The sequence below is a fragment of the Gekko japonicus genome, unplaced genomic scaffold (assembly GCF_001447785.1).
Source record: "Gekko japonicus isolate JY-2015 unplaced genomic scaffold, Gekko_japonicus_V1.1 scaffold452, whole genome shotgun sequence".
In the NCBI taxonomy this organism is placed as follows: domain Eukaryota; kingdom Metazoa; phylum Chordata; class Lepidosauria; order Squamata; family Gekkonidae; genus Gekko; species Gekko japonicus.
The window spans coordinates 509,614-650,028 of record NW_015167545.1 but is presented as its reverse complement, the minus strand read 5'-3'; the positions used below and the strand labels follow the sequence as shown (position 1 = coordinate 650,028).

Genomic DNA, 140,415 nt, shown 5'->3' with positions numbered 1-140,415 from the left:
TGCCACACCCCCTGACATCATAAGGCCGGGCGGTGGACCTGCAAGGCCGGCGGGAGTGCAAGGAAGCCCCGCCAAGGCCCTCCCTGGCCCCAGGCAAGCAGGGGTGGGGAGAGGCAGGGAGGAAGCAACTTACCCTCCCTCTTCTCCTGCCTCCTCCTGGTTGAATGAGGGCCGGAAGCGGGGCGGCCGGAAGCAGGGGGCAGGGCTTTGTCGTGTGCCCCGCCCCCCACCTCACCCGGGGGAACTGCGATCCCCCGCAATCCCCCCCCCGAATCGACCTCTGTGTGTGTCCATTCAAGACAGCAATACGGGTTTATTTTTTAACAAAGACAGCTTGAGCAAGGGGAGCTAAACTTTGTTCCTTTTCCCAACCTTCCTTCCCGTGCTCCATTCCTGGATGCATTTTTTCACCCCTCCTGGCTCTCTTCTGGCACAGGAGTCGATGAAAAACCCTTCAAGTAACAACTGTGAAGTCCAGTGTGGCAGGGGCACCCCTTGACCACAACTCTGTGTAAAGACCCTTCCTCCACATCCTGCCACATCTGGGTTGGTCCCCAGTCACTACCCTGACAGTCATCTGAGCCTGTCACATTAAACTGGCATGAAAATATCTTGCTGACATTCCGATTATGTCTAGTTGCATTTGAATACATTTTTTAAAAATGTCTTGCTGGCATTCCAAGTACGCATAGTTGCATTTTAGTAATTCTTTAAATTTCTGGCTGGTGGATCCATCTCCTACGTTCACACGGTCACCCTGCATATATGTGCAAAAAGCATACTCTCTCCATAAATGCTTGCCTGCATGTGTAACTGAGTGGCGCATGTTCGTCCCAAAGCACTCGGTACTTACAGGTCAAACACCAAGAAGAAGAAGGTGTGAGATTCAAAGCTGTCCTTCAGCTGAACTGGAAATAAAAACACACTGTTTTAATAATGGGGGCTCGTGTTGCAACCAACTATCACCCTTGCAAACATGATATGCACTATGCTGTAAAACTAGAGTTTAATTGCTATGGCTTCTCTTTGAGGTTACTTTTAAAACTCCTACCCATTGCCTGCATTCAGACTGCTGCAGATAATATCTGCCGCTTCATGAACCTTAGGGTTGCCAGCTCTGGGCTGGGAAATTCCTAGAGATTAGGGAGGGGAGCTTGTGGAGGGTGGGTTTGGGGAGGGGAGTGACCTCAGCAGGGTATAATGCCATGGAATCCACCCTCCAAAGCAGCCATTTTATCCAGGTGAACTGATTTCTGTCGTCTGGATATCAGTTGTAATTCCCGGATCGGTTGCAATCTCCGGGCCCCACCTAGATGTTGTAGCAACCCGAACTGCAGGGTTAGGAAAGTCTAGTAACAAATAAATATACACTGCAAGAAACCTTTATAAATTAACGTGTTATATTTGTAATGATCATTCTATAGAGTACATAGTGTGCTATTATTACATCCTTATCAGGTACATGTATTCATTCAGTTTAACAGCTACCAGTCAATTTTGCTTGACTTTTTAAAATATTGATGCGAAATTGACCAGTAGTTGTTAAACTGAATGAACTGAATACATGTACCTGATAAGGATGTAATAATAGCACACTGTGCACTTTATAAGGAGCTGCGGTGGCTCAAGTGGTTAAGACACTGAACTGCAGGCTGTGGAAGGTTGGTAGTTCAGCAGTTCGAGACCCGAGTGCGTCGCATGATGGAGTGAGCGCCCGTCTATAGTTCCAGCTCCTGCCAACCTAGCAGTTCGAAAGCAAGAAATTGCAAGTAGATAAATAGGTACCACTTCAGTGGGAAGGTAACAGCGTTCCGTGCGCCTTGGTGTTTAGTCATGCCGGCCACATGACCACGGAAATGTCTTCGGACAGCGCTGGCTCTTCGGCTTTGAAACGGAGATGAGCACCGCAACCCTAGAGTCGGATTTGACTGGCTTTCAAGCAAGGGAACCTTTACCTTTACCTATGCACTTTATGGAATGATAATTACAAATAGAAAACGTTAATTTATAAAAGTTTCTTGCAGTGTACATTTATTTGTTACTAGATCCACCTAGATGTTAGCAGCCCTAACTAACAGTGAATTAAGGTTTTCTAATGAGGCTCTGAATGTCGCCTTTTGTGCATCCAGGTTATCATGCACAAGGAACAGGGCTGCCCCAGTGGCTTGGAATGCCCCCTGCCTTTTGCATGACTCTTTGAGGAAACTGACAGAAACATTCTTGTTCCTCCAGACTTTTGACAGGGAGGTCTTTCGTTTGGCTGCTGCATGTAGATCTGCTGATGGATTTTTTTTAAATGTTAGTTTTAGTGGGTTACATTCTGTATTCTTTAAAACCTGTATATCACTTGAACACCAATACTGAAAAGCAGGTCAGTAAAATAAAGCAAGGTCTCCTTGGATCTGTAGCTCAGAATAAACATTGGAAGCCGTAGATGCAAGACAAAAGGTATGTCTGTTCTCTCTTTAGTGGTTCCAGATCAATGGCCTCCTCTGTGTTTATATTCAGTAATGAATACCTGGTCCATAAATTATCTGTTAACCAAACATTAACTATTAACCATAAACAGACCTTGCATAGTCACCTCCAAAACAAGATTTTACTTAAACTAAATTACCATTCCAGTGATTCTTGGGGAAGCCACAGCAACAGACCTGGTTTTATTTTTATACCAGATGTCAGAATCAACCTAGAACAGCTCAGAAATCAGGACTGGCCCTGGAGTCCCCTGAAGCAGAAATTCCTAATGACTGTGCCTCTAGTAAACAATGGAGTAATTGAGAATATGCTCAAAATCTGCCACTTCGCTGGCCCGTGAGACTCTAAGAATACACGCTGATTGACAGCACAAAATAAATAAGAAATCATCATCCTAGAGTCAAGCCTTGGAACAGGCCAATGTTAATCGCATTTGTCCAGCATAGCTTTGCAAACTTTGGCTTCCCTGACTTGAGTCTGCCAACCCCTCAGCGATGAGAAACACTTCCAGAAATCACAAGACTGTGTACAAGAATGATAAACAGGCCCCAACACTTGCTAGCAATGTTTCTGCGTACCAGGAAGTACACAACAGCAAGCTGGAACAAAAAGAATAAGCACACACAAACTGGACATAGAAAACTGCAATATTCAAAAGCATTCTCAATCTACTGCGGAACTCCAACATGAAACCGATGAACTGGAATGTATCAACAGGTACTAACTGCATTAACCAAGATGGAACATTTCATAGCCACTGGAAGTTTTAAATTGCTTAAAATCTATGCAGACTCTGATATTACAGCCATTGTGAATGATCGCTATATAGTAGGGTTAGCAGCCTTCAAGGCAGAGCCTGGATTTCTCCTAGAATTACAACTGATCTCCAGACTGGCAGCTTTGGAGGGTGGTCTCTATGGTATCACATTGCCGATGAGCTCCCTTTCCAAGATACCCCTCACCCACCCCCAAATCTCCAGGAATTTCCAAAGGCAGAGTTGGCTTTTCTGGCCCTGAGAACTGAGCTCCAGGTCCCAGTTTTGTCAATGGAAAAATCCGACTTACTGACATTGGGATGTCCAGACACTTTCCGGAGGATGTCTATTTCCTTCAGAGTGGCTTCTCGCAATTCATGAATTTCTTCCGGGGACAAATTCCCAGCGGTGATGTCGATAATTTTCACAGCAAATTCTTGCCTGGTAACCTTATGGATGCACCGGCGAACCACACTGCTTACCCCTCTGGAAAATGAGACAAACAAGAGTAGCATGAGGCAAACCCATTATCCTATATATCTAAAGGGTGTACCAGTCCCACACTTTTGTCAGTAGCCATATTAAAACCCATTGTTTTGAAAAATTAAACCAGCTGCCTCCATGATTGCCAACCTCCAGGTGGGGCCAGGTATTTCCCAGCCCACAGCGGGCAACCCTCCTTGCAAGGAACGCCAGTCTCTCCAGCCCCATCCCATTCTACTGCCTCATGGTATTTCTGCACTTTGCTTTATAGCAGTTTTGCAGCCATTTTCAACGATGAAATCAGCAAGAGAAGGAGTATTTCCTGTAATCGAGAATTTGGGGGGAAAGCATATTTGCTTTAAAACCACACAAACTAAGCTTTACTCTGTATCTTGTAAAGGTGGTTAGATTGGTGGATTAGGAAAATAGGGGTTAAATACAGTTTAGCACATAAATGTCAATTTACTGCTGTTCTTACAGCAGAATACCCCCAGTTAGGTTTCTGACTATAAACTTTGGATGCTGTTTAATTACCATCTTTTACAATCAAATAAATCTATTAATTAGCCCATGACCAAAGGCAGTAAACCTCTGAAACCCAGTGCTAGGAGGCAACATCAGGGGAAGGCCTTGGCCCGTAGATACAGGACAAACCACATAAAAAGGTACTTCTTCACACAATAAACTTAAGAAACTTACTATCACAAAACATGGTGATGGCCAGGGGCTTAGATAACTTTGAAAGGGACATTCGTGAAGCAGGAGTAGTCTAATCCATGCCAGTGATGACTAACTACAATGAGGGTAGCCTACCTCCAGGACCAGGTGGTGGTTGGAGGTCTTCTGAGATTACAATTGATCTCCAGGTGACAAAAATCAGTTCACCTGAAGAAAACAACTGCTTTGGAAGGTGGACTCTATGACATAACTGATTGAAGACCCATCCCTCCCCAAACCCCGCCCTCCTCAGGCTCCACCCCCAAAATCTCCAGGTGTTTCTCAACCCGGAGCTGACAATCCTACCTACAGCAATTGAATGGAACCTCCATGTTCTGAGGCAAGGTACCTCAGAACACCAGTCACAGGAGACTCCCAACAGAGGAGAGTTGTTGCCTTCATACTCTGTTTGTGAACTTCTCGGTTGCATTTGGTTGTTCACTGTTGGAATTAGGATGCTTTTTTAAAAGTTTTATCCTGGCAGAAGCTTTTAAGCGCCATGATTGTTTGATTCTAGTGTTTGTAGATTGAGTAACACAATCTCTAGCCAAGTGGATCCATATTTTTACCTTCCCAATATCTCCTTCGGTTCATATTTCTCATAAAATTCTCCAGAAGAATGGCTATCGGGAAGTTCCTCAGTTTTGGTCATCTTTGTCTGATTTTACCGATCCCAACCTTCTTGAGGTTTATTTCAAGATGACAAAATGCTATGAGGGGAAAAAAAGAAAACAGGAAACAGTCTTCTTCGGTATGCATTGTGTACTGTAGGATGGAAGTAAGTAAGAAAGTAAGCTGGGGCATCTCAAGGCTCTCTCTAGTTCCATGTCTGCCCACAACAAATCTGCAGGGTAGGTCATTTTCCACCCTCATGGAATCATGAATCTCTTGAAAGCATTACCAAAGAATCATGCAACAGTCCCTAGCATCTGTTGCCAGCTTTCCATCTTTATAAGATGATGGATTTGAAGAATTCACCTGAATTCACCTGTTCTCTAAAAGCAATTGAAGCTGTGAACTTGTGAACACTGGAAGTTACCTTGAGCCAAGAGAGACCATAGGGAGGGGCAGCGGCTCAGTTGCAGAGCATTTGCTTGCCTTGCTGGTCCCCTGATGAGGGCAGAAAGGGAGGGTATAAATTGTGTAAAACAGATGAATAGAAAAAACCCTCTTTTGATTCTTCTCTCTTCACTGTTTTGTTGAAATGTATTTTACATGCTTCTTGAGGCAGAGGCCTTCCTTCTGCATGGATGCCCATCTATACATTTCTGTCTCAGTATTCCCCCTGGAACTCAGGGTCCCTTGTCCCTTTTATCCTCACAACAACCCTGTGAGGTAGATTAGGCTGAAAGAGAGAGTAGTTGGCCCAAGATCACCCAGCAAGCTTTATGGGGATTTGAACCTGGGTCTTTCAGATTCAAATCTGACACACTAACCTCTACCACACTGGCTCACACCACCCCATCCCATTCTTTGCTCACATGTGCTGATTTTGTAGTGAAAAGAAATACAAAGTGACTGTTTTGCTATTGGCAAATTACAAAAAACAACAACAACGAAGCATTTAATTGAATTCTGAGACGTTTGCTAATATAACTGTTTCCTATAGCAATCAGTTTAATTTTAGTTCAGCCACTGCATTTTAGCTGTAACACAATGGTTCTGCCCAGGAATAGCTCAGTATGCGCAATACATCTACGGAGGTGCAGAATGTGTTTCTATTGGTGGCCAGTCAGATCATACATACGCAGAATTTGCATGCAGTGCTTCCAAGCAATGGTTAGTCTGGCCAACTGACATAGACACAGACTTTTGACCTTGATTCAATAGGACGTAGGGGCCGGTTGTGATTTCTTCGTGGCAAGAGGAAAGCACTCTGCACGTACTTAGAGGTGCTGCCATATTTCATTATCACAATACTTGCTCCTGGACCAGAGTTTGGTTATGGCTCCAACTCATCCCCATTCAGAGTCATTTTTACTACTCTTGGCTTAGAAATTAACAACTGTTATCTATGGAGCTGTGCATTTATCTTTGTTTTTACTGAACAAGCTGGATTTCTTGACCAAGAAAGCAAGCACTCACCATAACCTTTCCCTTTCAGGATCCTCTCTCTTCTCACCGATGACCAGAATGTCAGGGGGAGGAGTGTGGTGGGTAATCCGGCGGACAAAGAATCAAAGCCAAATTGGACACGTTTAGTGTCTCAGACAGACAATAACAAACGAGCCCCTTGGTCGTCTGTTAATTCACTGCCCGTCGGTTTCGCTGTGGGGACTGCAGTGCCAAAAATAAAAATTGCAATGCAACTTGGGCTCTTTTCCAAGCCCTCTGATTTGAACGCTTGACAGCCTGAAGTATTTATTGAAGAGTGACCCAGAGCTGAGGTGAACTGCAGAGGCTCACCAGCAGGCAACAGCGCAGCTCCGAGTCACTGAATAAGACTGCTAGCAGTCATGGTTACCGCCTCAAAGAGTGCAGGACTGCTTCAAATGATCAGAATCAAGTGTTCATAAACAAGAAATAGATGCCCAACAGACGTAGAGATGTGTATTCTGGGGCTCCAGGGTTAAGCCATAGCATGTGATATATGCTGCAAAACTCAGCTGTCAATTAAAAAAAATTGCTAGCCAATTTGGTGTCATGGTTAGAAGCGTGGATTCTAATCTGGGAGAACTGGGTTTTCATTCCCCATTCCTCCACAAGCAGCTGCTGGTGTGACCTTTGGTCAGTCACAGTTCTCTCAGACCTCTCTCAGCCTCACCTACCTCACAGGGTGTCTGCTGTGGGGAGGGAAAGGAGATTGTAAGCCGCTCTGAGTCCTTCAGGTAGTGAAGGGTGGGGTATAAATCCAATTTCCTCCTTCTCTTGCAGATGTGATTTGAAACCTGTGGACAGCACCTGCTTCCCAGTGATTAGAGTGTATGTGTTGGAATTCCATTCCTTGCCTCTCTCCACCACTACCAGCTGATTCAAGACAAAGGGCGCTTTCACTCGCTAATGCTTATACCCTGAAACTCTTGTTGGTCTCTAATGTGGTACTGGACTCAAATCTAAGTATATGATACATTCTCTCATGGGTAAAATAGTCCACTGTCTGCCTAAGCCAGGGGTGTTGAACTCAGTTGTTATGAGGGCCGGATCTGACATAAATGAGACCTTGTTGGGCCAGGCCATGTGTGTCATAAGATGTAATGCCAGGTAGCAGAGATATAAACTTTATAAAGGACACAAACACAAAGGGGTTTTTTTTGTGGGAATATGAGAGACTCCCATGAAGGCAAGCCCAGGAGAATCTCTCAAGTTCTCACCGGGAGATTGGCAAAATGCACAAAGGTCTTTTTGAATTTGCATGAGTCTGCTAAATTACTGAGAGCACAATGAATTACTCACAAAACTTTGCAACATTCAAGGATAATAGAGCTGTGAGAAGAACATAGTGTGATTTTTAGTTAGAAGCTTCTAAGAGTAACGATTTCACTGTGCCTTGTATGAGCCTGCTTGTTTTCTAAAAACGCTGCTGTGAGACTGTGAGAAAACAGTTTTGGTACAGAGAGAGAGAGCTGATCAGTAGCTTCAAGAAATCTGTTGTGTGGTGTGTTGTTACTGAACCCTACCAAAGTCTACATTTTTAAACTTAAAATAAAAACATGCTTAAAACATTAGAATTCTTGCAAGATTTTATTTAACAGTGTCTGATAACTGACACTTCCTCTGAATTATTGCATCAAAATATCTGTGCTGTTGCAATCTTGAGTATGCTGTTCAGGTGTGTATCTGTAAGCCGCAAACCTACGATGACACAGCAGCAGCAGAACTGGAAGAAACAGAAGACAGCCAGTTCCACTGCGGGCCTGATAGAAGCCCTCCAGGGGCCTGATCCGGCCCCCGGGCTGCCTGTTTGACACCACTGGCCTAAGCTAACCATCAGAGCAGAAATTGGTTTGTACTAAACTTTGACTGGTACAGCAGTCAATACCATAATCTTTTTTGGGACAGGGTACATTTCAAAACCCATAAGGGACACCATCGTAGAAAGGAGGACAAGTCTTCTGCAACAGAGCTAGTAAAAACCCCTTTCAACAGAGGCCACAGAAAAACTTGGCCACCATCCCTGCAACCCAGCTGCAACACCATCAGGATAACATTCTTGGGAAAGTGATGACTGGCACTCCTTCCACATTCTTACAATCAACGCATTTGCTTTCTGGGCTGATCGACACACCACCCAAGAAACTGGAAGAGTGTCTATTGAAAGAAGAGACCCTTTGAAGAAATTGAACTCAAGAAGCAGAATTATATATTTTTTTTGGGGGGGAGACACTTGTTTTACAAGTCTGGGGCATAAAGTACTGTATGATTGTGGAGACAGAGCAAGCTCCCTTAGTATTTTGACAGGTGTTTAGCCACCAGAGTTATGAGGCAGTTATGCATAAATCTGCTCTGGTATGTTGGTTTTGCTCAAGGAGAAACGGACTAGATTCACCACCGTGAGACTGCATTTGCATGACCAAATATATAAAGAACAAAAGGGCACTGCTACAGAGATCGTGCAGAACTACAAGCAGCTTTCCCCCTTTTTACCGTTTCCCATCCAGAGTGAAAACTGTTTCCAAGTTAACCCTTTCTTCGTTCAAGGGGAGAAATAATCAGTCACTGCCACAGCCAGGCCTTCAGATGAAATTGGACTATTCCCACAGCCCTTTTGCTCTGTGTGTAGCCTACTGATGCAGCCAGGTGAAACCTGCACCATCAGAAATGCAAGAGTGGTTGTGTACAGAGAAGAGCGTATTAAGGGCTGTCAAGTCATTTCCAACTTATGGCGACCGTATGAATCAATGCCCTCCAAAACATCCTACTATTGATAAACCACCTTGCTTCTTTCAGAGTCAATCCGTCTCGTGTTGGGTCTTCCTCTTTTCATGTTGCCTTCAAGTCTTCCTGGCATGATTGTCTTTTGAAGTGACTCTTGTCTTCTCATAATGGTATCCGTAAAACTCTCCTCCAACATACTAATAGGGAGGTACAGCCCAGAATTTCTTAGGAGAGTGCGAGGAATATTTGTTGCTAACCAGTTATCCTAGCTCACCTGTAGTCCTACCCACTGCTTTAACAATGCTAAAATATGAGCTTGCCCAATTACTAATGTAGCCTTGGAACGGAGGCAGGATGGGGTGGCTGGCAGTTCTGCACTGCCACACTTCCTCTCTCAAATTTCCTCCATGTATTCTACTGTTTAGGTACCAGGTGAAGAGGATGCTACATTACCAGACTTTAACAAATCTAGAAAGGCATGCATTTTGCAAATGCTGCTTCTATAGGATTCTATTAGATACGACTTTGGCTGCTTTACCAAGTTTGTTTGGTTTGCATTTATGGTCTGCTTCCATGGTATTTAAGTTTTAAGCCCCTTCAAGACCCTCAGTGGGGAAGTACAGGGTACAGAATGTTATGCTACATGCAGCCTATGTTTTATTAGCAATATATTAATGCATGTGGCTGTTCCTTCTACCCCTTTTATAACCACAAAAGCAAATCAAATTCCATCTTGTTGTAGTTTACCTAAACAAAGCCAGCTGTAGAATTTGCCCAGGCAAAGATACAGTCATCTTGTTTTCACCCCACTCCTGTAAGGATTCATCTTTGTTAACTTTTGTCCTCCTGTGGTAGATCTGAAGCCTTCTAAGGCACTGATTTCACTACCATCTGATTTCTTTTGGTACCTGGCAGGCTGTTTGGAAGAACACTTAAGATGCTTAGGTGGTAGGTTTATTCTAGTTCTACAATTTATGCAGGTCAGACTCCAGCTTTTCCTGCCCCCCATTTATTTTGATAGTTCTGTGCATTGAAGAAAACTGTAGGTGCTTGTCGTATGAGGAAGCAAGTAAGGGAAAACACTGTTCTCCATGAGGCCACCGCTTAATAGAGTTAAGGCCTAAGGCAGAAATTCCCACACCTCTTGCGCGTTACAATCAAGAGGCTGAAGAACTTAAGTCCCCCCACCATTAGTGACAGATCAGGCACTTCAGGACACGGTTTTCAGCTTTTATTCCACAGCTCAAGTCAGCACACAACTAACAGGCAGACGAGCAAGGACGGACAGCGTTGTTGATACAATCCGGAAGCCTGGTGCTCACCCCTCCACCAACAGATGCTGAACTCTGCCACTACAATCCTCTCCACGGGGGGAAGCACTCCATGCTCTTTGTGGGGGAATGGATGAACAGCTGGCCGCAAACAAATGAGAAATGCTAGACAGCTTTTTAGACTTTAAAAGAGAATTTTACTAGTGAGGCATCTTTCATTAACAGAGTTGGACTTCGCTCTGCTCAGCTCTGTTAGGCTAGACCTGTGGATTCAGAAGAACAAAAGAAGGACACCGATGAGCAGCAGACACCAATGGCCTGAGATCATTCAACGCATTCAGCAAACGACTGTGTTACCCTATCAGGCAGTGATCCCCAACACGGTGCCCGCTGGCCCAATGCTAGGTTTCCTGGTGCCCATCTGCCTCTCCCCCAAAGCAGAATCAACCTGGACTTTCCTACACATTGCTGGAACAGGAGACCAGAGAAACAACAGACTTCATAGTAGGAGGATGCTCAGCTTGCAATTTTCCAACACTTTCTGAGCGGCCCCCAGCCCTCCACAGAAACCATTTTGTGGTGACACCCACTCCCCACTCTCAAAATTCTAAGAGTGCCCACAGGCTTTGTAAGGCTGTAAAGCCCTGCAATAGGGGACAAGAAGGCAACCCTTATCTATTCAAACATTTCCAGTTCTTACAAAGGAAGTTATTAGTTCAAATTTTAGCACAGCATTCTTTCAGATCCCAAATGGTACTAGAGGCAATGACAGTAGGGCACATAGTTTTTAGTGAAGACTCCAAATAGCAGCCTGGGTACCCAGCCTGCAGGAAATACTGATGTGCCCTTACTTGTAGTCTTTGCTAGTGTTTAACCCCCACACATAGTTAACTGTAGAGAGAGCCAGAAAGGCACCAGGTTTGACTATGAAAGCTTGCCTCCAGAGTCCAGCAGTTACTGGGGTCAGAGAGCATATACTCTTCAGGAAACTGTACAGCCTTTCTAAAATAGCACCTGTTTAAGTGCAGAGCCTAAGTATTTTGGCATTTTACTAATCCAAATCAGTGCATCATTGTTATTTCTTTCACCTCTGAGCTCTACAGTGATTGGTACAGCCTGTCCCATGCCAAATATGGTCCTTACCATTTGCAAAACGGCACTGCTTCAAGACCTCGCTGAAGCCCTCACACAGCTTCAGATCCGACTGGTTCTGGGCACACTCCAGGAACTGCTTCATTTCATACTGGCAAGGTGTATATTGAGACTGCTGCGCTGCTGGCTGGGCTGTCTGCGGCTCCTGAGGAGGAAGTGCAAGAGAAATAAGATGGCAGGAGGGGTGTCTGAAGCCAGTAACTACTTGCCAGAAGGAACATGCAGCAAAAATGTAAGAATATGCGGCAAAAGTTTTAACATTTTCATTCTAAAAGCGGCAAGATTTCCCAATTCCAGTGCCTTTGCTATATTGACATCTTGCCAGCGAGGCATCCTGCTAAGTAACGAAAGCAAAATCAGTTTTACTGTACCTCGCAGGATGCTCAACATTTGGTCCTAAAGCAGCTAGTCCAGTTTATGTAGCAGTGTCCCCCTTTTTGACGAAATTAGCCAGTATTATTTTGTTCCATCTCCATTGCTATGGGAACTAGACCAACTCGTAAGCTGGCTGGCCCGTCTGGGTGATGGCAATGGCAACATCAGGCCATCGGTTAACAAGGCGGCAGCTTCTGCCTACTCAGGGGAGATGCCAGCTGTGCAGAAAAACACAACTTTTGAGGGGTTCTCGTAATTTTACAAAAAACTTCCTTGATGGAGGTGGGAAATGCTTCATAAACCTCAGGACACTGGGGGTCAGCTGAGATTCAGCTGGAAGTTTATATGTCGAGAAATCAACCTGATCGAGCAACCCTTCACGAGATTTTGAAAAGCAGAATGAGATTTCTAAGTTGTCTCCTTCTCTATGATTCTTCACAGGTCTGCAGCTTGCTTAACTCTGTTGTGTATCGCCTGGAAACTTTGCTGCCTTCATTGTCCTCCTAAAGCATTGAGGTTAAAAGCAAACCAAGAAACTTGGGAGCTAACCTACTCTTAACATCGTTTAGAATTCTGTTCTCTCTCAACACAGATTTTAAAAGTTTATTGCAGAATGGCTACAACATTTGGTGTTGTGCATTCTTCTTTCAGATTTCCAAATACCCTTGATATAAAGACAACTATGGGGCCTTATTCCAAGGAACATTTATTTCCCACTTCTGTCTTTGACACCAAAGGAACTTTCCTAAGTTGAATCCTACCAGCCAAACCTGTTGGTAACCCAAAAGAGAAGCCCAGTTCCTTGGGCAACCCATTCCTTGGACAAGGAGTGCTGGCCCAGCAACTTCCCATCATTTCTTTTTGGGGTGTGTGTTGTTGTTGGTGGTACAAGAGTTAAGTAAGACAAAGTTTGACTTGCAGTCTGTGAGAACCAGCTAAACAGAAAACAGCCTCCCCGCACTTACCTGGTAAGTGATGTCTGGCCGTGCAGCATCAGAGCCGCCCCCAAACCCTCCAGTCATTGCATGTCCTAGTGTGTGCCCCACAGCAGAGCCCACAGCCACGCCAGCAGCTGTGGTGGCCATCTGGGCCATCAGGCCAGGCTGCCGGGGAGCAGGAGAAGCCACTGCTGATGCAGGGGCAGGTGCTGGGACGGGAGCATGTGCAGCCGGTCGTGGAGCTGCTCGCATTGTTGGCGCACGGCTGTGAAGGCAAGGAAAAAATGCATTTTCAAAGCTGCCCGCCACTCACTGAGATGAGATTTAAACGGACTTCCCTGTTAAACAGGGTCCAGGACATCTAGAGATATGTTCCTATAACAGCTGACCTCACTTCAAATGCTAACAACCTTTTGCTCTATTGCCAATATAAAGTGGAACAGAAGTAAAGAAAAAGCAGAAATGTGGCCTCCCATTTAAAGAGCAGTATTATATTATTATCCTGCCCTCGCTCCAAGAAGTTCAGTGCAGCATACAACGTTTTCTCACATCTTCACAAAAATCTTGAGGTAGAGGTTAGACAGACAGCATATGACTCATGGGGGATGGGATTTGAACCAAGATCTGTCCCCGCTTCTTAATCTAAAAATTTAAATACCAAACCTCACATATCCCAGCACCTAACCTTTGCTCACATGAATGTTTACCAGCAAAACCTTACTGCATGTGGTGGTGGCAGAAAGTGCTGTCAAGTCAGACTTGATTTATGGTGACCCTGTGGGGTTTTCAAGGCAAGAAACGAACATTGCCATTTTGCCTGCCTCTGTGTAGCAATTCTGGACTTCTCTGGTAGTGTACCATCCAAGTACTAACCAGATCCCAAGTACCTTCACTACCCAAAGGAGTCTCAGAGTGGCTTACAATCTCCTTCCCCTTCTCCTCCCCACAACAGACACCCTGTGAGGTGGGTGGGACTGAGAGAACTCTTTCAAGAACTGCCCTTGAGAGCTCTGAAAGAACCTGTGACTGACTCGAGGTCACACCAGCAGCTGCATGTGGACAAGTGGGGAATCAAACCCGGTTCTCCCAGATCAGAATCTGTGCTCTTAAGTACTACTCCAAACTGGCTCTCAGGGTTAGGTTCTGAGATCTGATGAGACAGAGAAAGCCTGAGCCATCCAGGTCAAGACTTAACTGTGTCTACCGACTTTTAATAAAAAGCAGAGGAGAATCTTAGGGTAGGATCACATGACTATGAGTAATCCCCCATGTGCAAACAAGGAGGGGGTGCACACCTGTGCGAACCATACAGAACATCTGCCTATGTTCATGTGAATCTAGCCCCTTAAAGACTCGCAGTTTGCCTCTCCTTATTGGAACACATAATTGTTTTTTGAAATCTGCATGACAGAGCCACTATTCAAGCCACAAACGGGGATGCATACACGTTTCCCTTCATGTTGATCAACAACAAGTGTGCTTCTCATCACAGATGGCTCAGATACTCCTTGCAAGAACCCCAAAATTCATTTTTTTTGCCTTTTTTTCTCTCTAGAGAAGAGAGATACCTGTAACATTTTACCAGGAATATGCCCTTAAGACCAGCTCTTTCAAGCAGCCAACAGAAGACGTTACAAAACAGATTGCCTCTTTAAACTGGTTAAATATTCACAGCCTGTTACCCAACTGCCTCACTCATCAGGACAGAGAAAACATTAAACAAATGCAAGAATCTTCATGTTTTTAAACAGGAGGCCACGTTCCTGCTTTTTTATCACTTCAGTCTCGACAGTGGGCTGAAGGCAGATGTGAGATCAATACCAAGGCTAAGCAGGTATGGCCCTATGAACTTCCTACAAAGGAGACGGCTAAGGAATCATAAACTGTTGGATGTATAGTGATGCATGCATGCAATGCAGATAAATAAGAACCAATGCAGAAATCTGATTGAGAAGTTCTGTTTATTAACAAAGAGAAAGATACCAAAGACAAGACACCTCATAACACCCAGCCACTAGTACCACTAATACTGAGCTCTGGAGGTCCAAGCCATATTATCTGTTTAAGGCAAAGTACAAGGCTTGCTGTGTTTTTAATCAATGCAGCATAGTTCTCTCCTGGAGCAAAAAACAATTATCCTAGAAGGAAGAGAGTTAAAGATCAAGATGCTCATCTCTGTCTTCCTCCCTTGACTCCCCTTTTGGCCTTCCCTATTGGGAGAACTGCCTCTCCCAATAAGCCCTTCCAAGGCAAGGGTTTGGACAGTATGGAGAACAGCCCTGCAGCCTACAAGGGTCCAAAGCACTTCCATGTTCCATTTCTGGAAGTGCCCATACAATCCCAGCACCAGTTCTAGCATCACCTGCCCAGCAAAAATGTACCAAACATTTTAAAATGCAGATATGATCAGCCTGAGGAAGCCTCATGTAACATTGATTATTATTTATTTAGAGCATTTTTATGCCACTCTTCCTACAAGGAGAGTTAGGCCATACATGGTTCATCACCTTCTCAAGAACACTGTAAACTGGTTAAACTGTGCAAGAAAGACTGGCCCAAAGTTACCCAGTAAGACTGATGGCACCCAAGGATTTGTACCTGAGTCTCCCCTGATCTAACCAAACACTAACTACAACAGCACACTGCCTATTAATAAACACCCCTTCCCCACACACTGCTGCAAGTTCTCTATTCTCTTTTTGAGTGCCCCTCAAATGTCTTCATCACCCCATTTCTGTTCCCTTCACCCTTTACTTCCCTTCCAGCTATTCATCATTTAACACTCAGCCACCACGTTTTGCTACTACCATATTCAGAGCTTTTTGTGTGGAAAAAGCCCAGCAGAAACTCATCAGCATAATAGGCCTTCCCTTGGCTTGTCCGAGCACCCTGTGGCTGCAGGGAGCCCGGGCAAACTGGCCCTTGGACAGGCTGGGGAAGGCACTTAAATGCCTCCCCGATCCTTCCAGGGAGCCCCCTGGCCTGCCTGCCTCGGAGTCGCCGGGGGTCACGCTCCAGGCCTTCCCTTTGTAGCCAGGCACGCAGAGGGTTTGGCTGTAGTGGGCGTGGCCAACTCTGAAGCCAGCCGGAACTCCGTTCCCGTGCGTTCCTGCCCATAAATAGCCCTGACCACACTGATGCACACGGAAAAGGAGGAAAAGGCAACACTGTCCAATCCTACGCTTCTTTACGCAACGGGAGGCTCCACTCTGGTCAACGGGCCTACATTCCAAAATTTAGGAGTGGATCCTACCACTCCGCTGAGCACAGTTGCTTTACTAAAATAATTAGACCCCACGTTTACTTTTTGCTCCTGTTCGAACCTTTCTCCGTTCCAAGGAGCTTTCCCCCAAATTAAATAGCTCTTCCCTTGGAAGAAGAGCCACTTTTAGTTAGAGAAAGACTAGTTGGAGAGTGGTTGGGATCCCCCCCAATGAGAACTACAGCCATGCTGGGCCTATTTCGTCAACAAACGCACAACGCACCCCCCGCTTTCCCCCTTTTTAACTCAAAACACTCTGGCGCCCCCATGCCTTTACCTGGCCGGCGGGGCCATGCGGGAAGTCCGGCTTCGGCTTCCTCGAGGCATGACGACGGCAAGAACCTGGATCCTCGACTCGCTTCTTCTCTCCGGCTTCCTCACCTCCGCCGAGACGTGCGTATTTTCCTGCTTCCGGTCCGCCTACAACCCCTTCCCCCGCTTTCTTCTCAAGGTCACGCGCAAAAAGAACTCCACCTTGCTTCAGCTGCGCCTGCGCGTTTTAACACCGCCATGCGCCGTGAAAGACGGATGAAGTGACGCATTGACCCCGCCCCCATGTGAGAAACAGGCGGGACGAGGGCGATGACGAAACGAGAGGCGGGGCCTGGCTCTACCTTCCCCTATTGGAAATAGGAGGGGCTACGTTCGATATGAACATAAGAGGGGCAGGAGGGTTTTAGCGCCATCTTTTAGGCCAATTTAGTGTGCTTTTATTGTTTTAAAAAGTACACCGACGTGAGTCTTGGCAAGGGGAGGGTGGTCTAAAATCTAATGAAATAAATTAAACAAGGTTAAGCAATGCTCCCTCTAAGCTGTGGAGTCTTGTGAGCAAAAATTCTACTTTGTGAGCTGCTGGCATTAAAGCTGCGAGCGAGCCATTTGGCTGCTGCATAAATTAGTTTGCTCTGAGCAAATTCAAAAAGGTGTGAGCCGGAGGCTAAAAAACTGTGAGCTAGCTCACACTAACTCAGCTTAGAGGGAACACTGGTTAGGAGACAGGAATTTGAAGGGGAATGGACTCAGTCGGGAGGGGGGGTAGGTAATAAGGGGAACCCAGCTTAAAGGCCAACTTCTGTTTTCTAACCTTGGCTTCCTCCTCCTATTGCAGCTTCTGTCCAGCAGAGAAACCAGGCTGGCGAAGCTTTCTCTGTCAGAACCAGATACAGCCTTACAGGGAAATGTCCCAGTGGGGGCATTTGAACAAACATAAATAAAATGATTCTCTGATCCCAAGAAGCCCAGAGGCAGCACTGAAACATGTAATTTCATTTCAAATTGTGTATCTTCTCAACGTTCATCTCAGTTCTGTTCCTCTCTCTAGAGGAGTTACTAGGCTGCAAAACAGTCGAAATGACTTTCAAATCGATATGCATAAGATCATGCTGAAGTCGTCTGGGACTGAGACCTAATTTACACCTGCTCCTAAACACAGTGTGGGGATGCCTGCTGCAGGCAGAGTCAAGGTGACAGGCAGCTCGATTCTAAGAATGTTTGGCTGGTACTATTATTCTTGTAGGTATTGCCTTTGCACGCATGTGACCAAACCAGGAGTAGCAGATAGTACTAATGTCACCATGGGGCTGAGCCAAGTGCCGCCATTGTAAGTTGGCTGATCTGCAGGGTTGCCAGCTCCAGGCTGGAAAATTCCTGGAGATTCAGCAGGCAGAGCCTGAGGAGAGTGGGTGTCAGCAAGCTGCCAATGAACTCTGTGTAACCTTGTACATCAATCTCTGCCCTCCCTGGCTTTCCCTGACCCCACTGCACATGTATGTTACCAGCAGCCTGCAATCTGCATTCCTTCCTGTGTACCAGCTTTCTTCATTACTTCAATAAATACTTCTTTGCTATAAACGTGTATTGGATTGAATGTGTGGAGGATTCGGACAGCGGGGTTTTGGGAGGGGAGGGACTTCGGCAAGGTATAATGCTGTATAATCCACCTTCTAGAGCAGCCCTTTTCTCCAGGTGAATTGATCTCTGTCACCTGGAGATCAATTGTAATAGTGGGAGATCTCCAGCCACCATCTGGAGGTTGGCAACCCTATGATTTGCCCCAACGTCTGTCCTTGTAAATGCCAGTTGCTGGGGGAGGAGACAGAGATAAAAAGATGACAGCTATTGCTTCCATGCCCTGCTCGTGGGTTCTCTTGAACTGAGTTGGCAACAGGATGCTGGATGAACCCACACTGATCTGATCCATGAAGCATTCTTATGAACTTAAAACAAGGAGAAACTCAGAATTTGGGGCTTTCTGAGATTAACTTTCACTCTTATAGGCTCTTAAATGTAATTTTTTGATGCAAGGATGAAGGGGGTTTCCTATACTCATTCAGAAATAACCTTTCAGAAGACTGGAGCACGGAGCTTTAGAGTGATGTCAGAGTGTTGCATTTCAACACATACTTTGATTTTTGTCATCTCGGGAACAGTTCCCTTTGGAAAGCTGGCTGGCAAGTATTTTAAAAACATGATTAAAATAAATATAAAATATAAATAGATGCGACAACACAAGAGGATGCTGGCCAGGCGCCCTGTGTTTTGATGTTATTGAACAGACAGGGTTCCTTGTTTGTTCAAAGGAACCGGGCATTTGTCTAGAGGACAAGGAGGACTCAGAAGTGTAAATCCTGCAGTAGGGCAGATCCAGGTGGAGGTTTCTTCAGCTGCAGAGCAAGGTTTTCAGCCGTCGGTTGTTTCTGCAGCCTGCAACAAACCAAAAGATACCTGGCGTGATGGCAGGCCCACGGATCATCTAGGCTGGCACTGTTAATTCTCACTGACATGTACCCTCTGGGATTTAGTGGACCCACAGATTCAGAGCTCTTCTGCCTTGCAGGAGTCATGGCACATACCTATGCAGCTAAAGAGGGAGTTCTGTTTTCCCTTTACTGAGCTAGATATAAACTGGCCTTTGTGCTGTCCTACCTAGAGACATTACTATAGGCCCAACCTGAGTGGCACACCTGAGTGGGGTGTGGCAGTTCTACAGTCATAGGGGTGGACTTTGCCCATAGAGGTCCACTACTGCATGAAGGGTAACTGATGGCAGTGGGGGATGTTATTGACGAGGATGGGGATGGGGTTGTACAGGGGAGGGTGAATGGAGCTGCAAACCGGGGCATATATATTTTTTTTACAGATTGTAGCATTCTATTACTAGGAAATGTGTTATTGTGTATGAGGTGGAGGGGAAAATTAGACTGCGATCCTCAGCAGAGTTACACCCCTCTAAATCCACGGAAGTCAATGGGTTTTGAAGGGCATTACGCTGCTTAGGGTAACACGATAGCCATCCTGAATGGAGCGAGGTGATGGGGTGGGAATATGTGTGTACTAACTGCATTTGCTGAAAGGGAGAACACTTTAATGCATGAATGAGATCTGGACTGTTCTCTCCATGGATCTAACCTGTGTGTGCAGGGAGGGGGATAACTGGAGCAGGTGCGTTTCCAGGGAAATGACAGTGGCGCATCTGTTGTGTGTGTGTGTCTATTGTGTGTGTTCCCTGGAAGTATGGGGAAGACTCAAAGGAGAACTAGTGATGGGGGGGACAGCTGCATCACTGCATAATGGTAGTAGTGGGGTTATGAGATCTGTAGTGGCAGGTGTGCTATGAGACCGTTAACCATTGCATTCTTGGAAAGAGGGGGGGCACTGATCCAATGTGAAGGGGCTTTGCATAATTGGGCAGATGTTCCCTGAAAAGCGGGAGGAATATAGGGTTCCCAGCGCCCCCCACGGCCACTAGTGGGGGATGGGAGGAAAGGGTTGCCAAATCCAGGTTGGGAAACGCCTGGAGATTTGGGGATGGAGCCCGGGGAGGGCAGGGACCTCAGAAGGATACAAGGCCACACAGTCCATCCTCCAAAGCATCTATTTTCTCCAGGGGAGCTGATCTCTGTAGCCTGAAGATGAGCCGTAATTCCAGGGGATCCCCAGGTCCCACCTGGAGGCTGGCATCCCTAAGGGGAAGAACAACTATTGCACGGGCAGGAATTTTTTAAATAAACAACTGCCCTCAAGCGGACCCCTCCTGGTGAGCTTAATGACATGGAATGGGGGCTAATGCACCCCAACGGGCACGCCCAAGCACTGGGGGTCCTCCTGCTGTAGGAACCCGAGCGCACCTTCGCTTTGCCTTTGGCCGGCCCCCTGGTTCGCGCCCCGCCCGTCCTCTGCTGCCTGCGGCGCCGCTTAGTCTGGCTGGCGCGGATCTTGCTGGCGATCTTGCGCTCGTGGCCGGCGGGGACAGGCCAGTTGGTGAGCTGCTCCCTCTCGCGGCGGCTGCGGCCCTTCCCACCCGAGCCGGGGCCCCGCGGCCCGCCGCGAGCCACCGCCTCCCGCAGCTCATCCGCCCGCTCCGCCTCTACGTCCGAAACCAAGGAGGAGGCCGACTCCTCCGGGGCGACAGGCAGGGCCTCGGCAGGTTTGGTCGCCGCCCTCGTACGGCTCCGCCCGCGCCCCATGCCCGCGCCTGGTCGCCGCTCTCCGCCGAAAGTGGCCTGCGGCGGCGATCAGAGACGGCCCAGGGTCTCCCCGCTGGCGGTGGCGTCATAGAGCAGCACGTGGGCACGGCGCGCATCCTCCTGGGTTGCCCTGGCAACGAGGGCCTAGCGGTCGGGTTTGCAGAGTTACTTCTGTCTAAGCCCCTTGTTGCACCGTGGAGCCACGGTGCATTGAAAAAAGCGACAAAATGATAATTTAAAAATACCTCCTAATAGGACACACACACCCCGAAGAATGGTGGGAATTGTAGTTTGGTGAGGGGGCTAGGAATCCTGTGAACTCAGTCTTTAATAAAACGGCCCTTGACCAGCTCAAAACATAACAGAATTCGTATACTCAAAAGTTAAAAATACTTTAAAAGTTAATCAACTCCCACATACGATGACTATGATGTTTTTTAAAATTACAATTATAACATTTCTTCTGATAATATTATTAAAATATTTAAATCTTCATTAACTGATGAATCTTACAAGCTGCCACAAAGAACGTCACGCTACCCACTCTAACCAGTGTGTTTTCTTCTATTAACAATCGGGTATACACTGATTCTAAATGACCATGGCTAGGGATTCTGTTAAGAGGCCAGTGAGCTCCGTACAAACACACTTGGAATTACTGCAAATACAGCTGCAATCCTATGGATTTATCAGACTGAGGAAATGCAGTTTAAGCCTGGACTGTGGATTGTTATTGCAGAAATCATGCATAGGGATGCATAGGGATGCCAGCCTCCAGGTGGGATCTGGGGATCCCTTTGAAATTACAACTCATCTCCAGACTCCAGTGCCCCTGCTGCTTTGGAGGGAGGATTGTATGGTACTGTACCCCACTGAGGACCCTGTCCTCCCCAAATCTCCAGGAGGTTTCCAAACCTGGAATGGGTAACCCTGCACCCATCACCTGCGGGGGGCTGGGGGGAGGGACCTTGCAACCTTAATCACACACCGACAGGGGTCATTTCCTGCAGGAGCGAACAGGAGCGGAGCTCCGGCAGTAAAGAGCCCAGGGGGCGGGCACATGCAACAAGCCCCACCCCCTGCTCCCAGCAGCCCTCAGTCAGAGCAAGAAGCAACCAGGTAAGTTGCAGAGCCCCCCTGCCCCCCCCCCAGTCCAAAACAGTCCAGTGGCACCTTTAAGACCAAGTTTTATTCAGGTATAAGCTCTCCCTTCTCTGCAAGGACAGATCTGCACGTCCCCCCCCCCAATAGCTAGTAATCCAAGACAGTCCAGTGGAGCCTGAGTGGTGGGTGTTGCCTTCTGACACACTTCCGGTGATGCCAGGGGGTGTGGCATATGCAAATAAGGCATGCTAATAAGTTATGCTAATGAGCTCCTGCACCTCTTTTTCTACGAAATGTCCCCTGCACACCTACATAATTTGGGTTCTGTCCTGAGGCACTTTGTTTCCAGAGGAAGGGGGCTCAAGCTGTGAGAGCCGGCGTGGGGGTTAATGGCCGACTAGGATCTGCAAGATCCAGGTTCACACCTTCGTTCTGCTGTACAAGTTCACTTATTGACCTTAGGCCATTCCTTCTCTCAGCCTAAATAGGGTAGCCAGCTTCTGCTTGGGAAATACTTGGGGGATTGGGGAGGAGGGGGGAGCTAGGGGATCACAGCAGGGTATAATAATGGCATACAGTCCACTCTCCAAAGCAGCCGTTTTCTCCAGGGAACTAATCCCTTTAGTTTGGAGATCACCCAGGAGATCTCCAGTCCCCACCTAGAGGTTGGCAACCATATGCGAAGATAAACCATTGTAAGCCATTGAGGAGAAAAGCAGTGTGTAAATATGTACGAAACAATTTAAAAAATAAAGCCTGCTAGGACCAGACCTCTGGGGGAAGGAGATCTTTGGCAATGCTCACATACCTGTGGCTAAGAATGGGCTGGGCCTGCCAACATGGGAACTGCTATGCTCTGCCACGGTGGCTCTCTTTTCTTCCCACAATGTTTCTGACTGGCCCCAAATGGGATACACATACACCCCAGGGCCTATAAAATATGCATACCAAGGGAGTATACCTTGGTCAGCTTCAGAGCTTGGCATCTTGCCCTGTTGCCATGCCCAGATGCCAGTGGTGGTTTCATCCATCTCCCAAGACGGGTGGATGCTCTGATGGTTTGAGTGTTTAAATAGTAAGTAAAGCGACTTTGTTTTTCCGCATGCTGTACTGTTTCACCTCTCTATAACATTTTCCCATAACCTGTTTTGTGTGTGCTTGATTAATAAACTGACATAATTTGTACTTTCAGCTTTTGAGAGACTGATTGAATTAGCCTGGTCTGGATGGAAGGGAGTTTGTCAGGTCCTGCATCGAGTCCTACATCCTGTCATAGGTCATAATAATGGGATATTCTGGCTACTCCCACTAGGTTCCGACTGGGCATAAGTAATGAGTAAGTGCAAAGAGGTGGCTTGTGTATCAAATGGAATGACCACCCCCCTTTCCCACATTGACCTGATCTGCAGATAGGGTTGTCAGGTCCTCTCTGGCCACTGCCTGGGGGCAGGTTGGTAGAGTGGCTAGCTCCAGGTTGAGAAACTCCTGGCAATTTGAGGGTGGAGCCTGGGGAGGACAGGGACCTCAGTGGGGTACAATGCCATAAAGCCCACCCTCCAAAGCATCCATTTCCCCCAGGGGAACTGATCTCTGTAGTCTGAAAATAAGCTGTAATTCTAGGAGATCCCCAGGCCCCACTTGGAGGCTGACATCCTTGTCTGCAGAGACCCTCAGGTAACTGCTCATCTGCTTGGCCAGTTCCTCCCAACTTTAGGTTCCTAGCACCCTTCTGGTTCCTCCAAAAGGAGTTCTTTAGAAACTGTGGTGGCATTAGAAAAATGGGCTTTATCGTACAGGGTTAGTTTCCCAGGGGAACATAGGGCAGACCTCATGTCTTATGGCATTACCTCCAGTTGAGTTCCCATAATGCCTGCTCCGGGGTGCTGTGTCCTTCATGTGACAGGACAGAACACACAGAGCAAGGCAGTGTACCAACAGAATTTGCACTACTCTTCGTGGCTGGACCACCTGACTACAGCTTTTGGAAATCTCTCCTTATATATAATTGAATAGTGGGTGCCAAAGTTCTAATTCTAAAATGCACTCCCTTAGTGTATGGCTGATGGCACTGCTCCTCAGCATATATCGCCACCAATCAGAAGGCAAAGCCCGGGTCCCGCCCACACCACAACTGCTGCGACAACCTGGTCTTTTGCATATGGAAGCTGATTGGACTTCAGTCCATTCCACACCTCAAACTCCCCCCCCCTCCGCAAGGCAGTTGGAATTTTCAGTTGCATAACATACCTCATAGGGGAGAGGAGAATGGGTAACAATGGTTACCACTCTCCAGGTGAGGGCTACAGATAACTCAAACATACAAATGCTCTTCAGGTAGCAGAGATCAGTCCCTTTGGAGAAAACAGTGGACTCTGTCGTCAAACCCTGCTGAGGTCGCCACAGGAAACTGACACTGTTTGCCCAAAGCCAGAGCACTCTCCCAGAGCCTCTTTCTAGATCCCGTTGTATTTATTTCCGCAACGGGCATTATTTCTAGTTGAAGGATAAGCCAGAAAGGCACAGGCTGGAGCCATGCCATAGCATCTGCAAATAAGACTGTCGGGTCCCTCCTAGCCACCAGTGTGGGATGGGAAGGTAGAGTTGCTAGATCCAGGTTGTGAAACAACTCCTGAAGATTTGGGGATGGAACCTGGGGGAGAAAGGGATGTCAGTGGGGTACAATGACATAGAAGTCCACCCTCCAAACTATCCATTTTCTTTAGGGGAACTAATGTCTGTAGTCTGGAGATAAACTGTAATTCCAGGGGATCCCCAGGTCCCACCTGGAGGATGGCATCCCTCTCTGCAAAGCAGGGTGCCCACCGTGGGGGTGAGGCCAGCCTTGCTTGCTAGGTGGGGCTGTCATGTATAGAGGGCAGGGCATCAAAGAAATTAATGGAAAATGAGTGAGTTATTTCCTCATAACCAACAGGAAAATCTATAATACTGTAGTCAAGACAACGCAGCCCTGACCTAGATAGCCCAGACAAGCCTGATCTCGTCAGATCTCCAAAGCTAGACAGGGCTGACCTGGCAAGTACTTGGAAGGGAGACCTCCAAGGAATACCAGGGCTGGGATGCAGAGGCAGGTTATATCAAGCCACCTCTCTGAAATGTCCTAACCCCACTAGGGGTCGCCAGAAGTCATCATGACTTCCAGGCTTGCAAGCACACACACACACACACACACACAAAATACTTACCGAAAAATAGACAGAAGCTTCCATTTCTGAAAGTGACTGCCCAACATTTATTAATTGAAACATATACAGTGTTTCTGCTGCAGCAAAAATGATGAACAAGATTTTATTCCAGTATAATCTCAGCTATACTCCATCATTCCACCAATTAGTTAATAAAAATACTAAAATATTTATACCTTACTGCTCCTTTGTGGCTCAAGGCAGCTTACGAATCCAGATTTAAATCATTCAAACCTAGAGCAAAATTTCAAATACCCTCCACCCCAAAATGCAGCCTAAACCATCAGGTTTAGGTGGTACTGAAAGCTATAGAGACATCCATCCTAGTTTGAAACACTGGCTTCCAATTTGCTTCTGGGCTCAGTTCAAGGTGCTGGGACCCACACACCCAGGGTTGCCAACCTCCAGGCAGTGGCCAGGGATCTCCTGCTATTACAACTCCAGGTGACAGAGATCAATTCCCCTGGAGAAAACGGCTGCTTTGGAAGGTGAACTCTATGGCATTGAAGTCCCTCTATGGCACTGAAGTCCCTCCCCTTCCCAGATCCTGTCCTCTCCAGGCTCCACCCCCAAAATCTCCAGGTATTTCCCAGCCTTACAGGTATTTCCATGGCAACCTTACACACACCTCAAGAATCACATCTCCTAATATGGACCTGCTTGCCAATTGAGTTTGCCAGCCCCTTCTAGCGGTACTCTCTGCCCACTGGGGTTGCCAACCTCCAGGTGACACCTAGATATCTCTTGCTATTACAATTTGTTGCCAGATGACCAAGATCAGTTCCCCTGGAGAAAATGGCTGCTTCGGAGGGTGGACTCTCTGGCATTACACCCTGCTGAGGTCCCTCCCCTCCCCAAACTCTGCCCTCCCCAGGCTCAACCCCTAAAATTTCCAGGTATTTCCCAACCCAGAGCTAGCAGCCCTAGTGCCTACCAAGCAGAGGTTATTTCGGGGGGGAACGCGGGGGAACACAGTTCCCCCAGGTGAGGTGCAGGGGGCGGGGCACACGATGAAGCCCCGCCCCCTGCTTCCGGCCGCCCCGCTTCCAGCCCTCATTCAGCCAGGAGGAGGCAGGAGAAGAGGGAGGGTAAGTTGCTTCCTCCCCGCCTCTCCCCACCCCTGCCTGCCTGGGGCCAGGGAGGGCCTTGGCGGGGCTTCCTCGCACTCCCGCTGGGCTTGCAGGTCCACCGCCGGGCCCCTGATGTCAGGGGGTGTGGCATATGCTAATGAGTTATGCTAATGAGTTCCCCTAGCTCTTTTTCTACGAAATGACCCCTGCTACCAAGTGTAATTGACACCAACCTGAGCCTGTGCTTTCTGCACCAGCTTGTCTTCTAGAGAATGAGGGCATGCCAGGCATCTTGTATGCTAGTATTCAACAAGACCTGTAGAACTTGCTTGATCCAGAAGGCTTTTTGTTAAATATTATTGGCTGTGACCATCTCAGTAAACCTATCAACCATTTTATCTTGTCCTGTGTTTTGGTAATCATCGAATAAGGATTGTTGCTTTTAATAGGCATTTCATATTCTGTTTGCATATTTTAATGTATTTCGTTATCATTTTGATGAACGTCTGCCTCCTGAAATGGGGGAAAGGCAGAATACAGATCCATAAATTAAACAAATAAACAAACATATTGCCCTGTGCCCCTGCTATTGCATTGGGCCATGGGAAAGGTACAAACCCCGTGAAGATCTCCAAGTTCTGCACAAAGCTCTATTGAAATGAGTGACATCTGAACATGAGCGCACATGCGCAGCTCCCATTAAATTTCAAACGGAAGTATGGAGGAGATCTTCCTAGCTGATTATGCCCATAAACGCCGAACCCAGAGGGCACAAAAAAGAAAAGTTCTGCATGAATAATCCTCCATTGTACGATCCCGTGCTAGTAACATCACAAACCCTGGATAATTAGAATACACAGTCAAGTTCTCCTCTCTGCTGGTCAGCCCTTTCCGAACACCATCAGTGACCATTAGCAGATGGTGCAGTGAGTCCATAGAATATTCACCTCCATCCTTGTCCAAAGGCCTATGGAACAAGCCAAGTTGTACAAGGAGGACATTCATAAAGCAAACGGTGCCATCAGAGCCCTCTTTGTTCCAAGGAACAAAAGGCACACAGGAAGAACTGTTGATGTGGAAGGGCTCCGGCAAAGCCCAGATGGGGAGACAGGAACTAGAGACTCACTGTGAGAATCCAATTAGTTAGAAATCGATGTATTTGCTCTATCACTTGGGTTAAGTTCATTGAAAGGTCTGCTCATGTTGTGCCGCCTCCGATTCCCCTCAGCATGGGGCAAAGTTCTGACTGCCTTGCAGAGAGAAATATGAAGGTCTCGTAGTCCTGTCCTTTCCATGGTTGCCATGACCTTTCACCCTCCATGTTGCTGACATTATTTTCTACCCCTGTTCTGACAAACTCAGGTTTCTAGCCAATCCTTGTCTGGGGCTTGTTTTCAAGAATATTTACAAGAAAAAGGAGGTCAGTACAGTGGGAGAAATGGCAGGAGCAGGCTGGTTGATGGGATCTGATTTTAGTCAGGAAGAAACAATGGCCAACTGACATGATGTAGAACAGACCAGGAAAAGAGAGCTTGGCTCAAGGGATGACTCAGGGAGAAATTGCCCAGGAACATCTAGCTCTGAAACTGTTACTCTGAATCAAGTCCATTGGTCTACCAAGTCCATACTGTCTACTCAAACTAGCAGTGGCTTTTCAGGGTCTCAAGTGGAGAGCTCTTTCACATTACCTTCCACCTGATCTTTTTAGCTGGAGATGCCGGGGATTATTCTATTATTCGACTATTTTTTAAAGCATTTCAATACACTCTGCTGAACAAAAAGACCCCAAGCTATAGCGGGCTTCGGGGGAGAACAACTGAAAGCCAAGGTGGAATTTAAACCCGTAGTTCCTAGACTCAAGTGACACAGCGGAGGGATAAACACTATCAAACACTGTGTCCCCTTCTTATACTTCCCTTGGCTTCTGAAACCAAACACACAGGCTACATCTATCTAAATGTATCCCCATTACTACCCATTCTGTAAACATGCATGGGTAGGGCCCCAAAATCACAACTGACCTCCAGTGGGTTGCCAGGTCTGGGTTGGAAAATACCTGGAGACTTTGGGGTTGGATCCGGGAGAGGGCGGGGTTTGGGGAGGGGGCCTCAGCATGGTACAGTGCCATAGAGTCCACCCTTCAAAGCAGCCATTTTCACCAGGGGATCTGATCTTTGTCAGCTGGAGATCAGTTGTAAAAGCGGGAGATCCCTGGAGAAAATGGCAGCTTCAGAGGGTTAACCATAGATTCTAGATAAAATTGCTCCCCAACCCCCCCCCCCCGACACTGCCTCTGAATCTACAGAAATTTCCCAGGCCATAGTTAGAAACCCTAGAATTTCCAGTTGGCCATGGATGAAACTCACTGTGCGGCCTTGTTGCAGTTGCACTCTCTCAGCATGACTTCTTTCACGGGAACGCTGAAAATAAAAATGGAAGAGGCAGAACAGTAGTCATCAGCTCTTTGTAAGAAGTGTGGGATCAATATGATAGAAACTCTAAAGAGTACAGCATTCATATGAGCCTCAAAGAAGATGTACTTGAACTTAGAAGACTTAAACATTATCCTTTTTTGCCATTAGTTTGCAGCGGACTTTGCAGGGTTTTCAAGGCAAGAGATGTTCAGGCGCTTTGCCTTTGCCTGCCTCTGTGTAGCGACCCTGGTATTTTTGGTCGTCTCCCACCCAAATACCGACCAGGGCCAACCCTGCTTAGTTTACAAGATCTGATGAGACTGGGCTATCCAGGTCAGGGCAAACTATCTCACAAATATTTAAAATAGATCATATTGTATTTATATATTTATAAACTACATTTCAGTGTGGTACAGTGAAGTGGTCAGTACTGAACATGGAAAACTTGGATTCTAGTGTGCCAGCTCTGGGCTGGGAAATACCTGGAGATTTTTTTTTGGGGGGGGGGGGGAGCCTCAGGAGGGCAGGGTTTGGGGAGGGGAAGGACCTCAGTAGCATATACGGCCATTGCGGCCACCTTCTAAAGCAGCCATTCCCTCCAGGGGAACTGATCTCTGTCATCTGGGGATCAGTAGTAATAGCGGGACGTCTTCAGGCCCCACCCGGAGTGGATTAAAATCCCCAGTTATGAACTTCACTGTCTGGATGCCATTGGGCCAGTCACCAGTGACGGCCCCAGTTTTTTTCGCCCATTAGGCGAGGATACATTCTGCCCCCTCCCCCGTGCGGGACGGGAGAGCGGCAGGCACCAGAGTCGCGGCGGGCAGGCTGAGAAGGCGAGCGGCATTTTCCCATCCTCCTTCCCCCCCCTCCTTCTCTTTCTGTCTGGGGGGCTGCAAAGAGGGGAGTCTCTTGCCGGGGACGGAGCAAGAAGCCAGCAAGGGAGGCTTCCTGTGCGGAGCGAGGAGGGGACGAGGCCGGCCAGATTCCAGAATGGTGCCCTCCAGACGTCGCCCTAGGCTACAGTTTAAAATTTAACAATAACCCGCCGGCCCTGCCAGTCACTGTCTTTCAGTCTTTCATGGGTTGTTGAACAAAGTTTGAGACCAGTGGCAATTTTAAGAGCAACAGTTTTATTCAAAGTATAAGCTTTCGTGTGCATGCATGCATGCACTTCTTCAAATCCATTGTTCTGCTGCTTCAAACCAACACGCCTAACAACACAGTTGTTATGAGAGTAAAATGAGGGAGAATTACATACAAGCCCCCTAAACCATAAATCAATATAGTCCTTTGAATTATCTTCTTAGGCTGCGGTCACACACACGAAACAATCCACTTCCAGTGCACTTTCCAACTGGATTTTACTGTGCGAACTAGCAAAATCCAGTTGAAAAGGGCATTGAAAGTGGATTGTTTCGTGTGTGTGTGAATGCAGCCACAGAGCCTTTTTGCATTTCTGAAAATCATAGCGTCCTCCGACAGTCCATGACGACAACGGAGATCTGAACGGAAGGCTCACTTCAGTCGCTGAACGACACAAAGCGGGGAGATAACGCGCAAAAGAAGCCGCGCCCCCTTCTTAAGCTTCCAAATACAGCCGCGCCTTATCGCTCCGTTAGCGTAGGTGGGCGGGGTTCTCATACGTGTGGCTTCCACGTGCGCGCTCTGTGATTGGGCGCCCGCCCGGCTCTGTTCGCGGCCTTTGGTAGGGAAACGCCACGTTCCCGGGCGGAGGCGAAAGAGACGGTGGGCGTGGCCTCTCGAGCCCCAGCCAATGGCCAGGGGGCGTGCGTGGCGCAGCGTGCCCACCTCGCGAGCCAGTCTTCTGCCGAGTCCGCCGGGGAGGCAGGGCAGGGCTGGGCTAAGATGGCGGCGCCCGTCCTGCTGCGAGTGTCGGTGCCGCGCTGGGAGCGGGTGGCCCGCTACGCCGTGTGCTTAGCGGGCATCGCGCTCTCTCTCTACGCCTGCCACCTGGAGCGCGAGAAGGGGCGCGATCTCCACTACCGGGCCCTCTGCGACCTCAGCGAGCGCATCCGCTGCTCCGCCGCCATCGCCTCCAGGTCAGGCGGGCCTCTGCGTTTATACAGGGGGGCGCCTCCCCTGCCACCAGGGTGGGCCACGCGCTGCTCACAAGGGGGCCTCTGGGCATGTACAGAGGGCCGCTCGTTGGCATGGGGAAGTGCCAGTCGAGGGGGCAGAAGCTGGAGGCCCGAAGAGGAAGTCTCTTAGTGACCAGGCCCTCGCTAGGTGACCCGAGGGGACAGGCTCCGCCCGCTATCCCTTAGCCGCCTCTGGTCTTCAATCTGGGAGGAATAATAATAATACCCAGCCTGTGGTTAGTGCTTGTTGTATCCCATACTGCAGTTCTTGAAGGTAAACTAGGAATATTCTTCCCTATGTCATGAGGGAGGGGCGCTTAGCGGGCCTGTGCCAGACGTGAGGATTGAACCGAGGTGGGGTGGGTCCCGATTCATAATAATTTACAGTGCAGTGCTATGTGTCTCCATTCAGAGGCAAGTTAAACTTTGGTCTCGTTTACAGGTAAGTTTGTATAGAATTGTGGCTTTAGGTGTTTGTAGAAATTTGTTTATTCTGTAGCACTATTGTTGCTTTAGAATGATGAAATAACTGTGTTGGTCAGATTAGTATGTCAGTGGGGATGACTTCAGGGTGATTCTTCTCTTAGGGAAGTCATTTTTATTTTAAAAGTTGGAAAGTCTAAAATTGTAATGAAATGTAACTTAAAGGAGGCAAAGACCTTAATTATTAAGAGGAGAGTCAGTTCTGTTTTGCTTTTTGCATCAATAGGTGAGAATAGAGACGCTGCAGTGAGGGAATAACTGCATATACTCTGTATTGTGTCTTCGTCCATCCTGTTGACAAATGGGTTTCTGGCTGAAATAATAAGCTGATAGTCAGGGTAGAGGAGTTGTGTAACTGGGGTGTGTGAGTCTCTGTCTCAAACAATGAGGGTATAGATTTTGGCTTTCTAACAGAAAGAGGGTGTGGCTGTGAATGAGAGTATGCAGTGAAAGCAGAGAAGGAGAGGAATGGGGTGAGGTTGCTTTGACTGGCAGGGGTGTGACTGGGCTTGTTAGTGTTTAACCTGGACTATTCAAGCAGGAAGGAAGTTGGTTCATTTGAAATGTGGTGCTGGAGGAGAGTTTTACAGATACTGTGGAATGCCAAAAAGACAAATAAGTGAGTTCTGAATCAAATCAGGCCTGAACTTTTTGTAGAAGCTAAGACGACTAAATTATAATATTTTGGTTACATTATGAGAAGACAGGAGTCACTGGAAAAGACAATAATGGTAGGAAAAGTTGAAGGACGCAGGAAAAGAGAAAGACCTAAAATGAGTTGGACTGACTCTATAAAGTAAGCCCCAGCCCCCAGTTTGCAAGACCTGAGCAAGTCTGTTAATGATAGGATGTTTTGGAGGTCAGTAATTCATAGGGTTGCCTTAAGTTGGAAGAGACTTGATGGCATTTAATGCACACACGCAAACACATATTCTGATTTTGACTGGGTTTCTTACTGTGCAGGCTTTGTGCATCAGAGCTTAGCGATGGACCTTGTGTCTGGCGATATCTGTCAAGCCTGACTGGATGAATGGAGGTATTTATAGAGTTCAGGCTGCAAGGAGGGAAGTGTGACACCTTGGGGCTGGGAATGGTAGATCAGTGTGACAGTCATGAGCAAACAAAAGTCCCTAAAGCAGGAACTTGTGCTGTGGACTGGAAGTGAGCAGATCAGGGGTGGACTTGGGCTAGGCAGGTGTTCAGTGAGAGAGGTGTCCTCTCTGGGAAAAGAACTGCAGCAAAAGAATCAGGCTAAGGGTGAATGCAAACAAGTGCCTAGGAAGCAAAACAACCTGGTTTCTTACTTTTCCTGCAGCAGCTAAAATAACAAAGAAACTTGTGGCACCTTAAACTTTATTGTGGCAGAGGCCACACTATTTTCATATGCCTGACAAAGTGGGTCTTGGATCGTTAGCATTTATGCCTCAGTAAATCCATTTTGTCTTTCATGCCACCAGTCTGTTGTTTTGGCTTTTTAGGGAAAAGGTAACTTTGCTTGTAAAACTGGATTGAGGAAGTGTTGTGTGATTCTTTTGACATGCAGAAGGAACCAAAGTGGCGGTGTGCTACTTCCCTACTGCTGGATGCTTCTCTTACCTGGCATGCTGTATAATTTTCAATGTGCAGAACCCTGTTCCACTCATCTTGATCCTATAGCAGTATGTGTGTCCTGGACAGTTCAATGGCATGGCTTCACTTTCCTCAGTCCAACCTTTATGTATGATGATTGCAAAACAATTGGAGGCTTACTAAGTATTAGGTTTCTGTGAAAATCATAGCTGTGTCACAATTTTACATCATAAAGTTGGTTACCTGTAGATTTTTGAAGCTCTCATTTATGCCACTTTTCTGTATCGTGTTGATTTACCCCGGGGCTCATGCTTTTCTTAACTGGAGTGGTTGACACTTTATTTTTTGTGTTGCACAGAATTTGGAGTAACAGTTGATTCCTCCTGGTGCACAGTGGGAGCTTCACTGTTGCTTTGTAGTCATTCAAGTAAAAAGTTGAGATATCTCTGTCCCCTTTGCTTTCAGGAATGGCTTGGAGTTTTATATCCTTAGTTACACTCAGAACTAACCCAGAGCCACTGTGGTAAAGTGCTTGGAGTGTCAGACTGTCACCTGGAAGACCAGGTTTAAATCCCCAGTCTGCCATGAAGCTTGCTGGGTGACCTTGGGCCAGTCACTCTGTCAGCCTAACCTGCCTCACAGGGTTCTTGTATGCCACCATGAGTTCTTTGGAGGAAGGCTGGGATAAAAATGTCCTAAATAAATAAACAGTGTAGTAATCTCAAAGCCATGTTTCTCCCTTTGCCATCCCAAGCCTCAAAATCTTTCATACTCCATGCCTTGCTGTGCTGTTCTGCCAGCATTGCTTAAACTTTGGCTGTTGCCTGTTGCTGCGAGGACATAGTCCTCACAAGACGTAAGGGGATGTAGGCAGCTGTGCATGTGGCTATTCCAAGGTGCAAGGTGTAGAATGAGTTGGGACTGGAGTTGAGAAGGAGCATGGTGTTGGAGGCAAAGAAAGGCTGTTCCAAAGGCAGAAACTGGCTCAGACCCTGACCTGAAGATGCCTGATTAAAGAAATGAGGTTTTAAGGGGAAAAGCTGGCAGAGCTAGCACAAAACGTTACAATTCTAATTCTTCCTTGATGGAACAGAAAACAGAAACTCATGGTGGTGGGAGCACATAGGTGGGGCTTCCATCCAGAAACAGACTGAACTGCTTAGTGTCAGGAAGGCTGCTATGTAGTCTAGGGCTGGGGAGCAATACAAACAAGGCCAGAGTTTGCCTGGTGGATTTGGCAAAGAGCTAATTATAGCTAGGTCAAGTCTGGAAGAGCCACTGTCTTTGCAGTCCATGTCTGGCACTCTAGCAGTCTTACCACTATACCCCACTGCCTTCCAGTGTACCCTGTACCCTGCTTTCAGGCAATGCTCCCTATAAACTGTGGAGTCTTGTGAGCAAAAATTCTACTTTGTGAGCTACTGGCATTAAAGTTGTGAGTGAGCGATTTGGCTACTGTATAAATTAGTTTGCTCTGAAGCCGTCCTTCCTGAGCTAAGACAACAATGTGTGAGCCGGAGGCTAAAAAAACTGAGCTGACTCACACTAACTCAGCTTAGAGGGAACACTGCTTCCAGCTGTTTGGAACTCCAGGCAAGGTTAGATTGTGCCGTCAGCGCTGGAGAAGTCCCAGATCTGTGAGCATCTCACAAATTGGGAAATACGGCCCACCCAATACCAGGTCGGTTTTCAAAATGTGACAGTGCTCCTTAAAACCTGATCCATTTGTTGCCTTTTTCAGACAGTGTGTATGGGGGGGTGCAATACCATACTGTCAGGTAGCTCCCATGTGGCAGGTGTTCTGATATTGATAGTACAGAATGTGCCACACTTATTCCGGAACTACTTGATCTTCTAATAATGACTTTGCATCTTGAATTGCTACACGTCTGTTTTCCCAAAGAACGTGGGCAGTTTTGTTTAAGGTTGGAAGTAAATCATTCCGCAACCTGCCTCTTCACTTGGTGTATTTTTTCTCCCTGTTCACCTGGAAACAATTCTGCTCCAGGTTTTTTCCACCGAGCTGGTGCTCAAGGTAAAGTTGATTGCAAAAGAGATGCGGTTATATGCACAACTAGGCTGTTGACCATCAACTGCTTATTCTTGGCATCCACAAAGCATCATGGTGGAACTTTAGCAGGTGGTTGGTATCGTCCATGCTTGGAACATTCTGTCCAATGTGGTGTACTTTTTAAACTTTTAGAAGGTTTTTTTTTTTTTAAAACGTTTTCTGTGAGTATTGGGTATATGTGCCTGCGAGCCTGGAAGTAATGGTGACTTCTGGCGACCCCTGGTGAGGCTAAGACGTTTCAGAGAGGTGGTTTGATATAACCTGCTTCTGCATTCTGGCCCTGGTTATCCTTGGAGGTCTCCCTTCCAACTGCTTGCCTGGATCGGCCCTACATAGCTTCTGAGATCTGACGAGACTGGGCTTTCCTGGGCTATCCAGGTCAGGGCAAACCTTGTGTGGTTTTTGAACCACAGGAAAGATCCAATGTTTGTGCCTCTTTGCGGAAGTGTGGTCAAGATCCCTAGGGGGCTGGTGTTTGATGTACGTGGTGCTGATGTAGGTCTGCAGAAAGCCATAGTGAGTAATGGCCATGGTTTGGTTTGAGCTTGGAGGAAGGAGGCCTTGTTCTAGGGTGGGAGACCTTTGGTCACGCCCAGGAAGGAAAGAAGGGCTAGCCTCAGTCAGCATCTGGGAGGCTTCAGGTGGGACCTCGGGAAAGCCCATCTGCATCATCTCTCTCTGAAACTAGCAGCACAGGCTTGGCAGGTTTTTCTTGCTTGCCCCTTATCTCCTCTGTTTCAAATTTTTTTAGACTGTAAATTCTGCAGGGCAGACCCTGTTGTCTTGTTTTCCTATAAGGTAACATGCACATTGATGGGGCTGTTCAGAAACAATTTACAGTAGTGGAACTCCAGGGGTGAGGGGGAGATGACTGGCTGGTGATACTGGAGGATTGACTCCGGATGGTCTCTTAAACTGTTGTGCAGCTAACTTAATGGGATATATTTTGATCAGAAGAAGTCTCCAGCATATGCTCTTCCAGCAAATTCATTTCTGTGGATGTCATGGTATGGGGTAAAGGGCAGCGTAACCTCTTGCTCCCCAACGCAAACAGCACTACATACTCTGGCAGGAATCTCCTCTCACGGAGCTCAGCTGCTGTCTTGCATGCAGTAGGCCAGTGGACATAAATTGGGGAGGGGGGCTCTGCCCCATCCTCTTGCTATTCGTGTGGGGAAGAAGCTTTAGCCTGTCTCCTGTGAGTTGCATCAGTGGATGGCCTTGAATTAAGGCAAGGGTCAGCAACCTTTTAGGATTATAGAGCCACACTATGTCAAAATGCAGAGCAAGGGATTTGCAGAGAAGTCTGTATGAGAAAGCCTACCTGTATAACTGAAAACATTTTAATTTCAGAGGATAGCCACGTTGTTCCACAGTAGAACAGCTAGATTCAAGTTCCAGTAGCACCTTAAGAGAGCAACTGGATTTTCGAGGTATGGACATTTGAGAGTCAGCGGTATCTGATGAAGGGAGATTTGACTCTCAAAAGCTCATATTCCCAAAATCTTGCTGGTGCCTGGGGTGCTACTGGACCTGACGTCTAACCGCACCTGGGTTTTAGCCACTGTGTGACACAGAGTGTTGGATTGGATGGGTCTTTGGTCTCATCCAAGATGGCTTTTCTTGTGTTCTTATGGCTCAACATGTTGTTTGATTACTCAGAACTTGTCCGCAGCGCAAACACTAGCGCCTGTGCAGGGTTTGTCAGGAAGTGACCCATGCACGATTTCACAGTAAGTCATAAATACACACAGGAGGGCCCTCTGCAATTGTTTTAGTGCACTGGCATAAATCTCTGTGTGGTTCCCACTTGGATTACTAGCAACTGTTAACTTCTGTCATTTCCCTTTCTGAAAAGCATCTCTTAAGAAACCGGTCGTCCCATAAAAATCTTTGTTTGCCATTCCCTTCATGTACTGTTTAGTCTAGCATCCCACCTACTCTTCAAACATGCTTAAAGAGCTGTATTTGGTTCCCTAGAGAGCAGCAGGTTTTATAGCCCGGCATTAATGGGAGATGCTAGGGCCTAGATGAGAAACCCCTGGGGCCACATTGAGTCCCCCAGGTTGTCAGAACCCCGTCATCAGAGGTCATTTTGGGGGGGATCGCGGGGGATCGCAGTTCCCCCGGGTGAGGTATGGGGGGCGGGGCACATGATGAAGCCCCGCCCCCTGCTTCCGGCCGCCCCGCTTCCGGCCCTCATTCAGCCAGGAGGAGGCAGGAGAAGAGGGAGGGTAAGTTGCTTCCTCCCTGCCTGCCTGGGGCCAGGGAGGGCCTTTGCGGGGGTTCCTTGCACTCCCGCCGGCCTTGCAGGTCCACCACCGGGCCCCTCATGGTGCTCGGCAGTGGAGCTGCAAGGCTGGCGGCGGTGGCCGGGACCGTTGGGGGCAGGGCGTGTGGCCTTATGCCACACTCTCGGTGATGTCAGGGGGTGTGGCCTTATGACACACTTCTGGTGATGTCAGGGGGTGTGGCATATGCTAATGAGTTGTGCTAATGAGTTCCCCTAGCTCTTTTTCTACGAAACAACCCCTGCCTGTCATGATCTCAAAGTCTGTTCATGGAGTACTGGGGCAGATAGTTTTCAGTCAGAGAATCTATGGGTTGGAATTCTGCTGCTTTCCATTGCTTGGAATTTCCCCCATAATCTTGCCAGCTCTATGGTGCGATTAGAGGAACCTTCAAATTTGGTGCCTCTTTTTTAGTCTCCAGGGAAACTGCAAAACATAGAATGTGTCTCATCAGAAGTGACTTTGATCCTTAAGGCTCAAGAGGAAAAGTGCCGATTCTGCTGCTGGAAGTTCATGAGCACAACAGATGCTCTGTTGATGTGGCTCAGTTTTTTTCTTAAGCTGTTTAAATTTCTGTGTACCTCTGTAAGGGATCCTGCCGCTCTCCAAGGGGCCACTTAGTCCCAAAGGAGCTAGCCCTGGGAGGGTTGTGCTCGGAAGATTACAAAACTGGAAAATTACAAAAATCTATGCCCTGAAAAAACAAGACACATGAGAAATAATGTAAAAACTGGAATGCAGTGCACTAACAACAACTAACAGGGAAGATTGGAACACAGTGCACAGGTCAGTAGTTCAGCAGTTCGAGACCCGAGTGCCACATGACGAAGGGAGTTCCCACCTCTGGTCCCAGCTCCTGCCAACCTAGCAGTTCAAAAGCAAGAAATTACAAGTAGATAAATAGGTACCGTTTCGGTGGGAAGGTAACAGCGTCCCGTGCCCCTTGGTATTTAGTCACGCCAGCCACATGACCATGGAAACGTCTTCGGGCAGCGCTGGCTCTTTGGCTTGGAAACGGAGATAAGCACCGCACCCCTACTGTAAAATTTGACTGGCTTTCGAGCAAGGGAAACCTTTACCTTAATGTGCGCAGTAATTAGTGCAGTAAGCTGCAGCATTTATAAAAGTGCTCTACATTTCCCCCTTACCTCCATGTTGGCTGAATTAGGGAGGACCCACCCCCCCACCCCGCTCCAAAAGGTCTAACTGTGTAGGCCATCAGACTGCAAGTCTGAATGGCTTGCTGGTGGCAATGGAGAGTCAGTCCTCTTCATAAACAGAAACGAGTGCCGTAAAGCTAGAGGGGTGAACTCCTATAGCAGTTTGAGACCTGGGCCAGTCGGGTAAATCCCTCATTCTCCGTGGTAAAAGCTGTGGTAGTACTGTTTTCCCTTTAGAAAAATGTGCTGTAGGAGAGTCAGTGTGGTAAAGTGATTAAAGAGTTGGCCTAAGATTTGGGAGATTCCGCCGTGGATGCTCGCTGGGTCAAACAAACAAACCTTGGGCCAGTCACACATTCTCAGCCTCGCCTACCTCACAGGGCTGTTGTGAAGACAAAGTAGTATGCTACTTTGGTGAGAAAAATGGAGTTTAATGGGAGTGGTGGCAGCGGTGGTGGAAAGTGCCGTCAAGTCACAGCTGACATATGACGACCCACAGGGTTTCCAAGACAAGAGGCTTCAGAGGTGGTTTGCCATGGCCTGCCTCCGTGTCGTGACCCTGTTATTCCTTGGAGGTCTCCCATCCAAATACTAGCCAGGGCTGACCCTGCTTAGCTTTCGTTACCGGGCTAGCCAGGTCAGTGATATAAATGGATTAGAGAAGTACTAATAAACAGTCAAGCAGATTTAGAGTCCAGTGGCACCTTTAAGACCAACAAAGGTTTATTCAAGGTATGGACTTTCGTAGGCAAAGCACGCTTTTTCCAAATACAATGGAATGGGAGGTAAGGTTCAGAGTTATAGACTATAAGTTACAGTCTATAAGTTTGATCCTTACCTCCCATTCCACTGTATTTGGAAAAGTGTGCTTTGCGCATAAGTGCTCATACCTTGAATAAGCCTTTGTTGGTCTTAAAGGTGCCACTGGACTCTCAATGTGTTCTACTGCTTAAGACCAACACAGCTGACTACCTAGATCTAATAAACAGTCAAATGCAGATGCCCTGGAGCTTCAGGCCAAGAGGTGGCTAGCCACTCCTCCCCCAACTGCTGTCTTCCTTTCCCGACCTCTGGCTTAGGAGAGCAGCTAGCAGTGCAGGAAGGTTCCTCTTAGGCTCTAGTGGCATGCCCAGTTTTAAAGAGTCCAATGCGGGCCACACACACTTTGTGCCACCCACGTGAGTTCTGCAAGGCATGGGGGGGGGGGTCTCCTGCCCTCCAGCGAGATACTGATGTTATTGTAGAGATGCAGCCACAGCCCAGGTGTAGTGGTTAAGTGCGCGGACTCTAATCTGGGAGAACCGGGTTTGATTCCCCACTCCTCCACTTGCACCTGCTGGATGACCTTGGGCAAGTCATAGTTCTGGCACAGCTGTTCTGGAAAAAGAGCAGTTTCTGTCAGAGCTCTCTCAGCCCCACCTCCCTCACAGGGTGTCTGTTGTGGGGAGGGGGAGGGAAAGGAGTTTGTAAGCCAGGCCCGTAGCTAACATGGGGCCCACGGGGCCCGGCCCCCTAGTGTTTCTTCTGGGCCCCCTCTCTCCTGGGCTGCCCCCCAAATGCTCCAACCTACCACCTGCACTGTACTTCCATTTAATTAGCTGGTGGGCCCCCCAAGGCCCCCTCACAAAGAATTCCCTAGCTACGGGGCTGTTGTAAGCCGCGCTGAGACTCTGCGTAGTGAAGGGCGGGATATAAATCCAATCTCCTCTTCTTCTGTCGGGTCACTTTTGCTTGCTGATGCACTGGTGTTGCCTTGACTTGGCCAGTAGCTTTGGGGAGTGCTGTACAACTTCTTCATTGTCATGCTGTTTTGACTTGAAGGCATCAGTTTCTTGCTGGGGGATGAGATGAACCCCAGTGGAGGGAGTGGTGCCTTTGGTATGTAGGCCCGTAATGGTTTATGGCACTCTGAGTTGGCCAGCAATAGGGTCTCCTTGGAAACAACGTGGAGGGCTCTGAAATGTGGGGTACGGTAGGAGATGGCAATTTTGCCACCCCTTGTAATCTGCCACTGAAAACACCCACTCCTTTAGTTCACAGATGTGAAGACTGAACAGAAAACTGGAAAAAAGTTGTTCCTTTCCCCCAAATTACTTGCCAATGGGAAAATTGTAAATTTGGGGGCGCACCAGAAAACCCTACGAAATACAGTCTATTGGAATTAGTGGAGTAGTTAAGACAGGTTTTACTCGACATATGAAGTATGAGGATTTTTGTATAAGATCATCTCCAGTACATTGCATTTATATAGCAATACAACATATTTTCAAGGATATGTTTGGAGGAGATAGTGCTTTGTTTGCACTGTTACATAACTGATAGCATCTTGTTTGCACAGGCTCACCCACGGAGCCAGTTGCCAGGTTAACATGGAGCATTCTTGTGCAGTTTTTCTGACTTAAGCAAAACAGGATTCTCTTCTTGGGGGCGAGGGGTGGGGTTGGGGGGGGTAACTGAGCAGTCTGTATGGGATCATGTTTAACTCTTGCTACTTGTGAGACTGATTGAAACGGGAAGTAAAAAAAGCCAGTTCTTACAATGTAGAGTGTTTGGTCCATTGTCTTGCAGATGGGGTCGAGGGTTCGGCCTGCTGGGCTCCATATTTGGGAAGGACAGTGCAATAAACCAACCGAACAGTGTTTTCGGACTTGTGTTTTATATACTACAGATGCTACTTGGTAAGTTGTCATGCCTTTTCTTTATAATGCTCTTGCGGGCTTTGTGCAGATCTAGTTCCTGAAGGCGAGATTGTATGTTGTCTGAGCTGCCTAGGAGATGTAAAGCTTGCCCTGGTGACTCAGGGACCTTGGCTTCTCCCCTGCCTGTAAAAAGAGAAAGGAGCAACCATCTTGCAAGTTTATGAAAGCTCTCCAGCCTGGTTGCCTGTAAGAGATTCTTCCTCGCCCCAGGTGACCAGGCAAAAGTCTGCCTGCAGCTCCTTTTGGGGGGGGGGGGGTCAGGGAAAGCTCATGGGGGAGAATGATGGGACTCACTTGTGAGTCTGAATTCCAAATCTAAGGGGTGTTGGAAATTCAAAAAGAGGATGGTCCCTTGGGTGTCCTCTATTGCTGCTTTCTCATTAAAGTGTAAAATAACTCTATGAAGCTGGGTAACTTCCCTATCCCTGCACAGGCTGTCTCTTCTTCCTTGTTCTCCAAAGTCCTGTGCATTGATGGTTCATTAAATAAATCAGGGGGTGGTGCTCGCACACCTTTTCGACACGGTTCAGTACCCCCGTTGGGGGTGTGCACCCTTTCCTGCAGGAGAGGCGTGTCCTGTGTTGTGGCTTCGTGGTACCACGCAATGATCTTCCGTGCCCATGTGTCTAGGCTATTAAGCCCAAACATCCTTGACCAATGTTCCCTCTAAGCTGTGGAGTCTTGTGAGCAAAAATTCTACTTTGTGAGCTACTGACACTAAAGTTGTGAGTGAGCAATTTGGCTGCTGCATAAATTAGTTTGCTCTGGAACCATCCGTCCTGAGCTAAGAGGAAAATGTGTGAGCTGGAAGCTAAAAAACTGTGAGCTAGCTCACAGTAAATCAGCTTAGAGGGAACACTGTCCTTGACATGACTCTCTTGGTGCAGAAGTAACATTGTTAGGTGATTGGTAGCGCCCTGCGTGTTCTCTTGTTCACCTCCCTTGTGTGCTTCTTGTAAGAACGTAAGAAGAGCCCTATTGGATCAGGCCAGTGGTCCCTCTAGTCCAGCATCCTGCCTCACGCAGTGGCCAGCCAGTTCCTCTGGAGGGCCGACAACAGGGCATAGAGGCCGAGGCCTTCCCCTGATGCTTCCTCTTGGCTCTGAGTTATGTATGGTTCTCAGGATAATTGGTTGCATTCAATCCTGTGCCATGGTTAGCTCCATAAAGGGGAGGCCGTTCATCTGTGTTACGGATGTGTTCCGTGTTTTTTAAAAATGATTTGTGGACAGTTTCTTAAAAAGAAGAGCAACCCGGAGAACGATTACAATTCCGCAGGGCGTGTAAAACGGAGCTGTTCTACCAGGCTTTTGGTTGAGGTGGCGGGTCTCCAACCAAATCTGGCCCCTCCTTCTCGAGCTGCCCTCGATAGCAGCAAATTTACCACTCTGGGAACCCATACCAAATCAGGATCCATATCCCCTCTGTTGGAAACAGGCCCAGGACACCACAAGTTTTGGGAATGCCGTCTTGTTTATTAGGGAATTTGGAATGGTTTTCTTAGAGTTTTTTAAAATGATTGATCTATGTTGGTATTTTTTTCTGTTGTGACCTTGCCCTGAGCCTACCTGTGGGGAGGGCGGGATAGAAATAAAATAAATAAATAAACTTGGTCGATGCATGGAACCGGATGGCACATTGGCTTGGTGCATACTCTAGCAGCAGTATGACCTAGACGTAGCTGTACCATAAAACTCCTAATCGACCTACCTGACAAAAAGACCTTGCATGCAAGCGGAAAGGTGGGAGAACCCAGGAACCCACAGGGCACTTGTAGTGTATTCATCAGTGTAGGAGGTCAGATAGCGTTGCATCCAGTGTTCCCTCTAAGCTGGGTTAGTGTGAGCTAGCTCACAGTTTTTTAGCCCCCGGCTCACACATTTTTGTCTTAGCTCAGGAAGGATGGCTCCAGAGCCAGCTAATTTATGCAGTAGCCAAATTACCTGCTCACAACTTTAATGCCGGTAGCTCAGAAAGTAGAATTTTTGCTCACGGGACTCCACAGCTTAGAGGGAGCCTTGGTTGCATCTGCATGATTTTCAAAGCTTTAATCATTGACTTTTTCTTAATGACTATTTAAGATTTCCCTAACAGGAAAAGAAGAGAAAAAAGGATACTAGCTAATAACAACTAAAGCATAGATTCAATTCCAGTAGCACCTTAAAGACCAGCTTTTTAAAGTCAAAGCTCCCTTCATCAAACGCATAGTAGTACCATCTATGTGGATTTCAACAGCCAGCCAGATATACATTTTTGTCTATCAAAAGTTGCAATTAATAACCACTTAATTTAAATCCTCTCCCATGGTGTGCTCATATGTAAATAATTAGTAAGTAACAAATCATACAATACTTTTAGGACATCTACTTTATGGTAAAAGGTAAAGGTTCCCTTGCTCGAAAGCCAGTCGAGTCCGACTCTAGGGTTGCGGTGCTCATCTCCGTTTCAAAGCCAAAGAGCCAGCGCTGTCCGAAGACATTTCCGTGGTCATGTGGCCGGCATGACTAAACACCAAGGCGCACAGAACGCTGTTACCTTCCCACCGAAGTGGTACCTATTTATCTACTTGCAGTTTCGTGCTTTCGAACTGCTAGGTTGGCAGGAGCTGGAACTAAAGATGGGAGCTCACTCTGTCATGCGGCAACTCAGGTCTCGAACTGCTGAACTACTGACCTTCCACAACCTGTATAAAGTACCATAACTTTATGGTACTTCTCTGTAATTAGCAAAATAAGTTGGGTTATTTATTACTTTAAGCTGCAAAGACATCTTCTCCAAGATTAAAAATTACTGAAGTTTTTAGCATTAAGAGAGGTTCTTGTTCGTTTGGCTAACAGTGAGTAGTATGCTACTGCTGAGCTTGATAAACTGTTAAAAGGCATTAAAGAAAAATCTGCCCCGTCACAGTCTGCTTTGGCTGAAACACCGACTTATCTCTTTTTAAGGTATAATTTATCATAACGATTGTACCATGTTACAGCCAGAATCCTTGTTGGTAAGGTGGGTTTCAAGACCAAAATGAAGTAGCAGTAACTGCTCTGTGTTTTGCTTTCCAGGAACGACGGCCAGTGCGGTGGCGGCGCTAGTCCTCATGATGTCTTCCCTAGTGTCTGTAATAGGATCCTTGTACCTGGCCTACATTCTGTACTTTGTGCTGAAGGAATTCTGCATTATCTGTGTTGTCACGTACTTGCTGAACTTCATTCTCTTTATCATCAACTACAAACGACTAGTTTACTTGAACGAGGCCTGGAAACGCCAGCTCCTCCCCAAACAGGATTAATTTCCCTGTGAACTTTTGGCTGACAGAATCTGAAGACCCGACCTCAACTTGAGTTTATTTCACAGTAAAAGAGAAACTTTTTTTTTTATTCTCATTGGATGCTTTGTCCGAGAATCATAACTGGTTTAATTACAACCGAGGAAGGAGCCCCCTAAATAACTTCCGTGCTAACCTTCAAGTCGGTATGGTGAGGAACAGCCGAGGAAGTTCTCATCTGATCAAAGATGAGCTTTAACTCTGCTTTGATGGCATTTGTTCGCTGCAGATTCTTTACTCTGCTCTGTCTTCCCCATTCCTTCCCCCCCCCCATATTTAAAGTCGGAAACACTTGCTAGGAAGTACCGTGCGCGTGCATAAATTCAGTTTTGGGGTCTAACGGAAGACGTGATCATGATAACTTTATTCTAGACTTTAGAGGTACCATACAGAGATGTTGCTGTGTTTACATTGTGTGTGTCTGTCTGTAGTTGATGGGATTTGAAAAGCATACGTGCAGCAGCTAGGACACTCACTGCGAAATCGTATGTAATGCTAGAAAGGCCCGGCCGTACCTTTGCAAAAACAGAAGCTCCATCACGACTCGGCTGGCTTCATTTAGAAGCGTAGTGACCTTGAAGAATCATTTGTCCTCTTGTTGGGAGATTTGTTTGAACAAACACCTTAAACAAAAGCAGGATAAAAGGAGCCCATCTCTGCGGGAGGCTTACGGTTAGCTGAGATTCCTTGTTTTTTTGTATGCGTACACACGCATGTGCATCTGTGACGAGACGTAAGTTGACGCTGACGGTTGTATGTGTTCTACAACCAATGGAACGGTTTCGGGTTCCCTGCATAACATACAAAGTTGTTACGACTGGCAAAAAAAAGAGTCTTCTCTGAGGACACTGTGGAGGGGATTTGGCCAGAGGTGGCATGTGGAGTCTGTAGAGGAAGATGCCCCTTTATTAAAGGGGAAACGTGTTCCGAGTGGAATTCAGGGACAGAGCGGGTCAGTCTCTTCGAACCAGTGTCAGGCAGTCAGACAGTATTACCGGTTCAATAAGCTGCTGTGTAGAACTACAACTCTTACACTGGATCCCAGTAACTTACTGGCAAACTGATGCACTGTTCAGGCATCACCTGCAGTGATGTCTTCTCCTGCTAGCCCCTGTCGAAACCAAGAGGGCAGCTGCTGAAGGAAACAAAATTTCCCTTCGCTTCGAGTGGTTGATGGAGGGACACATCCCTACAGGTGATGCCCAAGGAGACCGAGCGATTCGGGATCCTTGATACATAGGAGAGGTTAGAGTGGATGTGTAATCAGTTCTCCCCACCCCAAAGTGGTGTGTGGTGGGGAGGACCGTGTGTGTGTGTGTGTATGTTGAAGGTCGTTAAAGGAAACAAGTAGGCAGATCACTCAGAACCGAGTGGGGCGTTCAGGATTCAATCACGGTTCTTGAAGCGATACGTTCAAGCGAATTGCAGATCACTGCGTTGCCGTCCTGTCCCCCTCCCTCCCCGCTCCGGTTTGTGTCACCCCCCGAAACACAATGTTTAAAAAGTGCCTTCTGTCTTTTAAACACAAAGCAAACAAGAGCAACCAAATATCTGTGGGTGTTTGAAATTGGCAGGCAGAAGTGTTTCTTGCGTGTGCAAAATGGAAACAAACCTTGGCAGTATGTAGGGAAGCGATGTTGTGCCCCTTGCATGCCGAGGGGCCGCAGTGTTGTGAACGAATCTCTCACCTAGAGGTCCCTAATTCTGGGGCAGGCTGAGAGTGCCAGGCCTCTGTAGTCCGCAGGTGCCTGCAGCTGTGTTGAGGCCCATGACTGACAGGGACGGTATAGGCACTGTGGGGCTTGCAGCAGGGTTGTGCTCTTGCTGCTGCGGTAATTCATAGAAAGAGGCTACCTGTCTCTCCTTAGGGTGCGTTGTGCAGTATTGTACCTAACTGCCTGAGCTCGGTGGCTTTCTCCAATGAGTTTTGACACAGGAATTTGCACAGCCGGTGCCGGATTTTGCAAACAAGACTTAGCAGAGTGAGACAGTTGTAGAGGACAGTAGCAGCGACTGGCTTTGACCGCAGCTATGGACACTCATGCAGAGTTCCCTTCCGGTACACCCCAATGCTACTGCATTACTGCTTGTCCTCCTGCCACGCTTTGTGGCTTCTCGCAGCAGTGGAGAGAAGCAAGGATGTCACTGCAGTTTCTTATTCCTTCGTGCAGCAGCGGAAATAACATAGATGCCTCTAAAGGGTGAGTGGGTAGTGGTAGCAGCTGTCTGCAGGTGCCCATAGCAGTTGTCGGAACACAGTGGCTGCTGCAGTCACCCAGAGGCTCCTCGCTACATGTAGTGTCTGGTTAGGGCTCTCAGGCAATCCAGTCTGCGGGACTGATACCTGCAGGGCTGGCCATTCTGGCCAGGCAGCCCAACCCGTCTGTTGGGGGCACTGAAAAGCAGGGCGGTGCAGCATACAGTCTGATAGCTGGGAGCAGGTCTGACCCTTTAGCAAGGACCTTGGAACGCAGCCATAGAGTCCCAAGGTACGGCAGAACAACCCAGGGCCAGCTCTGACTATAGTTAAACCGCGCTCTGTTCTCTCACTGTCTCGATGCCAAAATGTGAATCGGGGAAGTTGTCTTATTGGCAGTGTTGGGTTGTCCTCTTGCCTTTGTTATCTGTCAGGACGTAGCTTGTCAAAGCCCTCCCGTTAAGAATTCTGTTCAGCCTGAAATTTCTTCCTTGTGAGTCTCTGTATGTAACTCTGATTTTGATGTACTGTAAGAAGGCCGGGGGGGGGGGGGGGGAGGGAGCATTCAATGTCAAGGTGTTAAAAGAATGCTCTTGTATTAGCGTCTTCAGTGGAAGCAGGCCTCTACCCTGGATGGACGTCCCGACAGTATTGAAATGTCTGCCAAAATCTGTCCTGTTTTTACTGGGGACTGGCGTGCAAGGGATGGTGAAGGGGGAACCCTGTTAAACCAGTGATGTTATAATACATATTAGAACACTAAACCGGCTTGTCCTTGTCCGAAGCTTCTCAATTTATCTTTGCGTCGATCAGAGTACATTTAAAGCTTGCCTGAACTTTGGGATCCGGGGAAGAGGAGTGGGCGGGTAGAGCCTTGTGTAATATTTCCTGTGGGACCATTGAGGTTTTACCCTCTCCTGTACGGGAAGATGCCACTCTGTGGGTTGTTAGTATCTTTTTTTTTTTTTTTTACTTTAAACCATTCCTGTAACCATTAAATACCTTTGACATATCAAAAGTATTAAATTAAATTAAAGATGCTGTTTTCGGACTCTGGGCCCTCTGCCTGATCAGAATAGTAAACCGTAAGCAATCGGCAGGTAAGGGGCAGGGGAAGGTTTCTTCCCTTCTCCGCCGGAGTCTGCTCCCTGGGCCAAGCACTCTGTCTGCTCATCTCAAATGGCAGGCCGAACCACGATTTGAATTTTTAAGTTGCTTTTCCAAATTGTCGTCTTTGTTTCTCAGCAAGGAAAAAAAATCTCAGATTCTTGTGTACTTCTCAATCCAGGAAGAACCTAGTTTCTGAGCAGAACCAGAGTAACGGACTCAGAAAGGGCATGACTCCCGGGTGTCGGTTCCCTCTCCATGAAATGAAGGAATCTCGGGTCTCAAGGAATGAGGAAGAGGTGCAGAACAGCAGCTGTGCCCCTTGCAGAGTGATACGATTTTTGCCCAAGTGTGTGTGTGTGTGTGTGTGGGGTGTCTATCAATATAGGTCCCTCTCTTCTGGCGGGGGATCAGGGCTGAAAAGACCCCCGCAGCAGTTGCCTCTGCTTGCCTCATTTCATTATTTGTGCTGCAGCTTTGATGAAACCTCTGCAGGGAACGGGGGGCGGCGGAGGGGTCCTTAAAAGGAGGTGCCGTGCCTGGTGTGCCAGTGTGAGTCCGTTCTGCCATTTGCCCATCTCTCTTGTGGGGCGAATGGTGATTCAGCGGCAGACTACGTCACTCCTGTCGTTTGCAGTGGAAAAGTGTAAGAGTCCAGTAGCACCTTAAAGACTGACACCAAATTTGTGGCGGGGGATGAGCTTTCGCGAGTCAGTGCTCGCTGCTTCAGATATTCTTCTGTGAGCAGTGACTAACGAACGCTCATCCCCTGCCACAAATTCGGCGTCAGTCTTTAAGGTGCTACTGGACTCTTGCTCTTTTGTACCGCTACAGACAGACGGACATGGCTGCCCATCTTGATCTGCCTCCTGTGGCTGGCAGGAGGCATGCCGAAGAGTGCATGCCGTTTCTCTCCATGCCACCGACTGCTCCTGCAACAATTCCATCTTGTACCACCACCCTTGAAGGGTCAAAGACCCGTTGTCCACTCTTGCCAATGGTCACCTGTCAAAACTTAGCTGTTTGGTGGTTAGTAGCAATAACCTGAGCAATTAATGCACGAAGAACTGGCCTGCTGCAGGCCAGTACCATGGTCTTCTCCCTCCTCATGTGAATCGTACTAGGCACTGAAGGCCATTGGCCGATGGGCTGGTAGGCACTGTGGCAGAGTTAGGTGTGCATGGAGGTGTCTCTTTTCCTAGACGAAAGCACCCATGCATCTGGTAAAACCCCTCCATGTGCTTTGCAGAACCCTTAATACCTTTCGGATAACAAGTCCAGCTTGCATTGGTCAGACTGAATGATGGTTGTCCTGCATTAGGAGGAAAGTGCCCCTAGTTGTGGACGGCTGCATGATTTCCAGTGTTAATTTAAGTCTTCCTGCCAAGCTTCCCAATGTGCCAGGATTATGCAATGGTTCGAGAGGCATTGCTTTGGCAGGGGACAGGATGCCGGCAGAGAGCGATTCACAGGCATAGAAGGGAAACGGCCCTGTAAGAAAGGCACCCAAAGGGTAGCCTCACTTCAAAAAGTGTGAGTCATATTTCCCCCCTGAAGATGCTCTGTTACTTTGCTGCTCAGTTTTGGGGCATCTCTAATCCCACAGTTGTGTGTGTGGGGGGGGGGGTTGGGGTGAGGAAGTCAGGCGTTGTGATTGCTCCTGATCTGCATGGAGATGTTTGAAGTGAAAACCAGATTAAACTTTGCTTGGGTTCTGCCAACGTTGTCCAGCCACACCCTAGCAAAATTAATCGGCTGCGGGTAAAAATATTCCGTTACCATTTTGGGTTGTTTAAAAAAAAAGTCTGTATTAAGCATGGCCTAAGTATTTGGTGTGTGTGTTCTGTCTCGTACGTTCCATCTGACAAAATTTTTATCACATGCTTCAAACTCCAAACTGTCTGTCGAGCGGAGACGTTCCATTTTTACGTTCAACGTTAAGACTACAGAATCCTGAGGTCTAGAATAGAGTTTTGCTAACGGGGAATTTAAGAAAAAAATGTAAATAATGTAAGAATGTTTATTTGTTGCACATAACTTTTTTGGTATAAAAATAAATGTAGAAATTATCTGTGGATGTCTTTTTGCAGTATTTTCGTGACACACGACTGTGGCTCTGGGCTTTCTTTACCTTTTAAAAAATGTCTTCAGTGATGCTGCGTGAGAGTATCTTTGCCTGCTGGATTGCTTTTTGAAAGGGAAAAAAACCAAGCAGAATTCACATTCTGTCTTTTCATTTCTGATTCCTGAAGAGCCAAAACTCAGGTGTGCACTGCGGATAGAGAGGCAGGGTGGTGTCATGGGGACAGATTGCTGGGTGTCGGGGCCAGTCACACACTGTCAGCCTAATCTACCTCAGAGGACTGTTGTGAAGAGAACCTGGAGGAGAGAACATTGTTAAACTGCCTAGGGTCCCCAATGGGGAAAAAGGCGGGGTAGGAATTAGGTAAATTAATAGGTGGGATGCAATAAATTAATAAGTGGGATTCTGTTAAGTGCAAATAAGTGCATGCAGCTCTTAGAAGAAGAGTTGGTTTTATACCCTGCCCTTCAGTACCCAAAGGAGTCTCGGAGTGGCTTACAGTCCCTTTCCCTTCCCCTCCCCACAACAGGCACCCTGTGATGTAGGTGGGGCCGAGAGAGCTCGAGAGAGAACTGTGACTGACCCAAGGTCATCCAGCTGGCTGCATGTGGAGGAGTGGGGAATCAAACCCGGTTCTCCAGATTAGAGTCTGCCGTTCTTAACCACTACACCAAACTGGCTCTCAGTTAGTGATTACATTTCCACATAAAGTTGACGGCCAGCGTTTTGTCGGGAGGGGTCACAGCTCAGTGGTAGAGCACCTGCTTTGCATGCAAAAGGTCCCCGATTCAGTCCCCAGTATCTCCAGTAGAAAGGATCGGGTGCAATGCTCCCTCTAAGCTGTGGAGTCTTGTGAGCAAAAATTCCACTTTGTGAGCTGCTGGCATTAAAGTTGTGCGCGAGGGATTTGGCTGCCGCATAAATTAGTTTGTTCTGGAGCCCTCCTTCCTGAGCTAAGACAATGTGTGAGCTGGAGGCTAAAAAACTGAGCTAGCTCACACTAACTCAGCTTAGAGGGAACACTGATCGGGTGATATGAAATACCTCTTGCCTGAGACCCTGGAGAGCTACTGCCAGTCTGAGTGGACAATAGTGACCGATTCAGCGTAACGCAGCTTAAACATAAGAACTTAAGAGATGCCAATGTTGGATCAGGCCAAAGGCCCATCCAGTCCAACACTCTGTCATACAGTGGCCAGAAATACCAGGTGCCATCAGGAGGTCCACCAGTGGGGCCAGGACATTAGAAGCCCTCCCACTGTTGACCCCCCCCCCCAAGATGACAGAGCATCACTTGCCCCAGAGCCCCTATCTGTACCTTGTGGCTAATAGCCACTGATGGACCTCTGCTCCATATGCTTATCTAATGCCCTTTTGAAGCCGTCCATGCTTGTAGCCGCCACCACCTCCTGTGGCAGTGAATTCCAAGTGTTAATCACTCTTTGGGTGAAGAAGTAATTCCTTTTATCCGTCCTAACCCGACCGCTCAGCAATTTCATGGAGTGCCCACAAGTTCTTGTATTGTGAGAAAGGGAGAAAAGTACCTCTTTCTCTACCTGCTCATGTGTCTTTTTTTTATGCTAATTCAATAGGTCTGTCACCTGCTCCAAGGAGTCCCGATTAACTCTGTGATTAGGCTCATGCATCAGTACAGCATTCTAGAGAAGAAATCCACATTTGGTTTCACAGCCGAGCACATGTCACACAGAAGCATGTGGGAGGCATTCCTTCCTGTCTGAGAGAAGAGGCATTTACTTGCTGCTGTGCAGAACCAAACGAGTGATGCTTCCTCTTAAACAACTGCTAGCTCCAGTTTTTGGAAGTATGGTTTAAAAAACCAAAACCACCAGTCACCATTTAAGTCAAAAGGTTGCTTAGAAGGTCAAGTATAGAAATAACTGTGGCATCCTCAGTGGATGGTCAGAAGAACTTCCAAGTTTAAACATCTTGTCATTTTAAAAATTCTAGATTAGAAGGTGAATTGAGGCAGAAAGTACCAGGTGACTCCATCTCAATGACAGGGGTTAAGGTGGAGGATACTCCCCTGGAGATGAGATCTGGAAGGAGGGAAAAATAAGACAGGAGAGGAAAAGCAACTTGCCTGTCGTCTTTACTCGCTGACTTGTTGAGGAATTTCACATTACCCTTTTTAACCCGTTTTGAAGCCGTTTTTGATCCATCGTGGAGTAAACCAGTATAGGGCTGCCATTTCACACATGGCTTTCCCCTCCCGGTAAAGAGCTGGATCTGAAGCGGTTTGCCTTTTCAGTCTGCACCGCTTTCCCCCCGCTGTTTTTCGCCCGCGCGGGCGATCTTCAGCTTTTTTTTTTAACGTTCGTGTTAGAGCGCTATGGTGCTATAGCACAACACATCAGGCATTGCAATGGGGTTGATATAATGCTGTTGCGTTATACCGTTATAGTGCTATAAAGCGAACGTTTTTTTAAAAAAGCCGTAGATCACCCGCGTGGGCGAAAAATGGCAGGAAAAAGTGCATCGGAACCGGGAGAGGAAACTGAAGACTACTTGGAAGCGGTTGACAGGTAAAACGCTTCAGCCCCATTTCCTAAACGGGACAGAAGCATTTGTGTGTGAAATTAGAAATATATTCCGGTAGGGAACTGGTTCTAAAACAGTTCTGTCTGAAATGACAGACCAGAAACCGTTTGGGAACCGTTCCTCTTCCGGATTATATCGTCTGTCTGAAATTTCTCTTTATGATGTGCGGGGAGATATTTGACAGGGGAGTGCTCAGCACCCTGCCTCCCTGCTTTAGTCCGTGAAATTTTTCTGCCTCATTCTGATGTGCTGAATACTCTGACCCTAAAAAAACCTGTCTTTAAAACCTGCAAGTCTCCCTTTATCCTGTGAAGGAGAGAAAATACAGTTTGGTAGGCTTGTGTGATTGTTCTTCTCTGACTGGACTGTACAACATTAAGGTGCGTGAGAGAAATGTCAGAACACTTCCTGTGTTTTAAAAGTGTATCTGCTTAATGCAGCCAGGAAAAGGCTGAGCTGGAATCTTGTGCATAATGCTCTATAGAGTTTGCTATGTGCAGGGGAAACAATACAAATGTGCTTTTCCCCCCCTGCCTACAATTTGAAATGGTAGAGTCTGGCATTACCTGGCTGTCCTACTTTTCCTCTGTCACAGAACTGGGGTGTGCAAGGGGAATTTCTGGCTCTCTCACAGACCCAGACTTCTGTGAAGTGGCTACACCCTGCACCTTCAGACCACACTCTGGCTTCGTTTACGAGAGGTCTACTGTGTTTGGATCAGAACTCTACTATAATGCAGATATTAATCCATTGTGTTAAAAACTGCCAGAGACAGCAGCGTTTTGGTCCCTGTTATAATATCACCTCTGGTATAACCTTATTTGTGGTATTTTTAGGTAAGCCATGCTCACCCTTGGTCCTCTCTGCCCCATTCTCAATATGGGGAGAACCAGTCTACCAAGGAGCAGCCATCTTGGTCTGTTGCCATAGAAACAGACAGGAGTGTTGTAACAGCTTAAAGACAAGCCAGTGTTCTAGTATACGCTGCTGGAGGAAAGTTTGCTGGGATATAAATGTGTTTATTTTTAATGTGGTGCAGGCGTCCTGTCTGGTTCACCTAGGGCAGTGTATGTTTGAACACTCAGTATAATGCAAATGATGGTGGTTTAATTCCCGTTGGAAGCCAGCCTCTGACGGTCCCACACTGATAAACAGGAGAATTTTGTGGCCCTCGCTTTAGGGCTGAGTCGCCTATTAATGGACGACTGGCTGGGTTCCAGCCTTCATGTCCCTCTGATGTTACTTTCAGCATACGTGTTCACAGGGCTTTTTTTGTAGAAAAAGCCCAGCAGGAACTCATTAGCATAATAGGCCACACCCAACAGCAGAAATTCATTTGCTTATTAGGACACACCCCTGACAGCACAGCTCATTAGCATATTAGGCCACACATCCCATGTTCGCAGAAGTGTGGTCATCCAGACACACTCACCTTTTGCTTCTTATTCTGTTTACCTTGTTTGTTGTCAAAACCCAGGGCTTTTTTATAGCAGGAACTCCTTTGCATGTTAGGCCGCACACCCCTAATGTAGCCAGTCATAATGAGTTTCTGCTGTTGGGTGTGGCCTATTATGCTAATGAGTTCCTGCTGGGTGTGGCCAACTCGGGAGCCAGCCGGAACTCCGTTCCTGTGCGTTCCTGACCAAAAATAGCCCTGCGTGTTCAGTGTAGTCAGTTCACACATCCTGAAACTAATTGTGAATTAAGAAAGGAAGCACTATAAAGATACGTCAGCCAGTACAGCACAGTGGTTAGAGGTCAGACTAGGATCCAGGAGACTTTGGTTTGTATCCCCACTCTGCCATGGAAGCGGGTGACCTTGGACCAGTCACGCTCAGCCCTAACCTACCGCACAGGGTTGTTGTGAGGACAAAAAGGAGGAGACAGAGATGTAAGCTGCCTTGGGTCCCCACTGTGGAGAAAGCCAGGTATAAATGACATAAATATGTGCAGAGCCAATGTTCCCTCTAAGCTGTGGAGTCCTGTGAGCAAAAATTCTACTTTGTGAGCGACTGGCATTAAAGTTGTGAGCAAGCAATTTGACTGCCACATAAATGAGTTTGCTCTGGAGCCATCCTTCCTGAGCAAAGACAAAAGTGTGTGAGCCGGAGGCTAAAAAACTGTGAGCTAGCTGACACTAACTCAGCTTAGAGGGAACACTGGTGCAGACAAATGTTGGTTGGGCCCCATGAAGTTGAGGGCCCTCCCAAAGCCTCCAGCCTCCTTACAAACTGCATTTAGCCCTACTTAAAAAAAAAAAAAAATCCCTTGTAAATTTCGTTTTGTTTCCTTTTCAGAAACTGATCTGAGACTACCGTTTTAAACCTAAATACAATTTATAGCCGAGAGAATGAAATGGTAGTCATGGATCAAACTGAGTCATTGAACTCTAGGCTGAGTCAGTTTTCTGAGACCATTCCTGGCAGTCTGGCTGTTGACAGGCAAAAATATGCACGTTTCACTGAAGGTGCAGCGTCATGAGTCTACACTTCTTGGCATCCCCAAAGTTGAAACGTGGCCTGGGAGTCCAGGCATTTAGCTCCTCACTGACTCTGCTGGGCTCGGTGTTCTCCCTCTTGCAGCTTCTGCTCAAAGCACATGTTCCGTTGGCCCTGTCTTCTGTGTGATTTCCTACAGCAAACTATTCAGAAAGCAAGAGGAGTCCGCAGCCCTGTCCGAATGTCAGTCTCTTAAGTACACTTGAAGGGCTGAGGCGGAGGGAAACAGACACCGTTGTGCTTGGATGGGACAAGCCCGGATTCGTTGGCAAGCTTCCAGTACCTCTCCTTAAGAAGAAAGGCAGCAGATTTGGGTTGCCGTTGACGGGTAAAAATCCCTTTCTTGTTCCCCAAAACACGTGTTGTCCCTGTGGATGTAAAAAGGTAAAGGTAAAGGTTCCCTTGCTCGAAAGCCAGTCAAATCCGACTCTAGGGTTGCGGTGCTCATCTCCGTTTCAAGGCCGAAGAGCCAGCGCTGTCCAAAGACGTTTCCGTGGTCATGTGGCCGGCATGACTAAACACCAAGGCGCACGGAACGCTGGTACCTTCCCACCAAAGTGGTACCTATTTATCTACTTGCAATTTCTTGCTTTCGAACTGCTAGGTTGGCAGGAGATGGGAGCTCACTCCATCATGTGGCCCCCGGGTCTCGAACTGCTGAACTACTGACCTTCCACAGTCTGCAGTTCAGCGTCTTAATCACTTGAGCCACCGCAGCTCAAGTGGATGTAAAAGGCAGTTAAAAAACCATCAGCGATGATCCAAATACTTCAGCAGCAGCTAGTTTTGCAAGAGGCACAGAAATTCAAGTTAGCAAATTCCAGTGGGGTTGCCATGTTTGTCTGCTGCAACCAAATCAAACAGAAGTCTCTCAGTCTAAGGTGCTATGTGATTCACTGTGGCAATAGCCTATGGAAGCTTATGCCATAATAAAATATATTGGATTTGAAGATGCTGGGGGACTCCTGTTTGGTTCTATGGAATTTTTGACTAACTGCGGAATGTGTCATCCTGGTAGTACATTTCTTTAAAAGACGTTTTTACTAGCATTGGCCAGGGTGGGCTTCAAAGTATTTGGGGCGGGGGGAAATGCCTGGTGAAATCTCCATACAGAAGAAGACTCGTGATTTTAACACTCCCCCGATTAACTCACCAGCAGACTGAATTGTACAACCCCAGGATAACAATGTGCATTCCCATAAATATGAACCAAACAAAGATGTGTCTTTATGCTGTAAACTGGATCAGGAGCCCAAGTGTTCAGAGTGGATTGCACATATTTAAGGAATGTAAAAACTTTGAAGTTTCCTATTCTTGCCTTTCAGGTTTATGAAACAGAAATGATTTCCTCAGAATTAAAGAAAATGCAGACATGAGGTACTAACCTCTTTTGATTCTGGCTATTATAAATGCAGCCGTTAGAAGAATACTGTATGCCATCGCATGTCATCCAGCAAAGACTCAATTCTGCTATTGCATGTTGACTACCAGTCATACTTCAGATTGGTATTTAACTGTCCAGTGTCCAAATATAGCAAATCTTCGGGGAATGGTTGGAAAATACCGAAAATATGCAAAGACTTTCCAGTGGTTAATTTTCGCAGGAAAAAATTCTGAGAGGAGATTTTAGAAGCCAAGTGTGTTTTGTCTTCCCCACAGGGCAAAAAGGGTACAATTCAGCCAAAGTTAAGCACTTATAATTGCTGTGGCTCTCAGGGAGAAAAGCTGAGTACACATTTACTTCTCCTTCTCAAATCAGTGGGATTTAAAAATGGTTCGGTCATGATGGATAGAGCTGTAAAAGGTTACCAAGTAAGGTGGCAATTATCACCCGACACATCCATACCTTGTTCGGTCATAAAATCAGCAAAATTCCAGATGAGCTCCCCAATGACGTATTCCTTCCTCTTTTGGTCAAAGATGGTGTGATATGCCTTCAGTACGGCTGCTTGGTATTCCTCCGTGAACATAAGGGGAGGGTCCTAAAGACATTAGGAAAGAGGGGAAAGGCTGAAGCCCATGATGGCAAAAGGTACTCTTAGATGAAATGGGCTGTTGTGTACGCCCCACTTGAATGACTGGTGCACAAGAACCATGCGCAAGAAGTCAAGGTGAGAGGCACGTGAGCTCATTTTAACACGGTGTGCTGGTGTTATGTTCAAAGGGGATAAACAGTGCCATCTTTGTGTGATCAATGACCAGCACAGTTGGCAGAACATTCTGGAAAGTTCTGCCTCAGACTCAAGGAGGCAATTCCCCTCCCGCCTCAGAATGTTCACTCTATACCTAACAACAGAGGAACCTCCTTGGGTATTTCCCCACTGTTTACAGTGTGGTGGGGGCACTAAATGTAATTTAAAACACATTGGTTCCCCTTCCACACATGCAACTCACGCTATGGAGGCCAGCCACGGCGTCGGCCCCGTATTCACTCTGGATGATGGGCTTCTGGTGAGTTTTGTACCAGTTCTCAAATTGTGAATTGAGCTGTAGCTGGATGACTTCCAGGTGCCCGGGGTCATGGTACCAGGAGAAGTAGCTGTTCACACAGACAACATCCACATAAGGTGCCTATGGAAAACTTCAGCTTAGGTCGAGTGAGGAGAAACGGGGTCTTCGTCACACTCTTTACTCCTTCCGTCAAAGCAGGCGTGTGATCAGCCTTTCTGGGAAGGGGCTGTATAGCCTATCTAGTCCAACTCCTTATTCAGGGCAGGAAATCCAAACTGGAGGGTTCCTCACAGGGGCTATCCAGCTTCTGCTTGAAGACCTCCAGTGAGGGAGAGCCCCTCAGTTGGTTCCACTGTTGAATCGCTCCTAATAGTGTCCCATCAAGTCACAGCTGACTCAAAGCGGCCCCAGGGCCATCGGGTTTGTAGGGCAAGAAGAAGAAGAAGAGATTGGATTTATACCCCGCCCTTCACTTGGAGTCTCAGAGCGGTTTACAAACTCCTTTCCCTTCCCCTCCCCACAACAGATACCCTGTGAGGTGGGTGGGGCTGAGAGAACTCTGACACAAACGGCCCTTTTTCAAGGACAGCTGTGCCAGAGCTTGTGACTGACCCAAGGTCACATCAGCAGGTGCAAGTGGAGGAGTGGGGAATCAAACCCGGTTCTCCCAGATTAGAGTCCGCACACTTAACCACTGCACCAAACTGGCTCTCAGAGATGGCCAGAGGTGGTTTGCCTTTGCTTTTCTCTGCATAGCAACCCCAGTCTTTCTTGGTGGTCTTCCATTCAATGTTCCCTCTAATTTTCCCCCCTACCGAGCTGAGCAGAATATAACTGCTGTTATCTTAAAATGGACAATGGGCAATGCAAAGACCCTGCACGGCTCCAGATTTACTGCTGAGTGGGGCTTCCTGTGTGTTAATGAGGAGCCGCTCACACACACAGCTTCGAAGGAACACTGCTCCCACCCAAATACTAACTAGGGCTGACCCTGCTTAGCTTTCAGGCTCTGCTAAGAGAGCTCTAGGCTGGGCTGTTGGGCTTCTTGAATCTGTGTTACTGGTTGGAAGTTTCTCCTAATGTTAAAACTGAAATGTTTGGTATCCTAAGCCCCTGAGATCTGCTCTTGCTCTCTGGAGCAGCAGATAATGGGTCTTTGCTCTTCCCCACATGATAGCCCTTTGGGGAGGTGAAGGATGGTATCATGTCTCCCTTCAAGGCTAAACAGGCTCACATCCTTCTGTCTTTCCTCGTGGGCTTCCTTTCCAGACCTTCCTCCATCTTGGCTGCCCTCCTCGGAACCCGCTCAAGTTTATCCACCTTTTCCTTACACTATGGGGCACCCTGAACCAGAGACAGTAACTCGGAGGGGGTCCGACTAGAATGGAATAAAGTGGCGCTATTACTGCTTGTGGCGTGGGTACACTGCTCCTCCGAATGCAGCCTAACAGCTGAAGCTTTGTCACGAAAGGAGATACGGCGCTTACCCCTTGATCACGAGCATAATTGGCGTTTGAGATGAATGTTACAGGTCGCGTGGGGTCCATGGCTTTGGTATGAGCAATGACTGTCCTGTGCGCCAAGAGGAAAAAGCATGAATGTATTCATTCAGGGTTGCAGTGTCTGACCAGGCTATTTCCCACCCACCCCCAGGCTCTTTTTCTCTGAGGCTACCAAGGAGCTTGTCTCCTGGGAATTGGGGGTGAGGATTGGTGTCTTTTACCAAAAGAGGCAGATTAACAGTAGGAAGCATAACCTAGTCAGTGACTCCTTAAGAGTCTGTCACCCAAGGCCAGGACCCCACAGACAAAACACAGCCATACACCAACATTTGCCACAACACTATGGTCAGAATCAGTAGATGTGCTAGGAGTCCAGCCAGAGCTGTTGGTGCATACATGATCCAAGCCATTGGTCTATTGACTGCTTTGCTCCATAGGCTACTGCCTTTCTTCCAGAGCACTGTTTGTCTCTGGTCTCAGTCCTCCTTCTGGTTCTCCCAAAACACTCAGCCCTTTGACATGCTGATCCTAGCCTGTGGATCTGCTCATCTTCACATGACTACTTTCCCCCTGTCTGATTTATTTAACTTGTTGAAGCATCCGTAGGATGAGAAAAATGGAAGGGATGGAAGGGGCACCCCCCCCCCCCCCCGGCAGCTGTATTGTAAGGAGAGAATACTGACTCCCTCTGTTCTCTACCTTTTAAGGTAGTACAAACAGGAGGGAAGAAAGGAGAGCGTGAGAATCCAGGAAAGGATTAAGGAAATGCTGAAAGAGGAGGCATGGGGACAGACCATGATTGACAGGAGAAGAGGAAAGGACAGAACGATATAACTTTGGGAAAGAAAAGCAAGGGGGAAAGTGTAAACAAACAGGGAATTGCTACAGGTTGATACAGGTGAATGTGTAAAGGGATCCTGTCCCAGCCAATTCTGCTCTTGCTTCCTGGTGTTCCAACCTAGGAGAATGCTCTACTTGTGAGTTTGATAATTTTATTACACTTTGGACTAAAGTCTTAGGGGGAACATCCTTTAGGTACTAATATATATTTCAAGTGTGATGCTATGGCCTGCTGTTAGGGACCCTTGCTGAACCTCTGAGCCAAGGCGCTGGGCTTCCACTCCATATCCATCCCTTTTTTTTTTACGTTTATTGAGTTTAAGCACAGTACAACACATAAACAGGAACTGCCTCCACAAATATAAACCTGTACATACAAATATTTACCAGTTTTGCAATACAAGGCATACACCCGGAATTGACATTCAATCTCAAACCTTTCGCTATAATTAAAACTCTATAAGGCTACACCTATCAAATCCATCCCTAACAGTATCACTCCACCGTCACCTGTCACCTAAAATTCAGAAGCACTCAGCTAATGGACCGAAAGCACTTCCCCAAGTTTCTTATCCTCTGTGGTCTCTTACAGGACAAGAAGAACACCATTTTGTGTTTTGTTCACATGAACAGAAACCTTGTTTCGTAGAGCGGCAGCTGACTGCACCTTAATGAGCCTCACAGCATGGCAGATACTCACTTGAAGTAATAAGCCGCTGGGGCCAGCTCTGAGGCTGGTTCATTGGCCACCGACCACATGACGACTGAGGGCCGGTTTTTGTCCCTGCGGATGAGTTCCTCCATCACGATGAGGTGATGCTGTAGAGATTTGTTTTCAAAGTTGGTGCTGAAAGGAAGTAGCAAAGTGTTAGGCTTCAAAACCAATGTATGAAATTCATCGTCCCTCCTCTTTGAAGCTCCCTAAGTGCAACTCTTCTCTCAACCTGCCATGGTTATTTTATTTATTTCAAACATCATTTTGCAGATGGGTAATTAAACGAAGTTTCCAGGATGGCTTGTTTTGATGTCTCCTCCTTCCCTCTTAAAGACCTACCCAGAATCACTTTAATTCACAGTATATCTGCCCTACCTTTCTACACGAGACCCCTGCAGTCAGGTTAATTTAAAGCATTGAGAGAATTTAAAATTAAAAACTTGCCATGATGGCAGATCTGCCCATAAGCGAACTTGCACATGTGCAGCAGGAAACTCTGTTGTCGAATGTATGCGTAGTGAAATTTCCCTCATTGTGAGATTCCATCTACCAATGGCCTGCCAGTTTTCCTCTCAGGCCAGAGTAGAAGAGCGCTAATGGCAGAGATCTTTCTGCCTGCACGGTGTCCCTCTGTGACAGATGATCATTTCCTAAGGCCTCGTTGCCATCACATCCCATAAGGCACTGGAATATTTTAAAGGAACCTCAGGAGCGCCAAATCCCTCACCTGTGTCTAGGGCTGCCAACCTCCAGGCGGCACCTGGAGGTCTCCCGCTATTACAATTGCTCCCCAGACGACCAAGATCCCCTGGAGAAATGAGCTCACCGTACAGTGGACTCAAATGAATTGCTGAGCTGCCACTTGGTATTTTCAGTTGGCATTTAATGTTACTCTCTGTGAATTGATGTTTTAATTGTACTGATGTTTTATGACATGTTGTGAGCCACCCTGAGCCCGCTTGTAGGGTAGGGCAGGATAGAAATCTCAAAAATAAAATAAATAAGACAGAATCCTGGAAATTGGGGAATGGATAAAGAAATTAATATTCATGGTTGAAATGGACAAAATGACAAGGAAACTTAAGAACCTTGAGACAGAATTCTATGCAGATTGGAAAGACTTTAAAGAGTATCTAGAAAAATATTGGGATGTAAAGGACAATTTAATTTGCTTTGACAATTATTGAAAAGTTAATGTTATTAGATGAAAGTTAATTAAGAGAAAATATTAGTAGAAAAAAGCGTTACTGGTAGATTATGAATAGAAGTGGAAAATAGAGATTGGAGCACTGTGGGAAGCCGGGGGGGGGGGGGGAGAGAAAAGATGGATAACAAAAAATAACATGTTGTATGTTTGAACTAATAATATATCCTAATAAATTGTTTTTTGAAAATAAATAAATAAATGAAATGGCTGCTTTGGAGGGTGGGCAACTGTGGCCTCCCCGCTGAGATCCCTCCCCTAACCAACCCCCGTCTTTCCAAGGCTCCATTCCCAAAATCTTCACATTTTGCCCAACCTCAGAGCTTGGCAACCCTACCGGTCTCTCATGCCCACTCCTGGACACTCATCAATCACCACAATGCCGTAGGCATCGCAAAGCTCCATGATCTCCTCAGCGTAGGGGTAGTGGCTCGTGCGAAAAGCATTGGCTCCCAGCCAGCGCAAAAGGTTGAAGTCCTTCACGATCAGTGACCAGTCCAGTCCTTTCCCACGGATCTGTGTGAGAAGGAACCCGGTGAGCCTCTCTAGGAATGAGTGAGAGCCCCCTTTCCACAACTTGGTTTCGGCTGGGCACTGTGGTTCTTTGTACAACCCGAATGGCTGTTTAGGCACGCATTCATTCCAGGGCAGTGTAGCGGATAGAGTGTCAGACCAGCCACTGGGTGACCTGGGTTCTAATCCCCACTTTTGCCTTCCAGACGGCTTAGGTGACCATGGGCCAGTCTCTCTTTCTCAGTGTGTCCTATCTCACAGGGTTGTTGTGAGAATCGGCTAACGCAAGGAGAACACTGTGTGCTGCTCTCTAACATCCTTGGAGGAAGAACAGGATAAAAATATACTCGAAAAATAGATTAAAACGTTTTTTAAAAATCAACGGGCAAAGCACTTGTTCTCACTGAACGGGTAAACTTGTATCCAGATTCCAATTGCATGTGAGGCCTTTTACAAAGGTCGTTGGCCTTTATGGATAGCTCCATTTTCAACATCATTTTCCTCTGTTCCTTCTTGCCTGTTACCTACGTGGACCCGGACCACGCGGCTTCTTACTGTCATACAGCTCCCAGCGCATGGCTGGTGTTTTGCAACTGGTGTAGTAGGAAAGGTATCTCAGCCCAACTCACGTCAGCGTCTTCGTGTTTGTTGACCCCATGGAAGTAGAACGGCTTCCCGTTGATGAGGAACTGGGTGCTGGTGACCCGCACGGTACGGAAACCGACTGGCTGCGTGTACTTGTCTTCCAAGGCCTCCCCGTTCACCATGGCAGACAGCGTGACCTGGATTCCAAAGATGCCCCGATTTACATTCGCTTTCCAGGCACACGACCCCCACCCAGCACTGGTCCCTACCAATGCTTCCTCTAAGCTGTGGAGTCTTGTGAGCAAAAATTCTACTTTGTGAGCTGCTGGCATTAAAGTTGTGAGTGAGTGATTTGGCTACTGCATAAATTAGGTTTTTTTCTGGAGCCATCCTTCCTGAGCTAAGACAAAAATGTGTGAGCTGGAGGCTAAAAAACTGTGAGCTGGCTCACACTAACTCAGCTTAGAGGGAACACTGGCTCCCACTGACCCCATCATTGACTACCAGCCAATGTTCCCTCTAAGCTGTGGAGTCTTGTGAGCAAAAATTCTACTTTGTGAGCTACTGGCATTAAAGTTGTGAGTGAGCGATTTGGCTACTGCATAAATTATGTAGTTTGCTCTAGAGCTAAATTAGTTTGTTCCTGAGCTAAGACAACAATGTGTGAGCTGGAGGCTAAAAAACTGTGAGCTAGCTCACACTAACTCAGCTTAGAGGGAACACTGCTACCAGCCCCCCTTTTCCTCTGTACCAACCCATATGATCAGCACCATTGTGTACCTCAAGGAGAAGCTGAATGGGCACACCAAGTGTGCTTCTCATTTATTTATTTAGAGAGTTTATATGCCGCCTCTTCAGAGACGCAGTCCATGGGATCCACAACATATGCCACATGGACATGTTTGCTGCATTTACGTAGGCTCTTCTGCTTCTCTTGGCTAGGAGCTACTCATGATCACAAAGCCCCATTTTCTGACTTCTCGAAATCTTATTCAGCCATACTTCTCTGGTTTCGGTGCTTTCACTGGGCATCATTGGTCCCAGACTTCCAAGTTTATTTGTGCAGCTATGAGGACTAGAAACTTGGACTCCTGTTTATTGAGAAACTCAAAACATTAGCCAAGCCAGAGCCATTAGGGTATATTGGTTAAAGTGCTGGACTGAGATTTGGGTTCAAATCCCTGCCCTGCCACAAAGATCGTGTGACTCCTCTGTCATCCGTCTTGTCCATATGGCAAGGAGTCCTAAGGTAATTCTGAACTTTTACTACTGCAATTCCAAGAAATACCAGTTGTCTTCTATTTAAACATCATTTAGGATAAGAACCAAGTGTAGAGAAAGGGGATTGCATGTCCTCACCTCTCCTTTGCACCCTTGCTCAGCCTGAACACTTTTACAGACTTATGTGTATCCTTTTGGTTTATTTATTAAACTTTCTTACATTTTGAATGCTTTAAGCCTGATCTCTGGAAATGTACCTATCTAGTCTTACTGTCTGAAGCTGCAGTACTGGGGAGCGGCAGCAGGTGAGCTTGCTATCCCCGGAGCACTACAGCCCCAAACTGCAACACTGCAATAGATTACTCCATGCTACCTTGTAGGAGCAAAGTGGGTGGGCACAGCAACTTGGCGGAGTCTCTAAGTGGCGACTCCATTTAGCAGGAGGGACTCCTAGAGTTGCTGATGGCAGCAACTGATATCTAGTTTGGTTTTGGTGAACCCGGGAAGTAAAGGAAAGGGGCAGTGACGCCGAATGGAGACTTGGACAGTCACAGGGTTTTCCAAAATATTGGGGACTTTCTAGTATCTTTACATGTGGCATTCAAATGGGTCCTGTGAGCGGGAGCAACCTGTTCCCAGGCTTTCCTTGGGGGCAATGTGATGCTACCCCAATATCTGGCAGGGCAACTCCCCTGTCTCCTGTTTCCACTGAGATGTGAAGATCTGAGGGATTTTTTTAACAGAGGAGGGGATGGTGTGTGGGACAGAGGGCGATGTTCATGCTATGTGAGCATGACCAGGCCCCAATAGGTTACCTCTAAGTAGTAAAGGTACCCGGGTTGCTCATTCATCAGGTAGGGCCACCAAAGGTTGGGATCCAGCACTTTCAGTCCGCCAGCCGATCCGTTGGCAGCAGCTACCACGTCGCCATCTCTATTTCGTAAAGTCAGAGTCAGGGAGTAGTGGGGGCTCCCCCGTACCGAGACCAAGTACTGTAGCAAACCTGGCCCAAAGGAAACAAAGAAGGTTAGTAGAGAGTGCAGTTTAGTGACTGCAAGGAAGTCCCGGGTTTGAATGTCACCTTGGCCACAAGCTCACTGTAGTAGACACAGGCAAGTCGCCCTCCGGCTAACCTCCATCTGCAATGTGATAGCACTGGCCTGCTTTACGTGGTGGAGAAAAAGCACATGCAAATCAATTTGAAGAGCTTCTTGAGCCCTTGCAAATGTTTCTAATATCTCTGAACAGGCTAACAGTGGCCTGGGCTACAGAACTGAGCCTGGGACCTTCGGCTTACAAAGGACACACTCATCCCAAGAGCATACAGACACACAAAGCGGTCTTGTGCAGAGTCAGACATTGGTCCTTTTAGCTCAGTCCCTGCTTGGACTGGCAGCGGCTCTCTGGGGTGTCAGGCAGAGAAAGGTCTTCCACCAACCCCTCAGCTTCTTGAACTGGAGATGCTACCTAGGACCTTCTGCATGCAAAAGTGCAGGCAGTCTACAACTCCCATACCTATAAAACTATATAAACCCCAGTAAATCATTGGCTCCAGGCTCATCTCTTCTGACTGGCAGCAGCTCTGCGGGATCTCAGACAGAAAAAAGTCTTTCCTCAAAACAGTTGCAAGCTAAGCTCCATTAACTGGACTTCAACCAAGGACTTCATATTTGCAAAGGGTGTACATGCAACGAAAGAACTGCAAAAGCGGCCCTGACCTGGATAGCCCAGGCAAGCCCAATCTTGTCAGATAGAATCACAGAATCATGGAATGTTAGAGTTGGAAGGGACCTTGCAGGTCATCTAGTCCAACCCCCTGCACTCTTGGAAGATCTTGGAAGCTAAGCAGGGCCGACCCTCCAAGGAATAGTAGCCACCTCTCTGAAACGTCCAAGCCCCACTAGGGGGTCTTCATAAGTCAACCATAACTTCTCGGGGCATGTGCACACACGCAGACAAAAAAAAAAAAAAGAATCGCAAGGGCTCACAAACATTTATCTTAATTTCTTTACAGGAAAGGCAGTCAGATATTTAAGACCACTGCTGTACAGCCCTCCCACCCTGAATTTCTATTAACAATTTGTGAAATTGCACAACCTACCGACATTTCCTGCTAAATCTGTGGTCACTGTGATGTCATCTATGTAGGCCGAGGGGGTCGTATACAGGACGACAGGGCGATGAATCCCGGCGTAGTTGAAGAAATCGAACCTTGTGTTTTGAACAAAGTAGCCTTTGGGATACCTGTATTAAGGCAGGGGAGAGGAACAGGAATGGGGGAAGGATCCCCAACTGAGAATGAGTATTGACAGTATTTATTTCTCATTTATTTCATTTACACCCCACCCTTCCCCCAATGGGGACTCACAGTGGCTTCGGCTGTTTTCTCCTCCATTTTATCCTCACAACAAGGATTTCAAATTGTAAATAACGGGTTCATATCTTTTAAGAAATTACATATTGTAGGAAAGATGTGCAGATGGATCCACTATTCTCCTGCCTGGAGATTGGGAACTAAAATATATGTGCGTACTAACAGCATGAGAAGTCTGGTGACTGCCTAAACGATGCAGTCAATTTGGCCTTGGCAGTTGCGAAGGAGATAAGGAGCTGTGAGCTTGGAATCAACACATTCCAAGCTCTGAACGAATGCTTGTAACTTTCCTTTACGCAGAGAGAAGGAGGGAGAGGGGGGGGGGAAATGGGGGGAAACTGAGCTTATAAATAAACGCTGGGAAGCCTAGAGGTTTCAATCAGTTCCTGCAGCCGTTTGTGTCATTGTATTCTTTGAACCCTGCACCCATACTACAACATATGAGAAAAAGAGTTAAGGTTCTTTGAGACACCGGCAGACCACAACCCAGGCGTGGAAACAGGACCTGCAAGGTAACCTTTAGAAGGCCTGACCTGGACGGCCCAGGCTAGCCTGATCTCAGAAGATAAAAAGGGTCAATCCTGGTTAGTGCTTGGATGGGAGACCACCACGGAAGTCCAGAGTTGCTACATAGAGGCAGGCAATGACAAACCACCTCCGAACGTCTCTTGCCTTGAAAACCCTACGGGGTGGCTGTTAAGTCGGTTGCGACTTGACGGCACTTTACACGCCCAACCTTCAGAAGAACTTCCTTCATGGTCCAGCTAAGAGAATGGCAGCGTTTAAACATATAAGCGAGAGATGGAAAAAGGAGAAAACCATTCTCAAAGCCAGAGACCTTTTGAAGAGGCACGAGAGAACAAGGACTATGGCATTTGCAGTTTGCAAACAGACAGTGGAAGCAGCAACCCGGAGGAGGAGCCGAGAAACCGGAGAGGAGTAAACAGAGGAAGTTCCTGCCTGAATTTGGAGATTAAAAGAAGCCAGCCCGTAGATGATCGTTTTAAAAATCGTTGGAAAAGACTTTGTTAGCGGAGCACCATTGGGACACTACTAATATATTAACATAGACAATCCATTTAACCGGTTTGAAAAAAGAAGTTTGACAACACACAGAAGAAGCCAAAGAAGAAAATTTTAATATTACTAACAGATTAACTTTACCAGTTAAAACATCACTCACCTTTCTCTTGATCCCACTATATACCCTCCCCCTTTCTAACTAAGCGAAATATATCTCCTTTTTAGGAGAGGAAATAAAGCTTTTAAATAAATTTAAAAAAAGAACTTCCTTCATCTTGTCTAGGGAGAGCGGTCTAGAATCTCAACTAAAGGATGGATGCGATCTCTCTGTCTCCCTCTCCCACCCCCCCACATAGACCTCCTGCGGGGCCGTGAACTCACATGGCCTCGTCCTTGAAATATTGAATCGTCCCTGGAGGCAGCGTGTGGGGCGTCAGGGTGTTGTTGATGGCCATGGTGATGCGGCACAATTCCACGGGCTGGAGGAAGTTGCCGATCTCCACTTCGAAGGGGAGGTGGCCGCCCTCGTGTTCCGTCACCTGTACCCCATTGACCCACTGCAAGAGGATAAATCAGAGGTCTGGAAAGGAATACAAGAAAGGTATCTACGTGCCACCTCTCTCCCGATAGAAGATGCTTAGAGGCTTGACCAGAAGGCTCCAGAAACAGGGCCAGGATCTTTCACTGTTCACACCCTCATGATAGCTTGCTGAAGGCAGGAGTTCCTGGCCCTGTTCACTTTTGGTTTTGCTCAGACACAGACTGGGTGCAATAGCAAGAACACTGGACTAGATCCTGGGTTCAAATCCAGTAAACTCTCTGGCTGACCTTGGGCCAGCCATTTTCTTTTAACTGACCTCACAGTGTTGTTGTGAGGACAAAATTGGAGCGGGAAAGGGAAGAACTGTCTAAGCTGCCCTGAACCCCTTGTGGGAAGAGCAGAATACAAATGGGATGGATAGATATGCAGTGTTTCTGACGGTGTCAGTTCCCATGTGTGGCTGTGCCTCAAATTCTTTTTTAAAAATAGTATTCGAATAAACAATTATTTTGAAAGGTGTTAAGTTCACGTGTGCACTGCAATGCTCCCTCTAAGCTGTGGAGTCTTGTGAGCAAAAATTCTACTTTGTGAGCTACTGGGATTAAAGTTTATTTTATTTTTATTTATTTAACCTTCGATTTCATATACCGCCCTAACCCCTTGGTTGTGAGCATGCGATTTGACTACTGCATAAATTAGTTTGTTCTGGCGCCATCCTTCCTGAGCGAAGAGAAAAATCTGTGAGCCGGAGGCTAAAAAACTGTGAGCTAGCTCACACTAACTCGGCTTAGAGGGAACACTGGTGTGCAGCTGTACGTCTGAACTGACCCTGAGGCATTGGCTTAAAAATCACTTTCATAAATATATCAGCTGTGATACGTGAAATGTGACTGGATCTTTACCTGTGAAAGTGAGCATTCTGGAATCTGGGGAGCCAGGCTCTCTGGGGGAGAATCAAGGTCCTGGTGGCACGGATCGGCTTGCCGGGGCATCTGCCAAGGCCTACAGGCTACCAGCCAGAGGTGCTCGGCCTGTCCTTGTTCATGTAAACACAGAGCTAGAAGGGAACCCCAGGGTCATCTAGTCCCACCCCCTGCACAATGCAGGAAATTCACAGCTCCCTCCCCCAGTGCCCCCCCACCCCGCTCTGTGCCCAGAGGAAGTAAAAAAACCTCCAGGATGCCTGGGCCAATCTGGCCTGGAGGAAAATTCCTCCCTGACCCTAAAAGTGTTCACCAGGAATGGGAGATTACTGTGGGGTCTTCAGGGGCAATCACCCATTTTGTGCTGGGAGGACGGGCCTACAGCGAGCTCCTTTGAGCCACGCCTGCACCAGTGGTGCTTGAAAGAACGTGAAAGGTCAGGCTCCCCTCTCCCTTCCAGGGCGGTATGTGTGGACACACGCAAGGGGGCTGCACCCTTAGTGGGTGGGCACTGGAGGGCATCTTAGCCTAGACCCCCCCCCTCCAGAAGCCGAAGCAGGTATGCCGATTTTGGTGAGCGGAAATGTTTCCCGTGGACTCACCACAATGGAGTAGTAGTGCGCGCTGCCAACCCGGAGCACCACGCGTGTCCCAGCCTCCTCCTGGAGCCAGCGGGCAGGCGGGAGCACCTCCTTCTCGTACCAAGCCCAGCCGACGTACTTCCGCAGACTGGGATCCTGAGTGATCTCGTTGAAGCTGGCGGGGACCGGCATGTCCATCACTGGCCCGGACTGAAAGGAAAAGACATATGTTAGGTTGGAGCCGCTCCTCCGCTCTGGCTAACTTTGCACTGATCTGCTTCTCCAAAGCAAGGGTCTCTCACTAGGACAGTTGCCTCAAATCACACAGGTTTGCCAGCTTTTTTTTTCCTGGCGGTGCTCCTGTGCCTTTAGCAGCAGGCTGACACAGGATTACAAAAGAGCACTTCAACTTTGTGATGCCAAGTAGTTATTCGAGGTCACACACTGCAAGTGCCGGGCAACAGGCCTTTGCCACAGCCCGACAAAAAGGAAGTTTGATTTTGCAGTCTATTGACATTCCTTAACACTGATTGGAGCCCACCCAAAGCTTCAAATGTCAATGGCAGAGAGCTATAAACTTGATGGTATTCTAACACACTGATTTTTTTAAAAAATTATAACTCTGCATTACAATAAACTCACTGGAAGTAATAGCCCTTCTTGCAATTTTTTCCCCTTGACTTCTTTTTCTGGGTCTTGACTCACAGGCATATGAGGGTGTTCCTTTCTTTTTGGAGAAGCAAAAATTTCCACAGCTTTCAACTTACACAGTTCCGTTTTTTCTGCTCCACAGAACCCCCTGAACTACTTAGCTTCCTCTTTCCAGTACAACTGCAGGAAAGAGCAATTTGCAGTTTCCAGTCCTGGCTTGCCCAGAAGGAATTTAGCAACAGCCAAGATCCCAAGGGTCCCTTTCCAGGGGTAGTAATATTTGTCAAAGACAAGAAACAGCAATACCTTTGAATATCAGATGCTGAAGGTGAACAGGGAAGGGTTATTCCCTTCATGCCCTTCTTGTGGACTTCCCAGATGGACCTTTTGGGCTGCGATCACACACACTAATTAATCCACTTCCAATGCACTTTCCAACTGGATGTTGCCAGTTCACACAGTAAAATCCAGTTGGAAAGTGCAACAAAAGTGGATTGAAACTAGATTATTTAGTGTGTGTGATCACAGCCTTGGTCTCCTCCAGCAGGGTTCTTTCGAAGTTCTTAAGAAGAACATGGCTGAGAAAACTGGACGTGCAAGATTTAAGGTTTTTTTTGGGGGGCAGCCCATTATACCACTCCTTGTCCTTTTTAAGCCTCACCCCCTGACAATGGACTAGTCTTTTTGTGGGACCAATCTCGGCTGATGCCCAGAACCCACTTCAAATAATGCCAAGGCTCAACAATGAAACATAAAACAGAAACTAGTGCAGTACAGTGCTCAGTTGTTCAGTCACACAGTCGAGTCAGACTCTTCGCGACCCCATGGACCAGATCACGCCAGGCCTTCCGGTCTTCCGCCGTCCTCTGAAGTTTGCTCAACTTCATGTTTGTTGCATCTATGACACTGTCCAACCATCTCATCCTTTGCCATCCCCGTCTTCTTTGACCTTCAACCTTTCCCAGCATCAGGGTCTTCTCCAGTGAGTGCTCCCTTCTCATTTGGTGGCCAAAGTATTTGAGCTTCAGTTTCATTATCTGGCCTTCCAGGGAACAGTCAGCGTTGATTTCTTTTAATCTTCTTGCAGTCCAAGGGACTCTCAAGAGTCTTCTCCAGCACCATAGTTCAAAAGAATCTATTCTTCGGCGCTCGGCCTTCCTTATAGTCCAACTCTCGCAGCCATACATGACTACTGGGAATACCATTGCTTTGACCATGCGGACTTTTGTTGGCAGGGTGATCTCTCTACTTTTTATCATGCTGTTTAGGTTCGCCATCGCTTTCAGAGACCCAGGTTTAAATCCCCCTGGCCTCTCCCCACTGCCACGAAGCTCACTGTATGCTCTTGGGCTAGTTACGCTCTTGCAGCCTAAACTACCTTCCAGGGTTGTTGTCAGGATAAAATGGAGACAGACGGGAGAACCACAAGCGCTGCTGTTAGCTCCCTGGAGGGAGCAGTGGATGCAAATGTAATAAACAGAACTAATCAAGGACAGTGTGCCACAGATTACATGCACAGCACCCATCCCGAGTAAAGGAGTTAGTCACAACTGAGGCTTGGTGTGGCAATGGCCCAGTGATTGGACCCAAAGGTCTAGCAGTGTCTATTAGCTAGCATAACAAAACGGAATCTCCATGTACAGAGGCAGGATACCTCTGCACTGAATCTGAACTCTTTGCTCATCTCTGGAACACACTAGGCAGAAAGAGAGAGGAGAGCGCACTGGGGCATGTGCAGATTGCAGTTCCTTGGGAAGGGGGACACCATGGCTAACCTGCCACAAAGCAGCCCCTCTTTCTGCCAGCCAGGAGACCTGCCATCTCTGCCACCCCTGCCCACTCACCTGCCGTAGAGGCTGCCGGTACCACTGCTGCACAAACCCCGCGTCCCTTTGCTCGGACCAGTCGACTCGGAAGCTCCAGAGACCACTGAGGTCCTTCAGCTCCCTGGACGGTGATTCCCGGGGATAGAGCATCCCTCCTTCCAGGGCGAGAGCCAGACGCCATCCCAGGACCAGGCACAGGGCACCCGCCAGGCAAGCCATGCTCGGCGGCACCGCTCAGCCAGCGCTCTGAGCGCGCAGAGAGGAGATCCGCTGATCCTTAGCCCAGCTGACTCTCAAGGGCCAATCACAGGCTTACCAACGCATTTTCCCCTCCCCCCGCCCCTCCTTCCCGGGTTTCAGAAGGCAACCTCCGCCATCTTGCTTAAGGGCATGCCGGAGATTTGCAAGGGATTGGCGAAGTTTGCTGAAGTTGCATTTTACAGATCTGCCGCCGTTAAATTGCACGCAGTCTGACTCTGGACTTTTCATGGGCCCGATCAAAGTTCCAGATTCCTGGTGCGCGCAAAATAATGAACAACCTCTCCAGCGAGGTGTGTGCCCCAAGCCCCCCCCTCCCCACTCTTTCATTCATTAGGAGGCAGTTGGAAACTGTTTTCTTTAGGACCGCATTTGATGAAGTTGACTAGCCGTACTAAATGGTGATTTTACGGTCTGGTTTTTATTTTTTTATGTATTCTACTTTGTGTATTTTATCTATATTGTAAGCTGCCTGAAGCTCAAATACTTTGGCCACCAAATGAGAAGGAAGCACTCACTGGAGAAGACCCTGATGCTGGGAAAGATTGAAGGTCAAAGAAGACGGGGACGGCAAAGGAGGAGATGGTTAGACAGTGTCATCGATGCAACGAACATGAAGTTGAGCAAACTTCAGAGGATGGCGGAAGACTGGAAGGCCTGGCGTGATCTGGTCCATGGGGTCGCGAAGAGTCGGACTCAACTGTGCGACTGAACAACAACAAGCTGCCTTGAGCTCCGTAAGGAAGAAAGGCGGAGGATATAAATATTTCAAACAAACTGTTTTAAATAATAAATGGCTCGTTTCCAGTGAAGGACTGAACACATGATTGTTATATAAGGCTGCAACCTCTTATTTTGCCTCTAATCTGTTATTTAAAATCCTAGTCCATTTAGAAGAGGTGTGAGAACTTTATAGGGATGGCTACAGGAATAAACAAAAGGGGATTAGCTAGATTCATGGAGGATAGGGCTATCAGTAGCTACTAGCCATGGTGGCTGGGGAACTTCCACGTTCAGAGGCACTGAACCTCTGAACTGCAGAACCAGGACTCAGGAGGCAACATCGGGAAGTCCTTGGCCTCTGTTCCCTGTTTTTGGCCATCCAGAGGAACTGGTTGGCCATTGTGAGACAGGATGCTGGACTAGATGGACTATTGGTCTGATCCAGCAGGGCTCTTATGTTCTTATGGTATTCCTTTTGGTGATATCAAATACACTGTCAAATCATTATACTTATACATTTATTCTAGGGGCAGCCAGGGGTCGTTTCGTAGAAAAAGAGCTAGGGGAACTCATTAGCATAACTCATTAGCATATGCCACACCCCCTGACACCACCGGAAGTGTGTCATAAGGCCACACCCCCCGCCCCCAATGGTCCTGGCCGACTCCGCCGAGCCCCATGAGGGGCCCGGCGGTGGACCTGCAAGGCCGGCGGGAGTGCAAGGAAGCCCCGCGAAGGCCCTCCCTGGCCCCAGGCAGGCAGGGGTGGGGAGAGGCAGGGAGGAAGCAACTTACCCTCCCTCTTCTCCTGCCTCCTCCTGGCTGAATGAGGGCTGGAAGCGGGGTGGCCAGAAGCAGGGGGCGGGGCTTCGTCATGTGCCCCCCCCCCGTACCTCACCCGGGGGAACTGCGATCCCCCGCGATCCCCCCCGAAATGACCTCTGGGGGCAGCATTTTCCATGGCTTCGTCCCATACTGCCATAGTCATGTATAGAGAAAAGAACCACGTGGATAGGGTCAATTGTGTGGCCAGAGTTGCCATCATTTGTTGTGTGTGTGCGTGCGCATGCGCACACACACACACACACACACACTTTATCCTGGCCACTCCAAGGGCTTATCCAGGTATTGGAACTTATGTTAACATCCCTGTTCTTCTCCTCCTTCTGGAAGAAATATAGCTATGAATTTTGTAACTTTTCCAAATAAGTTCAAGATGTTATTGAATCTCAGTAGGAATTATGTTAAAGCTAATTTGGGGAATGTGTGTTTATGCACTTCTTTGCATTTTTCCTAGTTAACTTCTAAGTATTGCTATGTTTATCATTTTATAACTGTAGCGTATATTTTTGCATGTACCTGCCTGGGCAAAGTCGTCATTTTTATATTTATATCCAGCTTGTGATTCCTTTCCCACCCAACCATATCTTCTCGTTAGATACAAACACCTGTGAGCTGAATGTCCAAACCCAGGACTGTTTTATCCCACAACCTGCAGGTTTTACCTCTACAGAATGGCAAAGGCATTCTCCATATGCTCAGAGGTCTTTTTTCCAGGTGCTCTTGTTATGTCCTCTGTGTGTCAAATCCATTGCTGAGAGGTGTCGACAGGGTGCTTTACAGCTGTTCAGATGACTAATGCCCTTTTGTAGATGGAGCAGGGTAGCCTGCTCTTGTCAGATCTCAGAAGCTAAGCAGGGTCTGCCCTGGTTAGCAGTTGAGTGGGAGACCACCACTCAAGGAAGTCCAGGGCAGCTATGCAGAGGCAGGCAATGGCAAACCACGTCTATTCGTCTCTTGCCTTAAAAACCCTTCAAGTTTGTCATGAGTTGGCTGTGACTTGACAACGCTTCTCAACACCACTTCTGTAGTACCCAACAGTTGTCACCTAATATTGTGCTAAGCAAAGTTTCTGGGCAGAGCACGTTTTTCTCCAGCCTTTCCTCCAAGGAGTCCTAGGCGACGTTTGTGCATGGTTCTGCTGTCTTGTTCTGCACAACAGCTCTGTGAGGTAGACTATGCTGCAAGAAAGGGACCAGCCCAAGGCTCTAGGTCACAAAGGGAACTTCCTGGTTGTGTGAGGAATGAGCCTGGATCTTTGTTGTTCTCATCTGAGAGTACAACATTCCCCTGGGTCTACCACCCCAGCCACCTTAAAATCTAGGGCAGCCAAGCAATGCTCCCTCCAAGCTGTGGAGTCTTGTGAGCAAAAAATTCTACTTTGTGAGCTACTAGCATTAAAGTTTGGTGTAGTGGTTAAGTGTGCGGACTCTAATCTGGGAGAACCAGGTTTGATTCCCCACTCCTCCACTTGAACCTGCAGATGTGACCTTGGGTCAGTCACAAGCTCTGGCATAGCTGTCCTTGAAAAAGAGCAGTTTGTGTCAGAGTTCTCTCAGCCCCACCCACCTCACAGGGTGTCTGTTGTGGGGAGGGGAAGGGAAAGGAGTTTGTAAGCCGCTCTGAGACTCCAAGTGAAGGGTGGGGTATAAATCCAATCTCTTCTTCAAAGTTGTGAGTGAGCTATTTGGCTACTCCATAAATTAGCTTGCTCTGGAGCCATCCCTTCCTGAGCCGAGACAAAAATGTGTGAGCCAGAGGCTAAAAAACTGTGAGCTAGCTCACACTAACTCATCTTAGAGGGAACACTGCTGCCAAGGTGGGGCCTGGAGATCTCCTAGTATTACAACTGATCTCCAGAGGACAGAGATTAGTTCCCCTGGAGGAAATGGCTGCTTTGCAGGGTGGACTCTGTGGCATTATGCCCCACTGAGATCCCTCAAACCCTGCCCTCCCCACCTCCAGGATTCTCCCAACCCTGAGCTGGCAACCCTTTCAAGATCCCCTTTCCCTAGATAGTTCCCGCCATCCTGCCTTGCTTTGCTTGCTTGAGAGACTGAAGCCAGGACTTTTCTTCCTCAGTCTTCTGTAAAGCCTCATCTGCTTGATACACTATATATTACAGATTCAGAAGATCTTGAGGACCACGTTCACAACAGTAGTCAAACCCGTCTTTTGTTCAGATCCCTGGCCTGGTCTTCACTAGGGGGACAACTAAAATAAACAGCAGTGGTTGTTTATGAGGCATCGTGCCCTGATGGTGACTGACAACCTTCAGTTCGCAGGGCACCCTCACGCTAGCAAATGAGGCTCAGTGCCACTCCCAGGATTGCTCCTCCATCACTGGAGTTTCGGATATTTCTTCCTGGGTTGTTCCCTTGGCTCTTTGGAACACTGTGGCTACGTTCACGATTGAGGATTAGGCAATGTGTGCAACTTTCTGCCTTGAAATCGAAGAGATTGGATTTATACCCCACCCTTCACTACCCGAAGGCACCTCAGAGCGGTTTACAATCCCTTTCCCTTCCCCTCCCCACAACAGACACCCTGTGAGGTAGGTGGGGCTGAGAGAACAGCTCTGAGAGAACTTGTGTCTAACCCAGGGTCACACCAGAAGCTGCATGTGGAGAAGTGGGGAATCAAACCTGGTTCTCCCAGATTAAGAGTCCGCGCTCCTAACCACTACACCAAACCGGCTGTCACCAAATTGCCTCCTCTACTCTCCAACCTTTCCTTCTTAAGCACAGCCTCCCTGCTTTCCATCGCAGTTCCCTTCCCTGGATCCTGCCCGGAGAACACTCTGATCCTGCTTCCCAGCTGTCCTCCTCCATCTGCTCCTAATTTTCCCCTCTGGGCCCACCGTACAGGAGTAACAAACACAGGAGGGTTCTCGGCTGTAACGCTAATCCATGAGAGGGTGCTTCTAGCGTCATCAGGATGGCTTCCACTAGGTTTTGCTTATTTCCCTGAGTGTCTTTTTGATTCTGCGTACAATTAGGATTTGCTCCCCCAAAATCTTTTTCTTTTTTGTAATTCTGCATTTATCTACAGACTCTATTTGCATCACCTCTGAATTTCAATCCACCTACTTTTCCTTGCTGTGTTGTATACAGTCAATGAAAATCAAGTCTAGTTCAATTCAAGTTGCTAGGCATCGTCCTCCTGTCTACATCCACAATTCCACTGGATATATTGTTCTAAGATGGTGCTTGTGGTTCTGTATTTTAAATTCCAGCTCAGGGATGCTGTGAGAAGCCCAGGACTAGGTTCCTTCCTCCAGGACTTGAGGGATGCATCTGTAAAGGCCACCCTTGTGTAGTCCCGTTCTGCATGCAGAGCAGATGCTCTACCTCCGAGCCACACCCCCAGACGTAGACATACTATACTGTCCATGTAACCTGCTCGTTAAATGATTGTTCTGACCTGGATGGCGCAGGGGAGCCTGATCTTGGAAGCTAAGCAGGGTTGGCTGGTTAGTACCAGGATGGGAGATAGCAAAGGAAGTTCAGGGTTGCTGTGTAGGGGCAGGCAGTGGCAAACGGCCACTGTTACTCTCTTGCCTGAAACCCCCACAAGGGGTCCCTGCAACTTGATGGCGCTTCCCACCACTACAATAATTGTGTCTGGGAGTTAAACCGTAGGAAGGGTTTACAAAACCAGGAGTAGGACCTCAGTGTCACGACAGAGCCAGGGGGCCGGGCAGAGAGGGAGAGTTTACAGTTCAGTCCCTGAGTCAAAGCCAGAAAGATCAAAAACAAGCAGAGCCAGCGCCCCCAAACACAAAGCCAAGCCGTAGTCAGAGGGTTACCAAGGGTCAGAGTCCAGAGAAGCGAGTGTCGAATGTCAGGGTGCAGAGCCGAGGATCAAGAGCCAGAGAGTCGTCAAAACGCGGACTGGATTCAGGAACTGGGAAGTCAGTCAGTACGGGATCTCAGGAACAGCGTCAGAGGTGCAGAGCTTCTGGTCCAGAAGGACTAGTTTGCCAGCACGCTTTGCCAGCAGTCAGTGACCTGTTCAAATAGTGTGCTGGGTCGTTAACTCATTAGCACTGACTTGCAAAGTCCTTGATTCTGTTAGAACCTCCTTGCGTCTGTTGACAGGTGGCGGAGAATCGGGTGGCGTACTGCTGGGGCCAGGCACTGCCTGATCGGCTTCAGGTGCAAGCTGTCCTGGGGTTTGGTATTCATCCTCTCTGGCACTTAGGTTTGGCAAGGACTCTCGTGCCTCTGATGATGTTAAAGGCACGGAGCCCTCTGTTTCAGAGCTCCCAGGTGCCAGATCGGGGGCAGGCATGACACTCAGTGTGTGAGACCAGGCCTGTAGCTAGGATTTTTTAAGTCGGGGGACATTTAAATCTCTTAGGGGGCACTGGATAATCGAATTAAAGGAATACCTGGCTCCTTCCCCACAACTGACAGTGCTCAGGGGCCCTGGGCTGGATGGGAAGTCGTGGGGCCTTACCAGTAAGTGCGGGGGGCCTAGCCCCGAGATGCCCCACCGTAGCTACGGGCCTGTGTGAGACTGAACCCAAGGCTAGCTGTTGGAACGCTCCCGTCTCTTACTCGGAGGGCAAACATATCCAGGAAAAAAAACCACACAACAAGATTTGCTTTTCTTTTCCTCAGTGAAATCCAATACACCACTGTATTTATTAGTAACTCGGGCTTAAACGCGACAAGCAGAAACCCGCAGCACTGGGATAGCTTCCCCACACGCAAAACTTTATTCCTTCTGTCTCTTGAGCATCTCCTTCACTTGCTCGATCTGGGTGGTCACGCTGCTCTTGGCCGTGCCTCCGGGGGAGGTGTATTGCTCCACGCTGTGTTGGTGGTTGAAGACCTGGGAGATGTCGCTTCCCATCATGGGGCTGGAGGAGAGAACGGGACCAAGGGGAAAAAAGAGGGGAAAAATCAGGGAAAGGTGCACATACAGAGAACTCTAAAAAAAACTAATTAAAAAAAGAAAAAAAATCAAAGCAAGTGATTGACGTCCATCTGTTGGTCACATTTTTTGGGTGACCAAGAAATAGAATGTGGGCCATGATGACTATAGACTGAGGCTCTCATTTATAATAAGAAAGTTGGAACTTTGGCTATAGTGGGATGGGGAGACATTAGGGAAGGTCACTGTCCTATAGGATTCCTCCAACTGCCTCCTCCACACCCCTTCCAGAACGATGGCAATGTTCCTTTTAAATATAATACTCAGTACTTTTGGGTAGTTTCCTTGGCTGTTAAATGGGTGCCAATTTTATACTGGAACACCACCCCACCCCCAATTCTGCAAAACAGGATTTTTATTTATATCATCTATGTTTTAATTGCATTGTTTTTCTAATTTTTTGAGAACCACCCTTGTTGCTTTATATGTATTTATACTGTTTTTACTGCATTGTTCTAAAATTTTTATAATCTGCCTTGAGACTCAAAGACGGACTATAAATAAAAGCTCTGCCCTTCATCACAGGGCTCAAAGATGTACCCCTGGCACCGAGTCTCCATTCCTGACACTGGACCGGACCCAAACTTGCTTAGCAGCTGTATCATGTGCCATCCAACTGTGCCCCAAATCCCAGGGCCTTTCTCAGAAGGCAGCTGTTAGGGCAGTTGAGACGGCATAAGCAGTGTTGAAAATTTGAGTAATTATAATCCCCAAAGCCACAGGGGCTAGAAACTTGGTTTCTGGTTTTTAAATTCAAGCAAAATTTCTCAGGGATGCTGTTAAGGAGTCCAGGAAAACTAGACAAATTTAGAAGTGCAATACATACGTGATGCTCTTGAAGTCCTCAGTGGATAGATGATTAAGGGTCACTCCCTTGCTCTCGGCTAAGTGGACTGCTTTTCCGACGGCCATGTGGGCTTGTCTAAATGGCATCTGAAATTAGAAGGACGCAGAATGAGAAGTGGTGGAGGGGACCGAGGAAATCACTCTGTCTCACCCCTGCCCTCAGCCCATCAGGGGATCCTCAATGCAATTTTTATGCTGGAAGAAACTATCAAATGTTTGAATCGATTGCCCTTTCCAGGAACTACAAGTCCCAGGATTCCTTCTTTGTGAACTCCACACTCAAGTTTAGATTCATACTACAGGTGAACGGCTGTGCCACATGGAACTGTCTTATCTGGTGTCAGAACAGTATGGTCTTGGCTGCAGCTCTCTAAGCTAAAGAAGGCTATCTGAGATCCTTTGCCTGGAGATGCTGCCAGAGATCAAATCTGGAAGCTTCTGTGTGCAAAGCAAGTGTTTTGCCACTGAGCCGCAACCCTTTCCCATAATTAGTACATTTAGTGAAGCAGGGTGCAAGCAGCAGATAAACAGGAATGCAGAAGAAAGTGGCCACCTTAGGGTGCTCCACCAGCACTTCTAACTCCCTTCCCTCCTGCCTAGTCTTTGGATACTCACCCCTTTGCGGACCAGGTAGTTGGCAAGGTCCGTAGCAAGCATGTCAGAGCTGAGGGCCCTCTCCATAGCATCCTTGTTGATCTGGAAGAGGATTCAGTTAGTCTTGTGAGCATCAACGGAGACGAGCAGAGGCCATGAGAGAAGGACAACAGAACGGCCCATTTGGGGCAGCCCTCCCCCTCCATCCTGAGCCACACACACAAAGTTAGACTTTTGTTTTTTAGCACAGCGGGTTTTAAAAGCCAAAGGGTTCGCTGAACCCGTTGCCAGCCTTGTGCTCCCAAAGCAGGCCCTTCGGCACCTGGGGGAAACATGCAGGATTCAGACAGATGTTGCCTCTCGCACTGGGACAGCCCCTCTGGAATGCTCACCTGGAGAGTGGAGATCACGCCGGTGGTCACCTGGAGCACAGCATTCAGGGTGTCGATGACATCGATCACAGCTTCCTTATCTTCCTGTTGGTCGAGAGATAAAAAATAACAATAGAGTTACAAGAGAAGTTTCCGGATCCCATCTAAGGCAGCCTTCAGCTCTCAACAGTCGCTAGCCAGATGCTTCTGAGAAGGCCTCCGCTAGGGTGCTAAGGGGATGATTACCCCACGTTTGTGCCCCTCTGAATCAGGAGGTTCCATTTAGCCACCCACAGACCTCTCCTCAATGCATCTGTGTGTGTTAACAGGAGGGCTCCGATGGACATGATACTTGCTCAAAGACACTCAGCCAAATTGGAAAGGTTGGAATGCAAACCCTAGTCTACCCCGCCCCCAAGATACTTCTATGCCACCTAGTACAGACAAGCTGCTGTGGCAGGATTGTCCATCCCGACATCTTGAGGGCAGTGTGTCATAGAGACAGAAATCTGGTTCACCAGCTAAGAGGCTTCTACAGAAACCTGCTGTTGCCATTTGCCGGGTCAAAGCCTCCCAGCTCCTCCCCCAATCAAACCCCACGCCAAGCGGCAGATTCAAAGCCTCCTGAGCGAAGTACTCCTGTGGCCTGGAGTTCCCGACACCCATCATGCCCCTCTTGTGGCAAAGTTCCACAGATCTCCAGTGTCCTCCTTTCTTGGCCCAAGCCTACCTGGACAGCCCCCGGCTAGCTGAACATGCCAGGAGGCAGCCATTTTGCCCAGGGTTTATAACTGGGACTTGGCTCAAGACTAGAAGACACCCCTCCATCCCCCCCAGTATTTTTACCTGCAAGTCCTTGTTGTAAGCACTGGGAAGTCCTTTCAGAACCATGAAGAGTCCAGTAGTCTGCAAGGGAAGGGTTGAAAGCAGGTGAGGAGCCAAATACCCAACACAGAGAGAGAGGAACACATTCAAGGGAACTGACTCTTCAAGGGTCGTGGTCCCCCGTCCCTTCACATGGTGGTGGAAAGTCACAGTTGACTTATAGCAATCCCGCGCAGTTTTCAAGGTAGGAGACCACTGCCTGCCTCCATGCCGTGACCCTGGTATTCCTCGGAGGTCTCTCATCCAAGCACTCATCAGGGCCAGCCCTGCTTGGCTTCCGAGATCTGACGAGAGCAAGCCTACGTTATCCAGGTCAGAGCATCCCTACACATAACTGACCCACTGAGGCTTGCCCAAGACTCCTGTTGTGGCCTCGTCTTCGTCTCCTGCTTGCTCTCTTCTCCCCCCTCCCCCCACCTTGCCTCTTAAAACACCTGTTACCAGCCATTTCAGAACCAGCCAGTCCCTGGTTCTCTCCCATTACGCCTCTAGCCTCCTCCTGGAAACGGGAGGGGCTGTGGCTCAGTGGTAAAGGTGCCCGCTTCACACATGGAAGGTCCCAGGTTCAAGCCCTGGCATCTCTAGTTAAAAGGACCGGGCAAGAGGTGCTGTGGAAGATCTCTGCCTGAGAGCCGGGAGAGCCGTCGCCAGTCTGAGTGGACAACACGGATAAGGGTCTGATTTGGTATAAGCACTCACCCTTCCAAACACGCGGCCGGCCTTGCTGCGGATCAGTTCGAGGCTGTCCGGGTTCTTCTTCTGGGGCATCAGGCTGCTTCCGGTGCTTTTAAAATCAAAGCAAGCCCCATTAGGGCTCCTCCCTGCCCAGATTGCCAGTTCCGAAGGGCATGGAAAATGGCTGCCGCTGCAGAGACATTCTGCCATACCAAGCGCTTGCCCTGCCCACAGTTTGTGCCCCAGCATCCTCCACTTTGTCGCAAAGGATTCTGGGATTCACCTCTTGGATCACCTGCTGTTTGATACCCTCCTCTTGGTGCTTATTCCAGGAGTCCCCAACCTTTCTGAGCCCGCGGGCCCCTTTGGAATTCTGACCCAGTGTGGTGGGTGCAGCTATAAAATGCTGGGTGTTCCGGAACATTAGCCAATAATGTTCTAACTTTGTAACTTCAAGGACACCCCCCGCAGTGTATACTTGCCATGGGACCCCCAAGCATTGCAGGGGATTCGGGAGCATGTTCCATGGCAACATAGTGAGCCCAGGAAGAGCACAGAGAGTGTGCCCAGTGCAACCCTGCAAAGGTGCACTGAATGTGATGATCGGAAGTGGGTGGATTAACTGTCCTCCAGGGAAACTCATCTGCTGATACTGACCTCTTGGAGGAGCCCCAAATACATTTCCAAGGAAATCCCTGCAACAGGCACACCAAGCAACAGAACCAGATCGCAAGAGACGAATTACCAGTAAGAATCCGAGAGGGTGATGAATCCGAACTCTTTAGTGTTATATATGATCAAATCTTCTGACAAACGGCTCAGATGGATCATGATCAGGGAAGCAGTAGACAAAAACTCCACTGGGAAGAAGAAGGGGAAAAATTAAGGGGGGGGGGGTCTGTCTTCTTCTTTTTTTGCACCCTCAGTTTTCAATGACCAGAGGGGACATCTGAGTGCTCAGCAAACACTCCTGCCATCCGCCTCCAAAATCTGCCTTAAGGGAACTCTGGAACAATGCACCTACCCACAAAGTCCCGGTCGCTAACGGCATCCATGCTGTTGATGCTGATCGAAGAGAAGTCCAGTTCTGAGAATACAAAACAGAAAACAAACACGTGAAGAACATGTAAGCAATTGCATCTGGACGGGGAAAGGCAAGAGAGAGAGAAGACAGAGCCCTCCATCAGGTTGCTTTTCAGTTGCTTCCAGATGAATGCTGAAGGAGGCAGGGTGACCAAGGGCCATAGGACTGGCAGATATAGTCCACACCCTCAGGCAGAGAAAGATCTATTCCAGTCACCTACACTGTCAGACCACAGGTGTTTCAAGGCCAGTACTGGCTACTGCAACTGGCAGTGGCTCTCTCAAGTCTGAGATAGAGGTCTTTCCCATCTCCTTCTCCCTGATCCTTTGAACTGGCAATGCCAGGGATTGAACCTGAGACCTTCCGCATGCTAAGCAGATGCTCTTCCGCTGAGCCATACCAGAGACCTTCCATGGACCCTCCCCTATCAAGGAGGCACAAGCAACAGTCTAAATCGAGACCCTGCTTCTGTTCTGGCAACCTGCTCATTCCCTCCTTCACCTCCCAGATTGGGGTTTCTGAAGCCTGGAGCTTACCTTTACGGAGAAATTCACGGTCAAGGTTCAGGGGGTTACCTGCCAAAGCACCACTGCAATAAAGACAAATGGATATGTTAAGATTCCTTCCTGCAAAAAAGAACCGTTGCGCGTTCTAACTCTCTTCGATCTATCAGTTTGTCTAGTACTTTTTAGCCCATTCTTCTTCCAAGGAGCTCAGGGCAGTGTACAGGAATCTCATTACTCTATTTTGTCCTCACAACAATCTTGTGAGGTAGGTTAGGCCCAGCATGTTTCCATGGCAGTGTGGGGATCTGAAGCCAGGTCTTCCAGTTCCGAGTCTCACAATCTAACCTCTACACTACACTGGCATAAAAAGGGGTTTCTTTCTTTGGGTAGAAAAGTTAATTAGGATTCCCTGACAGGAGGCTGCTAAAATCTTTTGCTGCTGCTCGAGCCAGCTTCGTTTGTCATGTCTGGAGGAAGGTCCCAGAACCCTTTGCAAAGCTGCAAGAGAATCCGGGGCCACACCTTTCAAATAACCAGAACATTGGCTAAAGGGAAGCAAATTGCTAGTTATGTATTATAAATGAGACCTATGAAAATGTGCAGATTTTGCTCCTTTGTACTACCTTCTCTATAGCCATTCCTTGTTCACACTCACATACACAGCCCCTCCTTCATACAACACTTCCTCACATACCACTGCAACAATGCTGCCTTCTCCTGCCCCACCAACAGCACCTTCCGTCTGTGGGTCTAGTGTGTTACCAGGTTTGGTCTCCCTGTTCTACATTTGAGCATCTGGAATGTTCATGAACATTCCATAACACCTCAGTTGAGGAGCCAATGGCTTACAGCTGCTCGTTTCAATCAACTAAACCCAAAGTTCTTACTCTGAAAAGCTAAGAAAGTTTCTAAGACTCCCTGGATGCAACAAATAGTGGTTTTTGTCCCAGCTGGTCATGCAATGCCTTCCCCTACACCCATCTTTACCTTCCCAGTGGCAGGACGTTGATCCTTCTCTTCACCTCCATCAGGCGCTCAGAATCCCTGGTCAAAGCGACTGCATGGCTGTCAGGAATCAAGAAAGTATGAAAAATAACCTGAACATCTAAGAGGGAGAAGAGACCCCGGACATCCCAGATACTATAACTCTTGGTTCTGGAGCAATCTCTTTAATCCCAGAAGCATAGGAAACTGACTCAATTTATTTAGTAGTGCAGGAATTCTGCATATGCCCAGAGACAGCCTTGCCTTTAAGATGGCAGGCTGCTACAGGTGAGTTTGTATTGTTGGGAAATGCAGACCGACTCGGAGCTTTGAGAAACGGAAGGAGGGACTAGGGTAGAGGACTGGTTACCTGACTAAGAAATGGCTCCATCTGATTGGCTGAGCCCTTTGCATGTGAGTGTAGCCAGGAAAGATCACATCGATTTCACTGCAGTGGAACAAAAGGAGAGTGCCAAAGGTATACATTTACACTGGGTCATAGTTGTTCATCATTTCTACAGCATCCTCAAGGTACACAAGACGTGACAGTTTCATAAGTGAACACAGATGGGTCCCTTCCCGCAAGGAGCTTGCAATCTAAGTGTCAGCTGGGGCAGAGGAGAGAAAGGGCTTAACAGATCTCAGTCTAAAAGCTATTAGTCCTCATAGTTAAATGTAGACGCCGTGTGCTGAAATATATATATATATATATATATCAGACAAACAACAAGTGGAGAATTGTGGCCTCTGTGCCCTGCTTATAAGTTGCCTAATTAGGGCATCTGGCTAGCCATTGTTGGAAGCAGGATGCTGAAACTAGATGGGTCTCTGGTCCAATATTGCAGGGCTGCTCTTACCATTAACCATGATCTGTCAGTAATAGAACCTCCACATGCCATGGAAGGATACCTCTGAATCACAACTGCTGGGGGCAACAGTGGGAAAGTTCCATCGTTGTCCTGCCCTGCTTGTGGCCTTCCCTGCAACATTTAGTGGGCCACTGTGGGAACTTGGGAAGCAGGATACTGCCTCTGAGAACTCAAGCGGTTTAAGAGAATCGGGAGACTGTAGGCCGGTAGCTGGAACAACATGGTGCTCAGGACCAAGAAGAATGGACCCGGACTTACGCAGAGGCACGTTCCAGGAGAGTGCGGATGAGCTGTTGCAGGTGGGTGGACAGCATGGAGATAGAGCTCTTCATCAGCATCCTCAAGTCGGTCACCACCTGCAAGGAGAGCACACAGAGATATAGGACTTGACTGTCTGCAGTTTCCAATGGAAGCCTGCCCCAAGATGTTCACCTGCCAGAGACCTGGCCTTTTTGGCAAACAGATGTTAAGAACAGTTCTTTTTAATCAGTGAAGTCGACCGGTTTCTTAACTCGCCAACAGGGTTAAAAGGGAAAGCTGGGCTCCTTTTCAAAACCGGCATTCAAGGGACAGCTCAGCCAGACAGATAACATCAGTTCTCCCCTCCCTGCAATATGGGACAACCTTCAAGAGCACATTGATCAGTTCCCTGGCCGTGCCACTAGGGGGAAAAATACATTATTTTTATGTTCCCCTCTACAAAATGCCACCCCCCATCCTATTTGCAAGAGTGCAGTGAAACTCTTAACAGTGAAAAGGTGCACAAGCTTGAGATTCTTGAATGCTTTCACTGAGGGTCAGGAAATTCTTTTTTTTTTTTTAAAAAAACATAAATTTATTTTAAACATCTCTTGTCCCAGCTGGCTAAAGGCACATTGTTCCCTCCCCATAAAGGCCAACCACAGGCTCTGGTGCACCCTGTCACATAGCCATCAGTGCACTGGATAAGCATGCCATCATATCCTTTGAAGGCGTCCATGGCTCAGCTCCCTGATTAGCAAGTCCACTAAACCTACCTCACAGGACTGTTGTGAGGACAATGAAAATGGGCTCACCACCCTCGGAGGGGAGATGGGATACACAAAATGAAACTAATACTAACAAACCGGCATCTACCAATTCCAGATTCAAAGCCTGTTGTGGCCAAGTAGAAAACTCCTCAAAAACTTGGCTTTGACAGAAATTTCTACGGGGGGGGGGGAAGGAGGAGGTCCCAGAAGATGTGTGCTCAGGCACCACCATTTCCCTGCATGGATGTCCAGAGGCCTGATGGAAACATCTGACCCTCAAGAAACTCAGCACCATTCTGTCTGCTCGGAGAAACCTCTGCACATGGCAAGAGGTGCCAGAATACACTTTTGATGCAACCCAGTCCTCAAACATTGCTACTCAACATGAACAGAGGGCCCTGAAGAGGGACAGCAGGCGTCTCTATTTGGGCAGGGGTGTGTGTGGAAATTTCCCAGGTCAGTGGGTCTTTTGTCCCCATCTGAGACCATCACCAGTAAGAGCACCGAGGCTCAGACATAGGGCCGATTGCTAAGTTCCATGTATCACGTAGAACAAGAAAGGGAGAGACAAAGAGACAACACTGGGATGTGGATCATCTCTTAGGTCTCAGAATGAAAAAGGAAATCCCTGTTTTCTTACAAATAAAATCTCAGGGGAAACCATTTACCCCCACACCAGGATTAAAATTTCAGAGGGCCACATAAAATTGCTTTGAGAGGGCAGGAGAAGGGTGCCCGACGGCTGGTGAATGCCTTTTGGAGGCTGCACATGACAGGCAAAGTTCAAAAACAGGAAATGAACTATTGGGGTGAGGGGGGGGGGACTTTTCTGCTTCATTTCATGAGGAACACCTCCTAAGAATCATCAGATCCTTCAGGAACCCAGAATCACAGACTGAAGACCCCTTTCTCAAGATGTGCATCATGTGCCCTCAAGCCGCTTCCAACTTTTGGCAACCTTATGAATTAATAGCCTCCAAGACATCCTGGCATTGGTCAAGTCTTGCAAACTGGGGGCCATGTCTTCTCAAGATAAAGGTAAAGGTTCCCTTGCTCAAAAGCCAGTCGAATCTGACTCTAGGGTTGCGGTGCTCATCTCCGTTTCAAAGCCAAAGAGCCAGCGCTGTCCGAAGACATTTCCGTGGTCATGTGGCCGGCATGACTAAACACCAAGGCGCACGGAACGCTGTTACCTTCCCACCGAAGTGGTACCTATTTATCTACTTGCAATTTCTTGCTTTCGAACTGCTAGGTTGGCAGGAGCTGGAACGAGAGATGGGAGCTCATTCCGTCATGCGGCACCCGGGTCTCGAACTTCTCAAGATACCAGGGCCATAAACTTCCATACTGATCTTCTGAACGATAGCAACCATGGACTCTTGTTAGTTCTTCCATTTTGTTACATCTCCCAGAGAAAGAGCTCTGGGGAATGTGAAAGCTTGCACACTGTGACATGTCACTGGGCTGGTCCTAAAAAAACAGTATTACATGGATGGTGCTTTTGGCTTTTTAGTTAGTTCTCCTGCTTAAAGGCTCAAGACTTCGGTAGCTGACTGTGGGGAAGGAATGGGGGGGAAACACATAAGGCGCAACGTGGCACGGATCAGGTACCCCTTCACTGCTGAGTGGCCAGGAGGCAGCCGTCCAAGGTGAGAACAAGCAGGACTTGGTCTCCTGACCTTCAGAGACGCAGACAAGCTCCTTAACCACCAGGCTTGCTTGTCTTTCAACTGTAGTTATACACTGGAGGAGGAAAGAGGGCTCAGGGAATAAGCTGTAGACAGCAACTTTAGAAAAGGGGGTTTGGTTACACGTGGCCCCCAAATAAAAGCACATTTTTAAAAAGGAGAGGCTCACCCAATCAATCCTAGCACAGACTCAATAGCTTACACAGCACAGACCGAATAGCTCACTGTATTCCACAAGCGATGTCGTTGGAAGAAACAAGGGGGGGTGGGGCAGCAAGGCAGAAGAGCTGAAGGGGGGGTCTTATTCAGAATGCCTGTGGACTAGGACATTGGATACTGCATTTGTGGAAGTACACAAGTTTATTCTTTGAGCAAAAGGCCACTGGGGTCTCAGTCAAGGGGCTGCATATCCCCCATGGCAAAAGACCTATAAAGGGTCTCAAAGCCTCAATCCCTAGAGACCCTCCTCCTTCTGGGATTTTCGCCGAGTGCTACCCACCTTCACAGCCTTAAGGACTAGAGCCTTGCTTTTTTTTCAAAAGCAGAATTCCCAGGATGCCACATCTAATTCTGACTACCTTTGCATGGGAAGTGCCAAGTATGAAAGAGCAGGAAAGCAAGCAAAGCAGACGGAGGGCCAAGCAGCTAAAAAGCCATCCACGGTTTCCCTACTTGGTCATTTCTGCTGCGTCCGGTGTGGAGCTTCCCGGCCACATCGCCAATGATCTCCTGAAACAGAAGAATATCCATCCGGGTTAGCGTACTAGTTAGGGTTGCCTTCCTCCAGGCAGGGGCTGAAGATCTCCCACTATTACAACCGACCTCCAGGCAACAGAGATCAGTTCACCTGGAGAAAGCGGCTGCTTTGGAAGGTGGACTCTACGGCATTATACCCCACAGAAGTCCCTCCCCTCCCCAAACCCCGCCCTCCTCAGGCTCCACCCCCAAAATCTCCAGAGATTTCCCAACTTGGAGCTGGCGGCCCTATAAATAGCTGCAAAGGCAGCTGATTTTGGGGACAGTCACATGGCTGCTTTAATTGCCAGGGACAGTCCACTGAAACAATGCCAGCTGGTCAAAGAGGAGGGCGGTCTTTAGTAATTGTCCTCAGCAAGGACTATAATGAGGACTAGATCCTTAATAAGCCTCTCTGGATATTCCAGACTCGAGCTCTTTCAGCCAGTAATTCCGCTGTTGTTCCATGTATATCGACGTTTGAACACATCAGATGGCCTCTCTGGCCCGGTTCGAAGGTTCTTCACTTTTCTCCTCTTTTTGAGTCCCTATACTCCCCCAAGCCAGGAATCCATTCTGTCCTTCACTCCCAAACCAACCTTTGGCTTCTCACTGCAGCTACACTAACCATGGGCATCCCACTACTGACCTCTTCCTTTACCCCACAACAACTGGAGCATCCATGAGCATTCCAGCCCTGACATGGATGGCCCATGCTAGTCTGGTCTCATCAGATCTTATGACCCATGCTAGTCAGATCTCATCAGGTCTGTCAAGCTAAGCAGCACCAGTCCTAGTTGGTTTTGGGTTGGAAGACCACCAAGAAAGTCTAGGGTTGCTATGCAGACAAGCCAAACCTTGAGCCGGCGTTCAATGGTAGTGTGGATATCCTCATCGGTTTTGGAAATCATGAGGGAGCCCTTGGAATACTCTTCCGAAATCTGTGAGAGAAACACAGACACCAGCGGGTTAGCAATTAACGGGCCTCCCCGATGTCTGGCCCAGTTAGAGAGCCATTCATGTGTTTAACAGCAAGAGTCAACTACTTGCACTGATCTCCCTGGCAGAAACCCAGAAAAAAACCTCCATCTGCTTAGCGAGTTAAGGATATCGCAAGCTGGGAAAATTCCCAACACTTAGCCTTTGAATGGTGGTTTCACTGTTCAAAGCACTTTGCGTATATTAATTGCTGCAATCTTTCAAACAATGCCGGAAGGTAGGATTCTTCTATGCAGGTCAGAAACCGAAGCTGGGAACAAGCAGGCTGTATAACTGAGTTTGTGACGGAGGAGAAATTGGAACCAGTGGCCTCCCAGATCACAGCTTATGCTCATCACAGCTCTCACTGGTTTGTTTTTTTAAGCAACAGGAAACCTGAACCATGAATGTATAGCTTCTCTGCCAAGACCTCAACACCTGTGCCACTGTAATTAAGCCAATTCACACAACTACAGCTTAGGGTTGTATATTACCTCTCTTCCATTTTTGGAATGTAGTAAAATAGCCATTTGGGATTCTGCCTTAATGCTCAGATCCCAGATTCCCCTTAACAATAGTTTTGTTCCGTGCCCATTGTCTAACCTAACCAAAGAGGCTGCTCAGATCGAATACAAGTCTGACTCTATGACCCCCAAGCAACACTGAACAATTATCCCCACCACCACCTGTATCATACTTGTAAATGCAAACCCAAGACCATTTTTAGAATCAAGGGGTGAGAGATGAAGGGGTGGTCAATCAACTAAAGCCTAAAATTTACCATTCCCCCTCCCTCCAACCAGACTAATAACAGACATGGAGAAAAGCAGGTGAGATCCAGGCTAGTATATATTTAGAGATGGGATCTTCCACAATGCTGATGGGACTTGAACTTGTTTTGTTTTCAAAGTCACCCTAGCATTAGCACGTTCCCCATGAGGGAGGCCTTTGACTCATTCAAAACTGGATAAGAAAATATGAAAGATGGTCTTTCTAACAGGGGGTAGACGTTGCTGGGCTCCTACCATCCCAAAGTGCTCATACATTTTTTGCAACATCTAACACTTTGCAAGCTAAATCATCAACTTCATTTAAGAAAAGAGTCAAATCATTCACAGCTACCTTCTCTAGGCCACTGATGATCTTGTCCAGTTCAGCCCTGGATAGAATCCCGGCCTTCTCCAAGACCTTGGCATAAGCGATACTTTCACGGATATCAACCTCCGCCAGGCGCTGATCAACCAGGATTGAGGCATTCAGCTTCTCCATGATGGGGTCCAAGCTTCCGACAAGCCTCCCGCCGTACAGTTTATCACCCTGCATAAGAGGAAACATTCCATACAGTTGAACAAGGCAGTCCAAACGCCTCAGACTCCTCTTTCTGTGGCTGCCATTTTGGTATCCTACAGAAACCAGGATGGTTTCAAAATGGCGGCCCATTGAAGGAAACGGAGAACTGTATAATTGTCTGAAGGGTATTTTTTATTGTGAGTGTGCTGGTGACAGAAGCACAGTTCGGACAGCTGAGAAAAATGTAATTAATTTGGGACTCCCATACTGAAGTCTGGACAGATCCATGTCCACAGCTCCAATGGAGCGCCAATTTCTGTATCAACACCCAAACTCAAAAAAACTGGTACTTATTCTGAAGTATTTAGATATTTAAACCCTGCTTTTCTTATTAGTGGAGACCCAAATTGGCTTACAACATTATTCTCCCCTCCTTTATCCTATCCTCACAACTATCACCCTGTGAAGTAGCTTACGCTGAGAGAGACCAACTGGCCGAAGGTGACCCGGTGAGCTTTTACAGTAGAGTGGGACTTTGAACCCAGGTCTCTGGGATCCAAATTGGACATTCAAACCCAAGGGTCCCCAACTTTTTTGAACCTGTGGGCAACTTTAGAATTCTGAAATTGTGTGGCGGGCGCAGCCACAAAATGGCCGTCACAAAAGAGCTGTTGCTGCGGGAGGTGGAACCAGACATAAAATGGCTGCCACAGCTTCCCTTCAGGCAGGCAGTAAAAATCCTTGCGCTAGGGTAGCTGCCGCCAAAGCAACTTTTTTAAAACTCTGCACAGCCAGTCAAATCATCAATGGCCAATTAGAAGCCTTGATGAACAAAAATCCCTCCCTGGCCCCACCCGCCATCTAAAAACACCTCATGAGCACCAGGAAAGGTGTCAGTGGAGATCATGGCATCCATGGGCAATGTGCTGGACCTCTGCTCCAACCATTACCCCACTCATACAACCCCAGACCTGCAACTCACATCCTTTGAATGCTATGGGCTTGCACTGCCAACTGCTTTGGTCCTATCAATTATCAATCTTTGGACCACCGGGTGGGGAGATCGCAAGGGACTCCGTGTTGTACTTTTGCCAGCACATGACCGCGATACGGCAATCCCTCGGCTTTCTCAGAGCAAATATGAAGAGCACATGTGATGCTCTGGCCCTTCCAGAGCAAGTCAAAGGTCGCTGGCCAGGAGATAGCTCTGGCTCAGCCTTGCAAGGCTCCGCAGCAGCTTTAAGGCTGCCTCCCTCTCTGCTGAATAATGCTGAGAGTGCATTTTAATCCGAGAGGCCGCATCGGCTAAGACCATCACCTGTGAGAATGGAACAGGTTTCAAATACAAGGGGAAGGCTAGCTCCATTCTCATCCAGGCTAGGCAATGCTCATAGAGAAATTGCCACGTGACAGATGGGCTAAACACTTGTAAAATACATATATTTATACTCTGTTTTCTGCTGACTGCTAATTTTATTTATTTCCCTCTCCTGTTGATCTGGCCAGATGGCACACCTCTCCAAACCCGTATGCCAGCTTCCAGTCTTCTGCATCCAAAACGCTTTCTCCTCCCTGGAAAATTTGCTATCTTCTTGTCCGACCTATCTTTTTGCGCATTTCCCCAACCTGTGACTTTTGCTTCTCCGTAGCCCATAGCTACCCACACATCTCCTGCTCTCTGCCGGTTTGCCTTCACTGCCCCTTATGCCCAGAAGACCTCACTTGCCCAACTTTTCCTTCAGATCCTCTCTCAGAATTCCAGAAGCCCTTGGTAATCTTCTTTTCCCACTGCAACTAAGCATCCTTAATTACATTTGTACACATTTCTCCCTTGTTACACCAACTTTTCTGTTCTCTCCCCTTTAGATTGTAAATTCTTTGGGGCAGAGACTTGGGGGGGGGCTTTTTTCTGCTCTAAAGTGTCATGGACACTGATGGCATTATCCCGACCATAAAAATGACCAGGTTCAATTCCTCAAGGAGTTTTTTTTTAGAAAGATACAGCTCTAGTAACTAAATAACCTGCACCAAATGTCAGGTAACAAAGGCAATCTGGGATTTTTCTCCCCTTTTTCCCTCGGGGGGGGGGGGGGAAGTCACTTGCTGGATCGGACTAAAAATCCACCCAGCCCAATACACTGTCTCCAACAGTGGACAGCCCGATTCTAGTGGGAGCTCAGATGCAGAGCGTACTGCAAACAGGGCTTTACTGAATTTGATTCTAGCATCCTTTCCTGTCTCCGATGAATGAGCGTAGCTCGTATTAGTCACACAGTTATAACCCCCAACAGGTTGTTGGGGATGTCTGCCTGCTGTCCAAACTTGCCAGCATTCCACATACTACACCCCCTGCCACAGATTAACCCGCACGAGTCCCTTCCCTAGACCATCACTGGGAACCAGCCCCCTCACCCCCAACCACGATCTCTCCCCATCCCTATGCCATCCATTTAATGCAAACCCCTTGGGGGCAAGCAACCAATGGAAAAATTGCCCTCTTCAGCACCAAACTCACCACAACAGGCACCACCTAAGTGTCTGCTAACAACACAACTGAACTGTTCAACTGAAAATTATGAATGGAAAAGAAGTGCAGCCCTGGAGGACTCAAGTCAAAACTGCTACAGGAGGGGGGGGAGCTTCTTCTCACCTCAGATGCCATGTCTGGAGTCTCTTGCCTTCACTTTCCTCTAGAAAGAGACCTTTGCAAAATGCGTGTAGACCTGCAAGGGAGCCAAAGGAAATGGGTTTTCTTTTTCTTTTTGCCAATCAGCCAGTCCCCCACTCCCCATCTCTCTAGATGCCCACACCAACAGACCCAGAAGTTCTCCTGCAGTTTTCTGCCCCTTCCTTCCACCAACAACCAGCCTGCCCCGGCAGAAAGCTCTGGAGGGAAACCTGCCAGGAGAGCGCCACAGCGGGAGGGCGACCTCGGCTCACCTACAGTGCGTCCAGATGACCACCCAGCCGATGTGTGCGGTTCCAGCAGCCCAGGGGGCTCCTTTTCAAGCGCCGGGCTCCAGCAAGCCCCGCCCCCGATGGGCGGGGCTTGCCCCCCCCCCCGGCCCACTTCCCCTTCGTTCTGTTCCCGCCCCGCCCAAACGGGGACCTCCAAATCTGCTTTCTCAATCATTTGAAGTGAATTTATTAAACTCACCCAGAGAGATGGGGAGATCAAAGTTGCTGTGGAATCATATTGAGATTTCGGGTCCTCTTACAAGTTTTAAGAATGTTGCAAATTGTGTGCTGGGAAGCCGGAAGGTGTGTGTGTTTAAAACGTGGGGATACCCTTGCAATAATGGGTTTCTTTGCTTTTTCTCCCCCCCCCGCTTTTCTTTTATTTGCAAGACTGAATCGAAACCAGCAGGGGGCGAATGTGATTTTTAGAGTGAAATGTGTTTGTGAGTATAGTGTTTCTGTTTCATTTTATTTAATATGGATACTCTCATTAAAAAAAATTTTAAATGTGCCACTCTGGCTTTCTCTAATGGACCCAAAGCAGGATTTGAGAATCAAGAAATTTGCTTTATAGGTATGAATGAATTTATTATTACAGCGCATAGCCAGCAATATAAAACCATACCTACAAATATTTACCATATAAATAAATTACAATGTCAACAATATCCAGATGGTAAATCCATTAAGATAAGACAAGGTTAAATAAAAGTAGAATTGTAAAAGTACATTGTAACGTTGGACAAAATTTAGTCTTAAAAAGGGTAAAATAACGAGAGTGAAAGAATTAATAAGATTAAAATCAAACAGCCCTAACCCAAATGGCTGCCTGAACGCTGATGAGCTTTTACAACCAAAACGCAGAATTTCGCTATCTGTATGATCAGAATTAGAAAATAGGTTGGCAGGTTTCTCAGTGATGATTTCCCAAGAGGAAGGCCCATGGGTGTATAAAATTATCCTTGGAGTGGAAGTGGTGGATAGACAGCACTTTTTTTTCTCACTCTGCTCCTATAATACTAAATCTTGGTTGGGGGAACCTTGTGTAGTTAATGGGCAGTTGATTAAGCACAGACCAAAACTAGAGCATCTGCTTGGCATGCGGAAGGTTCCAAGGTCCCTGGCACCTCCAGTTAACAGGATCAGGTAGTAGGTGATGTGAAAGACCTCAGCCGAGGCCTTGGAGAGCCACTGCCAGTCTGATTAGACAATACTGACCTTGATGGACCAGGGGTCCGATTCAATATAAGGCAGCTTCACATGTTCATGAGGTCACACTTTTGATTCTAGCATCCCACCTACCCCTCTGACACATCTTCACTTAAACCGTTCATTTATTATAATAATAATAATAATAATAATAATAATAATAATACTTTCCATTTATTAATCACTTTCCCCAGTGGGCTCAAAGCGATGTACAGTTACTCAATATAGACAAGGGACTAACAATGTTTGTAGGGGACAGGGAAGACAACATATATTCATTCTTAATTGCACGGGCCTTCACTGCCCGGTATAGACATCTTCTGGCTTGGTTTAGTTACACAGTTCCCAGTTATGGAACTCGCTGATGCAGGATCTCTGCTAAGATGGTTTTAAGAGGTGATTCTTTATTAATACCTGACTTTCTCTCCGATGGGAACCCATGGCCGCTTACCACACTGTTCTCTTCCCCTCCACTTTACCCTCACAACAACCTTGTAAGGTAGGTTAGATTGAGAGAGAGAGAGTGACTGGGCCCAAGGTCACCCACGAGCTTCCATGGCAGAGTGCGGATTCAGACCTGTGTTTCCCAGATCTTAGTCCTGCATCTAACCACTACAGTACACTGGATCTTTCCACACGCACCTGTTAGATAAATTAATGGAGGTTAGGTCCACCAGTGGCTATTAAACAAGATGGGGAAATTAAACTTGCAGATCCAGGTGGGGCAGCCATGTTGGCCTGAAGCAGCAGAACAAGGTTAGAGTCCAGCGGCACCTTTAAGACCAACAAAGTTTTATTCAAGGTATGAGCTTTTGTGTGCACGCACCTCATACCTTGAATACAATTTTGTTGGTCTTAAAGGGGCCACTGGACTCATTCCCTGCTGAGAGGCAGTGCCCCTCTGGCAGGAGAGACCTATTGCTCTCCTGGCCTGATCACAAGCTTCCTGGAGACACCTGGCTGACCACCGGGCAAATAAACGGGATGATGACTTAGGTCATGCGTCCCTAACATAGTGTCCGCCAACACCTTTCCTGGTGCCTGCCACGTGCCTTTAGAAAGTGGACGTGAGAGCCTCTGCCTGAAATGCTGCAGAGTTACTATTAGAGGTATACATAACCTCACTCCCTGCCGTTTTGTGGTTGGCTCTGCCTCCTGCAGCAGCCATTTTCTGGTTGTGTCCGTCACCCTGTGTCAGAATTCCATGGGTGCTCAAAAAGGCTGGAAACATGTGACTTAGATGGACCATTCGCCTGATCCAGCAGGACTCTTCTGATGCTTCTTTGTGACCTTCAAATTTCCCATGTCAATATAGCCCTCCAGTTATTTAGGAAATTAACAGCATTATCATTATGATCAGATATTGCTCAGCTTCTTTTGTTTAGTATGGCGTATGGCCTAGCTAAAATTATACTCTTTGGCTGCGGTCACACGCACTAAATAATCTGCTTTCAGTCCATTTTCACTGCACTTTCCAACTGGATTTTACAGTGTGTAAACTGCTGGAAAGTGGGTTGAAAGTGTATTATTTAGGGTGTGTGACCGCAGCCTTTTTTGAGTCCTATCCGTTTCAAAAGAGCACACATTTAACTCTCTGCCAATGAAATCACAAAAGAGATTGACTGCAGGAGGTAATTCTTTAAGGCAGTTATTTTTCTACTTTAAAAAAAAAGTATTTAAGATGTTTATGCCACATGTTGCCCAGAAGATGTTTGAAGCTTTAGGCTGGTCCTACATTGGGCAGGGGGTTGGACTAGATGTTCTGTATGGCCCCTTCCAACTCTATGATTCTATGATTCTAAGTAATATGCTACAACATGAATGCAATTTTTTAAAAAATTGCAATCTCAGTCAAATCAGTCAGAAGCAGATGAATTAAATGGGGTGTGATTCAACAAGGAGAAGCCAATGCAAAATTTTAAGCTCAATAAACAAAAGCAGAGGAATCATAAGACAATTTATTGACTCAAAGCCTGAACAAGTTGGCCCCGTTCACACAGAACATTTGCTGCGCTGAAGGCACGATCGACCCGCGGATTTTCTGGGCACGATCACACTGGAACATCTGGGAGGTGTAGCACACCCGTGGCGAACCCGTGGCGTCCCGCCAAAGATGCGCATTAAAAAAGTACCTGGGACGACCTACTGGCAAATGGTTTGCCACGGGCTGCATGCGGACTCCCTGGGTGTGATTGTGCCGGCGCGTGGCTTTCTCCCCCGTCATCCTCTTTGCCACGGGGAAGCCACCGTCGTGTCTGATTGCATAATGGCACATCAGAATGCGATGGCGCAAATAGCCGCACTCCCCCCCGCGCGCATTTTCCGGCACGTCTGACCGGGCCATAGAAATGTTTTTTACCTAGCGCCTAAAAGTTAACAAGAGTTGAACCAGCTGAACCTCTGTTGTGGCTTTTCACAACTGGGGAGGACAATTCCACAACTGAGGTGCCTCCACAGAGAAGGCCCTGGCCACTTCTGCATGTAGCATTCGCTCCATTATGTTACCAAACCCACACTGGAACAGACGCGGATCAAAACCACATTCAAATAACCCGGGCCAAGGCCGGACTGACTGCAGTGTCACCCCTGAATGGCCATAAAACAGCCATAAATCTGTGCAGACGGTACCATAAAACCAAGAGATCCAACGAAGTGAAAGTGGCATGCAGTCTGGACACTGCCATAAAATCCGACTATCAATCAAAGTGAAAGTGGCATGTAATGCAGAGGGGAATTTCTGTTCCAACGTGAGTTTGGTAAAACAGCCGAGAGAATGCTAGATGCAGAATGGGTCTCTGTCTCCAACCGTCATTACAGTATGTGGAGCTGTTGCAGATCTCAACTGGCAGGCAAGTTCATACTGGAATAGATGGTCACAGACACTTCTGACACCAGTGGATGCCAGATTTCAAAGAGTAATATTATGTGGCTGTTGCAGGCGTGAACATTAAAAAAAAGACTACTTGCTAGCATTTCAAGGAAACCTCAGCCTGGATCACTCTTTTGAGAAGCTGAGGAATTGTGTCTGTTGGCTATGGGCCCTGAAGACTGTACCCAATGAAATCAGTTGATCATTTTATTGGGGAAGTGGGGCTGCGCCAGTGTGATTTCTGGCTTAACTAACAATTAGGGTTGCCAGGTCCCTCTGGCCACCAGCGGGAGATGTGAGGTAGGGTTGCCAGACCCAAGCTGAGAAACTCCTGGAGATTTGGGGATGGAGCTTGGGGAGGTCAGAGACCTCAGTGGGGTACAATACCATAGAGTCCACCCTCCATTTTCTCCACAGGAACTGATCTATGCAGTTTGGAAATGAGCTGTAATTCTGGGGGATCCCCAGGTCCCACCTGGAGGCTGGCATCCCCATTAACAATGAAGAGAAGAGACAATTCTGGTTGCTATGGTATGGCTTCTTCCCTAAATCCAGGAAAAGGAAGGAGGGGAGGAAAGAATGTAATTAGTTGTGTATCATTAAGTTACAAATTATTAGATAGTGAACTATTCAGCTTTTATGGTTGTTATTTATGGTTTTCATATTTACTGGCAAAACTGTGATAAAATTTTGATACTGATTTTCTTTTTTAAAAAAGGAAAAGATGAGCAAAAAGGGAAAAAAGTCCATTCTACATTTCTCCTGAAATTGTTAGCATCACTGTCAGCTAAATGTGTACAAAGCAAGATTGCAGTTGTTGTTAGAAGTACAAAGCCGTGTGTTTTCCTGAATGTGAAACACTAAAAGTGACTTTAAAAAAAGTTCAGCTTTAAGAAAGAAAAAGAAAGGCATTCTGTATATAGCTTGAAACTGCTAGTTAAACGCACCGTCAGCTGAACTTGTATGAAAAGATGTCATTTTTGTGTGTGTGTGTGTTTTTAAAACCAGTTGTTTCATGAATGCTGATTTTTTTAAAAAAGATTCTTTGGTGTGATCAGCCAAAATGCTGAGCATAGTAAACATCTTTCATGACAAAGGATACAAACACAGGGCAGATCTCCTCACAATAGTGGTGTCTGGGCCCCTCTGCTTTCATTAGTTAATACCAACATGCATGGAGACCCCCAGCCCGGGGCCTTCACGATCTGAGTCAGAATATTGTGCTGAAACCATTGGTATGCTGAGCACACTCTTTTGGGGGAGTTGGAGGATGGGGGGGGGGAAGGACACTGCCGTCTTTGTTTCCTGTGTTGTCTAGCAACATGGTTGGATCGGGTACCAAGAGCAAAGAGGTTGGCATTCCAGCATCCCCATGTTCACAGATAGAATATTCAGAAAGACCAGGTCACATGCACATGCCCAACACACAAGCACATGCCCTGCAGTGAGAAAGGAGGAAATGTGACCCTGAGATTGGCACAGTCACTGGGTACATTTAGCATGGGACTCGTCTGCTGTCTGTACATAGAGACAGTCACTCCCCCGCCCGTCCACGAGTCCAGTCCAGACAGAATTGCCAGCTTTTCAGAAATCCTGGCACTGCATCGAGAGGCGACAGGGAAACCCATAAACAGGGCTTTCTGGCAACAGCCTAAGGTGGTCAACCTCCAGGCAGAGCCTGGAGATCTCCCGAAATTACAACTGATCTCCAGATTACAAAGATCAGTTGCCCTGGAGAAAATGGCTGTGGTGGAGGGTGGACTCTATGGCCTTATACCCACTGAGGTTCCTCCCTCCCCACACCCTGCCCTCCCCAGGTTCCACCTCAAAATCTCCAGGAATTCCCCAGCATGGAGTTGGCAGCCCAGTGCTCCCCTGCAACTGCTCCCCCACACCTGAGAGTCAGAGACAATTCTGTCTCTGAAGCTAGAGACCCTGCTTGTCTAACATGGCTAACAGCCAGGGAAAGACATGTCCAACATAAATGTATCCAGCTCCTTTTTAAATCCATCTAAGTCAGTGGCCATGTCATGTGGCAGTGAGTTCCATAAGTTGTATGAAACAGTCCCTTCTTTGGTCTGTCTTGAATCTTCGACCAACCTTTTCCATTTTGAGATGTCCTCCCTCTCCCTCTGCTCTAGGGATACCCATCCTATCTGTTTATGCTATATGATTAGTATTGTAGCATTGGCCTAGAATGTGGAGTCTCAGGTTCGAATCCCCAGTTCTGCCAAGGAAGCTTCCTTCTGCCAGTCACAGAGTCTCAGCCTAACCTACCTCACAGGGTTGTTCTGAGGATAAAATGAAGGAGAACGATGTAAGCTGCTTTGGATCCACTTTGGGGAGAAAGGTGGGGGTTTAAATGATGTAAATAAATAAATATTTTAAAAAGATGGCTTACTTAGTTTTAATCTTAAACATAAAACACAGGGCTGGCTGCAAAGGCTCTAATTCCCTGGGGGTTTCACTGGATAATAGAAACAATCAAATGGACTAGTGTCTCAGCTTCCCCCTCTGCCATGGAATCCTGCTGGGTGGCCTTGAGCCAGTCACACTCAGCCTAACCTACCTCAGAGGGGTGTTGTGTGGGTAAACTGGAGGAGAGGAGAACGCTGTAAATTGCTTTGGATTCCGATTGAGAGAAACTGGCAGGGCATAAATGAATTAAATAAATAAGAACTAATTCTGTTGCTTCTTATGGTTTTGCCACCAGGGGGTGGGATGGGGGAAGAAACCATTTGGATAGTCTCAAACCAAATGAGCATCTTTCTTTTCCCTTGATAAAAACCGATCCGTTTTGCCACCGCGGGAGCAAAAGCCCAAAAGGCGCAGCAGGAAAGCATTGAAACTAGACAGTGGGGGGAAATTCCCTGTAATGAAAGCGATGGCTTCAAAAGAAGCATCAAGGCCGAAACCTAAAAAGGGCCGCGTCCTGCCTGGATTATTATTATTATTAATATGTTATTAGTATTATTATTAGTAATTGTGCTGCTATCGTTCGCATTATTAACGACAATCATAAAGGTGCTATGGCAGGTCCCTGCCTTGAGCGTTCCTTTTCCTTCCGAAATCATTATTACTTAAAACCCGGAAAATCTACAGCAACTAATTCTTTTTCCTCTCAAATGTTCCAGACTGTTAGCCGCAGAAGGCAGTTCTTGGCTTCTGGTTTTTTTTAGAGGTCTCAAACGAAACCAGATAAGGAGTAAAATCTTGCAGCCGTCAAATCCCTCGGAAAGAGCAAGACAGTTACCTACAAGTACAGTAAAGGAAGCCACTCTTTCACAAATGCATTGGTGGTTCAGTGGTAGAATTCTCGCCTGCCACGCGGGAGGCCCGGGTTCGATTCCCGGCCAATGCAACAATGATTTTTCCCTCCCCTGATGCAAAATAAAAAGACCCCTATTTTGATGAATGAAGAAGCACTTTCTGTGACCTTCGCCTTCTCTCTTCCCCATTCCACCATCGCCACTTCTATTGGGCGGGTGGGAAGAAGCCTCGGCGCCGTACTTTGTTGGGAGGACGACGCCGGGAGCTAAGCCGCACGACGAGGACGACGCGCCGGCGGAAGGCGGAGGCCTCCTCGCGTAGGAAATCTGAGGAGGCCCCGCCGGGGATCTGCGTCGCCAGGACGGAGAGACACGATGGAAGTGTAAGATGGCGGGCGAACGGGCCCCTGTTTCCTTATCGGAGCTCCCCTCCGTCAGTCACCGCGGGCCGCTCCTGCGGGGTTCATCATGGCGCCACCCAGTCGCAGGAGAGTCCGTGAGGGTGAGGGGAGAGGATGGGAGAAACGCCTTCCCCCCCTAGTATAAAGGCACGGGGGGGGGGGGGACACCAGTCTCCCCCTCAGTTGGGGGGGGGAATGGGCACTGCTTGAGGTACCGGGTGCCCCTTGCTGCCACCCCAAGTTGGCAGCGTGACTGTGCGCGGCCGGCCCACCATATTGGTCTCCCTCCCCCGGCGTCGAAGGAAGAGGCTACTGAGGCATATTTTGTGTGTGTGAGGAAAAACTAGCTGCTTTGCCACTTCTCTCCCCAGTTCAAGGCAGTTCAGTTTTCCCCTGAAAAAGGAGTGGGGCCGGGGAGAAAAGTAGCATTCTAACGTCGCGCTCTCGAAGGACAGGCATAGATTCAGGTGGTCAGTGCTGCTGGTGTCTCCTGCTATCTCCTGCTAAATGGAGTTGCACATCTCTCACTCTGTATCTGTGTTCCCGGCCATCCAGAGCTTCCATCTGCTCCTTGTGTCTCACAAAGTTTTGAGTTATTGTATTACTGTGCTTCATATAGGCATGTTGTGTTTCTGGAGATCAGGCTTAGTGCATTCGAAAGATTTAAAAGTTTAATAAATTAATAAAAAGGAAAAGGGAAAAAAAAGAAGCGGCGGCAGGACGAAGTGTGAGACCAACACAGTTGTATTCGAAATGTAAGTTTTCGTGCGCAAAAGAAGTGTGTTTTGCGCACCAGAGCTTACACCTTGAATAGAACTTCGTTGGTCTCGAAGGTGCCACTGGACTCAGACTTTGTTCTAAGGACAAGCAAGCATGGTTATTCCGTCGCCGCTGAAATGATAAGAGAGGCTTACTCTTCTTTGCGGCACCTTAAAGACTAGGGTTGCCAACGTCCAGGTGGTGGCTGGAGAGCTCCTGCTATTACAACCAGGCCACAGAGATCAGTTCACCTGGAGAAAATGGCCACTTTGGAAGGTGGGCTCTATGGCATTAGGATGCATTTAAGGCTCTCCCCAAATCCCTCCCTCCTCAGGCTCCCCCCTCCAAATCTCCAGGTATATCTCAGCATGGAACTGGCAACCCTGGCCCCTGCCACACGGCAGGGGAAAAGCCGCCAAAAAGCGTGGCTTTTAAAAGCCGCGCCAAAGTTGAAACGGCGCGGCGGGATCCCACGGATCCCCTGGCCGCGCCGCCTTTCTCCCCGGCACGATCAGACGCCGGGGAGAAAACACAGATCGGATGGCGAGCCAGCCGAACTGCGCATGTCGGAGCATGCGCAATTCGCCTAGGAGCCAGGGACACGCCGGCGCAAGGATGCGCCGGCGATCAGACTCCCAGTTTGCGGCACACCATTGGGATGAACCACCTCGGTAGGTGGTTCCAACTTGAAGCGGTTTATCGCGTGGATGGGCCAGTTCGGGGACGGAAGCACTACGCTTCCCAGATGTTGTGGTGTGATCGCGGCCATTTGCTCCGCCCCCGAACCGTCCCGCTCCCGGCCCAAATCCCCTCGTGTGAACGGGACCCCTATGACTATAACAGGGTGCTTTCACACACGCTAAATAACACACTTTTAGTGCACTTTACAACTGGATTTTACTGTGAAATGGTAAGATTCACTTGCAAATGGTCGCCAAAGTGGATTGGCGTTATTTAGCACATATGAAAGTGCAGTTTGACTGTGGCGCTATATTCCCTGAGCCAGAGTCCACTTCCTCAGATGGGTTGTACTGCCTCTGCCAACCCAATGGGACATTTCATCCCTCTAGCAAATGAGCCCTGAGTCAGGAAAACACGTGCCACAGAGAAGTAGTTCATCTTTAAGGTTCCACAAGACTCTTTTACTCCAGCATAAGCTTTTGTGGAATAGCGCTCACTTCTTCAGATGCTGTGCGTGGATGGTGGAAATCAAAAGGGAAAACTGCATTTCATCCTGTACTACTTGGTGTCCAAGTCCCCTCATTCTTCTTTATATTATTTTTCTCGGCCCTTTCCGTTTGGCTGTCAGGTGAAGATCTACTGCTTTGCATCTGACGAAGTGGGCTTTATTTCACACACTCTTGTGCTGGAATACAATAAAGCTGTGTTACTCTGATGGTGCTGCTAGATTTCTGCAGTAACAGGCTAACATGGCTACTCATTTGGAATTACAAGACTCTTTGTCATTTTAGTCTAGTTGTTCATTTTAGTGTACTTAATTTAATTTGATGAAATAATATATACTGCACTTCCCTTGAAATAGTATCTATTCCATAAAATATGTGTATGAGTTTTAAAAGGTTTGTGTTTATTTTTTGTTTCAGTTTTCAAAGTTACATATACTGCTTTCCCCGCAACTTAATAGGAGGCCTTTTAAAAACCACAATGATTTGCTTACTTTTATATGTGTGTTTATTCTTCTTTTTGTATCCTGAAGGAATAATGTACAACAATAAGAATGGAAACCTTTAAAAGGACAAAAGCAACCAAGTCTGCAGTCCGCCCCCCCCCCCCACTTGGAATTTAGCTTCACTGATCTCAGTGGGATCAAGTAAAGATGCACAAGTATCAGGCTGCAAGTGTGTTGAAGTTTCCCTGATGGATTACCTGCAGAGGTGATTCTGACTCACTCCAGGAACCAAACAATGGTGGTTAATGCAAGTAGTCACCCCCCCCCCCCGAGTTTAGAGAGGAAGATGCATTCTAGTGAGTTTGTGGTAGAATGCCAGGCAGTAATTTCAACAACAACTTTTAAACCCTGTTGAATTAAAATTAAACATGTCTTTGCAGAAATCAGGCCCGGTCACACGAGAGGTTTTGGGCGGGTAGAGGGACGGATCGGGGGCGCAGCAAATGGGCGCGATCCCACCGCAACATCTGGGAAGCGTTGTGCTTGCGTCCCCGATCCGCCCCTTCCACCCAAAACCCCGCTGCAAAAACGAACCACCTACCGTGGTGGTTCATCCCAGACGGCCGCATCAAAGCCGGCCGTGGGATCGCCGGCGCGTCCTTTCGCCCGCGCATCCCCGGCTCCAGCCCAAATTGCGCATGCTCCGGCATGCGCAGTTCGGCAGCCTCCCCCTCCCGACTGTGTCTTCCTCCCTGGCATCTGATTGTGCCGGGGAGCAACGGTGCCATGGCTAAGGGGATCCATGGGATCCCACCGCGGCGTCTCTATTTTGGTGCGGCTCTAATTTGCCGCACTTTGGCCGGTGTTTTCCCTGCCGTGTGGCAGGGACCTCAGTAGTCCTCAAAAGAGCTTAATTGTGACTGGCTTGTGCCCTCTGTGTGTGTGGAATAATGATTAATATAAAGGTATCCCTCTAGGTAAAGCAGAGCGAGCTCACAGTTTATGCTACATGCATGAGAGCACATTTTTCACTCTGAATTTAATTAACCTGGATTAGATGAGGGCGACGATCGCATACGCATACATTTTTTTTCCTCCTGTCGCATATGATTTTCAAGTGGCTTAGAGATTTTATAGGTTAACTATAAAATCCCAAACTGTATGTAAAAACCCTAGAAAATAGTTTAAAAATAAGACCAAACAAGGAGCAGCAAAAACCATGCCATCCATCAAATGCTTTAGCAAACAAATCCGTGTGCCTGAAAGGCAGCAGTGGCGCTGTGTGATTTGCTGTCAGGATTTTGGCGCACATGAAAAATAAAATAAAATAAAATAAACCGGCTGGATGGGAAGTCGGGGGGTCTGGGTGGTAAGTCGGGGGGGCCCCGGCCCTGAGATGCCCCACTGTAGCGACGGGCCTGTTTGCTTGGGGACGGGGGGAGGCATTCCACCAATGGGGCACCATCACCACAAAAATCCTTTTAACCTTGAATAGGATGGCAGTGTCCCGAGTAGGGCCTCAGAAGAGCCACTTGGCTGGGTATAAATCTCTTCCAGGAGACCAGCCAGGAAAACCTTACATAGGCCCCGGTCACACGGGCCGGATATCCCGGGGGGGGGGGGGGGGGGAGCTATTGCCCCCTCAGTTTGATCCGCGATTATGCGATCAGATGCGCTGGCGGCACACCACGGGTCCTTCCCTCGGCGCTGGCGGGTAAACAAGGGACCGGAGGGGAATGCTGTGCGCCGGCGCGATCACACCATGGGAGTCTGGAGGCAGCCCGTGGCAAACGCTTACTAGTACCTTGGAGGTACTACGGTAGTTTTTTAACTCGCATTGTCGGCGGTAAGCCACGGGTGCGCTCCACTTCCCAGATGTTGGGGTGGGATCGCGCCCGGATAATCCGCTCACCATCCGTGCCTCTCCCGAGGCAACTTTGCCGTGTGACCGGGGCCCCAATTTGGGTTTCCTTTCCCCCCCAGTCACAGATATCTTAACTCTGCTTTCATACACCTTGGATGGTGCACTTTAGCGATCATTTGCAAGTGGATTTTCCTGTTTCACACAGGAAGTGCAAGGAAAGCACATTAGCCAAGGTGTGCAAAAGGACAGGGAAGTGACCTATTGACAGTAGTTTTTTAATGGATTCATTGCTAAGGTTAGTCTATGCTTTATGCAGGAGGCAGCTGGTAACATCCAGTGGGATGTATTGTGTAAGACTGCACAATTTTAATGTTGGACGAACAGATCTGGAATAGAAAATGGTGGACAAGTCCTACATCCGTTGCCTATTTAATAAGTACAGGGTGGCTCTCTTCTGGCTTAGATGCTCATATTGGTGTTTCTGATGGCGGATTTTCTGTAGCCCCTGTTTGGGTGGGTGGGTACAAAGGAGGAAGTCTGGGCCCCCATATCTATCCATAGGTGTTGAGGAAATTTAACAATGGGGGTTGTTTTTTTCACTGCTGTGTGACAAAGCACCAGGGGCTTGAGGAAAAGATGGGTTTTATGTCAGAGGATTTGAATGGTGGTCCCTAAAAGCAGGACTGTCTAAATTGAACGTTGTAGAGGCTGTGTGTCGTCCTGTTTATTTGAACTGGAACAGTCTTATTGTCTGTTGCAGTTTACTGTATCTTTGCCAGGAAGAAACCTGCTGTCCTTTTAGGAAAGCATCGAGTCCTTTACTAGAACAGTGCGAGTGTTTTTGTAGGACTGACTCCCAAGTACGTGTGTGCAGGATTGCTGCCTACAAGGAACAAACAGGAACACACGCATATCACTTTGATGTAGAGAGAAAAAATGCCAACAATGGTTCTGCACTTGTCAAGGACCATCTTCTCACCGAATCTCCTGGCATATTCTGAAGCTGGGCAGACTTTTTATTTTTGCTCAAAGAGAGAACGCTTTTTGTCTCAAACGTATTTCAAAAAACGGAGGGTAATTCTCTAACCCCGTTTGCATGTTCAAGCAGAATCCTGTACTATGCTGTTTCTTTGATGTGGTTGTGCAAAAGATCTTTCTTCTCACTTTCTATCGACATATTGGGTCACAAGTACCCTAGACATGCAGGGATTTCTCTAGATGGGGACGAAACGCAGAGATTCTGAAGAGAATTGAATTTACCTATCAACAAAAAGCTGCGGCCGGTGCATGCGAGTGTGCGAGCTGGCTTGCTGAACTTTCTCCTGGGTCAGCAAAACGTAACGAGAAGGCTAACTCAGCATATTTTTTTCTGAAGGGGACTTCTCTCCCCCTCCCATTGAATTTAAAAACAAAGCGGGATGGAACCTGTGGAAGTTTGTAGAAGAGGCGTTGAACTTGTATGAAAGTGATGAGCGTGACGGTTCTTTTCAAACCGCCGGCTGTGCTTGACATAATACATTGTACTTTTAAATATGTTCCAACAAGGGGGCCCCCGAGAAAAGCCTCCCCCCCCTTTCGTATAGCTCTCTTGTTGTCTCTGTTCTCTGTCTGTTCAGCAGAACCCTTTGTACCTAGTATGTATAGCGCTTACAGCTTTGTGACGGGTGTATGTGTGATTGTGGTTTGGGTTTTTTTTAAAATGTAACATTCTATTTATTTATTATTTAACAAAATAAAATAATTGTACCGGCTGCTGAACTGAGGTATGCATAAATAGGAAATGCAGGCATACAACTCCCCAGAGAACAGAGTCTGGGTGGCAATTAGTAGAACTGAGTTCCGATGGCGCTTGCTGGCTTTGGAGCACAGTCTTTCCAATCCAGCCACAGTTGCGCTTGGAGAAGGGCATGTGCGTGGACTAGTTGAGCAAAAGTGCAGGTGGAGAGTGAGCACTCCTTGCTCTGAGAGCAGTGCCGGGTGGCTGCGCAACAACCTTCTCTGGGTGCACGTTCAGATTTATGCCACTGGTTGTGATCCAGCAAGCCAGCTGCTGTCTGTGGGTCTCCTCTGTTGGACCGGGTCGTGTGCCTTTCAGTGCATTCAACTGCACCGGGGCATGGATACATTTATTAATTTTTGTCTTATGTAAAAAGTTTCGGAGGGTCGCCATGTTCATCTGCAGTTGGACAGCTAGAGGCCAACTAGTCATGACCAGTTGGTCATCTTTAGAAACCAACAAGATTTTCAGCATATGAGCTTCCGAGAGTCAAAAGCTCTCTAACGAAGGCAGCTTTGACTCTCAAACGCTCAGACCTTGAAACTCTTGTTGGTCTCTAAGGTGCTGGTGGACTCCAGTCTAGCTGACTTATGCAGGTCTTTCTCTTATTATATAAGACGTCTTTACATACTCAGAGCGGCTTATAATAAATCCAGGATGTAAACGTTTGTCAAATGAAAGTCAAGTCTCTCCTGCAAAGCAACCAGAATATGTTACAGCACCTGCTTTCGCTCTTCTTTGAAAGGAATTTGAAACAAAACTGAACGGCAGTGGCTCTGCTGATCAGATGTGCAACATTTCGCTGTTTCGTTCCCTCTGCCATACTGCAGCTTTATTAGCTTTTTGTTACGCAGACTGGTTTGTACCCTGTCACTGTGCTCAGCAGAGGCTGAAGCCTAAACTGGGGGAAGGTTCTTCAAGTGGGTTTTCTGCCAGAAGACTGTTCCTTAGGCTGGAGGAAGGCGGAGCAGAGGAGAGTCCTACCCAAGCCATCAACTCTCTGGGGCAGCCGGTTCCTTACATTCCCTCTGGGTTTTCTTGACAGTCTCTCACACTCTTGTGTGACCAAGAAACGTTGCTGAGGGTGAGGAGGGGGCAATTCTGAAAGGCTGGGGTCACCGGTGTCTCCCAAGTGCCCTCCCTTGACCTTCTCTCTTATAAGTGAATGATTGATTGCCTTCCCGCATAGGGGAAATCCTGTACTTGGAAGACATGGGCAAAGCTACACCCCGCCTCTGGCAGGGTATCCCAATCCTTGCTGGTATGGATCCTATTGGAAACCACAGCTCTTAGTGGCCCTTGCAGCATCTTAACTCTCTGTGTACGCAGCGCTGTCTATCACAGGGGGATTTTGCTTATAGACATCAATTAATAACCTTTATGCCTTTAAACAAAGAATCCAGACTTGGTCCTCGGATTTGTTAGAAGAGAAGGCCGCTGTCCTTTTGCCTCAGCCTCCAGGAGGGAGGGTTTACAGTAGAATCAGATAGACAGACAGGCAAACTGTGGTGGATCCTTCCTGTTTACTCTTCTACCTTCTGTCCTTTTAATGTGTAGACTGATACATTCTTAGGGAGCAATTTCCTGTCTCCTGACCTCACGCTTCCACTCATACACACACACACACACACACAAAGAAGGAGCATGTTTCTCTCCATCTTTGAAGAATGAATGCAGGGGCACTCTTCCCTGCATCCATACCCATCCTAGGTATTTAGAATAGACTCTATCTCTGTCTTTCATCTATCCTGTCTAGAATGGAGTTCCATATAATAAAGGTTTAATTAGGTTTATTAGGTCCATATAATAATAGGTTTAAATCTGACCACCGGCTCTGTGTAACTTTGTAAGTCTGCTAGCACTCTCAGTATCTTAGCTTTGCTGTGTGGTAAGCTTAATGCACTCTGCTACATTGACAGAGATTCCTGACTGTACTAAAACCAGAGAATCCAACAGTATTTGTATATTTTTATCCAGCCCTTCCTTCAAGTAGTTAAGGCAGCATCTATCATTAGGTTTGGAGAGAGAATCTGGCCAAAGGCCATGCAGCAAGCTTCACATCAGTGTAGGGATTTAAGCCCTGGGATCTGATGCTGTAATCACTACACCACACTGCGGTATATGGGATATGGGTGTGTGTGTGTGCGTGTATGTCATACATAACTTGTTAAAGGAAATGGCTGGATATCTCTAAGAGAGAGGTGAATTAGTAAGACAGAAAACACCGTTTTGTTACTTTTGCATAAAATGGATTAGCCAAGTTCTCACTGCTTCTCTTGAATGGCTATGGCCACATGCTTCATCAAATCAAATAAGATTATATTGGAGAAAAGGAAGGCTGCCTGACTCTTGATGGGTGTTTTTAATGGCAGCTCTACACTAAAGGTCTAAACCAATTTGAAACCAATTTAACTCGTATCTTCCACCAAAGTTGTACTTTTATAACCAGAGGCTGAGAAAGAGGTGTGGATCTGGTTTCTGTGTATAGTAGAAGCACTTCCTTGGTGCAGCAGAAGGAGAACAAGTCAGCCCATAACATCATTGGACCAGCAGGTGTGTTTAAAAGCTTAGAAGGAGGGGTGTGCTTTTGTTTTTACTTGAGCAGTCTCATCTGCATTCTCTTTGAAGCAAAGGCACTTGATGGACTCGTGCTAGTTAGGCTTTGATGAGCTTGGATCACACCTATGCAGTCTCCCCTTCCAAGAGAAGTGTAAAGCATAAATGTCTCAGTGTGGATTTTTAAACTTGTGCTTTTGTTACAGAGCATACTCCTCTTAGGACATTGTGAGGTAGAAGAGAAGCAGGGTTTCCTTAAGGTGCAATTGCTGCAGCAAATGAAAGCACCTTCCCCCCCTCAATTCCTTTAAAGCATCCTGATGTCTTTTGTTTTCTTTTTTTCCTAGGAAAGACGGAAATGCTGCCCTTCTCAGCAATTATGAGGTAAATTGATTTGTGCTGATTGATTACATTTCTGTCTTGCCTTTTTTTCACCATGAAATGCAGGACAGCATATTGGTGGTTGTGGGGTGTTTCTTGTCCCCCCACCCCAGCCCAGCACTGGCCACCAGACCAAGACCTGCTGAGTCTTATCAAGGTTGCTGGATCAGGTGCCCTTTCAGTCAGTGTATCTACTACGTGTCACAGTTTATGCGACACAATTTAGGGCCTGCCTAGTGCCTGAGAAGGAAAATCCAGATCTGTTCCCCCATACCCTTATCAAAATGGAGCAGTAACTGGGAACCTGGTTGGGACAGATGAGAGAGAATTCATTCATCAGTTCAGTTCAGCATGCTGGCACTTTCCTTGGCGTTATGTGATTTTAAACCTAGGGCTGCCTGACTTGAGAATTCAGTGGGATGCATTTACACTAAAGGGCTAAATTAGCTTGCAACCTGTTTAACTGTCATGGCGTCTGCCAAAGCTGCTGTTTCAGTGAGGGGAGGCTGAGAAGTTTAGTCTTGTAGAGCATTTGTCCCTTCCCAGGATTACAGTTCCAGATGTTTCTTGGTTGGGAGGCACGTTGCTGAAGAGGTGTGGAACCAGCATCGATAACACCAGGCTTGTGAAAATTTTGTTTTGGAGACCTTGCAGTGCTTGAAGCTGCCTAAGAAGAAAGCTTCTCTTTCCAGGTCTACAAGCTGTTGACTGATCTGAAGCAGCAACGCTGGGAAACCGGGAAAAGCAAGCATAGTTCTGGCCAGCAGAACCTGAACACCATCATGTATGAAGTGAGTAAAACCAGCACGGAGGACCTTCCAGTTGCCTGCCGCACCCTTCTCACCCTGCACGTGCCTCCCTTGCGCAGCAGCCCAACGCTGCCTGTCACCTCTGTCTGTCTACATCTCCTATGATGGTGGTGCTTGGGGGGGTCAACAGTGGGAGGGCTTCTAATGTCCTGGCCTCACTGGTGGTCCTCCTGATTGCACTGGTATTTCTGGCCACTGTGTGACACAGAGTGTTGGACTGGATGGGCCTTTGGCCTGATCCAACATTGGCTTCTCTTATGTTCTTATGTTCTTATGACAGCTGTGTGCCCACTGCGCCACACCCAGAACACAGAGCAGCCTCTATCCAGTTGCAAGTGGGTGGCTGGACAACATTGCGGTAGCTGATTTGGGGTTCGTTTCAACTCTTGGTGAAACAGAGAGTGAGCCGAAATATTGGGAAGTAAAATTCGAGTCCAGTAGCACCTTAGAGACCAGCAAGATTTTTGGGATATAAACTTTCGAGAGTCAAAATTCCCTTCGTCAGAGAGTTGAAAGTTACCGGAGGGTTTCCCCCCGTGTCTCCTGTTTAATTTTATTTGCAGCTACTTATTCGTAAAATGCTAATGTTTTCAGGTTAAATAACCTGGTCCAAAATCCATGACCGGCTGTTTTCTTTAGGGGGCCCAAGAGAGAGAGCATAAATCTCTCTCTGCTCTCTTGATCTCGTTCCATCATATCCGCCTTTTCCTGTGCAATACTGAGCCTATTTGCTTCAAAGGAGGTCTAATGGAATCCGGCAGAATCTAGTAGAGGCTAAGGGTGCTTAATGGGCTGCGGTGGCTCAAGTGGTTAAGATGCTGAACTGCAGACTGGAAGGTCTGTAGCTCAGCCGTTCGAAACCCGGGTGCCACATGACAGAGTGAGCTCCCGTCTCTAGTTCCAGCTCCTGCCAACCTAGCAGTTCGAAAGCAAGAAATTGCAAGTAGATAAATAGGTACCGCATCGGTGGGAAGGTAACAGCGTTCTGTGTGTCTCGGCGTCTAGTCATGCCAGCCACATGACCATGGAAATGTCTTTGGATAGCACTGGCTCTTCGGCTTGGAAACGGAGATGAGCACCACAACCCTAAAGTCGGATTCGACTGGCTTTCGAGCAAGGGAACCTTTACCTTTAAGGGTGCTTAATGGGCTGCAGTGGCTCAAGTGGTTAAGATGCTGAACTGCAGACTGGAAGGTCTGTAGCTCAGCCGTTCGAGACCCGAGTGCCACATGATGGAGTGAGCTCCCGTCTCTGGCCCCAGCTACTGCCAACCTAGCAGTTCGAAAGCAAGAAATTGCAAGTAGATAAATAGGTACCGCATCGGTGGGAAGGTAACAGCGTTCTGTGTGTCTCGGCGTCTAGTCATGCCAGCCACATGACCATGGAAATGTCTTTGGATAGCGCTGGCTCTTCGGCTTGGAAACGGAGATGAGCACCACACCCTAGAGTCGGTTTTGACTGCCTTTTGAGCAAGGGAAACCTTTACTTTTACTAAGGGTGCTTAGGATCTCAGCGCCAAAGCCTCAGCTTCCAGGAGGCTTTTAAAAAGGGTGTGAGTCTCTGTCCCTGTGATAATTTTGCAATCTAGCATGTCATTCTGAAACTGTTGGACTCTCCCTTGGAGGAAGAATTTACAAATACAGCCTGAGCCCCCATGATGTTTGATGCCTATGTTTTATTCTTCTCTTGCTTTGGTTTGAAGAGTTTTTACATTAGACTTCAGAAACAGGCATGACTGATTTGTACATCTTTATTTTTCTGTCCACCTAGACGCTAAAATACATATCTAAGACTCCATGTAAATACCAAAGTCCTGAGATCGTAACAGATTTCCTCTTAGCAGTGAAAAATCACAAGTTAACAAAGTAAGTATGAATAGTAAGTTAACAACGTTAACAAAGTAAGTATGCACAAACGGTGTGTTTGTGTATGCACAAACACACCGTTTGTGTGTGTTATGTTTGTTTGTTCATTTGTTTGGTCCTATAAAGTAAAAAATTATATCAAAACCCCCCCACAAAGTAAGTATGAATACTATTATTGTCGTAATTATGCTGTATTATTGCAGTAGTAATTATGCAAAATTTATTGTAGTAATTATGCAGTGACTATTATTATTGCATTACATGATAATGTAATAAAGGATTTAAACTGTTGGACAGAAACTCCAGTTATCTGGCCAGCAGAGGCATCAGAAAGAGGTTGCCGGATACATGCTGCCAGATAGTTTGGAAACATTAAAATGCACTAAAATTCAAAATGGGAATTCTAAGTCTGCAGCGGTTGCTAAATCCAGTAAAATGAACTCAAAGTAATACTAAATGATACAAAGATATATGTATATAGGGGGGTTAGGTTAAAGTGTACAGATAAACATCCTGGGAACTATCATATTGTGTGTGCAGAAACGATACAGAGTTTTAAGAACATAAGAACATAAGAGATGCCAATGTTGGATCAGGCCAAAGGCCCATCCAGCCCAACACTCTGTATCACACAGTGGCCAGAAATACCAGTGCCATCAGGAGGTCCACCAGTGGAGCCAGGACATTAGAAGCCCTCCCACTGTTGCCCCCCCCCCCCAAGCACCAAGAAGACAGAGCATCGCTTGCCCCAGAGTCCCTATCTATACCTTGTGGCTGATAGCCACTGATGGACCTCTGGTCCATATGCCTATCTAATTCCCTTTTGAAGCCGTCCATGCTTGTAGCACCCACCACTTCCTGTGGCAGTGAATCCAAGTGTTAATCACTCTTTGGGTGAAGAAGGACTGCCTTTTATCCGTTCTAACCCGACCGCTCAGCAATTTCATGGAGTGCCCACGAGTTCTTGTATTGTGAGAAAGGGAGAAAAGTACCTCTTTCGCTACCTGCTCTTTCCCATGCATAATCTTATAAACCTCAATCATGTCACCCCTCAGTCGTAAGAGCCCTAAGCGCCTTAACCTTTCCTCATAGGGAGTTTTCCCCATGGTCCTCTCCATCAGTACTTCTTTCTGAGCCCAGGAAAGATCACTCCCAGGGCTGCAGATTCCATGGTGAGGAACTGCGGTGAGGGTTAGTGGGCCGGAATGAAGAATGGCAGGGATATGAAATCTCAGCTCCTTGTCCCTCCTCACTCGAGTCCTCACAACCCACACGGCTGTTCCTTCCTGCAGGCCCTGTGATCCCAGGACTGATCCCTGCAGGGGTCAGAAGGAGCCAGAGAGGAACTCAGGAGAGCTACCTTTCCGCCCACAGAGTGGTAGGGTATTCCACACTACATCCCAGGTGAGCCTTGGCCAAGAAAATTAAGTCTTTAGTGACAAGGAAGGCAAATAGCTTCCCTCACGCATGAGATAAGTGCTGGGATAAGACGAAAAGTCCTCTTGTGGATTAAAAACGGGTTCATTAACAGGAAACAGAGAGTGAGTATAAATGGGCACTTTCCACAGTGAAAGGTAGTAAGCAGTGGGGTACTTCAGGGCTCATTATTGGGTCTGGTGCTTTTAAACTTGTCCAGTAATGATTTGGAGTTGGGAGCAGTGTTCCCTCTAAGCTGAGTCAGTGTGAGCTAGCTCACAGTTTTTTAGCCTCTGGCTCACACATCTTTGCCTTAGCTCAGGAAGGATGGCTCCAGAGCAAACTAATTGATGCAGGAGCCAAATGGCTCGCTCACAACTTTAATGCCAGCAGCTCACAAAGTAGAATTCCTGCTCACAAGACTCCACAGCTTAGGGGGAACATTGGTTGGGAGTAAGCAGCAAAGTGGCTAAACGTGCGGATGACGCTTAAGTTGTTCAGGGCAGTGAGAACCAGGGAGGACTGTGAGAGGCTCCAGAGGGATCTGGCAAGGCTGGGCGTGTGGGCGTCAGCATGGCAAGTGAGGTTCAGTGTGGGCAAGTGCAAGGCAATGCACACTGGAGCAAAAAATCTGTCAGGAGGACGGTACCGACCCCCTCCCGACTATGCCGGGACCCGTCCTGTCTGCTCTCGCCAGGAGGGGGAAGGCAGTCCGAGACCCTTTCCCGGGGGTCCAGGGGTGTTGGCCACGCGTCCCAAGAGAGGGGACTCTGCCACGAAGGGTGGAGGGCGAGGCCGCAGTACCCATTGGGCCAGCCGTCATGGACATGACCGCTGGAAAGACGGGTGGCAGGTCAGTTTTCCCCTACAAGTCAATATGGAGCCCCATTTGGTGGCTCGACTCCTTTAAGGAATGGGTGGTGGGTGGAACAGGTGTACAGGCTGAACGTAATAAAAAGCAAACAGGTGGACCCGATGAAGAGGAATGGAGGAGTTGCGAGAAAGACAGAGAGAAGGGCGGTTCGAAAAGCGACCCCTGCATTGTCGAAGGAGAGTGGAGTTAACTCTCAAATGATGTCTCTGAGGTGAACCTGACGCTTGTACCTTCGGTTAATACATCCTGGATCCCATCCATGACTCAACCGACCCTCGCATTCAACCCAAAGCTGACAAAATCCTAACTATAAATATATGTTGGGGTGGGGTTTTTTGTATTTTTCATATGTGTGTGTGCGCGTGCGTGTACTCGCAAGTCCTGGCGACCTCTGGTGACTGACCCCTACTGAGGGCCTGGAGGGTATTCAGAGAGGTGGCTGAACGAAGCCTGCCCCTGCCTCCACTGTTCCAAGGCGGTCTCCCATCCAAGTCCTTGCCAGAGTGGACACTACTTAGCTTCTCAGACCTGACTAGATTGGCCTTGCCTGGGCTATCCAGGTCAGGGCTATAGACCTATGTTGATGGGGTCCGAACTGACGGAGACCGACCAGGAGAGAGATCTTGGAGTCCTGGTAGGTAACTCAGGTGAAGATGTCGACTCAGTGAGCGACGGCGATAAAAAAGGCCGATGCTGTGCTCAGGATCAATTGGAAGGGGATTGAAAACAAATCAGGCAGTATCATAATGCCCCTGTATAAATCGATGGTGCAGCCTCATTTGGAATACTGCGTACAGTTCTGGTCGCCACACCTCAAAAAAAGAATATTATAGCATTGGAAAAGGTGCAGAAAAGGGCAACCAAAATGATCACGGGGATGGGACACCTTCCCTGTGTAGGAAAGTTAAAGAGGTGGGCACTCCTGGGAGTTACCACCTCTCCTTCTGCTCAGTTGGTGTTGGGAAGAGCTTCCCCGTCACTGGGCACAAAATCTGGAGTCTTCTCCCTCCTTAATTAAAAAACAAACTTTTTAAAAGACTGTTCGGTAATATAAACTGCAAAACTCCACCCCCCCACCTCTCCATCACAGAGCCCTAGCTTATTGCACTGCACTCTTACAGTCCACAACTGGCTGGCAGTAATCCCAGACTAACAGCTGCTCTCCTCCTCATTGAGCCGCAGAGAGCATCCGAGGGTTGAAGTAAGCCAACAGTGCAAACTGCACATCTGGGAATCTGGGTTGCTATTTCTTTTCTGCGGGTCAGGGTTTTTTTTGGGGGGGAGAAGCGGCAGGGAAAAGGATCCTTAAATTACCTGCCGTCTGCTTCCCACCCTCCTCGATAGCACGAAACAGCTGGAGGAAGCGTGGAAGAAAGGCAGTGTGTGTGCAGGCCCAGGTTTAGGCACATTCACCCTAAACGCAGACACACTTGTTGCTTCTCTCCCTCCAGCCTCCCTCACCCCTTGCCTTGCAGTGGCGAAGTGGCAGCTGCGTTTGCCTCTCTGCACGCTTAGATCTAATTCTGTTTGTGCGAATGGAAAGGAGGGTCTGAGATTTCAAAGCGCAGAGGGAGATGATGGCTGGCCACTGTAACAGGCATTCTACGGGCTGAATCAGTATGCCAGAAGGTAGCTCATAATTTGTTGATCAGTTGAAATGGAAGGAGCCCAGGGCAGTGTGGGTCACACAGGCAAACCGGCTTCTGTGCAATTCCTGTACACTTACCCCTCACGTGGGATTATGTATTGCATACTCTTGTACTCCGGGGACAAAATTCTGTTGTGACTTCCGTCTAGCTCCAGTTCATGCATCACAGTTCTCCTCTGTCTGGGGATAGCTGGAAACGATGGCTTGGAAGCCATTTGCCCTGGTGAGCTGACCCCCCTAGGGAGGCTTGGTGGAATCCATGCGGCCATTTCCTCCCCCCCCCAACCTGCTTTGTCAAAATGACCAGGAGGGGGATATCTAGAGAGTTGACAACATTCTGCTTATACTCTGTTGTTGATCCTCTTTGAGAACTCTGAGTAAAAGGTTTGATTGGCTTTCCTTATTCTTCCACTAGGCACCTAAATTAAGTCTTTCCACTAAATCACAGGAGTGCACTGTCAGATGATACTATCTGTGGAGGCCTTGTTTTCGGAGTACCAATGAAACCTGTCAAAAGTGATCAGTGACATGGATGAGAGAGCTTGCTTTGTGGTCACTTTTCCATCTTGTTATCTTTTACCAGACCTTCCAATTTGAAATACAACTTTTCTCAATGGCTTTGCTGGCCCTAAAAGTGTTTATTTTGTACAGGGAGGTCCACTAGAAAAGAATCAGACCAAGAAGGCCACTGCTGACAAACACAGGATGTAAAAATAAACAAACTGTGGATTCTCTTGGCAGGAGTCCACTTTCCCATTTAAACCATTTGACAGGTCCTGCTGATAGTATCCTCTGGTTGACTAATCCGAAAGGCAACAGGTAGAACTCGTGCCTTCTTGGTGGTGGCCCTCCTCTATGGAAGGGCCATCAGGAGGAGTTACAGAAACCTCCTCCTTCCTAGCTTTCTCTTGGCCATGCAGCCTGTCTTGATTTGCTGAGCTTGTGATTAACTGTTTTCCTTTAGTTAGATATTGTGACTGATCTAGTTGTTTTTAACATCTTTCATGATGGAATATAAGTGTGGGGTATGATTTTTTAAAATAAATAAATTTATAAATAAATATAAATATATATTCACTTGCAAAAGTGAAAATAATTTTTTCCAGATTGCACAATCTGAACTGTTTTCTTTAAAGTACTGTACCATCAATAATAATTTGTAAAAATAATGTTGATAATCTATATATCTAATTCCGAAGATGCCCCTTTGTGCGGATATCTAAATCCGCGCATCGGGGGCACCTGGGGGGGAGGGAGATTTTTGTGCACACTTGGGACAATCCCCAGGTGTGCACAAAAATCTTAAAACGTGAAAAAAATATCGGGGGGATACTTAAATCCCCCCAAAACTGACAGAGCGTCCCCTGCGCATGCGCAGGGAACGCTCTGCGAACTCCCTCACCGCCGCCGCTCGCCGCTCGGGCCTCGCTTCGGAGCCGGGGGAGGGGGGAAGGCAAGCGAGGGAGATCGCGCAGGGGTGTGTGTGGAGGAGACGGGGGAGGAACCGGTGGGATGGGGGGGAACTTACCTCCTCCTGCTGCTTCCTCCTCTGCCTCATGTGTGGAGGTCCATCCCCCCCGCGAGTATCGCGGGTCCCGCCTCTTGTATGTACTATTTTCCAACATTTAGAAGGAACAGCAGAATCAGGAATTGCAGCAGGGTTAGAGAATTATTCATTTTAGCAGGATATTTCAGATGTCCTTCTGTACATACCATCTTTTAAAATAATTTTTAAACGTAGTTGTGCAAAATTTCATGCCAGACAATCGCCAGGAATGCGCCATACAAAAAGAAAATGAAGAATTAAAACAAAATACAAACTGGCCTGTTAAATAGCATTCATGTTGTTTCAGAACCGCAAAAGCTATAAGAAGTTGTAAAACTGGTTCTGTTCAGCAAGTTCTCCCTGTAACTTCTTCCCCAGTAAATAAATTGATTATCTTCAATGCTTAAGTTACTTCTACCTCTTCTTTCTCTAAATGCCAACAGGTAATTTAAGTGGGGTAATGTGCATCCTTATTGCTTTAACCATCCTTTAAGCAATGGCACTACTTTATTCTTCTAGTGGTGGTTGTAGTGGAAAGTGCCATAAAGCTGCAGCCAACTTAAGGTGACCCCATAGCGTTTTCAAGGCAAGAGACCTTCAGAGGTGGGTTTGCCATTGCCTGCCTCTGCGTAGTAATTCTGGTATTCCCTTGGTGGTCTCCCATCCAAACACTAGCCAAGGCTGACCCTGCTTAACTTCTGAGATCTGGTGAGATCGGGGCTAGCCTGGGCCATCTGGGTCAGGGCATTCTTCTCACGTTGGGCAAATAATGTATAAATCAATTAAATCCTACTTCTCTAAAGTATTTTAAGGTTTCTGATAAAGGATCTTTTATTACTCTTCCTCCTGTTGTGGCGGTGCCTTATTCTTAGACTGTTGGGCCACCTAACTGAGCGCTTTCTGCACAGGCCTCTTCCAAGATCTCCTGCTACCTGAGATCTTCTTTAGCAGAATTTTAGCGTTTTAGTTGTATTTTAAATGATTGTTATTTTATGTTATATGTTATGATAGGTTTTAATTGTATTTTAATGAAATATCTGTAAGCTGCTCTGAGCCCACTTGGTGGGGAGGGTGGGGTATAAATTAAATCAATAAAATAAATAATAATAAATAATAATAAATAAATAAATAATACACCAGGAATTAAACCTGGGACCTCCTGCCTGCGAAACAGGTGCTCTTCCACAGAGTCACAGCCTTTCCCGTCCATACTTCTGGTGGATTTGCTTTCTCAAACATGCGGCCTCCCCCTTTACAAGCTTTGCTATATGGAGAACTCTACCCTACAAGCCACCAATCAGCCCACTTCAGCCTATAAATTGGATATGGCATTCAGATGATTTTTTTAAAAGCCTCCAAGGAGGCCTTGCACACAGTTGGAGGTATTTTATTTTCTAGATATGGCTCCGGGTACATTCTGAGATCTTTATGCCAGCCACATTTAACAATATGGACCATAATTTCATAAAGTTTAGGCAGCCTCCCTTTTACTGTTCCCCAAATAGCTTCTTCAAATGTATTTTTCTCTCTTGGGGGTCGCTCACTTAATTTCTCACTCGTCCACTGCCTTAGCTGGATATACGGAGCCAATGCAGTTTTTTGGTCTCCTCTTCCTCTTTTCCTGCAATATTATCCCATTGATAGCCTCCTCTTATCTTCTATTAAATGCTTCTTGTCAGGTGAAGCTCTTTGTGGCTTAGGCAGAGAGTCCTGCTGATACTTGAGGGGCAACCTGTAGGCTTGGTTTATTCTCTCATTTCCTTATTATTTGTAGAACTGATGGGAGTCTTGCTTTAGTTGAATTGTTTAATCGTTCTGCTGTTTAGCTCTCATCGAATGAGCTATTTTAGGGGAGTAGAAATACCCTCTGGCTCATAATTAACCCAGGCCACTCTCTTACCCTGCTTGATTCACCTGCCAGAGCTCAGCTGGCCGATCTCGACTCCAGAGATTAGGAAATGCTGATCCTCTCTTATACTTTGGTTTCATTCTTTGTCTCTCCCCTTCCTCCGAGTTGCTCAGAGCAGCATACATAGCTTACCTCTTTCTCAGTTTCAGTAAGAGAGATGTCTGAATTCTTGGGAGGGGGTGTAGTTTCCTCCTTATTTGAAAAGAGTTAACAGCTAGGGTTGCCAGTCTCCAGGTGGTGGCTGGAGATCTCCCGGTATTACACCTGATCTCCAGGCGATAGATATCCGTTCACTTAGAGGAAATGGCTGCTTTGGAAGATGGACTTTATGACATTATGCCCCATTGAAGTCCTTCCCATCCCCAACCCCCCTCTCTCAGGCTGCACACCCAAAATCTTGAGGTATTTCCAAACCCAGAGCTGGGAGCCACTAGTTAAAGCTCTCAAATTTTGCAAAATGACAAAAGCAGACACAGAATTGCATGTAAGGATACTCTGTGGACAACAGAGGGCGCTGCTAGCACATATATTTTGCTGCTCGGTTTCCAGCTGGGGCATCTCATTGCTTTCCGAGTTGGAAGATAAAATGCAAACAGCCTGGGGGCCTAATCTAGCAGGAAGTTCATTCCAATGGGACTTATGCAGGAGAGCTCCCTGATGGGCTGTGCGCTTGGTTGGTCATCACTATGAAAGAAATAGGCCAAGTTATCACATAACACTGGTTAACCCTTTGCAGATGCCTTCCTTCCTTCCTTCCTTCCTTCCTTCCTTCCTTCCTTCCTTCCTTCCTTCTGCCATGAAAAGAAAGATGAAACAATTGCAAGTAAAAGTAGCATAAAAACAAAAAAAAATGACAACATATTCAAATGATAAATGTCAGGGTGGTTTCTAGATAGGGCTGCCAACTCCATGTTGGGAGATTCCTGGAGATTTGGGGGGGTGGAGCTTGGGGAGGGCAGGGTTTGGAGAAGGGAGGGGACTCTGCAGGGGTATGAAGCCGCAGAGCCCACCCTCCAAAGCGGCCGTTTTCTCCAGGAATAGAACAGAGCGGCACCTTTAAGACCAACCAAGTTTAATTCTAGGTATCAGCTTCCACGTGCCAGCACATTTCTTCAGATACCCGGAATTAAACTTTGTTGGACGTAAAGGCCCTGCTGGACTCAAACTTTGTTCTGTTGCTTCAGACCAACATGGCTGCCTTCCTGCATCTGTTTTCTCCAGGGTTACTGATCACTGTTTCCTGGAGGTGGAGCCTGAGGAGGGCAGGGACCTTGGCAGGATACAGTGCCGTAGAATCCACACCCCCCCCCGAACTCCCCCCCCCCCCGGGGAACTGATCCCTGAAGTCCAGAGATGTAACTCTGGGAGATTTCCAGGCCCTACCTGGAGGTTGGCAACCCTGGGTACAAAAATAGCTGTACGGGGTTTTTTTTCCCCCCTCCCTGCTGCTCTCACCCTTTTGAATCTTGGTGCTTCACCCAGACATGTACTTTTTGCATTCCTGGTTGGATGCTGTCACAAGAATTGCCCTGAGGAACCACAGCTGCCTTTTCCCACAGGGCTATCTTTGCGCTGAGCACGAGAACCAGCAGCAGGGTCCATGTTGCATGCGATGTTTTCGGTCCGCTGCCGTGTCCAGTGAAAGCCACGAGGAGCTGAAGTGCCAGGCACAGTTTTACTGCAGGGTGAAAAGAATGAACATGGATCTCCTAAACCCCCAAAGTGGACTTATATATTGGGGGAGAGGAAGAGGGGGTAAATTGGTGCAGGGGATTGATCCCCCTGGTGCTTTTGGCATTGCTCAGCCTGCTTTTACTGCTTCAGTGAAAGCAAAAAAAAAATGCTTCTTTTACAACTGTACTGTGTTTATATTGTCCCCGTGTGGGTTATTTTGACTCAAAGCATCACTCTTTGCGGCTGGATACTCCAACTGGCTTTCTAGTCCCTTTTTTCGCCATGCCCATCAGTCGAATCCCCTGCAGCGGTGACTTATTTTGGTCTTTCGAAACGCAGCCGACTGCTTAATGCTTGTTGTAAAACAGCAAGTCCCGACAACTCAGCAATAGAAATCCTGTATCAAAATGGCTGCTGTGGAAGGAGGAATCCAGAGGCATTCAAGATGTTTGGCCCTGACTTTTCATGGCGAAAATGGAAACAAATGTGCATTGGAAAGGAATCTTAACAATATTTTGTGACATAATCATTCCATTGCCACCTCCCGATTGCTCAAATGTGATTTCTGGAAAGCTTTTTTACTAATGATGGTTAGCATCACATAGGGATTTTGAGTGTTCAGAGAGTTTTGCGTGTATTATCTAAGCCCTCCTTATAACCCTGCAAGGTAGGCCAGTGCTGTTGTAGTGGTGTGGGTGGAGTCTGGTTGTTGTGGGCCAAGGTCCCCTGCCATGAAGCTACTTCCTGTGCCATGTAAAGTATGCAAGTTGGATGCCTAAAATCTGGAACTGATTTTTTAAAAATCTAACTCCAAGAAAACTTGGCATTTGTTTTCCAGCCATCTCTGCAAGGGCTGTCGATTGAGCAAGTTGCGGATGGCAGCCCTTGGACAAAGAATCCTCAACGAAGGAAGTACAGATTTTTGTCAGTGTGCCCGAACCAAGAGTCATGAGGGAAGCTGGATAGTCTTCACTCTTGGGCCACAAAATGCCATGTTGGGTTATAGCTGCGGTGATGAAATGTTTCTGAGCGCCCCGAAGCTCTTGTCCTTCACTGTCCCACGCAAAGCTGCCATATCCGGATTCTTTGGCCCTTTGGGGTGACGTGTGGCCAAGGTTTTGACCTCTAAACAAGCAAGGAAGTGTTCAAATGTGGACTGCTTCTCTGACCAGAATCCCCAAATTACATGGTGCGTTCTTTTCTTTTTGCACAGAGCGGAAAAGCTACAGCTTCTCAACCTCAGGCCTGTGACTGCCGTTGAGATCCAGCTGGTGAGTGACAAAGTTCCCAGGCATCCAAAGCCCTCTGTAAAATTGTTTTGAACCTTAAAAAGGCAGTTTCTTCTCATCTTCCTGAACACTCACTTTGTTCAGATGCTGTTAGGTACCTTTTCATTCCTTCTGGCTGCTGCCGTTTCCCTTAAAGGCTTTTGCCCTCACTGTCCGTGGCCTGCTTGGTCCTCACTGCCATTTGATTTCATTGGCTGTGGCAGGCTACATGGGTTTTATCAATGACATGGCAGCAGTGCACCTCTGACACGATGGTGTCGGGCAGCAGTAAACAAAATCTATTTGGATCTAAAAGGCAGCGAGGTCAAGGGCAGTGAGGGCCAAGGGGAAAAAGTCACAGTTGGGAAAGAAAAGGTTGCCAGCATCAAAACAATGGGAGCTTGTTTATATTATAGTTGTCTCCCGTTCTTCAGCTGAAATTAGCTCTCAAAGCGACCAAGAGAAATTAAGTTTCGGTAGCGATTTTTGTTGCAGTTTTATATTGAAGAAGGGATTTTTCTTTTTTTGTGAGTATTGTGTGTGTGTGTGTGTGCCTGGAAGTCATGGTTGGCTTCTGGCAACCCTTAGTGGGGCTTGAAGGCAAGGGACGTTCAGAGGCGGCTCGCCATCACCTGCCTCAGCGTCACGACCAGTGCTCCCTCTAAGCTGTGGAGTCCTGTGAGCAAAAATTCTACTTTGGGAGCTACTGGCATTAAAGCTGTGAGCGAGCGATTTGGCTGCTGCATCAATGATTTAATTAGCTTGCTCTGGAGCCGTCCTTCCCGAGCTAAGACAAAAACATGTGAGCTGGAGGCTAAAAAACTGTGAGCCAGCTCACACTAACTGAGCGTAGAGGGAACACTGGCCATGACCCTGGTATTCCTTGGAGGTCTCCCTTCTGAGTACTTGCCAGGGTCGGCCCTGCTTCGCTTCTGAGCTCTGATGAAGATTGGGCTTGCCTGAGCTATCCAGGTCAGAGCCGAGAGGGGATCCTAAGTTGGAGCCGGGTCCTGGCCAAGTGGAAGAAGGCTTGCTTCCTTTCAGGAGCCCAGTTCTGGGTAGCTAGAGACTAGAGGGAGAGCGTCCTGATGGAGAGGGGTCAGCAATGGCAGCCGGAGTGTGGGGGGGTGGATATTTCCATAACTGCTGTAAAAACGATGCCCCGGATGGGCCAGGCTTTCGGTCCCCATGGAAATCTATCAAATACATTTCTGCCTCGCCCTTCCTCCAAGCCACATTGGGGTGGCACGCATGGGTTCTCCCCTTTCTCCTTCCCAGCAACCCTGGGACATCGGTCGGATGGTCCCCCGGCGTGTTTTATAGCAGAGTGTGGACGTGAGCCTGGTTTTCCGAGTTCCTAGCACGACACGCTGATCGCTACGCCGCTGGCTCTTGCTACGAAACGAACACGAGCAGGGTGAATAGCTTTGGCAGCCCCTGTGAGTGAGAGAGGGGAAATGATCCTGCCCATAGTATTCGAGGTATTGTACACATCATGGAAACCAGCCTCTCCCCCCCCCCAGGCTGTGGGCCTGAGGCAGAGGAAGGCGACAGGGCTTTGCTGAAGAAATCGGGGTTGCTGTGAGCAACACAGAGGAACAGAGGCTGCTTGTCAGGCAGAAGAGAGCCGGCACGCTTCTGCCCCATTTATTTATTAAAACATTTTGTATCTCGCTTTTCCCCACGGCTCAGGATAGTTTACAATATATAATTTAAAACATCAGACAAGACCAAAACCCCAATCTTGCCTCCCCACACCTAATAAGGGTTCTAAAAATGCCTGCAACCTACACTCCATTGAAAGCTCTGGCGAGTAAAACAACCCTACAGTGCCCGCCATCACCTCCACAGCGTGGGAGCAATCACCGAAAAAACATGGGCCAGGTGGGCCACCTTTAATGAGGATACGGCCGGGTGTTGGCTGAGGAGTGGGCATACGTCAGCCCCGTAGCTAAGGACTTTTTAGGGAGGGGGCCTGGAGGGGCCCGCCTGCTAATCCAATCAAAGGCTCCAGGGTAAGGGCTGCAGCAGCCACAGCTTCCCTCCCTCTCCCCCCTCCCCTCCCACAAAGGCAGGCCTTCCCTATGGAGCGTCCGGGTCCAGCTCCCTCCCTCCCCAAGGAGCCTCAGTGCCTCTTCCCGCAGCACAGCACCAGGGGCAGCCTCTGAAATCCTCCTTTGCCAACAGGCAGACAGGCACTCAAGGGGAGTTGGGGTAGGGGAGCCGAGGCTCAGGAAGGGGGCCCATAAAAACTGCTAGGGCCTGGCATTAGCTATGGGCCTGGCATACGTGTGTGGCTCTCCTTGGGGGCTGTAGGGCAGAAGACCCCCCTGGGCTGGGCTGTTCTCTTAGGCTTCCGGGGTGCCTCTGCCCACACCTTGGCAACCCGTTGCCTTCCTTTGACCCAGCTTAACTATCGAGGCTTCCAAGTCAAGCTGAGACTTCCCTGGGCGGCATCGGCGCCTGCCGGTCTCATGGAGGATTTCCGCTATCTCTGTGTTGCCGGGGACCCGTGCCTCCAGCCTTTGAGCGCTGCTTCTCTCTGCCCCCCCCCCATGCTGCCTATGGCCCAGCATCCAGCCTTAACAGATGCTGCTGCCTCCGCTGGGGAGAGCTGCGTAATAAAATGGGTATTGACTGATGCGCTGGCGAGAGCACCCGAACGCCATGGCCGTCCTCCGAGCAAATAAAGCCTCCATATTAGAGAGAGAAATGAATAGCCAAAGCAAACACTCCACCTGAGCATCTGCTCCTGAGAGTACCAGGCACTGGACCTACCGGGTGGCTCTGATGTGAACGTAACGGCTCCCCGCCCCCCCCCCCCCCCCCGCCGCCCAAGGAAGTCCATTAGGCTGCTGCTGATAGCCGTCCAAGGGAAGGGTAAAGGCTGCAGGCCAGTTAATCCCAGCGGCCCAGGTCCCTTGGCTCTGAAACCTCCTGGTCTTCTTCCCATGCTCAAAGCCAAGCCAGCAGATCTGGAGCCAGAGCAGATGAGTCAGCTTTGCAGAGTGGAATTGGCTTCCCTTTGCCCTTGCTAGAAATGGGAATGGCTTCAACTTCTGCCCTTCTTCTTTTCAAAGGGCCTGACCATTTAGGAAAAACGCTTTAAAACCTGGCTTCTGTATTTTCATTTTCAAACAATTTCAAACTCACACGTATCATCTTTGGCTGATTCTGCGTTGGCTTTTCCCTCCGTTGTTTTAGAAAACCCACTTTGGGACAGAAATTCCCTCTGCATTGCATGCTGGTTTCACTTCCTTTGATTATCGGGTTTTATAATACCTTCCAGACTGCACTCCACTTTTGAGCTCTTGGATTTATGGCTGTTTTATGGTCGTTCAGGGGTGACTTTGCAGTCAGTAGGGGTTCCCCAAGGTATTTGAATGGGGTTTTAAGCTGCACTGTTTCCTCCCAGTTGAGAAAATGTGGAGCAAATGCTAGATGCAGAATCAGCCTTTGTGAAAGTGGCCTGTTGGTTTGAAATTTGGTGCTTTGTAACTGTCATTTGTTCAGGGTGCCTGTGTCCGTGATGCTTTTTGGAGGTACAGAGGGCAAAACCAGACAGGTCCCTGCCCCCACAGAGCTTACAGTCTAAGCCCCAACAATGAGAAAACAGCATCCTCTATATAGGCATCTTTCTATTGCCCGAATCCAACAGTGACCCTCCTTTGCAGGGTAGCAAAAGGCTTCCTTTGGTGTGAACAAGGCTAATTCAAGACCCAGATTTAGCTCTGAGAAGCACTTCTGGAGAACAAGCTGTTAAGAGTACAAAAGGCCTTGGAATTAATTGCTTCTGTTCCAAAACATTTGTCTTGAGAGTAGAATTACTATGTTTGAAAGGCTGTGGTTTTGAATTAGCATTGCTTACACCCACTGAACTCTATTGCTATATTGTTTTTACCACAATTTATTTCTTTGATCTGTTTCTTTTCTGCCCTATGAGCCATTCTTGGCTTCTGAAGTGCCTCACTTAAAAAACCCCACAACAATAGAAAATGCCACAATAAATCAGACCGTGAGACTATAAAAGCGCCAAGAAAATCAGCAGTGGCACTTAAAACGGCAAAGGATCAACAGAACATGGGAAGCTTTTCAGGTGCTAACAGGTGCACTCCCAAGCAGAGTTAAACTTTCATTCAATCCATTGAAGTCCCTGGGCTTCGAGGGGTGTAACTGTGCCTAGGATGGCTCTGTGAAAAACTCTTTTTTTTAAACAAGTGGACAACAAAAGCCAGTCTCATCCACCTGTTTGAAATGGCTGGGGTGTGTGTGTGTGTGTGCGTGTGTGCGTGATGTGCTATCAGTTAGCAGCCTTGCTCACGTCTTCCAAACTGAGGGCCTGTGGCTTCCTTGACTTGAGTCAATCCATCTCATCCTGGGTCTTCCTCTTTTCCTGTTGCCTTCAGCTTTTCCCAGCATTATTGTCTTTTCCGATGACTCTATTCCCATCTGAAGAAGTGAGCAGCAGTGACTCACGAAAGCTCCTACCCTGCCACAAATTTTGTTAGTCATTAAAGTGCTACTGGACTTTTTTTCTACAGCTACTGACAGACTAACATGGCTACCCATCTTGATCTTGTATTCTCATAATGTGACCAAAGTATGACATCCTCAGTAGTGGGAGAGCCAGTTTGTTGGGTTAGGAGCGCAGACTGGGAGAACTGGGTTTGATTCCCCAAACCTCCACATGCAGCTGCTGGTGTGACCTTGAGTCAGTTACAAAGTTCATTCAGAGCTGTTCTCTCAAGAGCAGCCCTCGAAAGAGCTTTTCCAGCCCACCTACTTCACAGGCAATGCTCCCTCTAAGCTGTGGAGTCCTGTGAGCAAAAAAATCTACTTTGCGAGCTACTGGCATTAAAGTCGCGAGTGAGCCATTTGGCTGCTGCATAAATTAGTTTGCTCTGGAGCCATCCTTCCTGAGCTAAGATGAAAATGTGTGAGCTGGAGGCTAAAAAACTGTGAGCTAGCTCACACTAACTCAGCTTAGAGGGAACACTGCTCACATGGTGTCTGTTGTGGGGAGGGGAAGGGAAAGGAGATTGTAAACTGCTCTGAGACTCCTTCAGGTAGTGAAGGGTGGGGTATAAATCCAATCTGCTCCTGCCTCCTCCTCCTCTTCTTCCTCTTCCTCCTCTTCCTTCTCCTCCTCCTCCTCCTCTTCTTGGAAGAATTCAGGCTTGATTTGATCTAGAACCTACTTAATTGGCCTTTTTGGCAGTCCACAGTATCCATAAAACCTTCCTCCAGCACCACATTTTGAATGAATCAACTTTGATCCTGTCAGCTTTCTTCATTGTGCAATTTTCACACCCGTGCATTGTAATGGGGAACACTGTGGCATGAATTATCTTGATCTTGGTCACCAGCAACACCTTTCCCCCCCTTTCCTACCTCCTTCATGGCTGCCCTCCCCCGTGTCAATCTCCTTCTGCTTTCTTGATAGCAGTCTCCCTCTTGGCTGATGATGGAGCCAAGGAATAGAAAATCTGGAACAATTTCAATTTCTTCATTGTCAACGTTAAAGTTGGGGAATACCTGACATAAAAATTCAAGAGACTTGACACCAGGTAGCTTGCTGAGGAGAAGGTGTTGCACCGTCAAGGTGCTGTCGCTGGGAAGGCCCCGTCCTTTGTAACTATTCACCTTGCATCAAAAGGTGCACGGTCTCCAAGTAGTCCTCAAACTGGTAGGAGACACGTGTATTTATGGTCTTTGCCCTGGGGAGCTTACAGTTTGGTGGGGTGAGAAGACAGGAAAAGAGGCAGGCATGAAGAGGTGCTAATTCTCCTCCTCATCTTCCTCTTTTTCCTCTACTGTTATTCAATCTAAATAGGTCTAATCAGAGGAAAGGAAGAATTCAAGCCAGAGAGGACAGGCGATACCATCTTAGAGAAAACGTCTTGTCACAGGCTGCCTGAACTCTCATGGCCCGACGAAGGAATTTAGCTAGCAAAAGAATACTTGCTGGCCATTAAAAATTTCATAACTAAAATATCTAGGGGGAAGCTCATTTCGCTGGCACATAAGTGATTTGATCCATTTCCCTTTTGCCTCCTCATATCACAGACATATCACAGAACATATTTCACAATATCCATAATCCCTAAACCACAACCGCAGTATGCCTAATATACGGCCTTCAGGGACCACAGACGGCAGTGCCTTTAATCTTGCGAGCTTAATGGCTCGCCTGCATCTTGGAAGTGTAAGGTTAAACAAGTATTTTGGGATCGTAAAAAGCAGTGGGAGTTGGAGGTGCTAATTGTTTCTGATCCGCAGATAGTCGAGGAAAGTGAAGAGAGGCTAACGGAAGAGCAAATCGAATCCCTCCTCCAGACCGTCACCAGCATCCTTCCAGGAGATCCGGAGCAAGAGGAGGAGCAGCAGTCGGCCATGGCCGTCGAGGAGGAAGGAGAGCAGGGGTAGGACGGTGTCTCCAGGACCATGATGAGGATCCCGACCCAACTCTGAAAGCCGGCTACCCGTTTCGGCTGCACTGAGGATCTGTCTCCCACCCCTTGTGACAACAGACTTAAATACAAAGCCGTGTCATCCCGTTTTACTGTTGAATTCTTCTTACATCACAGTGGCGAATGTCACTTCCAACAAAGTGTTTTAAAAACTTGCTGTTGTGTCAGCATTCTGTGAGCGGGGCGAAAAGACCCAAGTGTGCCGTGGGGCCAGGGGAGGGTGCCGAGGGCGTCTCTGTGTTCCTCTTCCTTGTGCGCTTGTCTGAGCAAGGCCTGCGCACAGCCAGCTCCCTGACTTCCAGTTGATTTATCATGCCCTTAAAGAGCCCCAACTGTGGTGTGAAACACAGCTGGAAGGCGGAGTGGTCCTCTGATTGCTTGGAGAGCCACAGCCAGTGACAGGCAAGTAGCCAATGGTAAGATGGCTTTTTGCAAACAGACCCGCTTCTCACCCTCAGCGTCTCAGCCTCTGGATCTGTCTACTCCTTTTGCGTGGCTAGATCTGGAAATTGCTCTCTGCAGTTGCCCAGGAGTTCAGGAGAGCCAAGAGGAAGTCTGGCTTACAGATAGTAACTCAAAGAACGGAATTCACCACCACAGGATGGGGCAGCGGCCTGGCTGAGACGGCTGCAAAAGGCGGTGAGGCAAATGCAGAAGAGAGGCCCATCGGTGACTGTGGATGCTGAAGGGAGAGCCGGAAAGTCCCTTGGAGGAGCCTTCAGGCCCCGCTGCTGGGATCCTCCCCAGGGGTACCTGGTGTACTTCCATCCTCCCCTTCCTCCGAGGAGCTTAAGGGTGGCAGGTGTGATTCTCCCTTCCCCATTCACAGTAGCCCTGTGAGGCAGGTTAGATGGGGGGAGAGAGAGAGCCCAAGGCCACCCAGGCAGCGTCACGGCAGGGCAGGGCTTTGAACCCGGGTCTCCCGCTTCCTGGCCCAACACTTTGGCCATTGCACCGTCACGGGTGTCATCCAGCCAGCTGCTTTGTGCATTTGGTTTATATCTTCGATTTGTTTTATATCTTCGATTTGTATACCGCCCTTTACCCAAGGGTCTCTGGGCGGTTTACAGGTATATGGCCTAAGTGCCTAATTAGTTCCTATCCTAGGGCCACAATTCGACTGGGGGAGGGGCTACCTATCGACACCCGAGCGGCGCGGTCCTGTTGTATTCCACGGGCGGGCTTCCGTTGTTTCTTCCTGGCGCCTTAGGACGGGTCGACAACATCTCCCGGCAGGCTCCTGATGGACTCCTCCGGCACGCGGCAGCTCCCGATCGCAGTTCCGGCCTTTGTCCCTTAGGTGCCGTCGCGCCGCCATCCTGCCGCCATAGCTCCGCCTCCATCCGGTCTCCGCTGCCGCCGTATCCACGGGTCGCCTCTGCTCTGCCGCCTTATTGCTGCCGCCACCGCCAACACTCCTGGCACACACCATCAGGAGGAGGGTGCCCCCTGCCAACCTAGGGCAGGTACCCATTTGTCTACTTGCGGTTACACTTTCGAGCCGCTGGGTGGGCGACCCGTGGATAGTGTTGTTAATGCAGGCGTTGAACTGCCTGCGCCACCGCTGGACCAAGATGGCCTTTTGTCTGACCTCAACAGGAGCGGCCCGTGTGTTCTTTTCGCCTCACCTTGCAGCCGGTTCCCATGCGTGTTTCCTCAGAAACGAGCCCTTCTTTACTCCGTGGGACTCAGTTCCCAGGAAGTGCATACTGGATTGCGCCTCTCCTCCCTTTTGACCAACCGGTCCCTGCCTCTTGCTTTTCCAGGCTCTGGGTGTGATGCCCTTGCCTTTTTGTTAGGTATTCTTAATTTTAAAGTAAATCAGCAGAGTATTAAAGAGGCAGAGTCTATGGTGTGTTTAAAAGATAAAAGTTTACTACAACCTAGCATGGGGAAAAGGTACACGGGATGTAAAATAACAAAGAGCTAATATTCCTACATCCTTACAGTTAGACTGAAAATGGCAGGAGAGAGGCTTCTTCTTCTTGCTCAGAACAAAGAACCATAAAATGCTAATACTTGGCACTTTGGTCTCCAATCAGAACAACAAACTAGATCTGAAGTTACCGGGCTTTCTAACTCTCTAAACAGATTGGATACAAACAAACATGTGACTTAACAAACATCATTAACCCAGTAAATACTGAAGAAGTGTTTTCACTTGTAACACCCAACACTTTTGCTTCATTCTCCTACCGCTCTCTTTTCCCTTAACTCCTGCCCCTCTTTCACTTAGGGCCACCAAGAAAGCTGGCGGGGGGGTGGGGTGGAGACGCCACTGGGGCACGGCTGTCAGTTCAGCAGCTCCTTGACTGAGGCGAGAGGGGAGCTAGCCAGAGCCCCTCTCTTTCCGCCCGGTCCATCTATCTCTGGGCTGCTGCCAGGATAAAATGGGAGGGAAACTGCCACGGACCCTGATCTGAACTTCTTGCGGAAAGGGGGCGATGTAAATGTTAGGAATGCAGTGGGAGAGGAAGCCCTTATACACGTAGACAGAACCAATCTGCCCATAGAAAGCGATGCCGTTTGTTTTTGTGCAAGGTTTGGGATTGGTCCGGATGGTGTGAATGGGACTTGGAGGGGGAGGCCTTGTGCAGGGGCCATGGTGGTTCTTGGTGGCCCGGCTTCCTGTCTGGCCCCTGACTGATTTTTTTTATTTTGCTCACTCTCTGCTCCTCTCTCCTTCCTGAGCCTCCTGGGCCTCCTTAGGTCCTCTCTCTCAGCACCAGTTTGGACCCGCACAACAAACTCGGCAAGCCAGAACCCGAGCCCTGCCCCTCCCCAGCTCGCTTCACATCATTTCGTTCACCAAACGAAGGGGTCTCTGCAACCGCAAGTGGGCAATTCCTGTTGGTGGGCGTCTCATCAGCTTGGCCATTGCAGCTCTGGCTATTGGCAAACATCTGCCCCCCCCTCCCAAGCTTGGACCCTCCCCCCACAGTCCCATATCTAGAGTTTGCTTTTCTTGTTTGTAGAAGCTGTGCAAAGGGAAGGGAAGGCTTGGGAAAATAAGCAGAGCAGTGATTCAGTATGGGGCGTGGCGCCTGTGTACATATTGCCCTGTTTATGCAGGCCTCGGGGCTTCATTTTGGGAAGGCTCTTATCAGAGCTTCACCGATAAGAAGTGGGGCCTTCTGGAGACGGGAAGGCCGATCCCTGAAGGGGAAAACAACCCTCAGCTTTCTATCAGCAGCTTGGAACGTGGCCTCTGAGGCTCTCCCTGTCCCAGAAAGGTTTTCCTGTTGCTTTTGGCAGAGTGCAGGGCTTGCACCAGTGAACAGCGCCATATGTGGACCGGAACCCCTAGCCTCCTATGTGAAGCAGAAGCCCACCTACAGCCGCCAGTGTAGTGCAGTGGCACCATGACCAGTGAGGTTCCTGCTTCAAATAGCGCCTGTCACACACTCGTAGACAGGGGTCGTTTCGTAAAAAAAGAGCTAGGGGAGCTCATTAGCATAACTCATTAGCATATGCCACACCCCCTGACATCACCGGAAGTGTGTCATAAGGCCACACCCCCTGACATCACCGGAAGTGTGTCATAAGGCCACACATCCCGCCCCCAACGGTCCCGGCCGCCGCCGGCGGCCTTGCAGCTCCACTGCCAAGCCCCATGAGGGGCCCGGCAGTGGACCTGCAAGGCCGGTGGGAGTGCAAGGAAGCCCCACGAAGGCCCTCCCTGGCCCCAGGCAACTTACCCTCCCTCTTCTCCTGCCTCCTCCTGGCTGAATGAGGGCTGGAAGTGGGGCGGCCGGAAGCAGGGGGCGGGGCTTCGTCATGTGCCCCGCCCCCCGTACCTCACCCGGGGGGACTGCGTTCCCCCGCGTTCCCCCCCGAAATGACCTCTGCTCGTAGGAAGGTTTTAGGCAACCCATTCAGCTTCATCTGCCATAAGAGGAGGATCATCCTTCCTGACCTACCTTACAGGGCTGTTGTAAGGGTTGTGAGACAGTAATGGACGTTTTGCATTCCAAAGGCAAGTGTGTGTGTAAAGTGCTGTCAAGTTGCAGGTGACTTCTGGTGACCCCCAGCAAGGGGCTTTCAAGGTGAGTGAGAGGTAGAAGGGGTTTGCCGTTGCCTTCCTCTGCAGAGTCTTCCTTGGCGGTCTCCCTTCCAAGTACTACTGACCCTGCTTAGCTTCCGAGATCTGATGAGATCGGGCTGTACGATACCACCTTCCCTCTTTCTGAAAGCCTTTACAGAAATGCGAATTATAGGAGGACCACAGCATCATAAACTGAGTCCTTCCCGGGCAGCAGAGCAGCACCAACCTTCCATTGGGAGCTGTTCTCATGTTTCTGGTGTTCAAATGTTATGCCCGTCATTGTGGGGAAGGGAGTCTCTTTAGGAAGGCCTCCCTGAAGCTGCCAGTGGAATGCAAATCAATGACTCTAAGCCAAGACTGGTTTTGCTGTGACATCACAGGAAAAGGGTTAGAGGGCATGAACACACCTTTCCCAGGTTGTTATAGCTGCCAAGGCTTGCTTTTCTGAAATACGTTTGGAAGCCTGCCGCTTACGCCCAGGAGGGCTGTTTTAATCTGGTCTGCAAGGACCCAGCCCACAGAGGATTCAGCCCCCTGTACTTCTGCACGAATCACTGATCTCAACATGGTTCCCTGTTCAGAAGGGGACAAGCCAACTGCAGTGACTCGAAGAGAAACAACAGGCAGCCTCTTCTATAGGGATGTCATTATGCAACCCCCTTAAAGGTAAAGGATTCCCTTGCTTGAAAGCCAGTCAAATCCGACTCTAGGGGGCGATGCTCATCTCTGTTTCCAAGCCGAAGAGCCAGCACTGTCCAAAGAAGTTTCCGTGGTCATGACTAAACGCCGAGGCGCACAGAATGCCGTTACCTTCCCACCAAAGCAGTACCTATTTATCTACTTGCAATTTCTTGCTTTTGAACTGCTAGGTTGGCAGGAGCTGGGACCGGAGATGGGAGCTCACTCAATTACGTGGCAATCGGGTCTCAAACTGCGGAGCTACAGACCTTACGGTCTGCAGCTCAGCGTCTTAACCTAGGCATGCTCAACTGCTTCAAGTGCCCCCCGCTGCGGAGGTGAGGCTGAGTTTGGCCCTCCTTCCTCCCCGCAAGCTGACTGGAAAGATGCATAGCCAGAACTCTGGGTTATGCAGAGATGCAACGAGCAGCCTCCTATGTTGAAAAGTTCTTGAGGTTTGTGAGCGTCTCACTAATTAATCTTTGTGGGGTGCTGCTTTGGCAATTATTGGCATAATCCATAGTCATTTCGCCAGCTTATGTAGGGTGTGTGTGTATTACCCCACCACCACCCTGCATGACTGCTGCTCTGTGGAACTCTCCCATGCCCTGGCTGTTTGTCAGCGTCTCCCTGCCGTTCCATTGATGCAGCTGTGATAACATCGGGAGCGACATCTGTCTTCGAGCCCTTCAAGAGCTGTCAGTTAGAACATTTCATTGGTTCCACTGGGGTGCCTCTGTCCCTCTTCCGCCCCCTGCCCCGAGTTCGTGCCCATCTGTTCTTTGCTCTGTGGACCTGTTGTAGCTGAAGAGCCTCTCTGCTGTTCTGGGCGCTTGTGTTCACAACTGGGTCTTTGTGGGGGGAGGGGGGAGGGTTTGGATTCACCATGTCCACATACCCATTTTTTCCCTCTACCAAGGATTTTAAATCCTGGATTTACCCAAAGAATTTTGGGAATTGCACTTTCGTGTCGCTGTGGAGCCCGTTTCTGGAGCTTAGTGAAGGGAAAGTTTAGTGGCACCTTACAAACAGTGTTCCCCCTAAGCTGAGTGAGTGTGAGCTAGCTCGCAGTTTTTTAGCCTCCGCCTCACACCTTTTTGTCTTAGCTCGGGAAGGATGGCTCCAGAGCAAACTAATTCATGCAGCAGGCCAATCGCTCGCTCACAACTTTAATGCCAGGAGCCCACAAAGCACAATATTTGCTCACAGGACTCCGCAGCTTTGAGGGAGCATTGCTTACAAACAAGCCATTTATGAGCCTGCAAAAGATTGCCATTTGTAAAGCTATAAGGGGGGGGGGGGACACCTGACTTTTAAACATGGTCAGGACTGGGTTTGGGTGCATTTTGATTATTTTATCTCCTTTCTAGAGATTCCCAGGCCAGCTTGCAATAACAAAAGGAAAGCCAGCGATCCGATAAAAACCAATGGAGTGTTAAGATATGAAAAGCCGCAAACAGACAGAATTCAGGAAAACACAGCAGAGACTCAGAAACAGAAAAAGGTTTGTAGGATAATAGAAAAGCAGAGAAACAGGAAGCCAGGTCAAAGCATCATAGCAGCCCTCCAAGAAACCTCCGAAACCGAGTATCAGTTGGTTTCAACAGGAAAGACGAGTCTTCAAATCGCCCCAGAAGGCCAGCAAAGAAAGGGATAGAGAGCAAGTGTTGGGAAGTGGTTAGAGCAGGGAGTCCCCAACATTTTTGAGCCTGTGGGCCTCTTTGGCTTGCTGTTGCAGGGTGGTGTACACCTGCTGTGGGAGGTGGAGCCAGCCGCAAACCCAGAGGAAGTTGGAAGTGCAGGCAGAAAGAGAAGTAATTTTAAAAGTGCACTGGAAAAGGAGTGAGAGAGAATCAAACCAGCACTGTCATGGACCAAAGCAATGTAATTTACATCTGCACAGCCAATCAGAAGGCCTGCTTGGCATGCATCCCACCTGGCCCCACCCACTTGGTGGGCACCAGCGGAGTTGTGGCCTTGAGGATGCCTGGGTTAGGCTTGGAAAGACCTGATATCAAGGGTCGTTTCGTAGAAAAAGAGCTAGGGGAACTCATTAGCATAACTCATTAGCATATGCCACACCCCCTGACATCACCGGAAGTGTGTCATAAGGCCACACACCCCGCCCCCAAAGGTCCCTGCCGCCGCCGCCGCCGGCCTTGCAGCTCCACTGCCGAGCCCCATGAGGGGCCCGGCAGTGGACCTGCAAGGCCGGCGGGAGTGCGAGAAAGCCCCGCGAAGGCCCTCCCTGGCCCCAGGCAGGGGTGGGGAGAGGCAGGGAGGAAGCAACTTACCCTCCCTCTTCTCCTGCCTCCTCCTGGCTGAATGAGGGCCGGAAGCGGGGGGCGGGGCTTTGTCATGTGCCCCATCCCCCGTACCTCACCCGGGGGGAACTGCGATCCCCGCGATCCCCCCCCCCTAAATGACCTCTGCCTGATATCATCCACCCCCTCAGCTGCCTGTGGAGACTGCTGGATTACCTTGGATCAGGAAGTCTCCGGCTATTCCCTGTTGAATTTCTGCTGGGACCCATCTCCCAAGGCCACAGGGGAGACAAAAGCAAAGTGTGAATATTCCGAACACGACTTCTAAGGGGGCGTAATACACCAGACTGTAGGTCTTCTTTGTGGCTAACTTGGACATGATCTAATAACACAGGGGTCCCCAACCCTTTTCAGGCTGTGGGCGCCTTTGGCTTTTCTGACACAGAGCGGCGGGCACAACTGCAAAAGGGCTGCCCCAGCAGCCGGAGCCACACGACCAGAGGAAGAAGCCCGAGTGCAGGGGAGGAGAAGGGTAATTTTTCAAAAAATGCACAAGAAAGAGGAGTGATAGAAAATCAACACACTGTGGTGGGAGCGGCATTTGAAAGAATGTCATTTTGTTCTGCACAGGCAGTCCGAACTCTAGTGGCCAACCAAAAGCCCTGCTGGGCCAGAACCCCTGTGTGGCTGCATCCACTTTCTAAAAACTCTAGCTAGATGCTGGGAAAGGAGTTGGCGGCATCATGATCGAATGCAGGGGTGTGGAACTCATTCGTTACGTGGGCCGGATCTGACATAAATGAGACCTTGATGGGCCGGGCTGTGTGTGACATAAAATGTAACGCCAGGTAGTGGAGATATCTATATATCTAATTCCCAATATGCCCCCAGCGTGCGGATATCTAAATCTGCACATCGGGGCCACCTGGGGGGCATGGAGATTTTCCTGCATATTTGAGGCAATCCCCAGATGTGCAGAAAAATCTAAAAAGTTGGAAAAATTATAGGGGGATATTTAAATGCCCCCAAAAGTAAAAAAGCCTTCCCTGCCCATGCGCAGAGAAAGCACTTACCAACAGGAACTGTGGCTGCTGGGCTCACCTGCAGCTACTGCCGTGTCCTCCTCTGTGGGGGGCTCCTGCTGCTTCAGCAGGTGAGCCACCCGGGAGCCGCAGGGAATACCTCCCCCCCGCGAGTATCGTGGGTCCCGCCTCTTGTAATCTTTATAAAGGACACAAACGGGTTTTTTTTAAACTTAAAATCATGCTTAAAACATTAGCTCTCTAAGCTGCAAACCTACTTTTGATTTATTGACACTCACCACAGAAATCTCATGCTCAGAGTTCTGAGTCTAGGACCCAGGTTAAAACATGGAATAGCTGAGTAATTAAGAGAGTCTGGTGAAGCAAGCTATGATGCAGCAGCAGCAGCAGAACTGGAAGCAGGAGATGGCCAGTTCCACCGTGGGCCTGATGGAAGCCCTCCGGGGGCCTGATCCGGCTCCCTGGCCACATGTTTGACACCCCTGATCTAATGTACACCTTATGTGCATGTCCCCTGCCCCAAAATGTGGGTTAATTTGTAGGTGGCTGAAAGTGTACCTAAATCCTAGAATTAGTATCCCGATTCTGCTGCTTTTAGGCACATCTTCCTTTGGGAAATTAGATGACTTGCAGTTATGGGTGGACCTTTTGCCAGCTCGTGGGTCTCAGCAGGTGCCTGCCTGTGCAACCCACAACACAGAAAATTTACGGGTATATGACTGTATGCCTCTTAGAGCAATCCGACACTGGAAGGCAGGAAATGACAATATATCAAAAGGACAGTAGCTTTAAAAAATGGGTCGGTGTTCTCAAAAGTTCACCAGTCTGTTCTTGCAAACATAGACAATTGAGTCTTATTTAAATAGCCTTTTGGGGATGCCAGCAAATATTTTAAGAAGATATTCACAAACCGATCATTACCATTAGTAATACAGCCCACTTTCCTAATGCTTGTTCAAAATAATATTTTATTATTTCAGTGTCTGGAAACCAGCTATGATACTCTCATAGATCTCAGCGTCCTTTTAAAAGCTGCCCCTCAACACTAGAGATCTGAAACCAAACAAGCAACGGATGGGATTTCAGTGCACTGAGAATCCACAGCTGGGAGGGGAGTCTACCCGGCCCAGCTGTGCTGATGGCCCCAAGACAAATACCCAGAGAGTTGTCTGTTTCTTCTTAAACGTCCGAGGGCTGTAAGGATTTACATGCTTTGGTTTGCGGTTGACTTCATCCAAGTTGGCAGTGCCTTAATCAGCTTGGAATTTGGGCAAAGAGTCAAACGCACGCTCTGGTAAAGATCTCTCTTAATCCCTTTAAAAAGGAGATCAGAGGCGCTCCTCTGCAGCTAGCAGGAGAAGGACCCAGACAGACAAATTGTCCTTTCCCCCCTCCTAAGTAGCTGAAGGCAGTTCCAAGACCGATCGATGCTGGTGGGTGTTCACCTTCATCCCACTCTGGCTTGTGCTAAGTGGGTTTGGAGGGTTTCTGTAGGACTGTTTTGAAATCTGCTTTGACCGGAGGTGACCAGGGGGGAGGTGGAAACAGGAGAAAAAGATGTGTGTGGTGCACCATGTAGGGTTCCCAACTCCGGGTTGGGAAATGCCTGAAGATTTTGGGAGTGGACCCTGAGGAGGGTGGGGTTTGGGGAGGGGGGACTTCAATGGGGCATAAAGAAAAAGAAGAGATTGGATTGAAACCCTGCTTTTCACTTGGAGTCTCAGAGCGGCTTACAATCTCCTTCCCTTCCTCTCCCCACGACAGACACCCTGTGAGGTACGTGGGGCTGAGAGAGCTCTTTTGAGGACTGCTCTTGAGAGGACAGCGTTGAGAGAACTGTGACTGACCCAAGGTCACCCAGCTGGCTGCATGTGGAAGAGTGGGGAATCGAACCCGGTCCTCCAGATTAGAGTCCGCCGCTCTTAAAACACTACACCAAACTGGCTCTTGGAGCCCACCTTCCAAAGTGGCCGACGTGTTCTCCAGGTAGAATGATCTGTTCCCTGGAGATCAGTTGTAATAGTGGGAAATCTCCAGCTGCCACCTGGAGGATGGCAACCCTGGCACTATGGGGAGTGAAATCATTCTCAGTTCTTGTTTTGACTTCTTTACTGACTGTTCTTTGCCTTTACCTGAGAACTTCCTGATCAGCATATCAGGCTGGGACTTCACTACTATTTTCACCAGCGTGCCCACTCATGGATGATCCAGAAAGCCTTTTCCTTTGCATTTCCTTTTGTTTCTGCTTTTGTTTGCAGTTTCCGTCCCCCCCCCTCCATGTTCCCCATTTTTGTAGGGTCTGTTACATTTTTTGGAGACAGGTTGCCAGCTTCCAGGTGGGACCTGGGGATCCCCCAGAATTACAG

At 48.0% G+C, this 140,415-nt stretch overlaps 6 protein-coding genes and 1 non-coding gene across 9 annotated transcripts in view; 3 read left to right on the top strand and 4 right to left on the bottom strand.

The window, feature by feature from the left end:
- The window catches only part of PHKG1 (phosphorylase kinase, gamma 1 (muscle)), a 25,317-nt gene extending 18,618 nt beyond the window's left edge, over positions 1-6,699 (bottom strand). Inside the window, exons 1-4 of the mRNA XM_015413635.1 lie at positions 6,519-6,699; positions 5,003-5,143; positions 3,544-3,719; positions 854-908 (exon numbers count right to left, since the gene is read on the bottom strand). Of these exons, the coding sequence (XP_015269121.1) occupies positions 854-908; positions 3,544-3,719; positions 5,003-5,085 (314 nt within the window). The 5' untranslated portion in view covers positions 5,086-5,143; positions 6,519-6,699. The remainder of the gene's footprint in view (positions 1-853; positions 909-3,543; positions 3,720-5,002; positions 5,144-6,518) is intronic.
- A 3,744-nt stretch (positions 6,700-10,443) lies between these two features.
- Positions 10,444-16,722, bottom strand: CHCHD2 (coiled-coil-helix-coiled-coil-helix domain containing 2). The gene is made up of 4 exons (XM_015413648.1): positions 16,524-16,722; positions 13,012-13,249; positions 11,663-11,816; positions 10,444-10,782 (listed from the first exon to the last, which is right to left on the bottom strand). Exons 1-4 carry the CDS (start codon positions 16,571-16,573, stop codon positions 10,772-10,774), a joined length of 453 nt encoding a protein of 150 aa, XP_015269134.1. The 5' UTR covers positions 16,574-16,722; the 3' UTR covers positions 10,444-10,771.
- Positions 16,723-30,356: 13,634 nt separating this feature from the next.
- Positions 30,357-46,944, top strand: VKORC1L1 (vitamin K epoxide reductase complex subunit 1 like 1). Its single transcript, XM_015413656.1, has 3 exons — positions 30,357-30,566; positions 40,748-40,857; positions 43,935-46,944. Exons 1-3 carry the CDS (start codon positions 30,373-30,375, stop codon positions 44,159-44,161), a joined length of 531 nt encoding a protein of 176 aa, XP_015269142.1. The 5' UTR covers positions 30,357-30,372; the 3' UTR covers positions 44,162-46,944.
- Positions 46,945-54,491: 7,547 nt separating this feature from the next.
- Positions 54,492-71,810, bottom strand: GUSB (glucuronidase, beta). The gene is made up of 12 exons (XM_015413625.1): positions 71,610-71,810; positions 69,136-69,324; positions 67,451-67,626; positions 65,774-65,916; positions 64,488-64,675; positions 62,496-62,648; positions 61,691-61,869; positions 60,135-60,281; positions 58,580-58,664; positions 57,036-57,212; positions 56,488-56,623; positions 54,492-55,009 (listed from the first exon to the last, which is right to left on the bottom strand). The coding sequence occupies exons 1-12, from the start codon at positions 71,808-71,810 to the stop codon at positions 54,834-54,836; spliced, it is 1,950 nt and encodes a 649-aa protein (XP_015269111.1). The 3' UTR covers positions 54,492-54,833.
- A 6,268-nt stretch (positions 71,811-78,078) lies between these two features.
- Positions 78,079-93,585, bottom strand: ASL (argininosuccinate lyase). Its single transcript, XM_015413647.1, has 16 exons — positions 93,518-93,585; positions 90,700-90,894; positions 89,457-89,540; positions 88,537-88,593; positions 85,425-85,522; positions 84,668-84,745; positions 84,301-84,378; positions 83,344-83,396; positions 82,748-82,810; positions 82,469-82,583; positions 81,748-81,832; positions 81,010-81,069; positions 80,185-80,268; positions 79,814-79,894; positions 79,179-79,285; positions 78,079-78,278 (listed from the first exon to the last, which is right to left on the bottom strand). Exons 1-16 carry the CDS (start codon positions 93,527-93,529, stop codon positions 78,134-78,136), a joined length of 1,395 nt encoding a protein of 464 aa, XP_015269133.1. The 5' UTR covers positions 93,530-93,585; the 3' UTR covers positions 78,079-78,133.
- Positions 93,586-101,193: 7,608 nt separating this feature from the next.
- TRNAG-GCC lies at positions 101,194-101,264 on the top strand. The gene has a single exon. It is a non-coding gene; the product is annotated as a tRNA-Gly (tRNA).
- Positions 101,212-130,174, top strand: CRCP (CGRP receptor component). 3 transcript variants are annotated; one of them, XM_015413646.1, is made up of 8 exons: positions 101,212-101,555; positions 104,050-104,227; positions 110,507-110,543; positions 111,233-111,331; positions 113,120-113,214; positions 114,507-114,618; positions 123,495-123,552; positions 129,829-129,844. In XM_015413646.1, the coding sequence occupies exons 2-7, from the start codon at positions 104,211-104,213 to the stop codon at positions 123,540-123,542; spliced, it is 408 nt and encodes a 135-aa protein (XP_015269132.1). In that variant the 5' UTR covers positions 101,212-101,555; positions 104,050-104,210; the 3' UTR covers positions 123,543-123,552; positions 129,829-129,844. The 3 variants fall into 3 exon arrangements, with proteins under 3 accessions (XP_015269132.1, XP_015269131.1, XP_015269130.1); XM_015413645.1 differs by lacking the exons at positions 104,050-104,227; positions 114,507-114,618 and having other exon boundaries at positions 101,218-101,555; positions 129,829-130,174; XM_015413644.1 differs by lacking the exons at positions 101,212-101,555; positions 114,507-114,618 and having other exon boundaries at positions 104,164-104,227; positions 129,829-130,174.
- The last annotated feature ends 10,241 nt before the right edge of the window (positions 130,175-140,415 follow it).

Bases quoted from the DNA above. Each gene is read 5' to 3' on its own strand.
- GUSB (XM_015413625.1), bottom strand. From the start codon at position 71,810: ATGGCTTGCCTGGCGGGTGCCCTGTGCCTGGTCCTGGGATGGCGTCTG. The intron at 67,627-69,135 runs GTGAGTCCACGG...ATCCTCTTGCAG, and splicing joins CGCACTACTACTCCATTGTG to TGGGTCAATGGGGTACAGGT. The intron at 61,870-62,495 runs GTGAGTTGGGCT...CTTCTCACACAG, and splicing joins ACAAACACGAAGACGCTGAC to ATCCGTGGGAAAGGACTGGA.
- CRCP (XM_015413644.1), top strand. The intron at 110,544-111,232 runs GTAAATTGATTT...TTCTCTTTCCAG, and splicing joins CCCTTCTCAGCAATTATGAG to GTCTACAAGCTGTTGACTGA. The intron at 113,215-123,494 runs GTAAGTATGAAT...CTTTTTGCACAG, and splicing joins AAAAATCACAAGTTAACAAA to AGCGGAAAAGCTACAGCTTC.
- ASL (XM_015413647.1), bottom strand. The intron at 89,541-90,699 runs GTAGCTGTGAAT...TTTCTCTCACAG, and splicing joins TCATCAGTGGCCTAGAGAAG to ATTTCGGAAGAGTATTCCAA. The intron at 79,895-80,184 runs GTGAGCATTCCA...ATCCTCTTCCAG, and splicing joins GCGTGATCTCCACTCTCCAG to ATCAACAAGGATGCTATGGA.
- CHCHD2 (XM_015413648.1), bottom strand. From the start codon at position 16,573: ATGCCTCGAGGAAGCCGAAGCCGGACTTCCCGCATGGCCCCGCCGGCC. The intron at 13,250-16,523 runs GTAAAGGCATGG...TTGCCTTCACAG, and splicing joins CGCATGGCCCCGCCGGCCAG to CCGTGCGCCAACAATGCGAG. The intron at 11,817-13,011 runs GTAAGTGCGGGG...CTTCCTCCTCAG, and splicing joins GGCCAGACATCACTTACCAG to GAGCCGCAGACAGCCCAGCC.
- VKORC1L1 (XM_015413656.1), top strand. From the start codon at position 30,373: ATGGCGGCGCCCGTCCTGCTGCGAGTGTCGGTGCCGCGCTGGGAGCGG. The intron at 30,567-40,747 runs GTCAGGCGGGCC...ATTGTCTTGCAG, and splicing joins TCCGCCGCCATCGCCTCCAG to ATGGGGTCGAGGGTTCGGCC. The intron at 40,858-43,934 runs GTAAGTTGTCAT...TTTGCTTTCCAG, and splicing joins TATACTACAGATGCTACTTG to GAACGACGGCCAGTGCGGTG.